The sequence below is a fragment of the Drosophila persimilis genome, unplaced genomic scaffold, assembly GCF_003286085.1.
Source record: "Drosophila persimilis strain 14011-0111.01,24,50 unplaced genomic scaffold, DperRS2 tig00000780-arrow-arrow-pilon, whole genome shotgun sequence".
In the NCBI taxonomy this organism is placed as follows: domain Eukaryota; kingdom Metazoa; phylum Arthropoda; class Insecta; order Diptera; family Drosophilidae; genus Drosophila; species Drosophila persimilis.
The window spans coordinates 628,280-734,155 of NW_020825353.1; the positions used below are offsets into that span (position 1 = coordinate 628,280).

General features: G+C 47.1%; 4 protein-coding genes and 1 long non-coding RNA gene across 5 annotated transcripts; 1 reads left to right on the forward strand and 4 right to left on the reverse strand.

The window, feature by feature from the left end:
* Positions 1–934: 934 nt before the first annotated feature.
* On the reverse strand, positions 935–2,024 carry LOC113566566. The gene is made up of 2 exons (XR_003409140.1): positions 1,825–2,024; positions 935–1,776 (listed from the first exon to the last, which is right to left on the reverse strand). It is a non-coding gene; the product is annotated as an uncharacterized LOC113566566 (long non-coding RNA).
* A 14,195-nt stretch (positions 2,025–16,219) lies between these two features.
* LOC6603695 (diphosphoinositol polyphosphate phosphohydrolase 1) lies at positions 16,220–19,331 on the forward strand. Its single transcript, XM_026992676.1, has 4 exons — positions 16,220–17,165; positions 17,865–17,963; positions 18,027–18,182; positions 18,251–19,331. Exons 2-4 carry the CDS (start codon positions 17,865–17,867, stop codon positions 18,530–18,532), a joined length of 537 nt encoding a protein of 178 aa, XP_026848477.1. The 5' UTR covers positions 16,220–17,165; the 3' UTR covers positions 18,533–19,331.
* Positions 19,332–19,943: 612 nt separating this feature from the next.
* Positions 19,944–20,803, reverse strand: LOC6603693 (pupal cuticle protein Edg-78E). Its single transcript, XM_002028630.2, has 2 exons — positions 20,467–20,803; positions 19,944–20,390 (listed from the first exon to the last, which is right to left on the reverse strand). Exons 1-2 carry the CDS (start codon positions 20,476–20,478, stop codon positions 20,034–20,036), a joined length of 369 nt encoding a protein of 122 aa, XP_002028666.1. The 5' UTR covers positions 20,479–20,803; the 3' UTR covers positions 19,944–20,033.
* A 21,480-nt stretch (positions 20,804–42,283) lies between these two features.
* LOC6602402 (putative glycine-rich cell wall structural protein 1) lies at positions 42,284–42,766 on the reverse strand. The gene has a single exon (XM_002027337.2). The coding sequence runs from the start codon at positions 42,748–42,750 to the stop codon at positions 42,418–42,420; it is 333 nt and encodes a 110-aa protein (XP_002027373.2). The 5' UTR covers positions 42,751–42,766; the 3' UTR covers positions 42,284–42,417.
* Positions 42,767–42,775: 9 nt separating this feature from the next.
* Positions 42,776–103,440, reverse strand: LOC6602341 (frizzled-2). The gene is made up of 4 exons (XM_026992727.1): positions 103,415–103,440; positions 86,742–86,808; positions 60,700–60,801; positions 42,776–45,106 (listed from the first exon to the last, which is right to left on the reverse strand). The coding sequence occupies exon 4, from the start codon at positions 44,881–44,883 to the stop codon at positions 42,778–42,780; it is 2,106 nt and encodes a 701-aa protein (XP_026848528.1). The 5' UTR covers positions 44,884–45,106; positions 60,700–60,801; positions 86,742–86,808; positions 103,415–103,440; the 3' UTR covers positions 42,776–42,777.
* Positions 103,441–105,876: the final 2,436 nt, after the last annotated feature.

Genomic DNA, 105,876 nt, shown 5'->3' on the forward strand with positions numbered 1-105,876 from the left:
CCCACTCTTTATCCATCGCCTACTCCTACTCCTGCTTCAGCTCCAGCTCCAGCTCCAGCTCCAGCTCCGTCGTCATCTCCTACTCCTTCCTCTTCTACAGATCCCCCTTTTTATGCTCCCACTCCTGCGCCACTCTGCTCCGCTCCAGTCCGCTCTCCTTCTTAAGATCTCTTTCAAAACTTAATTGAAACATTTTTGCGTAAGCGGTCAGACAGGCCTCCTCCTGCTGCTGCTCCTCCTGTGACATGGCACCTCACCCACGCACCATTTTGTTGCAAGAGACTCCTGTCCCAGGCTGAGGCCCATTCCGCGCTGCAATGCTTTTGCCTTGTCACAAATTGAAAGCTACAAGCGGCAGAGTACACGATTTATGTGGGCCGAATGATCGGACGGGGAGGATACTATCAAAGGGAGGGTGGGGTGAAAGTATGGATGCACCGATGCACCGATGCACCGCTGCACCGCTGCACCATGGTGCATGCCGAGCTGCATTCATTGCTTTTTGGTTAATCCCCAGGCTGAGAGGCAACATGGCCATGAACGCCGCCAGTTTTATGGCATTTTAATGGTCACTTAATTTTGTTTATGTTTAATGGGCGCGCCTTCTGGCAGCTGCCTGCCCCGATCCCCCGATCCCCCGATCCCCTGCGCCCCAAACCCCCGTCAGCCCCCCAATCGAAGACTGGCGATTGGAGACTGGACTCCTATTGATTGCCGATTAACCGCAAACGATCCAATGGATACGCCGCCATTGTTTTGCCAAATTGCAGCATAATTTCCAGAATATTTTTGGCCAAAAGTTGGCGCTGTGAAATTTTAATCAGCCTTTCCGCGAAAGAGTTGTTCCTCTTTCCCACAGCCTCCCAATCTCAATGGCCACAATCTATGGCTTGAATTAACAAAATCATAAAGCAAATAGTACGACCATATAGTAGACGCTTGTGGCATGCCACAGAGATGCAAAGAGAGTCGGAGAGAGAGAGAGAGAGAGCGAGAACACCTCTAATGATGATGAGCGCATCGCTTTTTCAAGCAAATTGCAGCCACATTTCCTTTGTCGGCAATGGCACTGGCAGCACCTCTCCTTCCTGGGGTTCTGTTCTCCTGATTCTCCTGGTCTTTTGGCCATTGTCCATGGTGCTCCCTCTCGCTCCTGCACTGCCTCCTGCTCTCCTGGCCATAATGATTTATTGACCGCAATTCTAGAGACATTTTATTGCATTTTAATTAGTGTAATTTCAATGTTTGCCGCTGCCACAGCCACAGCCACAGCCACAACTTTTGATAGAACTCCCAGAAAAGAGACTTGGCCCTCTCGGAAGGAGGGGACTGGGACTGGGACTGGGACTGGGACTTCCTCGATCTCTAAGCCTGCCCCAAAATGCTCATTAAATTTGATTTAAACGCCTGTCACTCTTTCTGCCACACCCACATGGCATCTATGCCCCATGCCCCATGCCATAGTTCGCGTGTCGTCGCTCAAAAACCGTCGCCCACAAACAGTTCATAAATCCACAAGATTTAATAACTCATAAATGCATGTAAATGCAACAGCAACAGCAACAACAACAGCAACAATCACCGTAGTATAATGTGCCACATATTTTGAATGTCGCATAAAGAGCACCACAGACCCCAACACACACACACACACACACACACACAGACACAGACAGACACTCCACAGGCACACAGAGTTGAGCGTTTTCAAGTGCGGTTGTTTCGAATCACGGGCTCCTGATTTTCCGTTTTCAGCATCCGCGCTGCGCGTGTTACCTGGAAGAAAAACTGTTGAGAGCAGGTTGCTGTCGCACCGGTACGTACTGCGTATAAAAACCGGCCCCACCGGCATCCCGCTCTGTTGCAGGGGCACAATCAGTGCGCTCCATCCAGCAGGGGAAGGGGGGGTGAACCCTTGTTTTGGCGCCTTCCACTTCCACTTTCCACATTGTTGGTGGAGGGGAAAAAAGGAATTCTCACTCAACTTTTCTTCTTTCTTCTTCTTCTCGTCCGGAGCTTCACACACAGCAGCTGACTGCGCCGCCAGACAGGTGATCGCGTAGAGTTGCCACACGGACGGTGTTGCCAGACAGCCCCGATCTACCCAGGGCTGCCAGAGTGTTGGAAAGAGCTGGATTTGCGCGCCAACGGAGGGAGATTTCAAGTTCGAAATTCAAATACTAAAGTAATCAACGGAATGGAGGAGGAGGAAAAGCTCGCCTTCAGGAAGGGTAGCATGCTCGCCCGATCGCCGGCACCCGAGCCATCTCCATCTCCAGCAGCAGCGGCGCAGAGTCGGGACCTTGACTCTAGGGAGACCCCCAAGAGGGTTCGGGACGCAGCCAGCCCGGGAAGTTCCCAGAGGCAAACGCCGCCCAAGAAGAGCAAGGCCCACCAGGAGGCCACCTGCCTTGAGAACCTCTCGGAGCTGGGAAAAATCCTTGATGAGGTTCAGACCAGGATGATGGACAAAAATACGCGTCACATCAACATGGCCACCAGAGCACTGTTCGTGCGCATGAAGGAGCTGCACTCGAACATCATCCAATCGAGCCAAGAGGCTGCAGCGGGTAGGTGCGCGCCGCAGGAAGGCTCCGACGCCCAAGGCCTGTGCCCGAAATGCTCACAGAGCACGCGGAGCGCAGACAAGGAGCAGCAGACAACGACCGTCTGGAGGAAAGATGCCGCAGCGCAAACCGAACCGTGGCGCAGACTTAGCCAGCCATCCGTGGCCGAAGGCCCATTGGGGGAGCCGGGAACCCCACCTACGCGCCCAAGGCAGCGAAAAGGAGCTATCGCAACCAAGAGGACCCTTAAAAAGGCCCCGTTGCGGCCACGCGGAGATGTGGCGACGACCAGCGCCACGAGGCAGCCCAAGAGCCCCGGAATCCCGGACAGAGAATGGAGCGTGGTGGCCAAGAGGCCGAGAGCAGCGCGCCGCGCTCGCCCAGACGCGGTCATAGTTCAGGCCCCCGGGAAGTCGTACAGCGAGGTTCTGGCAATGGTCACCAGACGGCACGACAACCAGCTTTCTGACCTGGGAAGCTGCGTCTCTAAGGTACGCCGTACCACAAACGGCAACCTTCTGCTGGAGGTTGCAAAAGACAGCGTGGAGAGTGCGGAGGGCATGAAGGCCAGCATCGCACGTGTCCTCGGCGATGGAGCGTCTGTGCGAGCAATGACGGAAGACTCGAAGGTGGTCATATTGGAGATACGGGACATCGACTCCCTCGCGACGGAGCAGGAGATCTGTGCCGCCCTAACTCGCCAATTCAACATTGACGAGGGTCGAGTAAGAGTCCGCAGTCTGCGCCGCGGATACGCGGAGTCCCAGCTGGCGGTGGTCAGCTTGCCCTTCTCCCTGGGCCAAGCGGTCCTGAAAGGCGGCAAGGTGAGGATCGGCTGGACCATATGTAGGATCCGGGAAAGAGATGGACTCCCAAGGTGCTACCGATGCCTGGAACCCGGGCATATCGCACGGAACTGCAAGAGTATAGTGGACAGGAGTGGCTGCTGCATCAAATGCGGGGAAAAAGGGCACAAAGTTGCAGAATGCAAAAAAGAGCCTGCGTGCTTCATCTGCTCAGCAGCTGGAAAGAAGGAGGTCACGCACCAGGCAGGCACTAAAAACTGCCCAGCCACGCGAAGCGGGGTCGGCAAAACCAGGTCGGCATGCAGTTGATTCAACTCAACCTGAATCACTGCAGGGCCGCACAGGATCTCCTGACGCAGACGGTGCGCGAGCTTGGCTCTGATGTGGCACTCCTCAGCGAACCACATAAGGTGGGCAGCAGCAGCGACTGGGCCACGGACCTTACTGGCAAAGCGGCCCTGTGGCTCTGTGGCGTCGACGCGCCGCAATTGAGCGACACCAGGTCGGCTGACGGATTCGTCCGAGGGTATGTAGGCGGCATATGGTTATACAGCTGCTACCTGGCACCCAGCCTCTCACTGGAGACTTTCAGCCGCATTATGGACGAGCTGAGCTGCGATCTGCGAGGACGGAACAACGTCGTAGTCGGAGGCGACTTCAACGCCTGGGCCCTGGATTGGGGGTCCTCCCGTACAAACGCCAGAGGCCGCACGGTGCTGGAGGCTTTTGCCTCTCTGGACGTCGTCCTTCTGAACGAAGGGTCCCAACAAACTTTCAGCAGGGCAGGTGTAGGGTCGATCATCGATCTCACCTATGCCAGCAGCTCGCTGGCCCGGCACGCCCGATGGAGGATCAGCGACGCATACACTGCCAGCGACCACGAGGCCATACTATGCACCCTGGGCACCCTTGCCCGATCGAGAGGTACCCCGTTCCGGCATGGGAAGGCGTACCGCCAGGACACGCTGAGGGCCCAAGTCTTCGCAAGCGCCCTTGAGGGCTACTCTGCAAACGATGCAGACGGAGCCAACGACATGGCGACCAAATTTGCGGACGCACTTGAAGGCGCCTGCGACCAGAGCATGCTACCGAGAGGGACGTTCCGGAAGCACAAGGATCCAGTTTTCTGGTGGAGCGAAGCGATCGCGGCTCTCCGTAGAACCTGCCACCGGGCCAGAAGGCTGCTCCAGCGAGCCAGAGGCACACCGCGCTTGGCCCGATGCAGCGAGTCCTACAAAGCGGCGAGGAAGGAGCTGAAGACCGCCATAAGGAACAGCAAGAGGGAATGCTTCCTTAAGCTGTGTGATGCCGCCGAAGAGGACCCCTGGGGAGGCGCGTACAGGATGGTGGTGAAGAGGCTGAACGCAGGCAGCAAAGCTCCAACAGATCCAGAGGCACTGGAGTGTATAGTCAGGGTACTGTTTCCTCGAGGACGGCAGATCCCTAGCTCCCTGCGGTTCGAGCATAGCCCAAGCGACATCTGCGAGGTTACGGAAGCCGAGGTGTTGCAGGCAGGCAGAAACCTGATACCTAGGAAGGCTCCGGGTCCGGATGCGATCCCCAACAGCGCGTTGAAGCTGGCACTTCCTCTACTCCCGAGGGAAGCTGCGGGCCTTTTCAACAAATGCCTCCAGGAGGGGACGTTCCCCGAGAGGTGGAAAAGGCAACGGCTCCTACTATTAACCAAGCCGGGCAAGCCGCCAGGGGTGGCCTCTTCCTACAGGCCCATCTGCCTTCTGGACTCCATGGGAAAAGTCTTCGAAAGGGTGATCGGTGCGAGGCTGAGCGCAGCCATCGAAGCAGCAGGCGGTCTCTCCCAGAACCAATACGGGTTCAGGAAAGGGAGGTCGACGCTGGACGCCATCTTGAGGGTCGTACAAACGGCGGAGGAAGCCATTGCTGGGACCAGGTGGAGAGGCGGAACCAAGTCCTATTGTCTGGTGGTGACACTGGACATAAGGAACGCCTTCAACTCGGCCGACTGGACCCGGACGCTGGAGGCACTGAGGTCCTTCAACATCCCGGGCTACCTACTGAATATAGCGCGCAGCTATTTCAGCAATAGGGTGCTGACAATGGACACATGTCAGGGCTCTAGGGCATACGAAGTCTCAGCCGGAGTCCCGCAGGGCTCCGTTTTGGGACCTCTGCTCTGGAACGCTATGTACGACGGGGTCCTACGGCTCCCGATGCCAGCCAACACTAACCTGGTGGGCTTCGCTGACGACGTCGCAATAGTGGCGGTAGCGAAGGAACTTGCCGCAGTGGAGGAGCTTGCCAACGTCGCCATACAAGCCGTCGAGGCGTGGCTATCCGCCGCGGGGCTGGAGCTGGCGGCCCAAAAAACGGAGGCGGTCCTGATATCCAGCCGTAAAGTGGTCGAGACCGCCAGAGTTCAGGTTGGTGGGACCGCGATCGAATCGCAGAGGTCCATCAAGTACCTTGGAGTCCTCATCGACACGCGCCTTTCCTTCAAAGAGCATCTGGAATACGTCCACACGAAGGCCGGTGGGACCGCGGGAGCGCTATCCAGGATGCTGCTAAACACCAGAGGGCCAAAGCAGGCAACGAGAAAACTGCTGACGAGCGTCGTGACGTCGCAGATGCTCTACGCCGCTCCGGTGTGGGCAGAAGCCGCGAAGGTGAGGAGCTACATGCGAGGAGTAGAGGCAACGTACAGACTGTGCGCCATTAGGATCGCGTGCTCGTTCCGGACAATCTCAGACGAAGCCGCGTTAGTCATTGCCGGGCAAGTCCCGCTCAGGGAGCTGATAAGGGAGAGGAAGGAGATCCATGATGCCATGACGGACAGTGCAGCCGAGGCACGCTCCAAAGCAGAAATTAAGGACGCCGCCAGAAGGACCAGCATAGACAGATGGCAGTCTCGTTGGGACCACTCACCCAAAGGCCGATGGACCCACACCCTCATCCCAAGCATAGCATGCTGGGTTGAAAGGAAGCACGGCCAGGTGGATTTCTACCTTACCCAGGCACTGAGCGGACATGGCTGCTTCCGCGGCTACCTCAAGCGCTTCGGCCACGAGACAGAGGACTGGTGCCCCGAGTGTGGCACAGGCATAGTGGAGGACGCTCGCCACGTCCTCTTCGACTGCCACAGGTTTGACCTCGAGCGTCAGACATTGGAGACAGTAGCAGGGTCTAGGGTCAGCACCGAGACTCTGGTGCCGCTGATGCTGGCAGACCCGAAGGTGTGGGATGCGGCCGCGGAGTTCGCCTCTAGCGTGATGCGAACGCTTAGGTCCTTGGAGAGAAGGCGGAAGGAGCAGACGGAGTAGGAGTCCACGCCACTGCGAAGCAATGCTTTGCGGCAGTACCGCAGTCCGCGGGGCCCCTAGTCCCAACACACTCTTGTCCGATAAATATAAATTGTAAATATTATAGAGCAAATAAATAAGTATATGAATATAAAAAAAAAAAAAAAAAAACACTCCACAGACGCAAAAATCATACTCATACGAGTGTATGGGGGAGGACACAACAAGAGAAACGACAACGAAGATGGGAATACACTTACGGAAGTGCCCCTCGAAGCCACAGAGGGGCACTGCTGCACGACACGTGTATAATTTTGGGAATATTCAAATGGGGCTACTCTTCAGCTTAAGATCATCTGTGGAAAGAATATTCCATGAAAGGAGTTGCCACTTTGCTCATAAATGTTCTTTCTTCTTATATGTTCCATATATGTTCCATAGATCCTTTAAAAGGAATACTCTGGCATGTATTACTCTTCAGACTCGTTAGGAACACTGATTTCCCTTTCCTACTTTGAGGTTTTGACAGTCACAAGACCCGAAACAGCTTAAAATTAACAGAATTCATAAAATATACCACAACTTTTGAAGACAGAATACTTCTACACGATCAACTCACAAATGAGAGTGTATTCATGCTATAGCTAAAACATTTTGAGCCTCAGTAAAGTTGTATAATCCAAAATCACTTTCAAACTCCATAAAGAACTCCTTTAGCCCATTTTCAAGAGAGTATAAAGATATTAAGTGGAAAATTGGTAAAGAAAATAGTTCAAAATTGGAGTTTGGGCAGGACAGCAACCATACAATCATTCACCCAAAAGAATAAACCCATAACCCAAACGAAGAGACGAGCAAGCAACAAAGTTTCAGCATATCCGTGGGAGGAAGATCCTTTAACGTCCTTCAGAGCTGGAAGGGAAGCATCCTCCATGGCTCGAAGGCGAGTGAATGATTTGACCAAAACGAAGTCATCTTTCCTCGCTCCGCGCGCTCACTGGCAAAACGATGACAAATTGCATGAAATAATATAAATTTTGCAGTCAAGACAGTAAAAACTGTCTGGGGCCTTGGACCCAGGGACCCTGCATGCCCCCCCCCCCCCGCTCCCCCACCAAAAGAGCAGCTCAGTGACGGAGACCCAGAGATGGAGCTGGAGATGGAGCTGGAGCTGGAGCTGGTGCTGGTGCTGCAGCTTTGGTGTTGGGCATGGGAGTCTGGCAGCCGAGTAAACTGTTGTTTTTCACGACGACGCGTGTCACATTGTCCACCCACAAGAGCAGACGACAGACCAGACTTGAATCTGTGGAGACTGGAGAGAGGAGCAGACCATTCGAAGGGGCAGCAGCAGCAGCAGCACCACCACCACCACCAGCAGAAGGAGCATTGGAAAATTTGCATAATTTGCTTGTCTGGAGAGGCGGCGGCACACCCACACGTCTCCGCTGTCTCCGCTGTCGCCGCCTCCGGTTTGACTCCTCCAACCAGTACGCCCTTTTTTCGTCAATTGAGTTTTTGGTTTTCGTTTATGATTAACCCAAAAGCAACAAACACCCGCATGCCAAGTTATTCAAAGGAGAGACGTCTCGTCTGTACATGGGGGGGGGGGGGGGGGGCAACCCTTTTCCCTCTCTTGTTGCACCAACAATTGACAACAAATTGATGTGGAATCGGTTATCATCTCTCATTAGGGTAACACACAGGCTCATTAAGGCATTAAGACCCGGAAAGTGATCAATAATTGTTGAGATTTTCCCATTTAATTTGGTTGATTTCAGGCGACAGAGCAATAATATGCCCGCGCCACTGCATAAATCTCAATAAATTTATAGTTATCGGGCAATAAAGTGTCACCGGGTACGAGCACTACTTCATTCTTCATTCTCCTTCTCCTTGCCGGTTCTCCAGCCTCCTGCCAGAATGAGCCGCCATCCTGAGACTCGTTTCGACTGCTTCATCCTTCTCCAAGTACAATATAGGCCTTCCTTCATTCACGTATGAGACTCCCTGCTCGGCTCGGCCGACTCTGTTTGTTGATAAATTGAATGCGTTTCGAGCATTTGAAAATCGCAGGCAATTAAGGAGCTCTGCAAACAGCAGTCGCAGTCGCAGTCGCAGTCGCGTTGCAACAGTAACAGCTGTCTGTGCAACACCTTCAGCTCTGCAGACCCCTCCTCCCTCTCTTCTCTTCTCTTCTTTTCTCCTCTCCTTTCTGATCTGATCTGGGGATCGCGGGAAACTCTTCGCCCTGTGAGTCCATATCAAAGCATCTCTCACTCGGCGGCGTTCTCTCTCTGATTGCAGCGACATGCTCGAAATTACTTTTCTGTGTAAAGCAAACACACGCATACTCGTGCACAGATGCCACCACCGAAAGCCAAACGGTGCAACAATGCTGCCACTGAAGCGCGAATTGTGGGAGATTTTTTTGGGGTACAAAGGTGAATGCGGAATGCCCTAGGGCCAGATCCGATGGGTACTCAATGGATCCAACAAACTATAGACTACAGAATGGGTATGCAAGTGCAACATTGTGCGTAACTTTCCACTAAATGTGGCGGAATATCTTAGGAAGAAGAGGCATATACTGGGGTTTGCTTTCCATTCTAACCTCTGGTTTATTCCCATCACTTCTATGCAGCTTCCAGCTCTATTACGTCCGTACTATCCTGTACTCCTGTACTGTCCTGAAAACTACAGATCCATTCGCGGTTCCAAAGTTCCCATACTCCTGCCATACCCTAACTGAAGCGGTAAGCAAATATCAAAGCTATGCCCCATCTCCAGCCACCATTCCAAATGCCACTACAGATATCATTGTCTTACCACTTGCTACACATTTTCACACACTCTCTTTCTGCCCAGGAGCGGGAGAGGGAGATGGAGAGGGAGGGGGAGGGGGTAGATGCAGCAGCAGGGATCACATCGGCAGCTGCGATAAGCGGGAATTAAATAATTTTACACTCCTCTCTCGCTCGCTCGATGGCGATTATCGGCGTGCGATTGCGCGATGCCGATGCCGATGCCGATGCCGATTGCAATACGGATACGATTTGGTATATGCTAACGAGCCGCGCGGCGGCTGCCTATAATTGGCCCAAAAACCAGAAGACACAGGCACCGAACCACTGAACTGCCGAACGAGCGAGCAACAAGGAGAACAGCGTGCCACAGTGCCACAGAGGCACAGGCAGAGGCACAGGCAGAGGCAGAGCCACGCCACGCCACGCGCTTTGGATTTGCAGGTTCGAGTGCGCGGTTTTTGGTTTTGGGCTCTGGTTGTGCGACTGACTCCTCGGGAGTCAAGTAATTGACAAACAATTACCTTTAACGCAGCATTGTTTCCACGGCAGCGTCTTTGATCCGTTCGGCATTCGGGGATGCGGCATTCGGCGGCTTTCAAGTTCAAAAGGAGGCAAACACCTCAATTTTGGTAGCCAAACTACTTTGGCTTTGCTGCTTTGCCTATGTCCGAGAGTGGGGCATGAGTCCATGGGGAATCGAGCCGAGCATCAGCACCCTCACATGCCACAGCCACCTCGGTGCCGCCTTGCCGCCTTACCGCCTTGCCGCCTTACCGCCTTTGTCCGCATCTTCACCCCCACACACACCATACCATGCAACACCTGCCGCTGCAGAGAGCGGCAGAGAGACGACCATAATAATAAATATTTCATGAAGCTGTCAGCAACAAATAATCTAAAAACTGTGCACCGCCGCACTGACCAAAAGCCAACAAAAGAAGCCGCCAAACGATGGACGCTGGACGCTGGACGCTGGACGCTGGATAGAACCCAAACCCAGAGCGAAACCCAACCCATCTTCAAGGCGGAAAACCCATCCAAACAGTGCCCCGAACGTGGGGCTATTTGTGGCAGCAACAATGAGCATTCGTTCGGCTTTAGTGGGTGTTGGTCTCGTCTCCACTCTCCCCGGCGATTGGAGGAGGAGACTGGAAGATCCGAACTGGAGGAGGAGACGGAGAGATCTGAAGTGGAGGAGGCAGCAGGAGGATCATCATCAAGTGGAGGATGGCTACCGAACAAATGGAATGCGGAATACACACACACAGATACAGATACAGATACAGATACAGATACAGATACAGATACGATTGGCGGAGCTGTGGAGCATTGGAGCATTTATTAAACATAAATTCATGGCTATATTGACATTGTTTCTGCTCCTCTTGCGCTCACCTCTCTCTCGGAAATCAATTCAAATGTTAGTTGTGCTCCTCCTTTCAGTGATTTCGCGCAAATATCACAATATTTCGATAGCAAGAAAGCGGGAACAGTGAATGAGGCTCTAGCTAAAGGTTTTCTAAGGCAAAAGTACTACAAAGTAAGGGAATATTATAATATTTAGGAAACTGGAAGTAGAACTGTGATTTCTAATCGAAAGAGATGGGAAAAATGGAGCCAAGCTTCAGTGAAAGTACTCCCATCTATAGAGAGATCATAATATTTAAGAATAGAGAACTAGAACTGTGATTCTTCTTGAAAGAATGAAAGAATTTGAATCGGCAAAGTACTCTGGTAGTACCGAAAGCTACCAAATACTTGAAGATGTGTGCAAAATGCACTTAAAACTCGAACTGAAAGCTGTTCTAAGGTAAATAAATGCAAGATAAGTGCACTTACAGTGATTATATCTATGAGTCTCAAGCACAACAATAGCAGCTCCAAATAATCAACAAAAACAAACGTGAAGCAGTGAAACATGGAAACAGTGAAACAACCTTCTTCTTCTCACACGAGACAGATGATGGATTCACTGACTGCAACGCTGCCGAGTATCTGCTGGGCCCCGTAGCCACAGGCCAAGAGGAGACATCAGAGTGCCCAGAGCGGAGAGCCATGGCCAGAGCCCGTTTTCAGTGATCTGGAGCAGCCGTCGCTCCATGGTGCAGCATGCAGCATGCAGCATGCTCCATGCACCTGTCAATACATTTGACATAAACCGGTCGCCTCCTGAGCTTACGCACTGGGGAGAAGGAAGCTCCCACCCCTGAGGCAGGCGGCGGCAACGGCAGCGGCGGCGGCGGCGGCGGCGGCGCATTGGGAGTTGGTCCGGGGAATTCTTTTGCTGGGCAAAGCAGAGCAGACCTGTTGCCCCATCAGCATCCTCATCCACATCCACATCCTCATCCTCATCGTTGTCGTCGTGGTCGTCATCATTTGATGCGTCAAACATGCGCTCAAACGCCTCGATAGCGACTGCGACTGAGAGGCTGTGGCTGTGGCTGTAACTGGAGCTGCGGCATCGATGCGACGCGTTGGCGACTGGCAGAAAATTTTTATTATTATTATGACCATTTTAGCTACCAAGCAATGCGTAAAGCAAATGGCCAAGTGGGCCGACGGAGACCCGTCGCCCATCGCCAGGAGCAGCGTCTGTGGAGCGTCTGCGCGCCGGCGCAGCAGTTGGCCAATAAATTGTGACGCTAATGTAAAGTGTGGCAAGCCATTAGTAGAACGAACGGGAGAAGCAGGCTGCAGCAGCAGGCAGGCACGCAGACAGCAGCAGGATCGGGGATCCATGGGTGAATGAACCCCCGGGACAACAACCGAACCTGGTGGCAGCTTGCAGGTTGCAGGTTGCATGGATCTATGTGGGTAGAGGCTGCCACGCCCTGTACTGGCTGCCCACTAAGATGTGGCCGATGGCTGGTGGCTGGTGGCTGGCATTTTTATGGCATCCGCCGCCGCCTTACAACAGATTTCACTTCCAGCGGAAAACGGAAGCGAACGACGCCCGATGCCCGACGACTCCCCAGCGGCGGCGGCGACAACTTCCTCAATGATGGAGGCGCTGCTGCACTCTCGTTTGTGGCCTGCCATTTAATTGATTAATTAGAGACCATGCCACTGGCCACGCCGGCCGCCCAGTGATCAAGCAAAAGTGGTTGAGCCGCGCCACTCGACTTCCGTCAATCTTTTGGAGGCACCAAAGCTTCAATCTGGCATAAACTGCCGCAGCAGCAGGCAGAAGCTTCAATCTGCAATCTGCAATCTGCAATCTGCGGCACCTTCCACTTGCTGTGCGGCACTGCCAGAGTGTCACAGAATTTGTCCCGAGTTTAAAGTTTATATAAAGCGCAGAAAGGTCTCGTCTCCGTGTCCGCCTGCTGCTGCGGCTGCTGTCCAACATTTTTCTTCCTTTTTTTTTTTGTGTCCATGCCACGACCTCTCAACCTCAGGGGAAAATAGTAGAGAAGAGACGAGAAGACGAAGAGAAGAGAAGAGGACCCAGGGCAAACCACAAGGCACTTGATGCCAAGCGATGGCGGCGATGGCGGCGATGGCGGCGCTGGTGGCATGGATGCCGCATTGGACTTGGCTGCAACCCACAATGATAGTCGCCGCAGAAGGAGTTGCAAGCGAAGGACGAGCAGAAGGAGCAGAAGTGCGAGAGTGCCAGAACGGAGGACAGAACGTGGTTAGCAAATTTATTATGTAAACGGAAATACGGCATATCCTTTGCCCAGGCGAATGTCGGCGCCGCAGCAATAGAAATAGTTTTCAGGCAGGCAAAAAACCAGGAGACACACACCAGAAGAAGGAGTCGACTAGGAGCAGTCTCGTAAATCGCATAAATTGTATAATTCTGGGCACTCCATTGTTGCAGCAGCAACCCTTTGTTGCTGTTGCTGCTGTTGTTGCATGGTTTTGTTGTGTTGTGTTTTGTTTTGTTTTGTTTTGTGTCTGTTTCGTTGAATTTTGTTGCCAAATTGCGTTTGTAGGTGACTCCTGGCGCTCTCCTTTCGGCTTCAAATGAAACAATATGTTGCCAAAGGCAGAAGCGGGTCCTTCGTTTCCTCCATTTAGAAGTTTGGACACGCGCGCCCTGCAGCTGATGACAGGGGCGTGGTGGCGTGGCTGCTACTCTAGCCTCTGGCCTGTGGCAAGTGGCTGCTGCTGTGGCAAGGATTAGTGAATTAACGATAGATTCCAACACCTGCGACAGCCAGCAGGAGTCAGCAACTTTTCGAATTGGTTTTCGCCACGCCGCATTGAAAGTTCGAATTGAATCCCCCCCATTTGCCGGCTCAATTAACAGTAACTTAGGGGAATCCCCGAGTTCATTTAAATTCATGAAGTTTCCCCGAGAATGTGGCAAGCAAAGCAGAAACGAGAATGACAGGACGAACGTTGACCACAACAGCCGCAAGAATAACCGGAGAGAGCCGGAGAAAGCAACAGAATGGGCGAGAGCAAAGCGTAACGAACAAAAGGGAAACAATTTTATGGAACGAAGGCATGAAAAAACGACTGAAATTGCCGCAAAAGAACAAAAAAAACACAAAACCAAAAAAAGGATTGGGCTAAGAATAAGTGGAATTTGATTTGGTCTATGGATTCGAGAAGCAGTTAAGGGAACTACTAGTTACACGAACAAGTGGGGGAATATAAGATTAGAGATGGAACTTGTTATCGGGCATTAGCGGTGATCTGTACAAGAATCCAATAAGCGAAAGGAAACCCCGATTCAATGGATCTTTTTTGGACATATGTATGTACCTATTGATGGAGATATTGTTCTGACTTTCCTCTTTAGTTACATTTCGCATCCCCACCCTTTCCCTGGCGAAAGGAGAGGGTCCTTCTCTTCCGCTCTCCCTCTGGTTGAGGTCACCCGAACGCATCAAATAGGCAAAGTTTTTGCTAGCCAAAGCGACGCCTCTTTGCCAAATTTATGACATTGAATTTATGTGCAGCAAAGCGTGCCGCCCCAGCACCAGCCAGGGGAGTGGAGAGAGAGAGAGAGGCAGAGGAGCCAAACAACCGATCGATTCGGCAAAAATTAACATCCAAAGATGTGCCACAAATAGTGACAGACAGACAGACAGACCGACAGAGAGATAGAAAAAAGCGTTGCGTTAAACTGCTTAACACTTCTGCATGGTCACCCAAAAGAAATTGGAAATGGAAATGGATATGGAAACTGTTGCCATAACTCATTGCGGGGCCCCATACTTAGGGGGGGGACGGGGCGAATTGTCTAAGAAAAGACAAAAAAGGAAATGGCAAATGCATTAAGAAATAAGCAATTTTCTTTTGCTTGCAACAGCAAAAACGTGGCACGAGATCAAGGAGCAGGCAAAAGCAGGGCAAAGGAGAAGCCAATGTGTCGCCTGTTGGATTGGGGGAGGAGCCGCCAGCACAAATGGTTAAGGCGATGCCAAGGACACGCCGCCGAGTGGCGGAGTCTCCCCAGAACACCCTTCTGCTCACCCTGCTAAGTAGTTGCATTAAAAGCTTACAACAAAACCTGCGACAGCAACAGGAACAGACAACACAGAACAAGAAACAAATTTTTGGTAACGCGCAGCAGCTCCTTGGCCATAAAGTCGGCTCTTTCTGCCCCCTGCCCCTTATTCATAGGGGCTGCCTGCTTTGCTGTGTTCCTTCTGCCTTGGCAACGAATCAAAAATGTGCGACTCCACTCCGCGTGTGCAGAAGGAGGGTCTGGGGTTCGGGGGCAGTAAATCATTTGGATTCGTACGGTGAATGAACAGCTTAAAGATACTTTAAAGTTCCATGTTCCAATTAATACGCGTTTCCCATTAAATTAGGCAAAATTTAAAAAATTAACGCTCTTTTGATGTATAATTGCTATGTAATCTACATTTTAGCTACCTCTACGCGTGGCGCCATCCTGTGACGTATCCCTGAACTTCAATTCAAAAGAAGTAGTTCCTCTTCACTTCATTCGATGGCGCCAGTCTGTAGTTCCATTTGACCGTTTTTAAAGTCGCTTTGTATGTGCGCTTTCCCAATTGAAAAGAAAAAGACTGAGATTGAGCCCAAAGATGGAATAGATTTCATCAATCTATTAATTTTTAAATGTATATTTAAGAACAAAGGGTATAGCAACTTTCATACGCTGGCTTTTTGAATTTTCGCTTTCTCAAATCGAACTTCCGTGAATCATTTCAATGGATTGCATTTAAATCCTTTTCGTTCATTCACTTTCAAACAATTTCTATTTTGCGCGCACCGCTGGTATCCAGTTGATAGTATCGATAGTATCGTTTGGTGGGACTTGCTCATATTTTTTAGAATTCGAACTTTTTTGTTTAAACCTTTTTTTAGACAATATCCAACAAAAGCAAGTATTTAAAACAAACCAGTCAAGTAGAAAATTGATTTAACAATCGGCTAAAATTATGTGGGCATGGCTAAATGTGCTTTTTAGCTGTGAATATGCCACGGAAGATCAAAATTGAGCAATATGGTTTCCAATCCTTGACGGAGAAGATTAACCCATTGTAAGCCAAGGGGGTATTTTAATACTCCATCGAAAATAATGAAAATTGAATCATTTTAGCGCAGTTCAGGTGAAAGATATCGTGGTTTTTTTGTAAGTTCAGAGGAAAGATGGCATGATTCCTCAAGAAGAATTTACAAACGATAATATTTTCTGCCGTTTACCCCAAGTAGTTGAACTATTTAAATAAAGGTGGCTTAAGTGGGCTAAGTTCGATTTCTTATCGATATACGATAAGCTAAATTAAACGAGTAAGTGAAAAGTGATTAACTTCTAACTGTATAGTGCATCGTGTATCGTTCCGTATCGAACATCCCCATCCATCCGCAGCAGCGGCCGCAGAAAGTGGAGGAGCAATGGAAAGTTGCCGATAAGGCAACACTTGTGCGTCGGCAACGACACCAAAAAAAGCAAAGCCAAAACCAAAAGAAGAAGCAAAAATTGCAGCGAAAAGTTTTGTGAAAAGCGAGAAGATCGTTACCGACTACTGACTCGTCCTCCTTCTCGTCACTTCACCCTTCCGCGGCGGTGAAGCGGATAACCAGGACAAAGAGACGACGAAAGCGACTAACTGCAACACACACACGCATACCATACCGCACACACCGACATCAGCCCTCGTGTAATACCAATCCAAAATCACATATACCAGACACACACACAAAACCAACCAACAAAAACAACATGCAATCTTTGCACAGTAGTTAAATAATTCTGCCCTGTCTGCGCTTTATTTCCTTCTTCATTTTGTTCTTTTTTCTCGTTTAATTTCAACAAGTTTCTGTTCTCCCACTTTTCCCCTTCTCTTCGCTTTCCACCGTTCTTTTTTTTGCGTTATTACTTCACACACAAACAGACACCACGAAACACATACACGCGACACCCACCACTACAGCGACAGAATTTGTGTGACGTCCGAGCGCAGAATTGTCGTCGTTTATATTTTGTTTGTGCATTTTTGCCCGTTTTCCCTCCGTTTTGTGCGCGAGGCGTGCCTGCAGAAGCGGCACGAGATCAGCAACCAGCCGCAGTAGCAGCAGCGGCGACCGGCTCCCCAATACAACACCTGCGCGCCTCCAACAAGCACACACACACACTTGTTGCAGCACAAAACAGACGGAGACAGATAGAGAGAGAGAGAGTGAGATAACGGAGGCGGAGAATTAAAAGTGCCTAAGAAGTCATCATCTGCTGCTATCAGCGTACGTTCGTTTGCCCCCAGCGTACTTACACAACTTGGAAAAGTAAGCAGCCCCCAAGAATCCAATCCCTCCCAGATGTTGCAGCACTACCAGAAAGTGGTGCGCGACTAGTAAATACCCTAAAATTATCCGACTAAAGATGCGCTATTCGTGATCCGTTATTCTGTTACTGTTTCGCTCAGTGCCCTTGCACTGATGTGCTCTTCCGCAAAATACCCTACTGGTATCGACACTGGATGGGGACTAGTTTTTCTGACTATTTCAAAATATTGGTAAATTGTGTCGTACTGTAAGAGCGCTTTTATGTTAACACACTCTACCCCTCACATCCAACTATTATCCATTGGAAATGTGTGTACCTTTCCATGACAGGCCGATTTGGCGAAAAGTGACCGATACCCTGACTGGTTCTGGAACCGGGACGGGACTGATAAGCTCTACAGCGCCTGTGTTTGGGTCTGGCGCTGCAATTTGCCGATTGGCCTAGCCAGGGACAATCTCCCCATCTGATAAGATCCGAATCACGATTCTCATGTGCGCGCACATTCAAATTAAAGGCAACTGCCATAAAATGATTTATTAAGAGGTTTTGGTGCGAACGTTTATCAGCCATAATTATTTTTAAGCGCACATAGTGACATTGGGAATAGGCAGAAATATGGGGATTCAGGGTTGGACCGTAAATTAGTTCCCAATCTTATGTGCCTCGGACTCATCAACTCTTGCTGCTGCTGCTTTCAGATGGTCAAGGAGAAACCCAACTCAACGCGGATCTACGACAAGGATGGCTTCAGGCGACGGGCTGCCTGCATTTGTGTGCGGGCCGAAAACGAGGCAGAGGTGAGTGTGAAGCTTTGGATATGTATCATAGTAAAATCAAAATATCTTTAACTGTCTCCTTAGGTACTTCTGGTCACCTCCTCGCGGCGTCCTGAGCTTTGGATCGTCCCAGGTGGTGGCGTGGAGCCCGAGGAGGAGCCCTCTGTGACCGCTGTACGCGAGGTGCTCGAGGAGGCCGGTGTTGTTGGCAGTCTGGGTCGTTGTCTGGGTGTATTCGAGGTTTGAATTTTCGATAATAACTCAACTGATATTCGAATAGAATTCATATAATGTCTTCCATCTCGCAGAATAACGATCATATGCATCGGACTGAAGTGTTTGTCATGAATGTGACCAAGGAGCTGGAAGAATGGGAAGACTCGCGCAGCATTGGACGCAAGCGGCAGTGGTTCACCATCGACGATGCCTTGTCCCGTCTGGCGTTGCACAAGCCAACGCAGCAGCACTATCTGATGCAGCTGCAGCACTCAAAGACTCGGGACAACACGAATCGTGTGGTGAATGCCACGCATCCGCCCAAGTTGACCAATGTGGCCACATCTCCAGCTGCATCGCCAACAACGGCATAAACACCCATAAACACAATTTACTACACCTATCCTCCAAAACACACACAACATCCTATCGCGAAAAATCGATTCTAACTATTCTTCAATCCCGCGCACATTTTGACATTTTTGGAAGTTTACAAATAGACAGGCAGTTAATATATTATGTTGATTAAGCAATATGTTATTCACAACCTCACGCAGCCTCACACCCTCCCATACAGCCTCCAATCCGCCTATCCCTGAACCTATGTTTAAGTCCAAGAGTTCATTTATGTCTTTAGTAATTTGTAATGGAGCTAAATTTACTTGATTGTACTCTCCAAAACCGAGAGAGAGTGAGTTTGAGGATGAGTAAAGCATCTAAATAATTAAATGTAATTCAAGATCTATAACTAACAAAACAAGAACATATAATAATTTTTGAGCGAATAGCACTTTTTGCAAAAACTAAAACTAAAACTAGAGAAAACTAAAACAACAAAGCAAAACAAAAAAAAATATCTATTAGATTTTTCTACTCTTTTCTATAATTTACTCGAAAATTATGGCATCTTAATTGATTTAAATACCAATTGGAAATGCTAACAAAACTTGATTAACTGATGATTAAACAATTATGCTAAGCGGCCTAAAGAAAAACCAACAATAAAACATATTTAAGCGACCACTAACGAAATGTATTTCGTTCTGAATCTGATCTGCCACAAAGGCCAGCACACACAAGATGTTTTCTGTCACCAGAATGAATCATTAAAGAACCTTATTATAATTAACAACCAGTTGCCTATGCAAGAATATATATATATACATAAATGAAGATAAACGTTAACTTATTGTAAAAAAAACAAAAAAACAAAGCGTGAGAAATTAGTTGAGAAGAGAGCCAGCAGCAGCAGCAGTAAAGCAAAGCAACAACAAACATATTAAGAACTAATTCAAACTACTAAGATACTGTGCACGTTGTACTTTTCAAAAGCATATAAAAACCATACTCAAATATGGATAACAACAATAATAATAATAATTATGAATTATAATAATATAATAACACCAACACACACACACACACACAGCGAGTGGCAGTGGAGTGGAGTGGATATGCGGCATGATTTCAATGTGATTTAAGAGATACAAGAGACACACAAACACAACACATAACAAAACGCGTTAAATGAACAATTTTATGTAACATTTTTTCGATAATGATTTTATTTTGGCACTTAAAAAGCGCGCAACCAAACGGAAGGGAAATTTGAATTATGGCAATTGAGTCTTTGATTTCGATCCAATTCTTGAATATATTCATAAATTAGTTGCAAACTAATCTGAGCAGGAAATATTTCAATCGGAATGCTAAATTATATCACAGAATTGTTGCAATTATTCAATGATTTACAACAAATAAAGAAAAAAAAAAAACAAAACAAGCTCCACTAATGTTAATCTAATGTTTATTTCATATACAAAAAAAAATTGTGCTAAATTAAAGCTAACGGATGAGAAGATGCAGCATCATCATCTAAGTCCTGAGCTGAATCCTGGTGAAAGGGTGAGCCTCAATGTACGCCAGAGCCTTCAGAATGTAGTCGGGAGTAGGTGGCGGCGTTGGCAAATGTGCACCTTTTGGCTGATATCCATTCTCGTCGGCAGTGTACTCCAACTGAATATTTTGTCCATCGGGAGCCGTATACGCCACCGATCCTGCCGCATAGGCACTGCCCACACCACTCTCCTTGGCCTGAATGCCATTCGAGGTTCCGTACTCCCAATTGTAGCTGCCATCGTTCTTGATCTCATTCTCGTACTTGGTGATGGTGGCCTGTGACTCATCTGCGGCCCAAGTGACGGCCACCAGGAAGAGGGCAATGATTAGCGCCTATAAATCCGGTTGAAATTCGCTGGTTAGCTTTATTATCGCATTCGGGGATCACTTATCACTAAACGATACTTACGATCTTGAACATGGCTGAAGTTTGATACGAAATCTGAAACCTGTGTAGGGGAATCCAAGCGGAACGTTGCTTTAGTTGATACTGATGTCGAAAGCAAATCCGAGAGACCGTTTTATACCAAAGCTGGGGACGATCACTGACCTACACCTACACCTACACCTACACCAACAACAACAATAAGTCATAGATGTTCCACAGTTCACATTTGATCTTGGAGGCTTTAGTGCTCCGTATTATTAATAAATTCGCGCATTTCGAATATGAATTTGACCGAGTTTTACGAGCGTTACGTTCATTCCCCTGCTGTTCGCCTAATGGCCGTGTTTTTTGTTTTGTTTTCGAACAGAGATCAGCGGGCCAGGCCAAAGCCAGCAGCAGGTGATCATGATCTATACCGCACCGCATTCTACTTAACAAATCACAGATGGAGATGAAGATTTACCGCTGAAGATTCCACACACAATGAATATGCTTCCATTCTTATCTAATCTTGACTTAAATTCATAATAAATTTATGAATTGTTATCCGAAGATCAAAGACTCAATAGGATTCCCTTAAGCGAAGTTTGGATACCCTTACATCATCTCTATGCCCGCCGATTCAAGACGATTTTAATATTTGAAAGTCTCTCTCTCTTGCTAGGGTATTCATAGCGTTAAAATATCATTCGCTAGGCGCCAAGAGAAGTTCGTTTGGGCTGTCATTCGATTAGCAGCTTTTGTTGTTAATGACATGCAAATGCGAATCCGCATCGGAATCCGAACGTTTGCTTTGGTGAGCCCCAGTGCTGCGACGTAGACGTGAAACACATTCGAGTGTCATCGTAAATTCGAACCAACTGCTGCCGAAATTCAGATCATCGCATTAATTAGTAGACAGAGCATTGCATTTGATAACTAGAATTAGTACTCTTAGATATGTCCATAACAAAACGCAAAATAGCAAGAGATTTGTGACGGATGACTTGTTGCTAGAGGAAAAGCTTTGTTGGCTATAAAGAAAAACATCATTCATTTGCGTCGACCAGTATGTAAATACATTTGTTATGCTCATATATATAGTAATTGGTGGAGTAATTGTCCGATACCGAAAAGATATGGATTTGTTGACTTTCTACCTTTAAGAGTATACAAACCGTATGTAATTTAAAGGCTATCACGGGTAGCTATTGATTTATTTAACACTTTAACCCAAGCTTAAGAACTATTTTAAACACAATTAAACATGAATCTAGGTGAATCTAAATACCTCTTTCCTCCTTTTTTTCCTGTTTTATCACCTTGTTACTCAAAGTTTATGTGAAAATTGTATTTATCCATAGCTCACATTTCTTGTGCTTACGGTGATCGTCCGACCGGGCGTCAGTTTATACTAACAGCGGTATAAAGGTTTAATTGTTTGCTTTTACCAAGTATCGGGTACCCAGAACTTGAGTCTTTTATGGCTGGTCGGTACTTTGCACTGCACATGTTTAGCTGCAGCTGCATATGCAGCCGGTGCTTGTTTATTTATAATACAACAATAGGAAAAAATCAAAATTCTTCGTAATGATATCGAAACAATAAACGCAGCTTGGGTTCGGCTTCGGAGAATTTTGACGCTCAGCGTAATAAATTGTAATTCAAATTCAAACAATACGGCGCGCTCGCCCTCACAGTGAGACCATACCACAGCCGCTGATGGGCACACTACCAGCTGATCGTCAACAGTGTGACCCATTTTAAGCGGCCAAAGAAAATATTAAAAAAAAGGCAAAATAAAATTAAAAGAATATTAAAAATATTCCGCTCCGGAAAGGTGACGCTGGAGACCCAGCCGGAGCTCTGGACGGAGGTTAGGCTGCCGTTCTCCGCCGTCTTGCGGTGGCTAGCGCTGCTAGATCCCGACATCGAAGCAGGAGAGGCACCTGCAAAAGGACAAAGGAGTAGGATTATGTAAATGATTTACAAACAGGGAGAGAGGGTGATTCCTTACCCGATTGACAAAGTGGTATGGGACTGCAGTCCTGCTGTCGTCGCTCCTGCATCGACAGAAAGCGCGTGGGCGGCGTCCTCGAGAGTCCCGGGGCTCCTGCTCCTGCAGGATCCGCCATTATGGTGACGCGTGGCTGTTGTTCCATCTTGTTGTTGTTGTTGGGGCTGCTGCTACAGCGATTGGCCCTATTTGCCTGAGATATAGCCTTCCGAAGATTTGGATTTACGCATCATGCAAATACTGGTTTTTTCAGCATGCTATATCTCGGCTGAATAGCGGCCGATCTGGGCGTGGCATGACTTTTCGTGATGGGGAGAGTCCTGCCAACCGATTGGCATCAGAAAAAAGGACATCCAGCTTATCACGATTTTCGCCAAATATCATGATGGTTATTTCATAATTTTTTGCGAAAATCGTGATGAAATGGATGTCTTTATTTCCGATGACAGTCGATTGGCAGGACTCGCCCCATCCCGAAAAGACATGCCGCACGCCGATCGGCCGCTGTATTGCAGAGATATAGCGTGCAGAAGAGACCAGTATCTCAAAGATACGCAAATCCAACTCTTCGTAATGCTATATTTCAGTCAAAGATGGCCAGTTCGGGGGAGGACCTACTCTCCCAGGATCGTGAGGATCCAGACTGTCGATCGGCGTCAACATCTCGACCTCGAAAATGAGGCCGATTTTTGGCAATTTTAATGATGTAACCATCATGATTTTTTGCGAAAATCGTGATGAAATGAATGTCCTTATTTCCGATAACAGTCGAGTGGCAGGACTCGCCCCATCCCGAAAAGACATGCCGCACGCCGATCGGCCGCTGTATTGCAGAGATATAGCGTGCAGAAGAGACCAGTATCTCAAAGATACGCAAGCCCAACTCTTCGGAATGCTATATTTCAGTCAAATAGGGCCAGATCGGGGGAGGACCTACTCTCCCAGGATCGTGATCATCCAGACTGTCGATCGGCGTCAACATCTCGACCTCGAAAATGAGGCCGATTTTTGGCAATTTTAATGATGTAACCATCATGATTTTTTGCGAAAATCGTGATGAAATGAATGTCCTTATTTCCGATAACAGTCGAGTGACAGGACTCGCCCCATCCCGAAAAGACATGCCGCACGCCGATCGGCCGCTGTATTGCAGAGATATAGCGTGCAGAAGAGACCAGTATCTCAAAGATACGCAAGCCCAACTCTTCGTAATGCTATATTTCAGTCAAAGATGGCCAGTTCGGGGGAGGACCTACTCTCCCAGGATCGTGAGGATCCAGACTGTCGATCGGCGTCAACATCTCGACCTCGAAAATGAGGCCGATTTTTGGCAATTTTAATGATGTAACCATCATGATTTTTTGCGAAAATCGTGATGAAATGAATGTCCTTATTTCCGATAACAGTCGAGTGGCAGGACTCGCCCCATCCCGAAAAGACATGCCGCACGCCGATCGGCCGCTGTATTGCAGAGATATAGCGTGCAGAAGAGACCAGTATCTCAAAGATACGCAAGCCCAACTCTTCGGAATGCTATATTTCAGTCAAATAGGGCCAGATCGGGGGAGGACCTACTCTCCCAGGATCGTGATCATCCAGACTGTCGATCGGCGTCAACATCTCGACCTCGAAAATGAGGCCGATTTTTGGCAATTTTAATGATGTAACCATCATGATTTTTTGCGAAAATCGTGATGAAATGAATGTCCTTATTTCCGATAACAGTCGAGTGACAGGACTCGCCCCATCCCGAAAAGACATGCCGCACGCCGATCGGCCGCTGTATTGCAGAGATATAGCGTGCAGAAGAGACCAGTATCTCAAAGATACGCAAGCCCAACTCTTCGGAATGCTATATTTCAGTCAAATAGGGCCAGATCGGGGGAGGACCTACTCTCCCAGGATCGTGATCATCCAGACTGTCGATCGGCGTCAACATCTCGACCTCGAAAATGAGGCCGATTTTTGGCAATTTTAATGATGTAACCATCATGATTTTTTGCGAAAATCGTGATGAAATGAATGTCCTTATTTCCGATAACAGTCGAGTGGCAGGACTCGCCCCATCCCGAAAAGACATGCCGCACGCCGATCGGCCGCTGTATTGCAGACATATAGCGTGCAGAAGAGACCAGTATCTCAAAGATACGCAAGCCCAACTCTTCGGAATGCTATATTTCAGTCAAATAGGGCCAGATCGGGGGAGGACCTACTCTCCCAGGATCGTGATCATCCAGACTGTCGATCGGCGTCAACATCTCGACCTCGAAAATGAGGCCGATTTTTGGCAATTTTAATGATGTAACCATCATGATTTTTTGCGAAAATCGTGATGAAATGAATGTCCTTATTTCCGATGACAGTCGATTGGCAGGACTCGCCCCATCCCGAAAAGACATGCCGCACGCCGATCGGCCGCTGTATTGCAGAGATATAGCGTGCAGAAGAGACCAGTATCTCAAAGATACGCATATCCAACTCTTCGGAATGCTATATTTCAGTCAAATAGGGCCAGATCGGGGGAGGACCTACTCTCCCAGGATCGTGATCGTCCAGACTGTCGATCGGCATCAAAATCTCGACCTCGAAAATGAGGCCGATTTTTGGCAATTTTAATGATGTAACCATCATGATTTTTTGCGAAAATCGTGATGAAATGAATGTCCTTATTTCCGATGACAGTCGATTGGCAGGACTCGCCCCATCCCGAAAAGACATGCCGCACGCCGATCGGCCGCTGTATTGCAGAGATATAGCGTGCAGAAGAGACCAGTATCTCAAAGATACGCATATCCAACTCTTCGGAATGCTATATTTCAGTCAAATAGGGCCAGATCGGGGGAGGACCTACTCTCCCAGGATCGTGATCGTCCAGACTGTCGATCGGCATCAAAATCTCGACCTCGAAAATGAGGCCGATTTTTGGCAATTTTAATGATGTAACCATCATGATTTTTTGCGAAAATCGTGATGAAATGAATGTCCTTATTTCCGATGACAGTCGATTGGCAGGACTCGCCCCATCCCGAAAAGACATGCCGCACGCCTATCGGCCGCTGTATTGCAGAGATATAGCGTGCAGAAGATACCAGTATTTCAAAGATACGCAAATTCAAACCTTCGGAATGCTATATTTCAGGCAAATAGGGCCAGATCGGGGGAGGACCTACATTCCCAGGATCGTGAGGATCCAGACTGTCGATCGGCGTCAAAGTCTCGACCTCGAAAATGAGGCCGATTTTTGGCAATTTTAATGATGTAACCATCATGATTTTTTGCGAAAATCGTTATGAAACGGATGTCCTTTTTTCCGATGACAGTCGATTGGCAGGACTCGCCCCATCCCGAAAAGACATGCCGCACGCCGATCAGCTGCTGGTTTGAAGAGATATAGCGTGCAGAAGATACCAGTATCTCAAAGATTCGCAAACCCAACTCTTCGGAATGCTATATTTCAGTCAAATAGGGCCAGATCGGGGGAGGACCTACTCTCCCAGGATCGTGAGGATCCAGACTGTCGATCGGCGTCAAAGTCTCGACCTCGAAAATGAGGCCGATTTTTGGCAATTTTAATGATGTAACCATCATGATTTTTTGCGAAAATCGTGATGAAATGAATGTCCTTATTTCCGATGACAGTCGATTGGCAGGACTCGCCCCATCCCGAAAAGACATGCCGCACGCCGATCGGCCGCTGTATTGCAGAGATATAGCGTGCAGAAGATACCAGTATCTCAAAGATACGCAAACCCAACTCTTCGGAATGCTATATTTCAGTCAAATAGGGCCAGATCGGGGGAGGACCTACTCTCCCAGGATCGTGAGGATCCAGACTGTCGATCGGCGTCAAAGTCTCGACCTCGAAAATGAGGCCGATTTTTGGCAATTTTAATGATGTAACCATCATGATTTTTTGCGAAAATCGTGATGAAATGAATGTCCTTATTTCCGATGACAGTCGATTGGCAGGACTCGCCCCATCCCGAAAAGACATGCCACACGCCGATCGGCCGCTTTATTGCAGAGATATAGCGTGCAGAAGATACCAGTATTTCAAAGATACGCAAATTCAAACCTTCGGAATGCTGTATTTCAGTCAAATAGGGCCAGATCGGGGGAGGACCTACTCTCCCAGGATCGTGAGGATCCAGACTGTCGATCGGCGTCAACATCTCGACCTCGAAAATGAGGCCGATTTTTGGCAATTTTAATGATGTAACCATCATGATTTTTTGCGAAAATCGTGATGAAATGAATGTCCTTATTTCCGATGACAGTCGATTGGCAGGACTCGCCCCATCCCGAAAAGACATGCCGCACGCCGATCGGCCGCTGTATTGCAGAGATATAGCGTGCAGAAGATACCAGTATTTCAAAGATACGCAAATTCAAACCTTCGGAATGCTATATTTCAGGCAAATAGGGCCAGATCGGGGGAGGACCTACTCTCCCAGGATCGTACTCACTAGGACTCTCACTCGGCATGATGATTGATCATGAATTTGTGCGAAAGTCGTGATGAAATGGATATCAGGGCAATCGATGTTACCCACTGGACAAAGATCTGAGCAGCAATGGTCCTTCTGCGAACTTTCTGGATTAGATCCCAGACTCTTCGGCTGTGGCTTTCGGCTGAAGCCCATTCATACAACGCCGAATCAAGCGATGGGCTACAGCTTCAAAACGCGTAAGTGAATCAGTATATAATTGTGGACATATTTTAAAATATATCTTCCTTCACAGAGGACTTATGTACCCTACGCCTTTCCTCAAACCGAGTCGTGTCCGATTTCCCCCCGCCAGACGGAGACCTATCCAAGCATTAGCGAGGCGTATTGGAGACAGACCGAGTCCTATCCCAGCCAGACAGAATCGTATCCCAGCAGGATAGAAGTGCACAACTACAAGATCCGAGCCTAGCAAGCCATCGTCATCCTTCGACCTGGCCATCGATAACAAGGACTTTAACTCTGGCAACCAATAGAGGGGCTACGCGGGCTAAAGGACTCTAGACAGATCTCGTTATTGTTAGGTTTAGGGATATATAGTAGTATAGTATACGGATATAGTAGATAAAATTGTCTATTTGTACTAAGCTAAGTTTTGATGAATAAAACTATTGAAAAATCATCCTTGCTGTATTCTGTATCGGAGAAAATATCCGATTACAAAAAGGCGTGGGGCGCGCAGATTGGTACACAAATGGCGGAATAAACGATTTTTTTTGATTGGGGAAAAGGGCCTTGATCCTTAATAAGGACTCCATTAATTTAGGGACATTTTTTCGATCACAGGAAGCCATCGCACGCCCAGATCGGCCCACAAATTGCGCATAAAACTAAATATGTATGGTAGAGGTTGTTGGAGTCCTTACCGAAGGCTCAAGGATATTCTTCTGATCACGGCGGACCATGGCACGCCCCGATCAGACCACAAATAAGAGAGAAAACAAGATATACATGTCTAGAGCAAATATCCTTGATCCTTGGTCCTTGATAAGGGCTCCGTCAAATCAAGGACATTTTTCCAATCATAGGAAGCTGTAGCACGTCGCAATCGGGCCACAAATAAGGGAGAAAACAAGATATACATGTCTAGAGCAAATATCCTTGATCCTTGGTCCTTGATAAGGAATTCTTTAGATAAAGGAAGCTATTCCGAACCCAGGAAGCCATCGCACTTCATGATCGGGCCTCAAATAACGAAGAAAACAACAAAAGTTGTTGTTGTCAATTGGTATACAATAATCGCAAAAAATGTTGCATACTTTTGGGGTTTTGCAAAATGGCGGGAAACAATTTTAAAACAGCAGCGACCTTCTACAGATTTCTGTTCGCCTGGTATCCCAGATCTGAAATTCTCGTTTTTCTCCATTTGAGCGGACGCAATTGGAAAGTTGTTGTTGTTGTACAACAATTGACAACAACAACTTTTGTTGTTTTCTTCGTTATTTGAGGCCCGATCATGAAGTGCGATGGCTTCCTGGGCTCGGAATAGCTTCCTTTATCTAAAGCATTCCTTATCAAGGACCAAGGATCAAGGATATTTGCTCTAGACATGTATATCTTGTTTTCTCTCTTATTTGTGGTCTGATCGGGGCGTGCCATGGTCCGCCGTGATCAGAAGAATATCCTTGAGCCTTCGGTAAGGACTCCAACAACCTCTACCATACATATTTAGTTTTATGCGCAATTTGTGGGCCGATCTGGGCGTGCGATGGCTTCCTGTGATCGAAAAAATGTCCCTAAATTAATGGAGTCCTTATTAAGGATCAAGGCCCTTTTCCCCAATCAAAAAAAATCGTTTATTCCGCCATTTGTGTACCAATCTGGGCGCCCCACGCCTTTTTGTAATCGGATATTTTCTCCGATACAGAATACAGCAAGGATGATTTTTCAATAGTTTTATTCATCAAAACTTAGCTTAGTACAAATAGACAATTTTATCTACTATATATCCGTATACTATACTACTATATATCCCTAAACCTAACAATAACGAGATCTGTCTAGAGTCCTTTAGCCCGCGTAGCCCCTCTATTGGTTGCCAGAGTTAAAGTCCTTGTTATCGATGGCCAGGTCGAAGGATGACGATGGCTTGCTAGGCTCGGATCTTGTAGTTGTGCACTTCTATCCTGCTGGGATACGATTCTGTCTGGCTGGGATAGGACTCGGTCTGTCTCCAATACGCCTCGCTAATGCTTGGATAGGTCTCCGTCTGGCGGGGGGAAATCGGACACGACTCGGTTTGAGGAAAGGCGTAGGGTACATAAGTCCTCTGTGAAGGAAGATATATTTTAAAATATGTCCACAATTATATACTGATTCACTTACGCGTTTTGAAGCTGTAGCCCATCGCTTGATTCGGCGTTGTATGAATGGGCTTCAGCCGAAAGCCACAGCCGAAGAGTCTGGGATCTAATCCAGAAAGTTCGCAGAAGGACCATTGCTGCTCAGATCTTTGTCCAGTGGGTAACATCGATTGCCCTGATATCCATTTCATCACGACTTTCGCACAAATTCATGATCAATCATCATGCCGAGTGAGAGTCCTAGTGAGTACGATCCTGGGAGAGTAGGTCCTCCCCCGATCTGGCCCTATTTGCCTGAAATATAGCATTCCGAAGGTTTGAATTTGCGTATCTTTGAAATACTGGTATCTTCTGCACGCTATATCTCTGCAATACAGCGGCCGATCGGCGTGCGGCATGTCTTTTCGGGATGGGGCGAGTCCTGCCAATCGACTGTCATCGGAAATAAGGACATTCATTTCATCACGATTTTCGCAAAAAATCATGATGGTTACATCATTGAAATTGCCAAAAATCGGCCTCATTTTCGAGGTCGAAATTTTGATGCCGATCGACAGTCTGGACGATCACGATCCTGGAAGAGTAAGTCCTCCCCCGATCTGGCCCTATTTGACTGAAATATAGCATTCCGAAGGTTTGAATTTGCGTATCTTTGAAATACTGGTATCTTCTGCACGCTATATCTCTGCAATACAGCGGCCGATCGGCGTGCGGCATGTCTTTTCGGGATGGGGCGAGTCCTGCCAATCGACTGTCATCGGAAATAAGGACATTCATTTCATCACGATTTTCGCAAAAAATCATGATGGTTACATCATTAAAATTGCCAAAAATCGGCCTCATTTTCGAGGTCGAGATTTTGATGCCGATCGACAGTCTGGACGATCACGATCCTGGGAGAGTAGGTCCTCCCCCGATCTGGCCCTATTTGACTGAAATATAGCATTCCGAAGAGTTGGATTTGTGTATCTTTGAGATACTGGTATCTTCTGCACGCTATATCTCTGCAATACAGCGGCCGATCGGCGTGTGGCATGTCTTTTCGGGATGGGGCGAGTCCTGCCAATCGACTGTCATCGGAAATAAGGACATTCATTTCATCACGATTTTCGCAAAAAATCATGATGGTTACATCATTAAAATTGCCAAAAATCGGCCTCATTTTCGAGGTCGAGATTTTGATGCCGATCGACAGTCTGGACGATCACGATCCTGGGAGAGTAGGTCCTCCCCCGATCTGGCCCTATTTGACTGAAATATTGCATTCCGAAGAGTTGGATTTGTGTATCTTTGAGATACTGGTATCTTCTGCACGCTATATCTCTGCAATACAGCGGCCGATCGGCGTGCGGCATGTCTTTTCGGGATGGGGCGAGTCCTGCCAATCGACTGTCATCGGAAATAAGGACATCCGTTTCATAACGATTTTCGCAAAAAATCATGATGGTTACATAATTAAAATTGCCAAAAATCGGCCTCATTTTCGAGGTCGAGATTTTGACGCCGATCGACAGTCTGGATCCTCACGATCCTGGGAGAGTAGGTCCTCCCCCGATCTGGCCCTATTTGACTGAAATATAGCATTCCGAAGAGTTGGATTTGTGTATCTTTGAGATACTGGTATCTTCTGCACGCTATATCTCTGCAATACAGCGGCCGATCGGCGTGTGGCATGTCTTTTCGGGATGGGGCGAGTCCTGCCAATCGACTGTCATCGGAAATAAGGACATTCATTTCATCACGATTTTCGCAAAAAATCATGATGGTTACATCATTAAAATTGCCAAAAATCGGCCTCATTTTCGAGGTCGAGATTTTGACGCCGATCGACAGTCTGGATCCTCACGATCCTGGGAGAGTAGGTCCTCCCCCGATCTGGCCCTATTTGACTGAAATATAGCATTCCGAAGAGTTGGATTTGTGTATCTTTGAGATACTGGTATCTTCTGCACGCTATATCTCTGCAATACAGCGGCCGATCGGCGTGCGGCATGTCTTTTCGGGATGGGGCGAGTCCTGCCAATCGACTGTCATCGGAAATAAGGACATTCATTTCATCACGATCTTCGCAAAAAATCCTGATGGTTACATCATTAAAATGGCCAAAAATCGGCATCATTTTCGATGTCGAGATTTTTGAGATCATGATGGTTACATCATTAAAATTGCCAAAAATCGGCCTCAATTTCGAGGTCGAGATTTTGATGCCGATCGACAGTCTGGACGATCACGATCCTGGGAGAGTAGGTCCTCCCCCGATCTGGCCCTATTTGACTGAAATATAGCATTCCGAAGAGTTGGATTTGTGTATCTTTGAGATACTGGTATCTTCTGCACGCTATATCTCTGCAATACAGCGGCCGATCGGCGTGTGGCATGTCTTTTCGGGATGGGGCGAGTCCTGCCAATCGACTGTCATCGGAAATAAGGACATTCATTTCATCACGATTTTCGCAAAAAATCATGATGGTTACATCATTAAAATTGCCAAAAATCGGCCTCAATTTCGAGGTCGAGATTTTGATGCCGATCGACAGTCTGGACGATCACGATCCTGGGAGACTAGGTCCTCCCCCGATCTGGCCCTATTTGACTGAAATATTGCATTCCGAAGAGTTGGATTTGCGTATCTTTGAGATACTGGTCTCTTCTGCACGCTATATCTCTGCAATACAGCGGCCGATCGGCGTGCGGCATGTCTTTTCGGGATGGGGCGAGTCCTGCCAATCGACTGTCATCGGAAATAAGGACATTCATTTCATCACGATTTTCGCAAAAAATCATGATGGTTACATCATTAAAATTGCCAAAAATCGGCCTCATTTTCGAGGTCGAGACTTTGACGCCGATCGACAGTCTGGATCCTCACGATCCTGGGAGAGTAGGTCCTCCCCCGATCTGGCCCTATTTGACTGAAATATTGCATTCCGAAGAGTTGGATTTGCGTATCTTTGAGATACTGGTCTCTTCTGCACGCTATATCTCTGCAATACAGCGGCCGATCGGCGTGCGGCATGTCTTTTCGGGATGGGGCGAGTCCTGCCACTCGACTGTCATCGGAAAAAAGGACATCCGTTTCGTCACGATTGTCGCAAAAATCATGATGGTTACATCATTAAAATTGCCAAAAATCGGCATCATTTTCGATGTCGAGATTTTGATGCCGATCGACAGTCTGGATCCTCACGATCCTGGGAGAGTAGGTCCTCCCCCGATCTGGCCCTATTTGACTGAAATATAGCATTCCGAAGGTTTGAATTTGCGTATCTTTGAGATACTGGTCTCTTCTGCACGCTATATCTCTGCAATACAGCGGCCGATCGGCGTGCGGCATGTCTTTTCGGGATGGGGCGAGTCCTGCCAATCGACTGTGATCGGAAAAGGACATCCGTTTCATAACGATTTTCGCAAAAAATCATGATGGTTACATCATTAAAATTGCCAAAAATCGGCATCATTTTCGATGTCGAGATTTTGACGCCGATCGACAGTCTGGATCCTCACGATCCTGGGAGAGTAGGTCCTCCCCCGATCTGGCCCTATTTGACTGAAATATAGCATTCCGAAGAGTTGGGTTTGCGTATCTTTGAGATACTGGTATCTTCTGCACGCTATATCTCTGCAATACAGCGGCCGATCGGCGTGCGGCATGTCTTTTCGGGATGGGGCGAGTCCTGCCAATCGACTGTCATCGGAAATAAGGACATCCGTTTCATAACGATTTTCGCAAAAAATCATGATGGTTACATCATTAAAATTGCCAAAAATCGGCCTCATTTTCGAGGTCGAGATTTTGATGCCGATCGACAGTCTGGATCCTCACGATCCTGGGAGAGAAGGTCCTCCCCCGATCTGGCCCTATTTGACTGAAATATAGCATTCCGAAGAGTTGGATTTGTGTATCTTTGAGATACTGGTATCTTCTGCACGCTATATCTCTGCAATACAGCGGCCGATCGGCGTGCGGCATGTCTTTTCGGGATGGGGCGAGTCCTGCCAATCGACTGTCATCGGAAATAAGGACATTCATTTCATCACGATTTTCGCAAAAAATCATGATGGTTACATCATTAAAATTGCCAAAAATCGGCCTCATTTTCGAGGTCGAGATGTTGACGCCGATCGACAGTCTGGATCCTCACGATCCTGGGAGAGTAGGTCCTCCCCCGATCTGGCCCTATTTGACTGAAATATAGCATTCCGAAGAGTTGGATTTGCGTATCTTTGAGATACTGGTATCTTCTTCACGCTATATCTCTGCAATACAGCGGCCGATCGGCGTGTGGCATGTCTTTTCGGGATGGGGCGAGTCCTGCCAATCGACTGTCATCGGAAATAAGGACATTCATTTCATCACGATTTTCGCAAAAAATCATGATGGTTACATCATTAAAATTGCCAAAAATCGGCCTCATTTTCGAGGTCGAGATTTTGATGCCGATCGACAGTCTGGACGATCACGATCCTGGGAGAGTAGGTCCTCCCCCGATCTGGCCCTATTTGACAGAAATATAGCATTCCGAAGAGTTGGATTTGCGTATCTTTGAGATACTGGTCTCTTCTGCACGCTATATCTCTTCAAACCAGCAGCTGATCGGCGTGCGGCATGTCTTTTCGGGATGGGGCGAGTCCTGCCAATCGACTGTCATCGGAAAAAAGGACATCCGTTTCATAACTATTTTCGCAAAAAATCATGATGGTTACATCATTGAAATTGCCAAAAATCGGCCTCATTTTCGAGGTCGAGATTTTGATGCCGATCGACAGTCTGGACGATCACGATCCTGGGAGAGTAGGTCCTCCCCCGATCTGGCCCTATTTGACTGAAATATTGCATTCCGAAGAGTTGGATTTGTGTATCTTTGAGATACTGGTATCTTCTGCACGCTATATCTCTGCAATACAGCGGCCGATCGGCGTGCGGCATGTCTTTTCGGGATGGGGCGAGTCCTGCCAATCGACTGTCATCGGAAATAAGGACATCCGTTTCATAACGATTTTCGCAAAAAATCATGATGGTTACATCATTAAAATTGCCAAAAATCGGCCTCATTTTCGAGGTCGAGATTTTGATGCCGATCGACAGTCTGGACGATCACGATCCTGGGAGAGTAGGTCCTCCCCCGATCTGGCCCTATTTGACTGAAATATTGCATTCCGAAGAGTTGGATTTGTGTATCTTTGAGATACTGGTATCTTCTGCACGCTATATCTCTGCAATACAGCGGCCGATCGGCGTGTGGCATGTCTTTTCGGGATGGGGCGAGTCCTGCCAATCGACTGTCATCGGAAATAAGGACATTCATTTCATCACGATTTTCGCAAAAAATCATGATGGTTACATCATTAAAATTGCCAAAAATCGGCCTCATTTTCGAGGTCGAGATGTTGACGCCGATCGACAGTCTGGATCCTCACGATCCTGGGAGAGTAGGTCCTCCCCCGATCTGGCCCTATTTGACTGAAATATAGCATTCCGAAGAGTTGGATTTGCGTATCTTTGAGATACTGGTATCTTCTTCACGCTATATCTCTGCAATACAGCGGCCGATCGGCGTGTGGCATGTCTTTTCGGGATGGGGCGAGTCCTGCCAATCGACTGTCATCGGAAATAAGGACATTCATTTCATCACGATTTTCGCAAAATATCATGATGGTTACATCATTGAAATTGCCAAAAATCGGCCTCATTTTCGAGGTCGAGATTTTGATGCCGATCGACAGTCTGGACGATCACGATCCTGGGAGAGTAGGTCCTCCCCCGATCTGGCCCTATTTGACTGAAATATTGCATTCCGAAGAGTTGGATTTGTGTATCTTTGAGATACTGGTATCTTCTGCACGCTATATCTCTGCAATACAGCGGCCGATCGGCGTGCGGCATGTCTTTTCGGGATGGGGCGAGTCCTGCCAATCGACTGTCATCGGAAATAAGGACATCCGTTTCATAACGATTTTCGCAAAAAATCATGATGGTTACATCATTAAAATTGCCAAAAATCGGCCTCATTTTCGAGGTCGAGATTTTGACGCCGATCGACAGTCTGGACGATCACGATCCTGGGAGAGTAGGTCCTCCCCCGATCTGGCCCTATTTGACTGAAATATTGCATTCCGAAGAGTTGGATTTGTGTATCTTTGAGATACTGGTATCTTCTGCACGCTATATCTCTGCAATACAGCGGCCGATCGGCGTGTGGCATGTCTTTTCGGGATGGGGCGAGTCCTGCCAATCGACTGTCATCGGAAAAAAGGACATTCATTTCATCACGATTTTCGCAAAAAATCATGATGGTTACATCATTAAAATTGCCAAAAATCGGCCTCATTTTCGAGGTCGAGATTTTGACGCCGATCGACAGTCTGGACGATCACGATCCTGGGAGAGTAGGTCCTCCCCCGATCTGGCCCTATTTGACTGAAATATAGCATTCCGAAGAGTTGGATTTGCGTATCTTTGAGATACTGGTCTCTTCTGCACGCTATATCTCTTCAAACCAGCAGCTGATCGGCGTGCGGCATGTCTTTTCGGGATGGGGCGAGTCCTGCCAATCGACTGTCATCGGAAATAAGGACATTCATTTCATCACGATTTTCGCAAAAAATCATGATGGTTACATCATTAAAATTGCCAAAAATCGGCCTCATTTTCGAGGTCGAGATTTTGACGCCGATCGACAGTCTGGACGATCACGATCCTGGGAGAGTAGGTCCTCCCCCGATCTGGCCCTATTTGACTGAAATATTGCATTCCGAAGAGTTGGATTTGCGTATCTTTGAGATACTGGTATCTTCTGCACGCTATATCTCTTCAAACCAGCAGCTGATCGGCGTGTGGCATGTCTTTTCGGGATGGGGCGAGTCCTGCCAATCGACTGTCATCGGAAATAAGGACATCCGTTTCATAACGATTTTCGCAAAAAATCATGATGGTTACATCATTAAAATTGCCAAAAATCGGCCTCATTTTCGAGGTCGAGATTTTGACGCCGATCGACAGTCTGGACGATCACGATCCTGGGAGAGTAGGTCCTCCCCCGATCTGGCCCTATTTGACTGAAATATAGCATTCCGAAGAGTTGGGTTTGCGTATCTTTGAGATACTGGTATCTTCTGCACGCTATATCTCTGCAATACAGCGGCCGATCGGCGTGCGGCATGTCTTTTCGGGATGGGGCGAGTCCTGCCAATCGACTGTCATCGGAAATAAGGACATTCATTTCATCACGATTTTCGCAAAAAATCATGATGGTTACATCATTAAAATTGCCAAAAATCGGCCTCATTTTCGAGGTCGAGATGTTGACGCCGATCGACAGTCTGGATCCTCACGATCCTGGGAGAGTAGGTCCTCCCCCGATCTGGCCCTATTTGACTGAAATATAGCATTCCGAAGAGTTGGATTTGTGTATCTTTGAGATACTGGTATCTTCTGCACGCTATATCTCTGCAATACAGCGGCCGATCGGCGTGCGGCATGTCTTTTCGGGATGGGGCGAGTCCTGCCAATCGACTGTCATCGGAAATAAGGACATTCATTTCATCACGATTTTCGCAAAAAATCATGATGGTTACATCATTAAAATTGCCAAAAATCGGCCTCATTTTCGAGGTCGAGATGTTGACGCCGATCGACAGTCTGGATCCTCACGATCCTGGGAGAGTAGGTCCTCCCCCGATCTGGCCCTATTTGACAGAAATATAGCATTCCGAAGAGTTGGATTTGCGTATCTTTGAGATACTGGTCTCTTCTGCACGCTATATCTCTTCAAACCAGCAGCTGATCGGCGTGCGGCATGTCTTTTCGGGATGGGGCGAGTCCTGCCAATCGACTGTCATCGGAAATAAGGACATTCATTTCATCACGATTTTCGCAAAAAATCATGATGGTTACATCATTAAAATTGCCAAAAATCGGCCTCATTTTCGAGGTCGAGATGTTGACGCCGATCGACAGTCTGGATCCTCACGATCCTGGGAGAGTAGGTCCTCCCCCGATCTGGCCCTATTTGACAGAAATATAGCATTCCGAAGAGTTGGATTTGCGTATCTTTGAGATACTGGTATCTTCTGCACGCTATATCTCTGCAATACAGCGGCCGATCGGCGTGTGGCATGTCTTTTCGGGATGGGGCGAGTCCTGCCAATCGACTGTCATCGGAAATAAGGACATTCATTTCATCACGATTTTCGCAAAAAATCATGATGGTTACATCATTGAAATTGCCAAAAATCGGCCTCATTTTCGAGGTCGAGATTTTGATGCCGATCGACAGTCTGGACGATCACGATCCTGGGAGAGTAGGTCCTCCCCCGATCTGGCCCTATTTGCCTGAAATATAGCATTCCGAAGAGTTGGATTTGCGTATCTTTGAGATACTGGTATCTTCTGCACGCTATATCTCTGCAATACAGCGGCCGATCGGCGTGCGGCATGTCTTTTCGGGATGGGGCGAGTCCTGCCAATCGACTGTCATCGGAAATAAGGACATCCGTTTCATAACGATTTTCGCAAAAAATCATGATGGTTACATCATTAAAATTCCCAAAAATCGGCATCATTTTCGATGTCGAGATTTTGACGCCGATCGACAGTCTGGATCCTCACGATCCTGGGAGTGTAGGTCCTCCCCCGATCTGGCCCTATTTGACAGAAATATAGCATTCCGAAGAGTTGGATTTGCGTATCTTTGAGATACTGGTCTCTTCTGCACGCTATATCTCTGCAATACAGCGGCCGATCGGCGTGTGGCATGTCTTTTCGGGATGGGGCGAGTCCTGCCAATCGACTGTCATCGGAAATAAGGACATTCATTTCATCACGATTTTCGCAAAAAATCATGATGGTTACATCATTAAAATTGCCAAAAATCGGCCTCATTTTCGAGGTCGAGATTTTGATGCCGATCGACAGTCTGGACGATCACGATCCTGGGAGAGTAGGTCCTCCCCCGATCTGGCCCTATTTGACTGAAATATAGCATTCCGAAGAGTTGGATTTGTGTATCTTTGAGATACTGGTATCTTCTGCACGCTATATCTCTGCAATACAGCGGCCGATCGGCGTGCGGCATGTCTTTTCGGGATGGGGCGAGTCCTGCCAATCGACTGTCATCGGAAAAAAGGACATCCGTTTCATAACGATTTTCGCAAAAAATCATGATGGTTACATCATTAAAATTGCCAAAAATCGGCCTCATTTTCGAGGTCGAGATTTTGATGCCGATCGACAGTCTGGACGATCACGATCCTGGGAGAGTAGGTCCTCCCCCGATCTGGCCCTATTTGACTGAAATATAGCATTCCGAAGAGTTGGATTTGTGTATCTTTGAGATACTGGTATCTTCTGCACGCTATATCTCTGCAATACAGCGGCCGATCGGCGTGCGGCATGTCTTTTCGGGATGGGGCGAGTCCTGCCAATCGACTGTCATCGGAAATAAGGACATTCATTTCATCACGATTTTCGCAAAAAATCATGATGGTTACATCATTAAAATTGCCAAAAATCGGCCTCATTTTCGAGGTCGAGATTTTGATGCCGATTGACAGTCGGCAGCGTCACGGTCCTGGGAGACGATTTTCTCCGATAAATATGATTCACTGCGTACTGCATAGCTCCTGCATTTACCCTCCTATCGGGGCAAGCCACGCTTCCTCGCAGTCGCGAGTATTTCCGATCGCTTGAAGGCATCAAGGACAATCAGGATTGCCTATCTAAGGCTCACGAAAATACATGCCCCGGCCAGATTGGCATCTGAATAGCCCCCACATACACAGCGTACAGAGAAAGGCCCCCTTGATTGAAACGTCTCTAGCTCCAGCTTCCCCCATTATCCATTCCATTCCATCCATCCGCTGACCAGGGCCATCCGCTGACTGGCCATTTGAGGCAATCAATTGATTTCTGGGCCCATTGTCGTAAAAAGAAACTGCACATCTTATGCTGTTAAATTTTATTTTAAATGGTTTTTCTTTTTCAATTACAAATGTATTTAATATTATTGTTGTTTGTTGTTGCTGCTGCTGCTGTTTCGTATATTCGGTTGTGTTAACGCATTTGATACTCGACTTTTCGTATTGTTGTTGGTGTTGTTGTTGCTGGTGTTGTCAATTTACAACATCGCTTCGTGCTGGTTTTGATTTATATATTGTATCTTTAAAATGCTTTTCGTTTTGTATATAGAATTTGTTTTTGGTTTTTTTTTGGTTTTTTGGGTTTTTTGGTTTTTATTTATTATTAAACATTTCACAAAATACAATTCACAACTACACTTGACGTCAAGTTTCTGGTTTCTGTGTAACTTCAACTAATCGATCAATCACCGTTCCTCCTATTCCTATCCTTCTATCCCTTCCGCTCAGCATTATCCTTGCTTTAAAATCCACGCCAGTGTGAAATATTTTCGCTTATAGGTTGCCTTTTTATTAAAATTAAAAAATCGTATACATTCGCAAATTGCAATCAATTTCATCGGTTCATCAATTTAGTAAATGAATTTTCAATCACAAAAAATCAACGGAAACTGTTTCGAGTCGAGTCGCTTAAACTGAATAATATTTGCATGAATTATTTTTTACATTCTGCCTTACATTTCATTTGGTTTGGTTTTTATACCATTTACGTATATTCGTTACACTCTTTAGCCTTTAATATTTTTGTATTTGTTTGTTGTTGTTGTATTTATTAATAGATAAAAGCGTTTGCTATTTACGCCTCAAACTAAAGTGGGAAAAAGCGTCCAATGGGAGGCCCCGAGTTCCCAGGAAACTAAACTAAAACTAAAACTAAACTAAACGCTACTAGCTAGCAATATTTCTTTAAGCTTATTAACAACATCAAATAGTACGCATAAATTTGGTATCTGGTAATGCTATGGATCCGTCCTCCGTCGTGTTCAATATTTATAATATGTATATTAAACATTATACATACGTCGTGTAGAGAAATTTGCTAATTAATGTTTACTCGTTTTTTTGTTTTTTTTGTGTTTGGTTTTGGTTTTGGTTTTGGTTTCTGCGCTTTTGTTTGCTTAACTTGGAGAGCTTCGTTTTAATGATACGTATAAGTGTCGAGGGATTCTCTTGTAAATGCTAAAAATCAATAACAATCCAAACGAGAAGTAATAACAAAAACAAATAACGAATAAGGCAAAGCTGAAAGAACAAATTTACTTACTTTTCATGCATAAGAAACTGAACTGAAATCAATGGAAAAACAAACTGAAAACTTAAGTATTTTTATGTGTTTTTTTTTGTGGTTTTTATTACAGCTTTTGCATATTTTTCCTCTTGTTTATGGATATAGTTATAGTTATAGTTGCTAAAAAAAAACATTACACACATACATATTGTAGTTGTTGCTATATCATATAATTTATACTCGTAATTTAAACGTCTCCTTCCGTCCTTCCTTCCATGTTTCCTTCCTTTTGTTTCGTATGTGAAATGGTTTGAAATGCCAACAGTTAAATTGTCGCTTTTACCATAAAATTACACATACAAATATACATGTATTGTATGCAATAATATATATGTATGTATATATAAATATTAAGTTTAAATACAATAGTTTTTAATGCTTGATAGATATATTTTTGTTTGCTTTTGCTTTTCCTTTTTTCTTATTTTTTCTTCCGTTTCGTTTACGACTAAGATTACAATTTAATTTTAATACTCTTAGATATATAAATGTTTAGCTTTATACAATTTTTATTTTTGCTTGCTTTTTTAAATGCAAAAAAATGCCCTGCTTTCGGCTGCAAATATTGGCAATTTGTATATATATATATATATAGATATATATGTATTTTTAAGGGGTAAACGGGGCTGTGGCTGGGGCTGTGGGTTGTTGTAAAAATTAAATTCAATTTTTGAGCTTAAATGCAGAGTTGCTTTTGATGCTTGAAATGCAATTTCTATTTTAGTTTCAGGGATTCATGCGTCTCATCTCATCTCATCTCGTATCGTATCGTATCTCAACGACTCGTCTCTTCTCGTCACAAAAAAAATGTTTCGTTTACAAACTATGCGGCGTTTTTCGAAAAAAAAAAATACTATGTACAAAATCTAGTGTTGGGTAATGGCTTAAGGGTTAGATTAAATAATTTACAAATGGTATCTGGCAACACTGTTGCGCTTTTGCCCACGCTCTTTGATAATGCGACAACCCTGAAATCGCGACATTATTTTTAATATGTATTTCTACGTTCATTCGAAAGGGTTTTATCTGTTTTTGTTTTTGTTTTTTGTTTTTTGTTTTTCATTTAGTTTTAGTTTACGTTTACGTTTCTGTGTTTAGGTTAAGGTTAATAGTTTAGTTAGTTTGATTAAAAGTTAGTTGTAATTTCGAAATATGGCTCGTGGCTCTGACTTGGCAGTGTTTGTGTGTGTGTGTGTGTGTGTGTGGGGCAGAGTGTGCTACTACTCGAAATTCTCCATTCCATCGTTCCAATCATTCGCCCCCGCATCGTATCGTATCGTATGTTCCTTCTAAATTGTTTTTTTGTTGCTGTTCTTTGCATTTCTCAGTCTATTTCGTTGAAGAAAGTGTTCGTGGATGGGATGGGCCAGAAGAAAGGCTTGTGTATAAATAATTAGGAATAGGAAAGTAGTTTTCGACTATGGTAGGGATGGAACAGACCGCGCGACTGGTTCTGGATTTGATCTTCGTTTTGGCTCGACTTTCTGTTTCTGTTTCCGTTTCTGCTTCGGTTTCTCTTCGTTCACGCTGCTCTCGTCTGCTATCGCTGGCTATCGCTGGCTATCGACCATCGACTATCTCCTTTCGGTTATCGGCTATATCGATGACAAAGGTCTTTGGACTAGAATCTTATGCAGAATGTTGCTCATTTTGTTGCGTTTTCCTTTTGCCTCCGTCCACAAAAAACAAACTACAGGCTACATGAATTAATATGGCAATTGCTTCAAACCTTTCTTTTTTTTTTCTTTTTCTTTGCGAACGAGAGAGAGAAAGTGTGTGGGTGTGTGTGTGTCTGTGTGTTCGAGGAGACTACATACGTGTGTGAGAGTGACAGACAGACAGACAGACAGACAGACAGACAGACAGTGAGACAGAGAGGGTGAGGAGTGAGTGAAAGGATCCTTACAGCTGACTGAAGCTGCTCGTCGAGACCCAGTGCGTGGTGTCCGGGCGTACCATTAACTATATGGGACCGTAGTCGCTCAACGCCTGCCCCGGATGCTGGGATCCGGGACCGCCGGGCAGTGTCACCACGACGGACACGGCCCTCGAGTCAATCACCGAACCGGGGGCTGTGCTCTGTCCACCGCCGCCGCCACCGCCACCCACACCCACCACACCGCCATTGCCATTGCCGTAGATATTGCCGGGGGCGCCGCCATTGGGGCCGCCGCCGTGCATCAAGCTGCCAGGAGGAGCTCCCATGCCAACCGTACTGTTGCTCATGCCCGTGCCGTGTCCGCCCAGCACGCTGCCGCCGCCAATGGTGCTGCCGCCGCCGCCACCACCGCCCATGGTTGAAGCTCCTCCCGACTCTCCATGTCATACGTGGCTGGCCGCCGGCTGCTTGAGAACATGGTGGTGCAGATGGTGGTGGCTGGTGCTGGCCACCGAGGCGCCGCCGGCCTGTGTGTAGGGCGTGGCCAGCAGCGATCCGGCCGCCGAGCCAACGGGCATGCCCATCCCGGATCCGGCGTACGGGTGTGGAATGGGCGGACGCTGCTTAATCAGCGCCTGATTGGCTCCAGTGCGATCGGGCGCCCCGAACAAGCGGCGCCAGAAGCGGCGCCAGCTCTCCAGAGTCTTGCCGGACCAGATCCACACGCCGGAGGTGATGCCCACGGCCAGGGCCATGAAGTACTTGAGCATCAGCACCGAGTAGAGGGGCTTCCGGCCGGGGCCCTTCACCTGGGCGCAGGGACAGGCCAGCGCCTTGATCCAATCCTCGAAGTAGGCGGCCTCGTACAGATAGCAGCCGATCACGATGGTGGCCGGGACCGTGTACAGCACCGAGAAGATGCCGATGCGGATCATCAGCTTCTCCAGCTTGTCGGCCTTGACGCCGGCGCCCACGCCGCCCTGCTGCTTGATCACCGATCGAATGCGGAAGAGCGACACGAAGCCGGCCATCAGGAAGGTCGTGCCGATCACCAGGTAGACGAAGAGCGGGCCCAGCACGAACTTCTTCAGGTGGTCGGGATTGAGGTTGCCCACGTAGCAGATGCCCAGAATGGGGTCGCCGTCGACGGCGGAGAGCAGGAGCACGGCCACCGACTGGACGGTGGGGAAGAGCCAGGCGGCCAGATGGAAGTACTGCGAGTGCTTGGTGATCGCCTCGTTGCCCCACTTGAGGCCGGCGGCCAGGAACCAGGTGAGGCTGAGGATCACCCACCAGATGGAGGAGGCCATGCCGAAGAAGTAGGTCAGCAGGAAGACCAGCGTGCACGAGTGCGGACCGGTGGAGCTCTCCTTGAGCAGGTGGCCGTCGCAGGCGATCTCCTCGTTCTGCAGGAAGTTGCGCGACAGGTAGCCGACGGCCACCATGAAGTAGCAGGCCGAGAGGAAGACAATGGGCCGCTCGGGGTACTTAAACCTTTCGGTGTCGATGATGAATGTGGTTAGGGTCATGAGGGTGCTGCAGAAGCACAGGCCCGACCACAGGGCGATCCAGAGGCCGGCGAAGTCCTTTTCGTCGTTGCTGAAGAACGGCCCCTTGCACGGAATGGCGCAGTTTGGAACGCCGGCGATCCTTTGGACAGTCAGGTTCATGTACCAGTGATGGTGCCGCATGGGCGACTGCTGCAGGAGCTGCTCCTTCCCCAGGGAGATTAGCGGCGACTGGCACGAGCACGCGCACTCTTTTCCGCTTGCCTTTTCCCCTTGGGGATTTTGGCAGTTTTTTGAATTCCTTCCGCGGCACTTGCTCGACGTCGACGATCCGCCCGAGCTGCCGCCGCCGCCGCCGCCGGAGCTGCCGCCCTGCTTGCGCTTGCCGCCCGATCCGCCCGAGCCGCTGCCGGCTCCGCCCGATCCGCCGCCGCTGCTGCCGCCGCTGCCGCCCGCCTCCGTGTACGAGGGCTGCTCCATGCACAGGTTGTCCGGGTCGCCGTGCAGCGGCAGGTGCTCGCAGGCCATCCGCTCGGGCCACTCGAAGCTGTACTGCTGCATGATGGGGGCGCAGCCGGAGCGGGCCCGCTCGCAGACGCTGCGGCAGACGGGCAGCGGCTTGTGGTAGTCCTCCAGGCAGATCGGCGTGTACATGCTGCACAGGAAGAACTTGAGGTCCGGCGAGCACTTGATCTCCACCAGGGGCCAGAACTGGTGCACCTCCAGGCCCGCCTCGTCCTGCGTCTCGTGGTTCATTTCGTTGGGAAACGACGTCATATTGTAGCCGATGCCCCGGCACATGGGTATCGTGATCTCCTCGCAGCGCGAGTTCGGGTCCTTCGGTATGGCCGGCACTCCGTAGCCGCCCGGCGCGGGGCTCACGTCCATCCCGTGGGAGCCCATGCCCATGCCCATGCCCATGCCCATGCCGTGGTCGGGACTGTGCTGCGGACTGTCCGGCAGGGCCCGGCCGCCAGAGCTGAGGCAGAGGACCAGTCCTAGCCCTAGGACGAGTCCTGCCACTCGGTTCTGGCACTTCATCTCTTCTGCTCTGTGGCTTCGCTGAGCTCTCTGTAAGCTTCTCAGTCGAGTTCTTCTTTCGCGCTCCTCTGGGTGGCTCCTACTCGGCGTACTCTCTCTTCCCTTCTCTGGCGGAGGGGCTGGCGGGGAAATGAATGCGTGTGCAAAGCAGACTCTCAGATTCTCTTCGTCTCTTCTGGCGTCAGCGTCAAATCGTCAACGCTCGACAAACGGCCTGGCCTAGCTGCAAAGACAAAAGATACAGAGATACAATTAGTACGGGCTTCGGAGGGGTATCCTTGAGTGCTTAGCTCCAAGACCTGATCTATTCGAGGGCCAACTCTCAACTGATTTATAGACCACAAAGCTCTCCACTACCAGAGAGCGGCCTGGGTGGAGGAGGCGTCGACAAGTTGTTCACCAAATGCCTCTTTCCTGTGGAGAGCGAGGGCTCTCTGCCTCCCTCTCTCTGTCGTGGGCTTCATTTGTTTCAATTGAGCGGCGTCGAGGCGAACACTTGGACATGTCGTCCGATGTCACATGTCAACCAGTGCCCCCCTCCGCCCGCCTCGTGGCTGCTGCAACCCTTGCAGGGAGCTCTCTCCCTCTCTCTCTCTCTCTCTCTCCCTCTCTGGAGGCGCATCAATCAAAATCAGTGATTTTTATTAAATTTGACGCCGTCTGCTGGTCAGAGCCGGAATGGAAATGGAGAGTGGAGTAAACTGCATCCCATGGCTGATCAAAGTGTTTGCCCAGAAAAAGGGTGTGAAATGCTGCTGATGGATGAGTGGATGAGTGAATGGGCAACGGGCAATGGGCAATGGGATGTGATGAGGCAGAAATTAATTCAAGACAATTGCTCACTTGAAGCATCAGTGCGAATGGAGGAGGAGGAGGTGCAGCAGCAGGAGGAGGAGGAGGAGGAGGAGCAGCAGGAGCAGGCACCTTTCTTTTGTTTTCTGCGAGTACGTGTATCTGCTATCTGCTATCTGCTATCTGCTATCCGTAACCTGGACATCCAAGACAAGACATGATATCCCCAGCAGTTCAGCTCAGTTTGTGGTAAACCCTAAAACGAGGGGTGGGTCAGGGGGCAGGGAGAGATACCCCAAATTGACAGCTGGACAGCCAGTGCTCGAGTGAAGGGCAATTTAAGCAGAGCTTCTGTTCAAAGTCACGAAATGTATCTACAAGATACACGGGCACAAGCACAGTTTTAAGCAAGTGTCAAGTGACATACATATTTGTGGCTCTTGCGGTCAGAGTGTCTCAGTTTCAGCATCCCCCAACAGCCCCCCAGCAGCCCCCCAGCAGCCCCTTTTCTTGCGTGTGGTCCACAGCTGCCGCTGGACGGGTATCCCCTTTAAAGGGGTGGAGGAGCTTTAGACCAACAAGCTGCCCCGCTTGGAAAAACTGTCAACAGCAGCTGCAAGGCTGGCCCTTCCCCCCTCCCCCACCCCCTTTGATGGTTGCCTTCCATGGGCTTCTATGCCATGGAAAAGTCCTTTCATTGTTTCTGATTTACCGAATGAATGACATTTTAATTAATAACATTTTGTGTGTGTGTGTGCTGGGTGCTTCCCCCCCCCCCCCACACTCTGGTAGCACCCCCGAAAGAGCCCCTGCTTTCGGAGTGAAACATTTTTCGTGTTCAAATGTTTGCCAAGCACTTGAAAATAATTAAGTAAATACGCAGGAAAATGGGAAATGGCTGATGGGGGTTGTTGCTGCCCAACTTGGAGCCCAAGTGCGGCTGTTGTTGTTGATTACCGCTTGAGGATTGATGGGCAGGAGGCAGGAGGCAGACGGCAGGCGGCAGGAGGGTAGCGCCAAAAATAAACGTTGAAATTCAATATCGAAATGTGGGCAGGCATCGCATCGGCTCGGATCGGATCGGATCGGATCGGATCGGTTTGGTTCGGTTCGGGTGGAATCGTGAGAAATAATGCCAGGCGCGCGCGTGCTCCCTGCGTCCGATATCGATTACCGACGGGCGGGGGCGGGTGGCAGGGTTAAGGCAATGTCCCCGCCCTCTGGCCACCCGTTTCGATCACTTCTCAAGGATAGCCCTTCCAAAGGATCCATTGGATCCTTCCACGCCCAAGCAAAGGCAACTGGCTTTCAGGGTACCGGAAATTCCATTGTTTTTTGGCAGCCTCTTGCTGCAGCTTTCCCTTCGAGTGGACCCAAAATTAGACCTGGGCGACAAATGGAAAAAACGGGCCAAGAGTCGAATTGGTTTTGTCCAAACGAAAATCATATCCGACCCAAAAACGACAGACGGAAGAGGGGGAAAACCCATATCGGGCGGGGTTGCACCACCGCCACGTAGCACCAGTGGAAAGGCCACGTTTTCACAACGGGTTTCACATTTGGCCAGCCAGCGGTGGCAGTGGCAGTGGCCAAGTGTCCAAGAACAACATGCTCATGTTATTACAACGAGTCAAGTGGCAGTGGCAGGAGGGGCACGAGAGGCAGCATCGGCATCAGGGATCGGCCCTGATACGGATTATTCTGCAGCAGCTACGTGGGGCAGGGGCAGGGGCAGAGGCAGGGGCATGTTCATGGGAAATGGCCTGGAAATAATAGCAAACGTGCCACACTCTCTCTCTCTCTCTCTCTCTCTCTCTCTGTTTTTGTGTGGCGAAGAGCAGAAGATGCATAAATATTATTTTTAATAGAGAAAAATGTCTCAAGTGGCGGTGACGAATGGATCTCCACGGATCTCTCCACGGATCTGCCTCTGAGTCTCTCTCGAGTGGTGGCCAAATGTTTATTTGTGGCTTAATGTTTGTTTAATGATTTGTTGTTTCTCTCCCTCTCCCTCTCCCTCTCTTCCTCCTTCTTTGTCCACTCTTCTGCGGCGGAATATTTAGTGCAGACTCATATTGTTTATTTAATTGTTAACAAGCGTGGAGCGGCGGAGCGGCTCGGGGGGGCACAAAGCTCGTTACGAGTTACAAATTATTATTATTGAAGGAAAAACGCATAACGAAAAGCCAAAAGGCAATGCCAATACGGCGATACAGCGATACAGCGATACCAATACCAATCGCCTTTTTGCCAGCTCATGGCGCGGCGCGGCGTGGCCAAGAGGGGCTCCGTGGGGCTCTGTGGGGCTCTGTGGGGCTCTAGAATTTATACAAAATCACGATGCCAACAAGTCTCAACGATGTTTGCTCTCTCCCTCCCTCCCTCTCTCCCTCTCTCTCTCTCTGCCTCGCCTCGACACGGCAACAGGCTTAGAGACCTGGCTGCCTCTTGGCCATGTTTGCCAAAGACTTGACGCACAGACTAGAGAGAGAGAGGGAAAGAGAGAGGGAGAGAGAGGAGCAGCGGTAGATCTCTGCCGATCTGCAGAGTGCGTGCCGCAGCCACAACTGGAAATTGGTGAATGGCTCTGCGCTTCAATGCACTAAAGAGGTCGCAACAGCAGCATGAGGCATGCAGCATGCAGCATGCAGCATGCACCATGCAGGCAGGCAGCGGAAGCTGTGTCCAAAGTTGGTAGCGCGACAACAAGACAACATCCCAGACATGCAACGGCGACAACTGCTGCTGCTGCAACCTGGCTGTGGGACTGTGCGACTGTGTGGCAGTGAGGCAGCGAGGCAGTGACTGTGTTTTAATTAAACACACTAACAAGTGGCCAGAAGGGGCACAGTCATGTGGCAAGTGTTGTTCGGCGCAGAAAGTACAGTTGCGCCACGCAGCGGCAGTGCCCAGAGCTGTGTGTGTCGTGGGTGCCTCAAGTCTCAAAACCAATTTCCCCGTGCATTCTTCATGCCACAAAGGCCAACAACGAAATACACAAAAACAAGAGAATAGAGAGACATTGTCGGGGCAGAGAAGGGTTAATGCTGATGAGCAATTAACCCAAACAATCACCACAGCGAGAGAGAGGGAGAGGCAGCCTCCTCTTGGGCTTTCTGCAACGTCAAAGGGAATGCTAATCGAATGCTTATCGCCGCCACAATCCCATGGCCAATCAATCAATCAATCAATCAATCGAAGAGGCCGGGAGGGCGATGTCTTCATACACAAAACGGCTCCAAATCGTTCGCTGAGCAGCAAAAAACCAAAGGAAACCAATTCGTCCAAAAAAAAGTTGAAAAAAATTCCCCGCAAAGCACTTAAACTTTTCTATGTCCCTGCCTCTTGCCTCTTGGCAACCGCCCCCGCCCCCGACGCCGCCCCGGCTGCATCCATCACACAAAGAAGCGTTGAAGCAGCAGCAACAAACTCCAGAAGGGCTCGCACAGGTGCAACAGTGGTCGGGAGCCATGGAGCTCCTCCCCGTTGGCCTTGGCAAAGGCAAACCGCGAAAATCAATTGAAAAACTCGCCGTGAAAAGCTGGAAAACAGCCACCGACCAAAAGCGGCGACGAAGGGGAGGAGCAGCAGGCGGGCAGCAGGAAGGAGCAGCAGAAACAGAAACAGAAACAGGAGCAACTGTTTGCCCTGTTGGCGGCATCAAAAAAGCGCGTAGCGGCGCAGAAATGAAAACACAGTTTGTCCCCCCTCCCCCCCCTCCACCAAGCCCCGCTACAGCCCCCCACCAGAAGGAGAGGGACAGGTAGAGCGAGAAGGCAAATGAAAAAGTTTTTCCTTTCCACCCCTGCTCCCCTCTCTCTCTGTCGTGCCTCTCAAAGTCAATGCAGACAAGTTCCATGACCTTACAAACGCAGCAGTCATCACAGTGCAAATAGAAGCGGGGGCGGAGGGGTGTGGGTGTGGGGGGGGGGGGGGGGGTTCCCACAGTTGCACCACAGTTGTTGTGCAATTTTGCTGGTCTCCCAGTGGGCTTTGGCTCCCCTTTGGGAGGGTTTTTCTGCTGCCTCTCTTTGCTCCCTCTCTCTTTCTCTCTCTCTCTTTCTCTCTCTCTATTTCTTTCTAATAAACACGAAAACTGGCTCAAGATTTTTGCGCGTCCGCCCATTAAAATCATTGACATTTAAGCGTGCCACCCCATCCCCCCCGCATCCCCCCTGCCACTGCCACTTGGCTTTTCTGTCACACTTTTGCTACACTTTTCGCGGGGGGGGGGGGGGGGGGGGGGGGGGGGGGGGGGTGGTAGGTGGGCCAGCACAGTGCAACTTCCCTAAGTACTCCTCTTCTTGCCCGCTGAAACATTTGGTTCCGTTCCGCTTCCGCTTTCCCTTTGATGTGATGTTCCACAGGGGGTACGGTACAGGGGGGGGGGGGGGGGGGGGGGGGACTGGGGGTTACTGGCTTTTGTTGCTTTGTGGCTGCTGCGAGGTTAATGCAAATTGTTTGGTGGCTCCTTTGGCTCCATCATTAAATGCTTTTTTCTGGCATAGTTTTTTTGCTTTTTGCTTTTTGCTTTTTTACAATTAAATTTTAATTAAGTGGAGGCTCTCCTCCGCTCCCTGCCCCTGCCCCTGCCCCTGCCCCACCCCCTTGTGATTACTGTCCCCGCCTGCAAGTATCTCTGTGCCTCTCCCCCTCTCCCTGGGGACCCCTCATTTTGTTCTTTTTTGATGAGTTATGGACCTGGCCACAAAAGCCAAAATGCATAAATAATAACCACAGATCCTCAGAGAGAGAGAGAGAGAGAGAGAGGGGACAGGGAGAGAGTCTCGGCACAGGGAAACGATTTGCAAATGTCAAATTTGTCACCCCTATAGAGCAGCACCCTCCCAGTCCCCGCCCACCCCGTCCAGCCCTGGCCTAAGGGTTGCAGCAGGGGGGTTGATTTCTATTATTGAATATTTCCTCCTTTTCCCCACTTTTCTTTGGCCAAATGACACCGCAGAAACGGCCAAGAGGGCGAGCAAAAAAAAAAAAGAAAAAAATAAAAACATGAAAATAAAATTAAATTTCCGATTTTTGCGCCGGGGTTTCCTTCGGGGTTTGCCGTTGGTCCTTCTGCTAAATTTTGCTAATAACAAGACACAGAGGACGACTGCAGCTGCAGGACACACACCCAGGAGAGGGAGGGGTGGGAGGGTGTGCACAGGGAGGGGTGGACAGTGTGAACTGTCGGCTGGCTGGCTGGCTGGCTGGCTGACTAAACACAAAAGAGTGTCAAGTGTCTCCACTGTAAAGGACACAGCCGTAACAACAACAAAAAGGCGAATCCTCCCGCTGCACATGTGTTCTTTTTTTTGTTTTCCCCCACCCCCCCTCCTTGTGCTCTTCCAGACGGGGGTATGCTGATTTCGATGAGATCTTGGGCAACCTCCAAAGAGTGTCTCTCCGGGCAGAAAAGATCTATCTGGCTCGGGCCAGTCTTTGTAGTCCTTGAAGGGACTTGAGGGGAAAAACTACTCAATTTCCCGCATGGAACGCTCATTCCATCTGTTTCTACGACTGTCGATCGCATTTCTATATCAGAAATCCACCCCGAATCGAGTTTGCATTCCCTGGGAAGGGTATCCGCAGCCACAGCTTCGTCCTGCCTTCGTCCTTTGCCGTTTTCCATTTCAAATTTTGCAGCATGAGCAGGCGTTTATATTTTGACAGTTGTTGCCACACCCCCCCCTCCAGCCAACCCCCAGCAGTGCCTCTTTCCATGTGCAGTTCTTTAGGAGAGTGGGGGGGCGTGTGGGGTTGCGGGGAGGCTTTGGTGGTGCAAGGAAGGAAAACAATTAAAAACGAATTGCCTTGCATTCCCTTTCTCGCTTTGTCTCTGCCTCTGTTTGCGTCTCTTTCTCACGTCAAAAAGGACATTTTGTGGGCAGCGAAAATTAAATGCCCCAAAAGAAGCATCATGAAAATAAAATACAGACATTTTTGTTGCTTCCGGATGTGGCACATTTACAGGAGAATGAAAATTTTTAGGGGCCTGCTTGCGGGGGGTGGTGTGGGGGGGGGGGGGGGGGGACGGGACTTTAACGCATCATAAAAGAGCGGCCGGCGGGGGAACTATAAACATTTTCATGGGGCACTCGCTCTCTCGCATGGGAATGTGCCACAGAAGGTGCCACAGCGATATATCGAGGTGCCACAAAGATACTGCCTCGCACGAGCCTCTCTATTGAGTGTCGAGTAAATAATAAACGGATGTGCCGCCGGGGCTCTGCGTGAAGGGGGGGGTGGCTACCGAATTTATCTAGATTTAATTCGATTATGCGAGTTTTAATTTTAATTTTAATTTTTAGCAAATAAATGTTTCCTTTCCTATAAATATATATTATTACTTTTTTTAAATTTATGTTTCCTGTTTTTTTACGAGATTTATTTGATTATTTTTGTTATTATAGCCCCCCAACACATTTTAGCCCCACGATTTATATTTATGGGCCATATTTAATAAGCGACCAACAATTTTGATGGCCAATTCCGATGATGGCATTTTTTACACTCCGTTCGCATAAAAGTAATTGAATCCTAAAAACCCAATGAAATATATTCCCCGTTTTGCGTGTGGAGAGAAAACTAATCGAGAGAAAGAGAGACAAAGAGGGAGAGAGAGAGAGAGAGAGAGAGAGAGAAGGGTTAACCTTCGGGTCGCCGGTTTGTCTGTCGCTCGTCGCTTTTTTTTTTGTTGTTTTTAATATATTTTTTACGGCAATTAAAGCGAACCTGCGCCATAAAGAGACGACATTGAAAAATACACAGGAAAAACTATTAGCCAGTGTTTCCCCCCTCACCACCCCCCCTTTTCCCCTCCTCTAGGGTTTGTTGCTGTTTTGTGTCCACACATGCAATAAAAACGATTTTTATGGTCATTCGGAGAGCGTCAAGCGGCAAACGAGGGGCTGGCGACACGGGGAGGGGGGGGGGGAACGAGTGCCACACAAGAGGTAGGAAAGGGTGCCACAAGGGAGCGAGAGTGGTAGTAGGAATGTTGCATGTTTGAGTACGAGAATGCGAGAATAGTGTCCTCTCTCCCTCCCTCTCTCCCTCCCTCTCTCACTGTGTTTCCCTGTAGTTTGTCGAAACATCTCTCTCGCACATACAACATTTTTAGTGCCTAAACACCTCTCTGTATCTGTATCTGTATCTGCATTTGTGTATCCCTTTTCATATCCTTATTCCAAACTTGCCGCACATGCCACATGCCACATGCCTCCTCCTCCCTGTACACGTATTAATTAATGTCAGTGTGGAAATTAAGTGAAATATATCTGCAACATGCCTCCTGCCCCGGGAAATGTGCTGCTGTTGTCATCATACGCAGCGCCCCCCCACCCCCCCCCCCCCCCCCCCCCCACCCCCTTCCGGGGATGTACCTACTCCTCGTACCCCTCGTCTGTTGCATGTTCTTTGTCTTTTATGTGTGTGTGTCACAAAATGCCGCTGACATGGATAATTAATGGAGAAGCCACGAGGTGGCAACGTCTACGTCTACGGCTAAGGGTCTTTCGGCGGACGCATAGGTGACATTCGGGGGTTAGAATCTCCCCCCCCCCCCCCCCCCCCCTTCCAGGGGCACAAGAATTCCAGAGAACGTCTCTTCAAAGCCTGAACCTTGAATCTTGAAACATTGCCCATAATTTATGCAATTTTTGTTTGCCCAAAAGCCAAACACACATATTTTTTGCGCAATTAATTCCCTGACAACTAGATTTGGGCAGAGGGGTGGATGGGGGGTGTATGGCGGGGGGGAGGTCAATTAATTGATGCAATTTAATGCAATCCAAACAACAACATTTGTGCCCCTCACATGGTTCATAAATTTCAGTTTTTAGAGAGACAAAAGTGCTACGCTTCTGCTTTCGGTTTATTTATTTATTTTTGGGGCAACAATTTTGCAATTCTGTGACTGTGGATAGAGCCTTCCGAAAGCTGTGGATAGTGGAAGCTAAATGCTGTGGATGCTGAATGCTGTGTGGATGCTGTTTGCATGTGTGGATGCTGTGTGGATGCGATTTGTTTGGCCCAATATTCTCGCGGACGTCTCGATGTCTGGGTTTCCATTTCAAATGCTATAAATTGGTCGCCATCTCTCACTCAGTCCCCCCCCCCCCCCTCTCTCCCTCACACTCTCTCTCTGTTTCTCTTTCCAATATTACGCATACGCCTTGGGGGTCTCCCTGGTGGGTGCTCTTCCGCCGCCGTTGCCGTCGCCTGGCATTGATTTTTATGCTTGTTTTCGCTGCCATTTCTCTTGTGCTCCTTTTTGACTGTATGCTTTGTATAACGAGTATTTTGTATACATATACATATATATATATCCCCCCCGCCCCCCACCCCCCCTTTGCCGTATTTAATGGTATTTCTAGCTTGCTTTATTTTGTTGGCATGCGTGCGCGCGACGCGACGCGACGCTAAGCGATAAACACGCGGGGCAGGCAGCCACCGTCGCCCCACCTCGGTGTCTGCCCCAACCCCTGGGCCACCCCCTTCTGTGTGTGTGCGTGTGTGTGTGTCTGGCATGCGTTTAAGTTTTCAGTTAATGGCTTTTAATGGCATTCCCCCCCCCCTTAGACCCACCCCCTCACCACCGACCGTCTTCGGCTGCTGCTGCATTTGTTTTTCTTGGCTTTCGGGCACAAAATGTTAAATAAATATCGAAATCAATTAGTTGCGTAAATTTTGGTTCAGCTTTCAAATGATCCAAAGCAGATAAACACAAATTTTGGAGATTTTCTGGGCGAGTGGATGTCGATTTTATGTGGGATTTTATTTGGTGCAAATATATTTTACTGCAGAAGCATTTAAATTAAATAAATCGAAGCGATTATCGATAAATGTCGATAAATGTCGATAGAAACGTTAGAAATTAATCGAAAATAAATAAAAATTCTATAAAATTTGTGTACAAATAAATCGATATTTTAATCGATACATCGATAATCATGGAAACAATAAACTAGACAAATATCGAACATGGCCTAAGACCAAAGACACATTTGATTGATTCCATGCACATCTTCCATAAATCGCCATCAAAATAACCCTCTCAATGGATGTCACATAAATAAGCCGAACCGCAATCGAGATCTATCGATACCCAATGCCATAAATTCGATGATAAACAAATGAGAATGCGTTCTAGAGTGAGTGCCTGATTAATTTACGGGCATATGGTGTGGAGGGGGGGGCATTCTATAAATACCGACCACAAATATGTTTCGAGTAAAATATTCGGATATATTTTCCAATTAATTTAACACCCTCTTGGAAGTCATCAGAGGGGCTGCTGCTGCTGCTGCTGCAGTCTCGAGACCACAAATTCAATATATATCAATGTGCATGCATCCACATATACACTCGTGGGATGTCCCCCACATGTCCCCCAGGCAGCTTCCCCTTCGCTCGGGCTTTCTGCCTGGCTAGAGAGGGGAATTTCAATGAGGCTTGGCATCACTCTGCTCTGCTTCTGCTCTGCTTCTGCTCTGCCCTGCTTCTGGGTCTTTTTTATAATTTATGGCCCTGTGGCTAATGGCCAAATTGCCCATAACCATAATTTGCATGCAAGCAGCGGCTTTCAACTTTGACTAATTTCTTGACTGGCTGCCAGAAGCAGCGGCAGGAAAGTCTACAGAAATCTTATCGATATGCCATATATCACTCAATATCAATATCAATATCAATATCGAAACAAAAAACGAAAAGAAAAAGGAAAAACAATTTACAACAATTGCTTAATTGAAATGCCCTGCCTTTGCCACTGCCACAGAGCCACTGTAGAATTTAAATTTATGAAAGCATCAAAAGCGTCCAACAAAAATCGAACAAAATCATAAATAAATCGCAGGCTTATCAGCACTTTTTTCGTCGTTCAAAGTGGAAATGCCGCCGCCATCCAGCAGCGGCACAAAATATATTTTTGTGGAAAGTCAACGGACGGACGGACGGACGGACGGACAGGCACATGACACTTGAGACGGCCCAAAACCGATACCGATACCGATTTAAAGTCAAAGTCGGATTTCGATCCGGATGGAGGGATCCCCCCCCCCCACCACCACCACCCACTCCCTCCCCAACGAATGAACTTTGAACGCCGGCAGCAGTCGTGACAGTTTTTATTTCTTTTGGTTTTTAAGTGACATTTTAAGAGTCAATAGAGAGAGAGGGAGGGAGGGAGGGAGGGAGGGAGAGAGAGAGAGAGAGAGTCACAAGGGTCACGACACACCGATAGCCAGGGGAGAGCCTTATCATGGTGGAGCTCTTGTGGCATGGAGGATAACATAATTTTGAATAAAGTTGTGGCGCGTGCATAATTATTACTCGTATTTCTGATTGACAGACAAACGAAGCACAAGCGATACCCGTAGGTAGGCGTAGCCATCAAGTTTTCCCCCCATTAGCATTTCCACAGGGCATGCCACACATGCCACATATGGCAGGCAGGCAGGCAGGCAGGCAGGCAACAAGACAATAGAGGAACCTCTCCGGCTCCGGCTCTGGCTGTGGCTCTGGCTGTGGCTCTGCCTGCGGGATATACGACGTTTTTTTGTGTCTATGTTTTTATACGACTTTTTCGTAGGCGTAACATGTGTGTGGCATAAACAAAGCTACAACAAAATGCACAGACGACACACAAAAGGCGGCAGTATCAGCCGATATATGCCCAAACACATATACATATGTAGGTACATATACATATACATATATCTATGTACATACTCGTATTCTACGGATATGTAAGGTCGCCTGTCGAAAGGAAGGAAAGGCGTGAAACTGTTGATAGTCTATTGCACTTTCCCCCCCCCCCCCCCCCCCCCCCCCCCTTCTCACCACCCCTCTTTGTCTCTCTGTCTCTTTCTATCGCTTTTCTGTTGTTTTATTTTTACGGCCATGCAATAAAAATATTTACGATGCCATAGAGCGCCAAATATGTTGGGGGGGGGGGGGCCTGGAGTATGGGAATCAGTTCTAACTAACGGTATGCGGCAGGGGCAGAGTTAGAGAGTTAATAAAATGTTGCACACACTTGTAAACAGAGAATTTTGAAGCTGCAAAGTGGATGCAAAGGGGGCAGGGGGGGAATTTATTTGATTTGCATTTTCCAAGAGGCGAACAAAATCAATTTAAAATTTAACAATAAAATGGGTAGGGGAATAGGGAATGGCGGGGGGGGGGTTGGGGGTAGACACCTCAGTAAACTGTAAACCAAAAAGGATTGATAACTCTCCTGGAATGGGCAGGCGAATCGAGGCACACGGGACTCAACATTAAGATACTCTGATCGGGAATATCGGCATCTGTCGAGTGTTTCTGGGCCGCAGGAATCCTCCAAATATATCCACACATTGGGAGCCCTAGAATCTACTCCAAAAGATCTGTTAAGGAATGCCTTTGAGCTAATTCCCTGAATTGCTGGACTGGTCATAAGACGGATTTCTCTCAACCCAAAAGATGACCAACAAATGGCGGAGACGTGCCCGCAAGAAAATGAAGAGATCTCCCAAGAGAAACAGAGACAGAGAGAGGGAGAGTGGAGTGGAGTGGCAGAGGAAGTGGAAACCAATGAACTCTTGGTATGCGCCGCAGATGCATTCTCCATTCGGAGCATCGAAGCAGACGCTTTTCAAAATAGCTTCCGAGGGCAGCAGACACGGCCCACACATTTTCCCCCCATCGCTTGTTCCCACCCCGCGGATACGTGGATACATGGATGCATGGCTACAGGGATCCCTCCCTCCTATTCTAAAGTGCAGGCGGCTGCAATCAACGCACTTGTTCCTGTTTTTCTTTCGTTTTTTCCCGCTGCTGATGTGGCAGGTTGCAGCAGGTCTGGCCGAGGGGCGGGGCAGGGTGTACTCTCGCGGTGCTGATTTTCTTGTTATTGTTGTAAACTATTTATGCATTTCGAAGTTTATTTGAAACTTGAACGGCAACAGGAGCGGTGGCACCAGCACCAGCGGCAGCGGCAGCGGCAGCGGCGGCGGCGGCGGAGGCAACACACACCATTCCCTCCGCGGCATTTCGAATGTTGTTCGAGATTCTTATTTCCATTTCCATTCTTGTGTGCCCCGTGCCCCGAGCCCCGAGCCCCGTGCCTCTCCTGTTTGTTGATTTTATGAACTGTTTTTCTTGCTTCACTTGCTCTCGCCCTCTCTCTTCCTCTGTCTCTCAGTCGGGGGGCTGCAATTGCCGTTGGTGCTGCCCTCCGGCCACATATGGTCACCTTAATTTACCGTGCAACACACACACACACCAGAGAGGGGGGGGGGGGGGGGGGAGGGTGTGGTGCCTGAAATAATTTATGCCTTTTTCCTCGAGTTTTGGTTTATTTTTTCAAGCGCATTTCAACAGATCCAGCAATCAGCGTGTTGTTCGGCGTTCGGGCAGGAAGCCGGCACCAAGGGATGCTTTTGCTGCTGCTTTTCGATTGTGTGTTGGCTGATGTTCCACCAGCCCCTTCCCCCACCCCCCATCCCCATCCCCCAAGCAACCCCTTCTCCCCCACTCAACGGGTGGTGGCGTTGCCCGCCTGAAGGTGCGTTTGGTTCGTGCCTCAAACGCCTGCCTGCCTGGCACATCTTCTGGGCTGTATGTGGATCCCTTTTGTTGTTTACACTGACGCCGACCGTCGACCGCCGACCGCCGACCATTCCTCCAGACGTGCCACAAAACTTGGATAACCGAATCGAAGGTGGAAAACGATTTCGAAACAATCTCCAGTGCAGTTTGTTGCCCTTTCCCTGGAGATTATCCTTTGGTTAGTTTTTTTGCCACCATTCTTGATGCCTTATTCCAAGGGAAGAAGGAAAGATATCCATGTGTGCAATCAATCAATCATTTTTTCCGATTCCCAACTAATCGATCTTTAATTTTTCCTCTTAGTTTTCCCAAACAATTTCATTAAAATTAATCTCCACTCCCTAGCCCCATAGAATCCATGCAACACTCGCATTTCTAATGAACTCTGCCCCCCCCCCCCCCCCATCCTCCTCTCGTATGCCCCCATCTTTCGCTTCTATAAACAAGAGAAAATATGAAAATATCTTTCGAACATTGATTGACTGCTCGACATGATCGGACGTGATTGTGATCGGCTAACAAGAGCGAGGGAGAGGGAGAGGGAGAGGGAAGGCAAGGAATAGAGAAGTAGAAAAGGTTGTGGGAGGAGGAGGGCGAGCAGGAGGAGGGGTAGTGCTCGAGCCTACAATTATAATTCAATTAACAGTTGAATTCTCTTTCTCAATTCTCTTTCACCCTCACGTTCTCCCCACCTCCTGCTGCACAGACAACGAGCGCCACATGCTGGGCGAAGACGGAAGGTAGGAGCGGGGGAGGGCTTGGTGTAGAAGGGTTATGCCCAAGTACATATATTCTTGTATTCAATGCATGTTCTGGTCTGGCATATTTAATTAGTTATTTTGTATTTGTAATTCTCAACAGAAAAGTAATGTAAACAACAACAACAAGAGAAACAACAGAAAAGCCCAAGAAGCGACACGAACGAAGAAATGTCTGACGAATGACGACGATGTGGATGTGGATGTGGATGTCGATGCCGCTGCTGCCGCTGATGATGTGTCATTTCTATGCGAATACGAACACGAATACGAACACCAATACGTTTACGAGTGCATGCTTGCGCTTGTCCATCTGGCAGCCGAATCGAATCGAAACGAATCGAGCGGAGTGGAGTGGAGTGGCGGGCGCGTCGTGTATTTATGGAAATATTTTCATGTTTTAATTGCGGAGAACATTTTGAAATGTCTCCCCGCATAACAAATGAGCCGCAAATAAAATAAATATTTAACAAAAGGAAAGAAATCAACATCGTAGTGTGAGGGGAGGGGAGGGGAGAGAAAAAGACACTCGAGACTAGAGAAAAGGATACTATTTTGCATTAAAGCTGGCCATGGCCAAGGGAAAATTCTGAAATATGAGAGAATGATGGATGGGCAGAAGGAGGAGGCGATGAAGGAGCGGAAGAGCGGAGCAGAACTTGGCAACTCAACTGGCGGCAGAAAAGCAGAAAGAAGTCAACAGCTCGTTAGCGTTAAAGTGTGCAAAAGATATGCCCAAAGAAATCATCACAGTTCTCTCTTTCTCTCTCTCTGTCTCTGCTGCCATTCTCTCGCTCAAAAGGGTAAACCAACAATGGGGCAACAAGTCGCGTCGTCGTCTGAAGAGATGCATCGCCCACGGCAGCCAAAAAAAAAAAGAAACCCAAGTCCCGAGACACAGCACCCCGCCGGCTGCACTGAGCGAAAAAGCATATACGAACCAATTCGAATTAATTTGAAGCCTACCAGAACTTGGGAAATATTCATTTTTTTTCTCACAGTGTAGCCAGGAGATGCTGCCGTTGTTGAAGTGCAAAATTGGCGTTGAAAAGTAACTGCCGACAACAACCGCAGCCGCAGTCGCAGACGACGAGGACGAGGGCGATGGCGAGAGCGAGGACGAGGACGAGGAAGATGATGATGATGTGCCTCTCTGTGCCTGATGCCTGGCCTCTGTTGTGGGAAACTGAATGCTGAACACTCTGGACTGCTGGACTCCCGAACTCTCCTTCTCTCCCCGCTCTCCGTGAAGCAAGGAATCTTTTGCCTGGTCAATTGCACCAGGCACAGGGTCACAGAGAGCGAGCGAGAGAGAGAGGGAGGCTAAGGAGGCAGCTCTGCTCTGGCATTTTTCTCTCCATTGTGCGGCAAACTAAGCGCAATGAAGTAGCCAAGGGGCAAAGTGTTAAGTCTCGACGGCGGGGGGACAGGGCTGGGCGGCAGCGGGAAGGTACTCCTCGCTTGCCACTAAGGTCAAGTGTCTTCTGTTGCCTTATTTATATTTGCGTCTGCACCGACGACGTCTTAAGGAACAGACAAGAAAAAGATGTTGAGATGGCTTCTGGGGGCCAAGGACATATCGACTGGAACATTTTAATGGGGATCTTCCATCTACAAAGAGATGGAACCCCATTCCATGGGGGTCTTCTACCGCTTGCCAAAGTTCTCCACTTACCATTTTTTCCATTCCGTTGGGTATTTTCTATTGGCTGCTCCTCTCCGGTAGATCTTCTGCTGCTCTCGTTTCACGTTCACGGAAATCTCCCCTGGGTAGAGTCTGTAATGGGAACAAACGAGAGATCTGATAAGTTATCTGCTATTTGGCGAATATCTTGGGTACATTTTTACGGGCCAGAGACATAAAGCTTCCATAAATGCGAAATCCCTAACCATCCACGCCACTCCACTCCCCTCCATTCTCCTTCCCTCCTTTGTTTATTGCCAAAAGTGGCTCGTAAAAGAAATGTTTATAAATTTTGGTATAATTAGAAAATATTAAAACCACAAAATAACTTAATTATGCAATGGGTGGAGGAGGGAGATTTATGGCCAGGCGACCAGCGACACACAGTCTGTCCGAAAAGGAATGCGCGCCTTCCACCCGCCCCCCACCCAAAAAGGGCCCCAAAAAGAGTTGCCGCCCCCCCATGCTCCGTCCTCCCATCCAGTAACCAGGAAAATATGTTAATATTTGGACAATAAATATCTTTTGGGCCACGGCGGCGGCGTCGGCGTCGGCTGGCAAAGAACAATTGGAGTTGTGTCTCTGGCGGACTTCAAACGCGGAAAAGCGAAAGAAAAACAGCAGCAGAAGAGGGAAATGCAAACAGGAAAGGAGAGCGCGCGAAGGCGGTGCCAGAGCGGATGGGCCGGAGCATGGGTCCTAGGCAAAAGTGGTCTACTTTAATCACGCCACGGGATTAAGGGGCCCCCGTCCGACACGCCGCCGCTTCTGCCGCTGCCGAAGAGATGATGAAGAAGTTGCGTGTGTGCACAGAAAAGGGCGAATGTGGGGGGACCGATGGGACGGGGGGGAAGCTCGCTTACAATTTAATTAACTTTTTTCCCGTCCCCCTCCTGCTACTACCCGCCCTTGTTCTTTTTTTTTTATTTCTTATTAAAGAACGCGACTCGAACGTTGTTTGTCTTAACGGCACTCTTTGTATAGAAGTATTTGTTGTGCGTCTGTTCATATGTACATACATATGTGTGTGTGTGTGTGTAATGCAGGTTTAATCAGCCAGCGACAAAACAACAAAAGAGGGAGAGCGCCTGGAGAGTGGGAGAGCAGGCAAGCAGGAGCGTAGGAGTAGACGACGGTGATCGGGAGAGTACGCATTGGTGAGCAGGAGAGCAGGCAAGCAGGAGCGTCGGAAAGCAGGAGCGTAGGCAAGCAGGAGCGTAGGAGTAGACAAATAGATGATCGGGAGAGTACGCATTTGTGAGCAGGAGAGCAGGAGCATTGGAGTAGTCGAGTAGGTGATCGGGAGAGCACGCATTGGAGAGTGGGAGAGCAGACCCTTTTCGCTTGCCGCCTCATAAGATTTGCCTAACAAAACCTTGCCCTGCTCTCTCTCTCTCTCCCACCCGCCCAGCAATGCCACAATGCTGTCGCTCTGTGTGTTTGTGTTTTGCCGCCTTTGATTTGGTTCTGCTCCCCAGCCCCCAGCCCCCAGGCCCCAGGCCCCCAGCCGCCGGCTCACAATTTGCCGCAGGTGTAATCTCTGGTGTAACCAATTGCAGATAAAGTTAAGCAAACGACAGCAAAATGACAATTTTTTAATTATGGAACGCCCCGCCCTGTCTCCGTCTCCGTCTGTATCTCCCCTAACGTGAGATACGGAGGAGGGATATGATAGAGATTATTGCGAAAATTGTGTGCAAGAGATACTTGTTTGCTTTTCTTGTTGTTGTTGGGGGAGAGATAGTACTTAGACAGTAATTGATTTCTCTTTAAGAAGATTGGAGCGCAACTTTTGTGCTTTTGTGTTGGGAAATTTCTGTGGAAGAAACCTTGAAATGTTTTTCTGTTTTTTTTTGGTTTCATTATAAAGATACTATTTATCCATTTACGCCAAAAATCATTAGGATTGGAGGCCAAAAAGATTGTTTTCTACTTGTACGAAAGATGATCACATCTGGGGGGTTCCATATGAAATATTATCATTCAAATAAATCATTCGGGGGGTATAAATCATACTTTTTATCAAATTTTAAGCAAGTATCTGTTGTTTGCCTTTCATTAGAAACTTTGAAAGACAATTCTTGGGCGGGGGGGGGGATCATGTGTAAGTTTGTATTCTATTCCCTAAACAAAGAACAGAATTCCCAGAACAAGAAACCCAATTTGAATTCGAATTCGAATCCAAAGTTATTTCAATAGAAATCTGAGGCAAGAACCTGCTTGGAGATTGGAGAGATGGAGAGACTGAGATTGGGAATCGTTTTGGGGATGGTTCCAATTAAATGGAAGAGATTCTCTGGGATGCGCGAATGACTGAAATTTGTAGGCCAATTAATTAAGCGCATAATTTATGGCAAAATATATTCTGCTCCTCCTTTCTCCTTGGCTTTTCTCACAATTTGAGCGATCAATAAAGAGACAGGCCGGTGGACAGAGGGGGGGAAGGCAGAGAGCAACGGAACCTATCAGTTTCTCAAAATGTTTAATTTATGACATTGCAAAAAGGCAACAAAATTTATGATCAAGCATTTAAATGCCCAACACGACGACCAGCGACGACGAGCGACGGCCGGAGACAATGAATATGTATTGTATCTGTATCTTTTTTTTGTTGTTTTTTGAAAATTGAAATTCCAATGAATCTCAAGGAGCCTCAACAGCCTCCGCCCCGCCATGCACTGCAGCAATGCCCTGCCCTGCCCCGTGTGGTGCACCCTTCCTTCCTTCGTTCTCTCTAGAGAAAAACAAATATCGTCGTCGAGTCGAGTCGAGTCGCGTCGTGGCTGTTGCTGTTGCTGTTGCAGGAAGCAGACCTTAAACAAACAGAAATTAATTATGTTTCGATGCCGAGGAGGAGAGACACGGACGTACCCAAAAACAAAAAACAAAAAAAAAGAAGATACAGCCGAAGAGAGCCGAGCCCAACAAAAAGATACAAAAAACAGAGAGCGAGGCAGCGAGAGAGGGAGAGATAGGGAGAGGGAGAGGGCGAGCAAATAACCTGATGCTTGAAATGCTGAAAATAAAAATTATTTTTCTTCGGGAGTTGCTGTTGCTCTTCTGTTTATAAGAATAATACGAGTGTAGTACGAGTTAATGTTGTTGTTTGTTTTAACGCGAGGCCGAGGGAAGACGCTTCCTTTTCCAAAACGAGAGAGAAAGAGAAAGAGAAACATGTGCATCCCAGAGATGCGTATCTGCTAGAACGATTTCGGTTCGGTTTCTCTTCTATTTTTGGGTATAATTTCAATTAATTTTGCCTGCCTCTAAACAAAGTTGCATCTGTGTGCCGCATCTTCCACAAAAACATTTATGAGTAATATTGCATGCTCGATTGCAGTCTGTCTGTCTCAGGGGGCGGCGGGGGGTAGAGAGGGGTAACCGTAGAAGATGCTTTTTAATTAGCTTGACATTTATTTTGTGCCTGCCTTTCGGTTCGGAGTCCTCGTCTGTGGCTTTCTGTCTGTTCATTTTTTTTTTTTTTTTTTTGTAGGGTTAAACAGCGCGTAGATTGATATCTTCAAGTTCATTAGAGCTGCAGCGTGGCTTTAATTGGAAATATGCAGAAAGAGAGAGAGAGAGAGAGAGAGAGAGAGAGAGAGAGAGAGAGAGAGGGAGAGAGAGGGTCGTGCCACACTTGGGTGAGAATTAATGATGCCTGGGGCCATCACAGCCGTAGTCCCAGACGCAGTATCCCCCCAGATCTGAATTCTGTTTAAAACTTGGCCATTTTTGTACACCACATCTCTCCATCTCTTTGGCTTTTTCTTTTTCCCTCATTTCTTTCGCTCTCCGTCCTGTTTATCTTTGGTCTTTTGTTAACTGATTTCAAGGGAAGGCTGCACAAATTAATTAACTGCCTTCTGTATAAGGATTTCATTTACTTTCAAATAAGTTTCGTTTTGGGGAAATCATGGACATGGAACTTCCCAAGGAGGAATCTCTTGGGGAAAAAGCCAACTCTTCTCCTCCACAAAATATGGGAAAAGGAAAGGGTTTTCCATTGGAATTCCATCTCAAATTCTACAGATTTTCCTTCTCTTCCGAGACTTATTTCCATTTTCACTTATTTTCCATCTCTGTGGAACCCGCATATGTATGTCTCTTGTTAATTTTCCCCTTTGGTGCGGGGGGGTGCGGGGGGTGCGGGGGGTACGGGGGTGCGGGGTTGGGGGATGCATAACAAACAAAATTAACACCTAGTCGCTACATTTCCAGCTAAAAACAACAACCCACACACGTATCCCATGTGGCAGATGTCCCCCCACTCCCCTCCACACACAAACACACACACACACACACACACACAGTGTTGCCCATAAGTCAGTGTCCACTAACAAGGTGTCGTCTTGCTAAATGAATTTGTCTCGACAATTTCGAACAAAAAAAAAAAAAAAAAAAAGAGAAGAAAAACGAACCTGAGATGCCATAAATATTCTCGATGTACTCGTATTTGTATCTGTATCTGCATCATTTATTGCTTTACTTGTATCTGTATCTAGAACATGACACTTTTGGTTTTATTTCTGGGGAAATCCATCCAGAAGATACTCCAATGAAAACGATTCGCGAAGGGGTTCCAAGAACACCTGGCTTTCGATGCCAGTGCTGTGGGGAAACCAATTAATGGGTATTCGGGTGCCCAAACGTTTCGACTGGGTTCTTTGCCGGTTGAAAATTGCCCAATAAAAACTAGGGACAGAGATAGAGATACGCATGGCATAATGTATCTGTGCTAGGTGGCTTTTTAGGTGTATCTCTCCCTCCCCCTCCCCCTCTCCCTCTCGCTCTCGTCTACTATTACCGTAATTTTCTACTTGATTTCTGACGCTCATAAATCATCATCAGTTCTACCTCTAGATAGCGTCAGGCGTCGCAGTCGCAGTCGCCGTCGCCGTCGTTTGCCTTTGTCATTTTCTCGTGTTGTTTTTGTTCGAGGTAGTCGTCGATTTTGTTGGTGGTTTTTTGTTTTTTGTTTAGTCGCTGCTGCATTTGTTGATTTTTATTATGGAATTTATCTACAGCGACACCATACATTTAGCGACACAGTTAGCGGAGGCAGCAACAAGTTTGAAACTTTTTGTTTGATGTATCTGCCAGATACGATACGAATGCCAGTGAAAAATTGATAGCCTGCCTGCCTGCCTGCCTGCTCGCCTGTCTGACTAACCAACAAAACTATGCATAATAAATGCTTCTTTGGCTGAAAGTTTATTGAAAAATTATAAAAGATAAATCGCTTGAAGATCGCTTGGTTTTTGATTGCGTTTTGGCGGAAAAAAAAACTACAGATACAAGTAAGCTGCCATTAAAAGGCAATTTCTTGATGAATTGTTGGCCAAAGACAAATGCCAAAAAGATCTAAGGGCCAGAGCCGCAAGATTTGGCCAAATATGTACAAGCGCGAAAGAGAGAGAGAGAGAGAGAGAGGCGTCTGCTGTTGGCTAATTGCCGGGCCAATTCCAATGAGCCATGTGTGGTTGGTGCGGTGGTGCCCCGTGGGTATCTAGCGGGTTCATAAATAATCAAAAACAAAAAAAAACACACACACACACACAGAAAAACAAAAACCTAATAGCCGGCAAACAAAATATTCAAAACAAACATGGCCCAAAGAAAGCGGAGCGAAGACGGCAACGAAGAAGAAGGTTATGGATGATCCAATGGGCAATCATGTCAAATTGATTTGAACGAAAGAGAGAGAGAGAAAGAACAGGAGGGAAGAGAGAGAGAGCGCAGCAGCAGCAGCAGCAGCAGCAGCAGGAGGGGAAAATTGAAGGAGCTGCAAAATAAATCAAACAAAAAACGAAGGAGAGAAACTCCTCTTTTTCAGTTAGCAGCACACACAGATACAAACACACACATAGATAGTGGACGAGTACGAGCTGTTTGATGAATTGCAGCACGGGGTAACAGTTGACTCTTGTTGGCCAGTTTGATGAACGACTTGGCCGCTTCGCGCTGCTGCTCCTCCAAGAGCTGCGGGACCCGTGTCTTCCAGCCATTGACTCGAAAAAATTAATCAATATGTTGTGGTTGTTGTGGTTGTTGAGAGAGAGAGAGAAACGTTGTTTTCCTTATAATTATGAGGGTCGTTTGCTCAGGTGAACCCTCAAATTATTGGATGGAGGAAGGAGTGGCCCGGAGTCAGTGGAGGAGACTCGACAATTGTTGGTTTTATAATTATAACAAGATCGTTGAATGATCCATGGGAACAGGGCGCTCCACAGGAGAGAAACCGAAGAAGGACCTCGACCTCGTAAGAAGAATGTCAAGATACAGAGTGTCAAGTGTCCCTCGATGGTCCACCGCAAGCATAGTTTCTCCTCGATTAGTATTCCACATTAGCCGCTAAGCTGACAGCTCCATCGGATCCATCGCATCCATCGCATCCCTCGCATCCATTGGGTCCGGGCCAAAAGGAATGTTAAACAGGATACAAAACTGACAGAGACTGCCGCCGCAGCGTTGACAAGTCAACTGACGGCTGCAAGTGCCTCGCTGACTGACTGACTGACTGACTGACTCACTGGCCAAGTCAAGTGACTGGCCGTGGAGTGAGTGTCAATGCGCTTGTCAATAAATTTTCGCAGCAGCCGAAAAAAACGCAACCCACTACGAGATAATCCCCACAATTAAGCCCCAAAGGAGACAAGGCACCCCAAAAAAAAAAAAAAAAAAAAATAAGACTTTGACAAGTGGACAACAACAAAAAAAAGTCAACGAGGAACACCCATCCAAGAGGCATCGAAAATTTATAGCCAAAGAAGAGGAATGACAAAAAACCAAACAAAAACATAATTTATGGCCGACTTTTGGGATTCTCCGATTCTCAGCGGGCGAACAGGTAGCCCAAGGAACGTTTTTCATTAAAATGATCACCTGTTCGAAAGAGCAAGAGAGATGGAGAGAGAGGGAGAGAGAGGGAGAGCAGGATACAGCCCTGTCAAAGGCCAGAAAGAGAGAGGCCCGCCTTAAAGCTGCGGGAGGTCAGAGTGGTGCACCGTGGCACGCACAGGACGTGGCAGGAAATCGCCTCGTAAAGTACTCCCATTTCGACTGGTTGGGCACCACTGTGCAACAGCAGCAGGCAGCAGCAGGCAACAGGCAACAGGCAACAAGACCCGAGAGCCTTGCCTCTTTGAGTGTCGCCCCAGCAGGCGGCCCCCGTCCCGAGGAGTCGTTTGTGCCTGTGTGCGCTGTTGTGTGACAAAGCGCAATATTTCGAATTTTCGAATTGCAAAAAGTGCGGGCCAGGCCGGGCCAGAAGGCACCACATGATGTCCATGTTGCTGCTGTTGCAGTCAACAGAAAGAAAGATTCCAATCCCCGTCCCCGTCCGCGTCCGCGACCCTCTCTCCCTCGCTCTATAATATGTAAATTGATATTTTTGCTGGCACTCTGGTGTCTGCTCCGGCCTGGTCTGGGCCCTGTTTGCTGTTCTGGCAACACCTTTGGCTACTTCCTTTCGAATGCCAGGCCGGGCCAGCAATAACCTTGAGAAAGCGTCTGAAAAATTAATGAAATCATTTCGTCTCAACGATCCGATCCTCGTTGCCGCCGCCTCCACTTCGCCGTCGGGTTCATGCGAAAACTCAATGGCCAGAGGAGCAATAAAAATGAAATGAAATAAAATATTTAACGACACATTTTGTGGCTCGATCGATGAAGAAGAAACCTGTACCGGCGGGAAGGTGTCGCGTTACGCATAATTTATGGCCACAGAAGAGCCATAAGTTTCCAATGCAAGAGAAAAACTATCTACAAAGATCTCCCTCTCTCCCTCTCGCTCTCTCTCTCTCTCTCTCTCTGTGGCTCTTCGTAGTCTGCGACATGAGACGATCGACATGCAATGGCTTATCTTGATTAAAGATTAAAGACCAGAAAGATAGAGAGGCAGAGGGGAAGGGAGAAACGGAGACTGTTTCCAGGTAAAGCCAGAGACAGGGACAGCACCTGCAATGCCCGCTCTCTCCCCCCACCACCCTCACATCGATTCTGGTAGTCTTCTGGTAGTCGTTGCGCGCTGCCTCGGCAGCCGAAAAAAAAACTTTGACAACAAATAATGAAATAATGTACGGCCACCAGTCCCCCCCACGCCGCCCCCTGCCCCTTCAGACACCCTCTCGCTGCCACCATCAGTTTTGCAGATAAGATTTCCCGCAGTTAGTGCTTCTCTATTCGTTTGACGGCAATATTGATTCGAATTCGAATGAAATAAACGAAAATTGTCGAAAACGAAATACAGCCGCAATTTTTTGTTGTTGAGTAAACAAAGAGCATGGCAGAGAGAGGGAGAGAGAGAACGAACCAGAGATAAGGTGCGCAAGCCAAACGGCAAGCAGAAGAGGGTGCAAGGGAGACAGCAAAACAGTAGGAATCGGTGTAAAAAGTAACTGTTGTGCTCTGTCGGGGTAATGCCCATGTTGATTGTTGCTCAAATTCCAAAAGAGAAGATCTATTTTTCATCATTAATGATGCTCGGAGAGGAAAGAGTTACCCCCGAAATAGTGAGAAACTTCTCCACCGATCCCCAGAGAAGATCTTTGGATGCCTCAAGGGAGAGATGTTTATTATAAGAGATGATCTGGGAAGCGACCTGTTCATCCAAAAAGACGACATCTTTCACAATAATTTTCACTTTCCAACGACCACTTCGACTGACTGACATATCCCATTAAACGGATCGTTGCGGTTCGGTTCGGTTTGGTTTGGATCTTTCTGACTGGCAGTGTAATGAAATCTTCCAGAGCACCTCTCCCATAGAAAGGGGTAAGACACGTACCTGAGATGCTGAGACGGTAATCCCCGAAAGGAGAGGAAAAAACAAACTCCGCTTCTGCTTTTGCGGTAATTAAAAACCGCCGTGCGTCTTGTCAGAGTTAATCCAATTTCACGTTGGCTTTACATCAAAATACACACGTACACACACACACACACACACACACGCGAGCGTTCTCATAGATACTTTATGCACGCCGTGGGGTGGGCGGTGGGGGGGTGGCTGGATACTTTTTGCTTTTTGTCTTGCAAGTAATTTTTACTTTATTTTTCGGACAGATTTTTTAATTAACATTTCGTGTTGCGCGAAAATGTTGTCGCCGCTATCTGAGGAGTGCGGTGCGGTGCGGTGGGGTGGTTTACCGGGGTGGCTGGGGGCGCCAGCAAATCCAATTTTGTTTTCAGTTGACGCCTGTCGTCAACCCCATCGATCAGAGATCGGCTCCAAAACCAGAGGCGGCAGATCTCGTTTCTTTATAACAATTTTCAACACACATTCTCACATGGCCCAAAAAAAAAAAGCACAATTTGTATTTTCATAACTCGTTTTTGTTGTTGTTGTTGTTGTTTTGTTTAGTATTTCTCGTATTTTCGTATTGTCGCGAACGCGAGGACGCCACTGGGCTGGTGTTGGGTTTGGTGGCTGTTTTTTTATGAAACTTCTTTTATATCTCTACGACTGCTATTGTTATTCTGTTAAAATTGTACGACAATGGGGCATGGTGTGCACACACAAAAAAAAAACAACAGAAGATGTCACAGATAGCACTGGCGTTTACCGTTGCTTATTTTGTACTTTCATTATTGATTAATTGAAGTTTGAAAGGTGTAATTAAGGTTCCTCCACACACAAATCGCGCAATTGTCCAACGCAACGAAAAGACCGAGTCCAAGCACAAGAAAACCGTCCGCCGACAAGCCACCGTTCGCTGCGATCGTTGAAAAGAGAATGAGAGCGAGCGTCAACAGAGCACCACAGCAGAGCAGAGCCGAGCACAGCAGAGCGCAGGCAGTCGAGAGAGCGGGTGAGCGGGCGAGCGTGTGTGTCGGGGAGAGTGCGAGCGAGCGCAAGCAGTCAGAGCGGAGAGAGCCCAGGCATACTCTCGCATAGAGTATTACGGTTTTGATTAGATGTTTGCCATGGTGGAAAGGGTATGGAGTGGGGGGCTAGCACAACAAATCAAAGTGCATGAGCAGGGTGCAGATCATGCCCAGGAGAGGGCATTCCCACATGGTAAAGGGTAGAACAACGATGCTTGGATACACACACAACTTTGTGAGTTAGGGTATCACCTGGCAGACCCCAATAAATGGTTTGCTTTCCTGTAGGCTGCAGTTTTCGCTCTCTTTCCTCAATTGCTTTTTCATAAGTCAATAAATCCGGCAAAAGAAAATTGATACCCTGTATACTGAGAGTCACATGGGTGGCTGCTGGTAAAAGTTTCTCCCATTAGCCCACACACACACAACCTTCCTTCCGCTGTGAAACTTGCACTTTCTCAACCCACCCCCAAACGGGGGAACAAAAATAATGTCAGCCGTGCCTGAGGCATTTTCCTTGGGTGACAAATCTCTGACTAGATTGACAGCTCTCCGCTCCGCTCCGCTCCGGTCTGCTCCGCGGCCTGCGCTACCGTTTCCCTCCCAATTGCACATGTGCTGCGTTTCGCATGAACCCACCCCCCCTTCGGACTGCTGCCCATCCTTTCCATCCACTGGCTGCTGCCTCCGCCGTGGCATCTGTTGTTGTCTGGCATATTTTCAGGTTTATTCACTCTCTCTCTGGCACTCTCTCTCTCTCTCTCTCTCGCTGGATATGATTTCTCCACCCGAGGAAGGAAGGAAGGACGGAAGGAGTGCCAGCAAGCACCCTGCTGACATTCTGCAAGTTCTTTGCGACAATCCGTACAGGGTGCCGCATCTGCTTCTGCCACTCCCCCCCGTCCTCTCTCCCTCATTAGGCATTACATGTGTACGGAGGAGGGGAGGGCGAGAGGCCTATCAGTGCATGACAATCACAGGAACTAGCGCAAACAGCGCTTTAATTGCAAGCCCTTCCTGTCCTGTCCTGTGCAACGCTTCCATGCTCTTCGCGCTAATGAGCGCACGTTCCAATTGCTAGCAGCGCGCTCTCTCTCGCTCAGTTGCTCTCTCCCTCTCTCTCTGCTTGTCCTCTCTCTCTTGGGCTCTCTCTCTCACAACTGGTTTTCTGGTTTTTATCTGCTAAGGGTCTTGTTAAAAGTAATTCGTAACACGTTGTTACCAGATAACGCCGTCCCCGGACCGGCACCGAACCACGAGCCGCCAGAAGAGAGGCTCCCCTAACGAGTCGTCGCGTCTGCGCTCTTCTCTCGGCCGCCCTTCTTCTTCCTCTGCCGCCACTGCTGCTGCTTCTCCTCCTTTATTCTTCTGGCTTGTTAGCGTCATCGTTCGCTTGCTAAAAGAGCGATAAAAAGGCAACAGGAGGGAAGGGGGGGAGTTGCAGAGGAGACCCAAGGCAGGTTTTAGAGCGAGAGATCGCTTGCAGTCCAGGCTCACGTTTTGACTTTTGGCTTCGCCTCTGCGCGGCGGCGCGGCGCGGCGCGGCGCTGATGCGGTTCAATACACCCTGTTCTTTAGCTGCAGGGTGCCCCGCTGAAGATTTCTCCGTCCGCCGGCCCCTGCCTCTGGTACCACCTCCTCTCCACTCTTCTCGTGGCGAGCCGGTTCTGGCCTCCTCTTCATACCACACGACCACATGTGGCGGGCTGTATGAGTGATTTTGCCTAGTTAGGAGAGGTGGAGGCTTCCAGGTATGCCAAAACAGAGGTGGAGGCAGAACAAGAGGGAGAGGGAGAGCAAAAAAATCTCATGTTTATATGCATTTCGCGGAGAAGAGGAAGCACCAGTCAGATCCACCATCAACTATAAACAAGCGAGAGAGAGAGAGAGGGAGATAGGGAGATAGGGAGGAGGTGCAGCATATCAAGCGTATGAAGCTTGGGGATACCCTTGCAGATTGATATTTTCTATTATATATACCACTCTGTACCGCAAAATATCAGAATATCCGATTCGGATCATATTTGTTCAGGCTTTGTAACCTCTAGCCCTCTAGCACTCATGATATAGTAATCCCCTTATACAGTAAATCAATTATAAAGATACTCAACGGTCTATCTCTGCTTGGCAAACATCTAGTCCAAGTAGAATAACCCTCTGAAAAAGGGTATATGCTCGTAACAGCAACAAGCAAATCGTGCGCCTGGGCCGCTAATGAACTTACAATGCACGGCTTGTTCAGGCTCCAAAAAGAGGGAGAAGTTCCCCAGCAAAAAGGAGGATGGCTAAAAGCTTAGAGGAGGAGTGGGAGTGGGAGTGGGTGGGTGATGAAGACAAAGACGAAGACGAAGACGAAGAAGGATCGCTGAGAGCTTAGACAGAGACGGAGAGAGAAACACACACACACACACACACACACAGGGAAAGAGAGCCCCGATTAGAGTTATTTGCAAACTGTGAAACATGAACCCGACCTCGGGAGTCAGTCCCGAATCCCGACTCCCGACTCCCATCTACAGCCCGCAAACCCGATGATTGACCCACGAAAAAAGTCGTCTCGTTCGTTCGTGCTGCAATCAGCCATCGGCCATCCTCTGCTTGCCTCTTCCTTCCTTTCGTTGCCAGCCCTGCCACGATCATGATCAGCAAAACTAACAAGAGGTGTTGCCTCTGTCGTTCGGTTCGGTTCCTTCGTTGTGTTGTTGTTTCGCTTTCGCAGGCAAAGTATCTGTGAGCCCAGGCATCAGTCCGTCATCGTGATTTTCCTGGGTGGTACCTCTCCACCTCCTCCTTCTCGTTGCATGCCTTTTGTCTTTAGGTCTTATACCCTGTAGTGCCAAAGAAGGAAGGTATTTCGACCCTATAAGGTATGTATGTATATCGTATATCTCCATAAGCGACTCGACTCCCTTGAGCAGTCGATGGATGTAGCTGATGTGTCCATGTCTTGGTTAGATGCACTAGATACAGGAATACTTCTTTATAAACGACAGATTTGGATCTTTAAGGGTATCCCAGACTTCGGCCCTCAAAGATAATCTTTGCTTCTTGTATTTTGTTTGTCTTGTACTTTGTCGATCGATCGTTGGGGGGCTGGGGCCTTTGTTTGTTTCTCGCTTCGCGGCCCCCAGAGGGGAATTTCGCTTTAACTAGACAACCGGTGGCGTTGTTGTCGACTCGACTCCGACTCCGCTGCACTGCTGCACCCGGCGCTCTGTCAATGCCCATTGAAGCCTCATCGCTATGCCATCATCCCATACCATCGCCAGCCATCCCACAGTCAGCGGCAAAACAGCTCACTTCCCTGGAAATGCTCGAAGCAGCAGCAGGCCCCTGCCATTCGATGTCCAAGTTGAGGTTTTTGGCTCTGGCTTTGGCTTTGGGTTGGGTTGGGTCCCCGCTCCAGCAACTGACAAATCAATTGGGTCTGAAGGACTCCAACGTTAAGTACAACTTACAAATGAGTGAGGATCCAATTTAAAGCTCATAAATCTTGGCCACAATTGAAACATCATTAATCTTACTGTAAGTGCAACAAAAAACAACAAGAATGCCCCAAAGGGAGCGTCATATTTGTAGCTAAAGATCACTCTTGGGGTTAATAGGAGTGCATAAAGAATGATTTAAGGAAACAAGAGGTTTCACAGAAAAAGTGAAAGAAGAGAAAGAGCATCCCAACAATATCCATAAAAGATCCCTACTTTATGGATCCTAAGAACAATTAGAGGATCTTCTTCTAGGAATATAATAATCAATAAAAGATCCCTGCTTTATGGATTATAAAATGAATTCCCAAACAAAGAGGGCTACAATTTGATTAGCTATTAAATAATGATCCTTAATTTGTTAGCGCCCCAAATCACAGAGCGATATCTATCGTAGAACCTAACCAAGTTCAAGGCTCTCAGAAATCCGTATTCCACGCAATCAAAGAGTCTTTTAATTAATGAATTTCCCGCCTAGAGATCATCTAAGATCATCAGCGGAATTGGAATTGGAATCGGAATTGGAATCAAGTAAACATTTCAATTAACGTCGCCAATTCGCGTCGTACGAGCAATGAGTGCTATCTGTCCGCAAGTATAGATCGGTATTCCCTCCATTATACAGCGAGACCATCAATGTCATCGCAATGGGACCACACTCAGAAGCACTAGAATGCCACAATCGCCGACATCGGGACAGCGGGACAGCGGGAGGGGAAGGTGGGGTGGAGGGTGTCCGGCGGACCAATTAATGCGCCACTACAAATCTCATTTTCCATAAATAAGCACGATTTATGGCCATCGAAATAAATATTATTACATATTATTATCATTATCGCAAATGAACGAAAAAATAACAGAGAGACAGAGACAGAGACAGAGACAGAGAGAGAAGGAGAGGAGAAAAACGATTGTCAATCACACGGCATTATTATCAGTCCGAGGGGTAGAGGACGATAGAGGAGCAGAGGGTCGTGGGGGATTGCAGCACACGCATGGCATGGCACAAACATCGCTTCGAATCGAACGATCATAATAAACCATTAAAGAAAATTAAGATACACAAGAGAGAGAGAGAGAGAGAGAGAGAGTAGCGAGGAACGTACAAATAATTCACACCAATCCCAAAAGCAAATTATGGTATAGTTAGGGATAGTATAGTATTTCCTCCTCCCGATAACCTCTCACGTCAGAGAACCCGAGACCCCGAGACCTCGGTGAGAGGAAGATAACCCGCATAGATATCGGAACGCATAGTGGAACCCAAAAAAAAACAGTAACGGGACTACAATATTGAAATTTATGACCCAACTAAATTGACAGGCCCTGCCGTACAGCAGAGTGTGAGAGCGAGCGAGAGGGAAGGAAGGGTGGGTGTGCACTACCTATATACCATATAGTAAATACTGTATATTTGGGGTTCCATAAACGAAGAGTACTACGATTGCCAGCAGCTACCGCATAATTGAGCTTGTAAATTACGGAAAATATTCGGAATTTGGAATTTGGAATTTGTAGAGCAAAAAGAACAGCCCTATGGGAATCGCTTGCCACAGATGTTGCCAGAATCAAAGCGCTCTTGTCCAATTCATTAACGGACACATGAAGAAACATTCCTCTGAATTTTCTCTCTCTCTTTTACTTTGAGGGAAATGAAAAAACTTTGCTAAAATGCAGTACCAGGACTATCGATAAGAGGGGCAGAGAGAGAGAGAGAGAGAGAGAGAGGGAGAGAGAGCCAAAGATTAGAGGGGAAGCACCGAAACCAACTAACCGGAACAATTGCAGTGCGGCAAACAATGTGCAACATGCCAAAGCAGCAGTCAAGGGGAAGAACAGAGAGGGGGGGAGGCGGCGGAGGGAGACTGGCAAATCGAGCGACAACCAACTGCTTTCTGGGTTGGTTCATGGCTTTGGCTCTTCTGTTGCTCCACTAAACAAAAGTTGAAAGCTAAAAACTTTGTTGGCCCAAACCAAAACTAGTGACAAAACGGGGGCGAGTGAGGGCGAGGGCGGTGCAGGAACCCGGGTCAGGTCGTGGGGGCCAAATGCAGTTGCTGAAATCAGATAGCAACAATAAGAACAGAGAGAGAGAGAGACCAAAGACCAAACCAAAAGGAGTTCGGAGCAGCCAGCGGGAGTAAAGTTGGAGTTCTGCATCCACACATCCACGTGGTGGGGGTGGGGGTCTGGGTCTGGGTCTGGGTGGGTGTGGGTGCTTATGTTCGGGGACAGTTTATCGACACATATCGGATCTGTATGACTGTCAAAATCTACAACAGACAAACTTTGACTTGGGAATTTCTTTGTGCCTCTCTGCTTGTGCTTTTCCTCCCAAAACATTAACTCAACTTGTTTGCAGTTCAGCCCCCCCCCCCACCCCTCCCTACTTTACGCAGAAATATGCACAAATTTTGTGTCATTTGTTCACTGGTTTTTTACTCTCTTTTTTTTGGGGGTGGGCGGTGGGTAAAAAACTTTTGCTGCAAAGTTTCCAATTTCCATGTGCGTTCGTGTTTGTGGTTACAGTTTTCGGTGGTGTCCGGGAGCACCCGGATTTGATTGCTTTTTCATTGTTTTCGAATGGTTTTTTGAATGTTTCGAGGAGCATGTTCAGTGCGAGAGAATCGATTAAAATCATGTTTATGAGGTGACTGCAGGCAGACGGGGGGGCGGAGGGGACATATTCCCAGTTGTCGCTAAGAAAAGTCAAAGTTTAATGGCGATTTGATTGGAGATCTATATGCGTGTATTAGGGGTGTTTCCACGAGTCGAGAAAAATTTTGAAATATTTTAAAGTGTTGAGAATTTAAGGCTTCTTTTTTTGTATTCTAATCTATGGCTATAGTATTTGTTCTATTATATTTATTACTTGAATTATTTCTTATATTTTTTTTTTTATTTAATTCTTGCGGGGTCGAAGGGTCAAACCTATGAATTTCCGCTCTTTCATTTAATCGAAATTTTTGTTTGTTTTTTATTCTTTGATTCTCTCGATTTTCATTTGCATTTTCCTAAAACTTAGTTTCCCCAATGGAAATTTGCATAGTATTCAAAGGAAAACCTTCGGGTTGAATGCATTCCCCTCCACCCACCCGCCACCCCCACCCCGTTTCTTTCTTTGGCCAGGTGGCCCTTCCGACAGCCGTACAAACTGACTTAACACCTTCATGGGCCACTCGCCCAAAACCGATGTCAAATGGAGACAAGCCAAATATGCACTTTTGACCTTACAAAACACGCACACACAAATGCAGACAGAGCTGAGGTAGAGAGGTAGAGAGCGAGCGGAAGAGAGGGCCATAAAATGCCCGTTAGCCATTCAAAAGGAAACCCAAAAATAAACAAAGAGTTTTCCGGGTAAATTGCGAAAGCGTTTTAGAAACACAGACAGAGAGAGACAGAAAGAGACAGAGAGACAGTTAAAGTGACAGACAGACAATGACTGGTCCAAGGTCAAGTCTCATATGGAAACCAGAAATCCATGCCAAAGGGTTAACTAGTCAACGATGACCCTCAGCCCGCACCGCCCCCCCCTCATCACGAGTGGAAGGCGAATGTAAAATGAAATTTTTGGGAAAACTTCCAACGATTGAAAAATTGTACAATATTTCGCCTTGGCTGCACTTGAGCTCAATTTGAAGAGAGTGTTTTTTGGATGGGGGATTGTTCCATTCCTACGAGTTCTGATTTCCGATATCTAGCCTTCAATTTATTAACCTCAATATCAATTGTGGCGCATAAATCACGATCAAAGTAAATACAAGAGCTCTTGCATATTCAAAAAAAAAAAAAAAAAAAAAAAAAAAAAAAAAAAAACCGAAAGAAAAGAAACCAAAATCAAAGGAAGCGAAAAATACAGACCTTTGGGAAGTGGACAGTGGAGATACCCTAGAGCAAGGACTTTTATATGAAAATTGTTCGAATTTTCTATACAGAAATAAATGTACATAAAAAATGACTTAAAGATAAATGAAGTTCCTTGTGATGATTTTCCACAGAGAACAACAAACTTTCATAGTCGCTATGGAAAGGGTATTTCAAACGAAACGAATTCATTTGGAGCAAAAAAGGATGTAAAAAGGATTGCGCCTCGGCAGTGATTTTCAATTTAAAAAATTGCACGCAAAAGCGCCACAAATCAAAGGAATTGACTTTGGCCCTGGAATGGTTTTACAGAGGGGGAGAGGGGGAGGTAGAGTGGGCTGGTGCCCCATCACTACAATAAATTTCAATCTACTCGTAAAAACTTAACTAAAGGCACGCACAAACACACACAGAGAGAGAGAGGGAGAGAGCGCTAGCAGCAGCTTCTGTTCTGTTCTGCTCTGTTCTGTTCTGCTCTGAACGTAACGGAACTTCTCTTCTTTTGCTGTAAAGTAAGTGTGCAGGCAGGCAGGCGGGCGGGCGGTTAGGCGGGCAGTCAGGCCGAATGCAAAGCGAGTGTAAAACGCCACCACGCCCCCTAAAACCAATACACGCCACAATAAATCTCAATTGAAAATGCTTTTTACAGCAAAAGTCAGTCAAAGCGACAGAGAGAGAGAGAGAGAGAGAGAGACTCAGAGAGTGTGCACCAGAAGTGAGCAGGAGAGCGGAAGAGCGGAAGAGAGGGCTTCAGCTTCAGCATCGATGGATCTGCAAGCAAATTCGAATGCAAAAGAAATCAATGGCAAATGCCGTTTCACTTTGAGCAATTGAAGGGAATTTATAATTAATAAATGCCCCCAAGAAGAGCCAGGGGGGCAGAGAGAGAGAGAGAGAGAAACAGAGAACAAGTGCTGATTAGTGCAATGACAAAGCAATCAAAACACTTTAGCCCAACGTGGCAATTAAAATTCACAAAAGCCCAAAGCCTTTGCCCCCCGCACTCCGCACAACATTGGAGTGTGTGTGTGTGTGTGTGTGCGTGTGTTTGGCGCCCTCTATTGACCACAAGCGGCAACTTCTGTTTGATTGCTGCCAAAAGGGAAATCAAAGAGAACCAAGGAGAATGGCAGAGGCCTCAGGCTTCAAGAAGTGTTTGCCCTGGCAGATACCCTTTCAGATCGTCAATCTTTTTTAATCGGGGAGCTATGCCATATGGGATATTGGATATTCGACTATGATAGAGCTAGAATTACCAGGAATCGTTAGAATTAGAGTTTTCAGAATATAAACTATGATCATCTCTGATAAAGACAAGGGAAGAAATGGTCTCTTGATTATCTGGAATCCTTTCCTGCAATGGAAACTTCATACCCAGTGCAAGGGTATGCAAAGCGAGAGAGTGAGAGAGAGAGAGAGAGCCACCAAAAGCCATTCAGTTGGTTGTGCGTTTCGGTGTGTGTGTGTGTGTGTGTGTGTGTGGAGCAATCACACCAAATAAATCATTCACTGCATTTGCACATTTGGGACAGAGGCAGGAGGACTCTGGACAGAAGATGAGACAGTGGAGGCAGTGGGTCTCTGGACAGAGAGCGAGGGAGAGAGAGAGATAGGGAGTCAGGAGTCAGGAGAGCAGTTGTCAGGAGCGTGAATCCGGGATAGCGTCGGAGAGGAAGTTGCCAATTCCGGAGAAGTTGCGAATTATTCATGTGGTTGCGGCTAAGAGAGCAGTACGGGCCATCCCATCCCATCCTCCATCGAGACGAGGCGGCTTATCTGTCATCAACCGCACAGTTTAGTGGCAAAGGAAATTACTTTCGATCTCCGAGCGCCAAAATGGCCGACGGAAGTTGGTCGAGATGAATGGATTTTCGGGCATGGTTGAGCCCCAATGGATGGACGGATGGATGGATGGATGGATGGATGGATGGCCGACTGAATGAATGGATAGATTAACGTGCCGCCGCATATTGAAGGTGTAGGAAATGTGCTGCCCAAAACCATTGCGCATAATTTCATCAATGGAAAATGCATGTAGTCGACTATGTGATGCCCACTAATGGAGCTAAGAACAGAACTCTATACTTCTTCAAAGATCCATCTACAAATGGCGCATTTTCCCCAGTAGAACACCATTTTCCTGGTGACAAATTCCATTACCTTCCTTTACAATTCAATTCAAATGAGTTTTTGCAAATGCAATTAACAGAAATTTGTTTTGGTTTATTGTTTTGTGAGGCGGAGGGCTAATAATGAGGCTTGAAATTGCTCGAAAATGGTATAGAAAATGTGAGAATACGGAATTGAGACGGCCTAAGACGGCTGTGACGAATCCACTGGACAGTGGAATAATGCGAGAATTCCCACAGAGAAACAGACACAGAGAAACAGAGAGAAACTAAAGCGTGTTAAATCTCAGAGTCCCTCAATGGCCTCGGTCTCTGGTCGCCGTCGCCTCTATTCAATTTGTCTGTCTGTCCTTCTTTGTGGCGGGCGGGCGGGCTGGCTGGCTGGCTGTGCTCTCTGTCTGGCAGCTGTGAAAATCCAATTTTCCGTACGCCTAAGCGGATGTAGACGTAGTCCTCTGGCAGGGTCAGGACCAGGGCCATTCAGAAAAGAAAACCAAAGGACATGCACGCACACATGTGCATTCAGAGAGAGAGAGGGAGAGCCGTGAGAGACATGGCGCTGGCATTTAAGTGACATTAGCGGTTGACATGTCTCCTCGTCCTGTGACTGCGGTTGGTCCCACGAGAAAGGACCGCAGGATGCAGGACCTGCATCCCTGCATCCCTGCACTGGATAAGGTTCAGGCGCTTTAGAAATTACTTTCTGTTTAGACAATATTATGGATCGTTTAATGCCATTTTGACAAATTGTTTACCCACTCTCTCCCTCTCTATAATCAATTGAGAAACCTCAAGAAAGAAAGAAAGAAAGAAAACTGTCGCCGAGGTTCAATCAACTTTCATCCATCCATCCATCCCTGCCCCACTCTCATGTCTGTCACTCATCACAAAAACAGCACAAAAAGGAAACTTTTTCTATTCCGAAAATTGGCCAGAAACGGAAAATGTGCTGCAACACGCCATGTGCCCCTCTAAACAAGGGACTGCAGGGTGGCGCAACGAAAGGTGGTGCATGGGGTGGCACGATGGGGGGGGGAAGGGGGACACAACTACCGGTTAAACTACCGTATTTTTTGATCAAATTTTCCGTATTCCATTTATGCATTTTTCATTGAAAATCATGCATAGCTGCAGGAGGGGGCTAGATAGGCGGAGGGGAGGGGAGGGGGGCTGGGGAGACCGCACTGTCAGCCCCCCATCAGAACTTGTCAATTTTCCATATAGTTAAGCAATTTTCTGCAGTCATGATACGAGGACGAGTAGGAGTAGGAGTAGGAGTAGGAGTAGGAGTAGGAGTTCAAAGAGTCCTGGATGGTGTTCAAGTAGCCAGACATCAAGCTGATTTGGCATGCGATTTATGGGAATTTGATTAAATATTCTTCCAGAGAGAAGGAGTGAGAGAGAGGGGAAAAGTAATGGAATCTATGGATATCGAACGTTATGGTTTAAGAAAGAGTTGAAGGATTTTAGCCTCTGTATATGAAAATAAATAGTACATAGGAAGTAAGCAAATCCTATAATACTTTTTAGAAATACCTTAACAAAATAATAGAAAAATATGAGTAGGATTTTAATTTTAATATACTTCCTATTTAAGTTAAGTATATTTTTATATTTAGACTAAATATATTTCCTACAATTTAAATAAATTATATTTATTTATAAGTGTTTTATGTCTATAAAAATAAAATAATATAAAGAATTCTATTTTATTTTTGTTTTAATTGAATTGAATGGGGGTAACTTTTCTCTGAGTGCACGAATATATTGCTACGAACAACTGCCGAAAATCCCTACCCGATTGTACACCCTCCACCGTCTTTCAGATCTTTCAGGTAACCCTACGCTGATTTACGATATCTTTATTCATATTTTGACAAGGAAAAGAAAGCCAACCAAAATGCCGACAATTGACGCCCTTAATCTTAATCTAAGCGTCAGTCAGAGGCCACAAAAGAAGGGGGCAGGGCAACCTCTCGATCGGTGATCCACGCCAGACAGACCCCCGGTGGAGGGGCCTGGCGGAGGGGCATGGCGACAACAACAGCACACAATACGCGATTGTAGGCTACACAATCCACCGGAGTCGAGTCGAGGAGCAGCCGTGCAAACAGCAGTAAGCAAACTCAAATAAATCGCTGAAAAAAATCATAGGAAAAAATGCGCCATAAAACACAGGAAGGGAAAGAAAACTGAAACTGAAATCGAAATCGAAACTGAAACAGAAATAAAGAAACGCGTTGACAGTTTTAGGCAAGCTGTCGATCAAAAAAAAAAAAACAACTAAAGGTAAAGGTAAAGAGAGACCCCAGACGACAAATCCAATTGCAGTGCAGTTCCGTCTCATAGTTTCACACCTTGCGAGGGGTGGGAGGGGGTTGGGACGGTTGTAAAATGTGCGGCACAATCAGTGCTTGAAATCTAGAAAAATCAACAATGGGAATCGAACCTCAAACTTCCACTACACCGTGGAGTGGGACTGAGTGGCAGGGCCCCGTGTTTATCAGGGAGTAGAGGCACACACACATTACATATGTACATATGTATGTATATACAAATAAATAAAGAAAATATACTATATATGTATGTACATGTGGGCAGGCAGGGTAGCAGAGAACCATGAACGAATTGCTGCACAATATTTACGCAGGATAAACCAATGGTTATTGACGTGGATATTGGTTCTAGATAACTCCACACAACTGTTCTCTGCTCGAAGATCTATAGTTAACTCTTCTGGGGGTAGACCTCGATGGCGGTTAAATAGGGACTGAAAGAGGTAATATTTATACACTCAAAAAATAAGAAAAAAAAAAAATATTTTGTTATAATTATTAAAAATTTATATGTATACATATTTTAATTATTTTAAATATAATTTTAAATTTTATAAAAATTATTTAAAAATTTTTTTTGTTTAATTTTAATTAATTTAAAATTATTGATTTGGTATATGCAGGGAAAGATTTATCAGATTTGGTAATTTAAATAAATAAATATTAAAAGACATACAATGAAAGATGTACATAAAAAAGATACAAAGATAAAAAACTTATGGAAAATAGAAAATATATTAAATATATTTAATCCGATTGTTATAAATGTTTAGTTTTAAGATGAAAGATTAATGATTTAAGAACAAACCCCACAATTACAGGCTTTGAGAAGAGCTAGAGATAGTTGAAGGTAGAGAATGTGCGAAGGGAGTTCGAAGAATGATTTAAGATTTCTGCCAGCAAGAGTGATCCCCGTCCAGGGCATTCCTACAGTATTCCGTCTGTCCCCAACTGCAGATGGATCCCCTTCACGTACACAAACACATACATACATATGTATTTATGACAAAGCAATCAACAGACTTGGTTTTCCCTGGAAGCTCCAAAGGCTTTGGGGGACAACAAAAAATATAGATATCATACCCTGCTATGGTGCCCGTGCCAGAAAACTGCATTGATATGTAATTCAATAGCAAGACTAATAAACTGCAATCGCAATCGCCATAAGGTATTCTCCTACTGTTTGGAGGGGCTGGGATGGGGGGAGGGGGAGGGGGACCACCCCAGGTGTGCGTGCGCCAAACGAAGGTAAACACCTTCGATCCACAATCTCTGTTTCTTGGCCATCCACGCACATAAATCAAAGCAGCAGCAGCAACCATCGATAGATAGATATGCCAACAGAAGGCACAAGGCAGAAGTTGCAGCAAACAACAGTTATCTGTGGCTGTGGCTGTGGCTGCAACAGACAGACAGACCGTTTTGGTGGCATGAGTAATCGCTGTTAAAGATTCAGGTTCGGGAGCGGTTCTAGAAATGAATTTTAAATATTTTATCAATGCTTATTCGTGACTAAAGTCTGGTGACCCCCTCTCGCCCTGTTCTTGTTCTTATTCTCAAATCAAATGGAAGTCAAGTCAAGACAGACCCCAAAGAAATACTTACCCCAACTGTGGGGCGACACATAACTATATGTGAGTCACGTACACAGAGTGGAGCATGTAAATGACTTGGGTGACAAACAGCGACTCTATAGAGTCGGTGGGGCAGTCAGAGACCTTGTCACATTGTCTCAACAGGCCAGCACAAGAGAAGGAAGAAGCAGTTGAGTTTTTTCGGTGTCTCCGTCTCGGTCTCGGTCTCCGTCTCCGTCTCGGTCTCCGTCTCTTTGCTCATTCGTGACACGCGCCAAGACACAAATTTTTCTGTTCGATTTATGCAATTGAGGAAATAAGTTCGACGACTGGATAGAAGATTGCTTTCGGGCTTGTGGTTTAGTCCTGAGGAAATTGGGTAGGGGATTCACGGGCCGGGGGGCCGGGGGGGGCAGACCAATAAACGTTTTGCGGTAAATGCGAAATTAATAATTAAGCAGATTCCGGGTTATTTATGGGCAATGTCAATTGGTTTCCTTACGAAGTGTGATTACGATTTGCCGAAAGGTGAAAACAGAATGAAGACGGAACTAGTGGAAACGGGAGATGGAGGCACGCTGGCAGCGACACTATGATACACAGTAAATCCCTCCGTTTCTGGGATTGGAATAGTTTCTTCACCGATGCTTAAGGTTTCTTGTACCAAAAACAAACTTATTTCACACGAAATGTATCAATCCCCCTGCCACGACGACGACTCTCTTTCTCCCACTCCAGCCAGGGCACTCTCCCTAGTTGGTTTGTGACCCAATGTGGCCCTTCTTCATTTCATTTCATTTGGGATCCGATCCCACACACATTGAGGAATTTATGTGCCACATGACTGTCTCATAATTTCAATATTCATTCCTGTGTTGTATCTGTTTTCATTCGTTTTTTTTTCCCATTTTTTTATCAGCCGCAAAGCTGCGATGCTGAGAGCAGCGAAAAAACGTTTACCAGATGTGGGCAATGTCCCCGCAGATTGCTCATGTTCGTGGCGGAGGAGTCGGCGGAGGCGGGGGAGGAGAACCATTGAAGTAACTTGAGAACACACTCTTTTTGGTGGAACGACTCTGCTGTCCAGGCATTTATTTCATTAGCACAGACAGATTGGGGACCAGGATAAGGAGGGAGCGAACCCGGAGAACCGAGAAAAATCAAGAACAAGACGATGCCTGAACAACGATAAAACCGCGCAACATGCAACGCCACGCCACGCCACGCCAGGCAGTTCTTTCCACAAACAACCTTAACCCTCGACTCCAATGCCACAGTCACAGCCACAGCCACAGCCACAGATCCCGGCTATAGCTGCGACCGCTGGGTGACAGAGCGTTTGTAATTTATTTAACTGCAGTTTTTTGTGTGTCTGGATTCGATTTCGATATCCGTGGAGTGGAGTGGAGTGGAGGGAGATATCCCACAGAATTTGTATACGCACACGACAGATTAATGCGACCCCCTCTCCCTCTCCCTCACCGTCTCCCTCTCAAGAGAGATGCCAAAGATATGCCTGGAGGAGAGATGCTGCTGGTACCATGTCTCAAGTTCTCATTCTCGGGAGACACTGTGTTGCAGGTAAAGATGCCACTCGATAAGACTGCTGCTCGTTGCATGTATCCTTTGGTGCGTGTGTGTGCTTGTGTGTGTGTGTGGCACAGGCACAGGCACAGGCACAGGCGGGGCAAATATAAATATTTATGTGGAAAACAGCAGGCGTTTTGTCAAAATATTTGTGTAAGACGGGTAGGAGGACCCACAAACAGGCAGGAACCACAAAACCGATTTCTGGTTCCAGCCGATTCTGTTTGTCTTTATCGATGGCTGCTTCGTCCGAGATTAGAGATTGAGTCGTTCAGTCGGGGAAAGGATTCTCCGGATGTCCCAGGTGCCGGGCTGTAGCCCCCTTTGTTTGTTGTGAAAAATTGCTGGCTTAAGCCTTTGGCAGAGACCTGTCAGTGCCATTCCATTCCCACCGTTCCACAACCCAAAAACCAACTCAAGAAATGCCGTTTTCCAGCACTGCTCTCTCTCTCTCTTTTGCAGTGTGTCTTAGCAATCAAAGACAGGCACGTGTACATCTACCATCATTATCCCTACCCAAAAAGTATGCCCTTCTCCACCATTCTCCGTTTTTCTTTTTGGAACTTTTTGTCCCCTTTTTTTTCCTTGCGGTCGACTTGCCGCATTATCCTATTTTATTTACTGCTAATGTTGCGCTTTTGACGTCTAAATCGCATTTGGCTGTGATTTTTTGCTCGTTTTTCTCTAGTTTTTTTTCCAAGAGCAGCATAAAACACATCATTAATTTAATACGAAGCCCGAGGACGAACAGGACACAGCACACAGCACACACACACATATACACACAGTCTAGCATTAGCAAAGAAAGGAAAAGTCGAAGGGGACTTAAGTAGCAACAGAAAACAGCAAAGAACAAAAATTAATTTAGCTTAATTCGTCCACGAAACTTCAGATACTTGGGATACTCGAGTGCCGCCTGAACGCTCTACGCTGTACGCTGTACGCTGTACGTGTGTGTGTGTGTTTTTCTGGTTGAGTCCTTAAGGGCTCTGCCCTGCCCTGAATCCTTTAATCCCATCGCCTGCCAGTTTAATTATGTAGTTTATTAGGCGGAAATGAAAAAGCGAAAGCCAAAAGCGGAAACGGAAACCAAGCGACGACCAGAGCTCAGGGTCTTACGAGAGTCCATGCACGAGGAGTCACGCTTTCCCCCGGAATCATTTAACGCCACTTTGCATAGAGAGAGAGAGAGAGAGAGAGAGAGGGGAAAAAAAGGTTAAAGATTTGTCTTACCGTCTTTACTGCTGGGTCTGGGCCTGCACTCAATAAACCAGTCAGAAGTCAAGCGACTGCCAGGCGCCTGCAAACAGAAACAAAGGAGTGAGAAATTAGCTTAAAAATGGCAAGAAATCAGAGAACAAAAGACAGTGTTTCAGATTCAAGTAATCTATCAAAAAGAATCCCACAAATCCCTTCCCATAGAGTTTATTTCCAAGTAAAACCCAATGGGCATCCGATATTCATCGTAAAATGCACTGCTTTAATGCTAGATTCAATAGTTTCAAAAGCCAGGTGTTCAAACAGCCAAACGGTTCTAGATTCTGGAAGACAGTTCATAGAATTTCGCACAACAATATTTTTGTGGAGTACACCCGTTCAAATAAATAAGAAAAGGTTAAGGGTTAAAGGGCTAAAAGAGCTAAAAGGCTCCGTTCCGTTCCGTCTTGCCTTTATTTTTGTTGTTTCAAGGCTGAGTGCCCTGTGCTTTTGGTATTCCGTATTCTTGGGCTAGGTCCATTCAATGGCTGGAGAGTGGAAGGTCGGTTCTGCCAATTTTCCCCCGACTCTGGGCACAGGGAATTTTCGTAAATTGCCCCACAATCAGCATAAATTTTGTCAGCTAGCCCAAATTAGCCCTCCCCCGAACTACCACTCCACAGACTGCTCCTCCTTCGCTGCGATGCCTGCTGACTGCCTCCGAGCCTTCGTATTGAAAGGCACAAATTTGTGCTAATGAGTTTTGAAAAAGGGGATTTGTAGGTGGCCCTGTGTGTGCTTAATGCTTCTTCGGCCAGCTCCAGCTGTAGCTCCAGCTTCTCGCCTGGCCGACTAAGCGGGTCACTCTCCAAAAGGCCACCTTCGACCTCTCCATCCGATACAGAATCCCCCCAAGTTAGTCACGTGTGTCGAGACTCGACTCGTAATTGAGTTAAACTTTTCTAGGCCAGGCCCGAAAGGCTTCGACGTGTGCTCGGCAGGGGCAAGGGAGGTGGCCAGGTCGATGGGTGAAAACTCTACGGAAAGTTTTTAAAGCTCTCTCTCTCACTCTCGCCCTCCACCTCCTCCTCTCTGGCACGCACACACACAAAAGTGTTTGCCCATATCGAACCCATATCGAAACGTGCCATAGAATTCATCTAACAAATGCTCGCACACATCGAACCAAAGGCTCTCCACGCGGATGGGTATTGGCCGTTTATGCGGCAGGAAAAATCATGATCACAAAAGATGGATGGTTCTTATTTGGTTCGATTATCTGTCCAGGTTTCTAGGTTAGAGGTCCTCTTAGATCTTACTGTTGGACAGGTCGACGACTGGGTGTATTCTGGCCAGGCTATAGAACCACAAGTGCGAAAGTGCTCCAGGCATTCAGCTTTCTTTTCTACAAACCTTCGTTTACCTCTCATTTCTATCAAATACATAATCCTGATTTGCTAAAGGCATAAACCTCCCTGCCAGGCGATTGCATTTTGGTGTGTTGATTTTTTTGTGATTTTTAGATTGGTAATCCAAATATGGCAAGTGCCATGGCCAGTCGGTCTGGAGTGCCAAAGCACTAGACACCCGCACACAATGGAAAGTGCATTTACATTTCGGTGGGGGATGGGGAGCAGCGGGCAGCCATCCAGCAGCTATCCACCAGGCAGGCAGGCAGGCGCACTTCAAATGTTATTGAAATATTTATAAGTTAGACTGGGAGACCGATGGAGAGACCGACCTCAACACTTACAGCAATCAAATGCACACAATAAAACATTTTCAATAACTCTTTCGTTGGCTGACTGCGACGGAGGCCATTAAGGATTGAACGCCCAACGAAAGAGCCGCCCCAAAACCCCTAACCAGAGCCAAACGGCAGCAAACAGTTTTTGAGGGGCACATGCTGCGATTTTCCGTACTGCAGCAGTTCGTTCTGTACTGCAAGTGTCCCACTGTGCCCAAAGCCCGCCCAATGCGTTCGGTTTTTTCTTATTTTGGATGCAATGTGTACAGCATAGGTGCATACACAGAGAGAAGTGGAAGGGAGCTTCTCGCCAGCAGTCTTCGGCGTCACCTACTCGTCGCCAGAGCTTCCAGCGAGTGCATCACGTTCGCAGCTTCAGTTGAAGAAGGTTCTCGTTGGAAGGTTTTTCCAGGGGTTTCGGGATGTCTTCTGTTCCCAGTCTTCGGCTTCAACCTCACATCTGGAGCTTGATTGTGCTTCAGGTGCCGCCGATTTTCGTCAGCTGGTTTCGGCAACTACTCGCTGGTCTGGCAGCTGGTGCATTGACCAACAGCGAGTCGGCCTAGTCTTCTACTCGCCAAACAAATCTCTAATGCTCGCAGATGTGTATTGCAATAGTTTTCTTTGAGTGTAGCCGAGAGTAGAGGCAAACCCAGAGCTGCCTGCTCTTCAAGTGGCTATCAATCGTTGCCCTTGCCGTTTCGGGTTTAGGTTTTTCTTTGCTTCATTTTTTGTGTGTGGCTTCGGGTTCTCCTACCAACTGTTGATGGAATTATTTGCAGTTGGAAAATAGAGGGAAAAATCAGATCGGATTCTTTTCGGGGATTTATATTTTTAGTTTGCCCAACGCCTCGCAGACAGACACAGGCACACAAGTGTTTTCCAGAGGGCGCTGAGCTGCCCCCCATATGAATATAGACGAGCGTTTGATTGCTTTGGAAACGTGCAACTTTTCCCAGTCTCTGGCCACATCCTCCGCCTATCTTTGTATCTGTATCTCTCTTTGGTAAATTACTAACGAGTTTCCCCGCTTGGCTGGTGGGAGGGGGAGGGTGATGGGTGATGGGTGATGGGTCGGTCTGTGGGCGTTTGGGGTGCTCTGCGAAAAGAAAAAAAATGAAATGAAATGCAAGTCACGTACTGGGAGATGGATAGAGGGGCCTGGTCGAGGGGGTAGAGCGCGACATCAGCAAGGACATTGTCAAACACAAAGCTCGCCGACGCCGAGGCCGCCACTGGCTCATGTCCTAGGTCCTGCCTGCCTTCGTTCCTTCGTCACTCAACGCCTGTGTGTTGTCTGTCAACAACCCGTACCCCAGTCCCATCATACCCCCCTCCCTCTCTCTCCCCAAAATTCCTCCCCCCACGACAAAAAACGCAAATTGCGCAAATCCTTTTAAAGGAAAATGCAAAGCAAATGCCGCCATCGCGCTGCCATCTACGCGCTTCTTACACTCCTTGACACTCCCCCCCCCCCCTCCCCACACTGCCACGCCCCGCACTGAAGCACCCAACCCTCTTTGGACCATGTTTAAATACGCAAACAGCCGACAGAAGCTACGTGCTTGGAAAATAATTTAAAAGCTCAAAAGGTGAGCAAAAGCAATGCACATAGGCACGTCCTACGTCCTGCGTCCGACGTCCTGCCAACACACAACAAAGGCTGTTGGATATTGTCTATGCCAGAGATTGATAGACAATGGGCATACCCTGGAGGGCAGGCAAGTCCGGATGGGAGGCGCCTTCCAGCTGCTCAGATTCCGGACATTCCACAAATGTTTTCTCAGGTCATGCCCCCAAGGAGATTGATTGGACGTTGGGCATACCCTGTACACCAAATGAGAGCCGGTTGAGATGATAAAGAAACAATTCCAGAAGGGAAACTCTTGCCCCCAAAAGCATTATATTTATTACAGGGTACGCCCTACCCCCCTTCCCCCCCACAAAATGGCCCCCCCAGGCCCCTCCAGACTCCAACTCGAAAGCCAGCTTTTGCTTTCTTTTCCGCAGCCGAAGTTTTTTTCTTTTTCCTTGCCACAGTCGCAGTTTTTCTTTTCTTTTCTTTCCAGCTCGTGTGTTTGTTTTAAAAATTTATGAAAATTTGTTTTTCCCCAAAGGAAGTGCCGGCAAAACATCAAAAGGCAACAACTGCAACTCGCGAGGAGAGCGGAGAGGCTCTTGGGGCAGCTCTGGAAGTTGAAGGAGCCTGGATAACGGGCTGCGGAGGGGAGGGGCGAAGCAATCCGGTGGAGCAATCATCTGGGCAATTTGCATTTTCAATTTGCAACAACAAACAAGGAAGGAAACCACACAAAACGCCGCCTTAAATGCGACCTAACGAAGCAATAATCAATTATCAATAAATTGTAGTCCCCCCAACAGCCCCCCCCGAAAAACCGAAAGGAATCATCGCCCAGGGAAAGCGGGCGGCGCGTGCTGATTAGGAATGTGGCTTGGTGGGGGCGGAAGGGCGGCTCCTTGTCTCTGACTTTTATCTGCGATGCCGAACTGAGAGTCGAAGACATCTTCGATGGGTCTGTCGAATGGGGAATACGTAAATTTGCCAGACAGCCAGCCAAGCAGGTCCTTGGGATTGGCCGTGCGGTCTGGTCCAGGACTTCCTTGGAGTCTCACGGCCTCACCTTTCCGCACTTTAATGACATTTTAAGCACACAGAAACACATACCACATGGAAGGTAGCAACCTGGCAACCTGGCAACCTGGCAGCCTGGCAACGGACTTATAAAACATGTTTATGCGTGCTACAAAATTGTGATAATTATTTTTTAGGGGAAAGTGTGTCAAAAGAGTTGTTTAAAGCTGAAAATGTTATAAATATATTTTTATCTTTTTATAAAATTTTTAAATCTGCTCATTTTCCAGTATAATTTACAATATTTGTTTGGGAATCTTCTGAATTTGTATTTAAAAACTGGGTATAAAATACCTTTCGATTGGCAAACATTTGAAAAGGTGCTAACCATTTCCCTAAAGAGGCACTGAAATCAAATGAAATCTGTCTGCGATCAGGTTCTGCGCTGTTCATGATTTATGAGCGCGCATAAACGCGCGAGTACGCAAATGCAGATGACGACAGATAACGACATCGAGACACCTTAACACCTTGTCGCGCAAAAAACAGCGAAGGAGCACGAGAGAGAGAGAGAGAGAGAGAGAGGACAAGAGAGGTGGCAGAACTGTAGGACTGTGAAGAGGTGGCAGCGAGGAAGGGAGAGTGGGGGAGTGGGTGGCGCGGGTGGCGCGGCCCTTCAGCAGATATTCCGCCTTCATCTCCTGTTATTGGTATCCCTGTGCATATCCTGTGTGCGCCTTTACCCGTTTTATCCTTGACTGCATTTTGGCGGCACTTGCTTTCTGTTATCCCTCCCTACCTCCCTACCCTCCCCGCCCCCTCAGACTGTCCCGCACTGGTCCTTCGCTTGGCTCTTTTGCAAATTACTTTGCAAAAATGAAGAGACAGCCGCCCCTGCACCTGCAACATTTCCAGGATATGCGCAAACACTTGGCAGCGTAGGAGACGCAAGAGGAGAGCTAGGAGCCGAGCAGCCGCGGAGCCAAGGACCAAGTACCAAGGACCAAGGACTTGCCTGCAAATATCTATCCAGAGAGCCTTGCAGCCGCCTGTCGTCGAGTGTTTGCCATTGCCCGCTGGCATTAGAGAAATGGCGACGTTTGCTGCAGCTTCTTGATATCCTGCGTGGCAGGTAGAGTGCTGCCCGGGTGGATGGTGGGCTGGTGGGCTGGTGGGGTCCTGGGTCCTGCGTCCTGGCTTCATTTCTCAGCTGTCTGCTGGCTGTCTGTTTGCTGCCAGGCAAAAAGTCCGGGCACCATCCACAGGCAAAACAGCAACGTAATCACCTTTTGCAATTAATTTAAGTGGATTTAGTGTGCACGACGCTGGCTCTCGGGCTTTTGCGTATTTGCCTCCGATCTCTCCCCCCCCCCCCCCCCCCTGCCGCCCCTCTCTCTCTCTCGCTCTTTCTGTGTGTGTGTGTGTGTGGCCATATTATCGCCTTGGTTGAAAAATGGCCGACTAAAGGTGTTGATGAGCTGCCGCTGCCGCTGCCGCTGCCGCCGCTGCTGTTCGGCTTTTGGCAAATGACTTTGAAAAGGGGGGCATCCCCCACAGGCAGGGCTTTAGATTAGGACTGTAACAGTTTTAGTGTGTGTGTGTGTGTCTCTCTCTCTCTCTCTCTCTGTGTGTGTGTGTGTGTGGCAAGTTGAAGTTTTTGGCAGGTAACGTGTTTCTAGTAGATTACACAGCCCCAGGAATTTTAATGCATAGCCAAAAACTACTCATTGCCTGGTGGCTGGCGCTCCAAAGATTAATGAATGTTGCAATTTATATATTTAAAACTATTTTTGTGCAGCCAAAATGTTGTCGGGAAATTACAGGAATCCCGAAAGAGGAGCTGATGGCGTGGAGCTGGGAGGGCGCATAATGTGAGGAAGTGGCAAGAATTCTATTGATTCCGCAAGCGGAAAGCCCTCCGATGGAGAATTCGGAAAATACGAAATTATATTCAAAAATCATACATTTCGAACTCTTTTTTCTTTAGTTAAATTAAATAGTTAGAAATATTACCATTAATCATAAGATTCATATAATTTTTTCGATGATATTAATTTTTTATGATTATTAACAAATTATTTTTCAGAGGGAACATATTGAAAAAAATTAAATTAAGTAAAAAAATTAAAAATTAAGTCATCTTCAAATTGTGTTATTAAGAAAATACAATCCAACTAAAAAATAATACAAATTTAAAACATAAAACATTAAAAAACTCGACATGTACTCGTTTAAAATGTATAAAGCTTATAAATAATAAATATCATTAATCATAAGATTCTCATCATTTTTTTCAGAGGAAACATAATGAAAAAAAATAATACAAAATTAAATTAAATAAAAATATTAAAATAAATAAAAAAATTAAATTTAACAAAAAAAAATTAAATTTAAAAAAATCATTTTCAAATTGTGTAATTAGGAAAGTTGGTTTTATTTATTCTGTCAGGGGTGAAGAGCTTCATGTCTGTCTCTGCTGCATGGCCTCCTCCTAAAGAAGTCCTCAACTGCCTTTGGGAGATGGTCGAGAAGGGCAGGGGTAGAAACAGTGCTAGTGGAGTAGAATGACAGGTAGATACTGTAGAAATATACAGTAGAAACAGAGCTCAATCGGATCTTTGTTTTGTTCAAATAAAATCCTTGATATTCCAAATAATTGTTTCTTTATTGAAGAACTCTTTAGACAAACCAAAAACCGAATCAAGCCCAAGTTCTCTCTCAATAAAGAAAATCCCTTTCTTTAAAAAAATCCCACGTACAAGAAAAAAAAAAAAAACAAAAAAGTAAAGGCCATCAATCGTTTAAACCCAAAAGACTCTAATCAATAGAGAAATCTCCAACGACGACGACGACGACGACGACTCTTTCCATTGAAAGATTAGAGCCCTGGAATGTGGTATTTCAAAGTTCTGTTTATTTACAAAACTCTTTGGATGGCATTTTCCGTGGAAAATGGTATTGTAACTGCGAGTATTTGGTTCGTGTGCTGCTTCCATTTCCATTTCGGATTCCGATTCGAGCTCCGTTTTGTGCCTTTTATGTGCTGTAGAAATTCACATAGTTTATATTGACTGGAAAATAAATACAAATAAATCAACACAAATTGCTCGACGGTTGCTCATACGACGCGATGTCTCGGGGAAAACTACAGCCACATTTGCTGTTTGCTTTAAATGTTTACACTGCATTTTCACGTCAGCAGCAACAGCGGCAGCGGCAGCATCTTTCGTGGAAATTCTCAATTGTTGCATGAAGTATGCGGCTCCAATGGTGTGGGTGTCGGGAGTCGTATCCCTCCCCCGTTTTTCAGGAGAGGCCTCTGCCTGTTTGTGTGTGTGTTAATCATTATTTAAATTTTTGATTTGTTCGTGATGTTTTAATGAGCTCCCAAAAGGGGGGGGGAGGGAGGTATGGCTGGGCAGGGGTCGATGTTTACCTCATTACGCATGCAGTCGCGTCCCCACAGATTGCAGCTCAATGCTTGGCTTGGCTTGGCTTGGCTGGGGTTGGGTTGGGGTCTAAACGAAATTAACATAAATTTTTATGAGCTGTTTAATTTTTGTCTTATGCTAAAGTTTCAATAAACAAAAGAACGACTCAGCAGCAGCAGCACTAATGAGAGTCTGTTCGGTTCGTGCCACTTGACGGAGGGGAAAATGCCATTGACCGGGCTGGCTCCGCTCTTTCAATCCTTCAATCCTTCAATCCATGTGGCTCTAAACTGTTGCCACTTGAGCCACTGGGCCGGGCCCATTGGCCATTCATCAATTTAGCAGGAAGCCAATGCCAATTCAATGATGCAGACAGTTCCAAAAAGGGAGCAGGGGGGGGGGGGGGGGGACAGAAAACAAGAATAAATATCCTTTTTTTTTTGCCTTTCGTTCAATCCTTCAGCGTCATGGTTCATGGTTCTCTTTGTATCGTCATGAAGTCGTTTGTATCTATCGGCTCCTGGAGACGGGAGACTGGCATGTGAGTTGGCTTCTTTCTCCTTTCACCTTTCTCTTTCTCCACGTATGTATGTAGACTGCTATTTGCTCGATTTGTGGGAGTTGCATGGTCTCGTCTGCTACTTTTTTTTTTACTTATTTTTTATTGCCAGAGTGTCCTAATGGCTAGACTAGTTTTTCGATGTGGCAGCTGCTGCCGGGCTGCCGCTCTGCTAAGTTGAGAAATTGAGATGAGAGATTTATGGGGCTTTTCGGACTGCACAAAAATGCAGTCAGAAATGATTTCTGTTTTATCCTCTATACGCAGACGGGGGCATGTAAATGGGTGTCTGTTGTAGCCCCATTCTTTGCCTCTATGTGGATGCTGTTTTTGATCTTTATTGATCTTGAGAGAGATCTTTGGAGAATTCAAAGCTCTGGCCCGGCAAAATCCCTGATTGCTAATTTGCTCATTTCAATTTCATTAAGTTGGCAGCACTGTTTGCATACCAAACACACCAGCCGGCGGAAGGGCGAGGGCGAGGGCGAGGGCGATGGAGTGGGGAAACAGTTAAACAGCTCTACCCACTGGGGCCCCCGCCATGGCCAAAGGATGATTGCAAACGATGCAGACGATGATGCTTGCTGATGACTTTGTGGATCTCCTCTATCTGCCAACAGCAACACAAAAGAGGTAAGCGAGCGAGCGAGACAGGACGAGGGGGGGGCAGGGACAACAGAGGCCAAGGCAAGCTCCTGGCAATATCTCTGATAGCGAGACAACAGGCAAAACACACGAAAGGCGGCTGACTGGCTGACTGCATAGTTAACTAAGCCAAAGGATGTGCCCAGCCTGGGCTCCTACTGCCGGCTAGCCAAGGGCCAGCTCTCCAGCTCTCCAGCTCTATCCCTCTGTCCATACAAACATATTTACCCAAAAGTGAGACACAGATCCCAGCCATCGCAAGCTCCATATCCACAGCCCAAGAGCAAACACAAACACAGGCGAATACCCAAAACGATACCCCAGGAACCCAGAAGTAACCGCAGAAGCAGAAGCAGAAGCAGCAACAGAATCAGAATCAGGAGAAGCTGCAGCCTAAACGCTGTTGATACATTGCGCAAAGTTGGCAACCAAATATTGTTGCAAGCAGATACAAAACAAGTCCGCTGGACAGGCGGCACCAGGCACTAGGCACCGTGGTGCAAGGGCTGCCCAAAACCGAAAGCCTCTTCTGAGCAAGAGCCGAAGAGGCTTTCGGTTCTGTTCGGCTCGAGGTCAAGTCGATCTAGGATTCTATTAAGCTTAAGGCGGCGATTTTTGAGTGAGTAAATCAATGAATATCTCCGATTAAATTCTACCTTAAACTTCTTGAACGGAAATTTCATTTAAAAGATTTGCCAATCGATTGTCTCTCCCTCTTTGCCGTGCCGTTACTCAAGCAGGACCGAGCACGAATGCATACGTGCATAGCTCTATCCCACTCGCACGCACATTGCAGACTTTCTGGTTTACATTCAACGTTTGAGTCTCTCCCGGAAACCTATTCCGCACCACTGTGGTCAGAGGAGACTGCACAAACACACACACACACACATCCGCATGTAAACCTGCGAGAGAGAGAGATAGAGAGAGGCAGTGAGGATAGAGGGGGGGGCAACGCGCGGGGCCTTAGGTAATTGGCCAAGGTGCTCAGGGTCCAAGCTCTCCACCGTTCACCGTTCACTGTTCACCGCTCCCTCCCCTGGCCAACACTTCCGAGTGCAGTTGCCACCTGAAGAGCAGGCAGGACAGGGACTCTCTATGTCTTTCGCTCTCTCTCTCTCTCTCTGTTTCTCTCTGTCGCTCTATCGCTGCCTTTGCATCTCGAGACGAGTTTTGCCAAGCAATAATTTTATTTTTAGTCGTCGCATCTTTCCATCCAGCAGCCGCAGCAAGCATCCAGGAGATATCCTCCCCAGGCCTTTTTGTTGCGCCCCCCCGCGCCCGCCCCTCGCCCCCAGCCAGCCTGTACTTATAACGACTTGCCGCTTGTGTTATTATCTTGGGGCATAAATTTAATGGCCAATATTCACAGCTCCACCCACTGTTGAAAATGTATTCCAGGTCCAGGAGAGCGGCCAGCAAAAAATGAAATTATTTGCGGTCAAATGGTAGAGGAAGGAAGGAAGGAAGGAATCCGGTTTGGGGGTTACGGGTTGCGGGTTACGGGTTACGGTGGGGCCCCCTATAAATAATGATTTAGTTATGGGGGGGAATTCTTACGGCATTCCCATGTAAATTGATTTGAAGAGGCTTCTTCCAAAAGGGTTTCCGACCGAGAAACGTGGAAAATTTGTCACAGTTTGCTGATGGATAGATGGATGGATGGATGGATGGCTGCCTTGGCGCCTTGCCACACAAAACAAAAAGATACAAAAGTGTTGGGGTTTTTGCGAAATCAGCAAATGGGTTTGCCATATCCCATATAAGGTTCGTACAACAGCTGGGGGCTTGGGGCTTGCGGCTTACGGCTTACGGCTTGCGGCTTGCGGCTTGAAGCCGAAAACAAGTTTCCATTTTAGGCTGGTTTTTTTTTTTTCTGAGCTATTAGAGCCGCTTGGGTGTCAACCTAAGCAGTTTTTTGTTCATTTGTTCATTTGTTCGTATTCAGATTTCGAGCAACAACAAATTTGTTGCTATTGACAGTTGAAATTGCTTACAAGTGGCAGACACAGCCAGCAAGAGTCCCTCTTCGCTTCTCTGAGTCTTTGGTCCCTGGTTCCCTGGTCTCTGGGTAGCAGTAGATTTCTTCCCATTGTATAAAGTTGTTAAAAATCCGCGACAAGTGCCACTTGAACTTGACGTTTTGGAGAGACGCCGCAGAGAATTGGTAGAAAGAGAGAGAGAGAGAGAGGCACACCAGAGTCTCAAGAGACACGAACCATATACAATGTTGAATGCTGAATGTTGGATGATGTCTTGAAGATTTATGCCACTTGAGACCTCAAGGGGAAGTAGTGCCACAAAAACAGTAAAAACTTTCAAGGAAGAGTTATGCCATCAGAGAAGTGTCTTCTTTTCTGGCAGATCATCTCGTTGCATCGTAGCCAGTCTCTACTGTGGCTTAAACACTTGATGACAACGTTTTTCGCCAAGCGTTTGCCTTGAGCCAAAAAAAAAAAAAAAACACCAGAATATATACAAATTTTTCATACTTCAAAGGAAATCCAAAGGCGAAGCTTTAGATACCCTTTAGACACATTTCTGTGATGAAAGATTGAAAGAAGAGAGGGCTAATGGGGGAGTAAAAGGTGTTGCCTAGTGGTGGAGAGCTAAGCCACACTGGGAAAGAGAGAGAGAGAAGCAAGCATGAAAAAGGCACTCGTTGAGAGGCCTACACTGCTAAGTTACACTGGGAAGGAAAGAGAGAGAGAATCTAGCATGAAAAAGGCACTCCTTGAGAGGCCTACACTGCTAAGACACACTGGGAAGGAAAGAGAGAGAGAAGCTAGCATGAAAAAGGTACTCGTTGAGAGGCCTACACTGCCAAGCCACACTGGGAAAGAGAGAGAGAGAAGCAAGCATGAAAAAGGCACTCGTTGAGAGGCCTACACTGCTAAGCCACACTGGGAAAGAGAGACAGAGAAGCAAGCATGAAAAAGGCACTCCTTGAGAGGCCTACACTGCTAAGCCACACTGGGAAAGAGAGAGAGAGAAGCAAGCCTGAAAAAGGCACTCGTTAAGAGGCCTACACTGCTAAGCCACACTGGGAAAGAGAGAGAGAAGCAAGCAAGCATGAACAAGGCACTCGTTGAGAGGCCTACACTGCTAAGCCACACTGGGAAGGAAAGAGAGAGAGAAGCTAGCATGAAAAAGGTACTCGTTAAGAGGCCTACACTGCTAAGCCACACTGGGAAGGAAAGAGAGAGAGAAGCAAGCATGAAAAAGGTACTCGTTGAGAGGCCTACACTGCTAAGCCACACTGGGAAAGAGAGAGAGAAGCAAGCAAGCATGAACAAGGCACTCGTTGAGAGGCCTACACTGCTAAGCCACACTGGGAAGGAAAGAGAGAGAGAAGCAAGCATGAAAAAGGCACTCGTTGAGAGGCATACACTGCTAAGCCACACTGGGAAAGAGAGAGAGAAGCAAGCAAGCATGAACAAGGCACTCGTTGAGAGGCCTACACTGCTAAGCCACACTGGGAAGGAAAGAGAGAGAGAAGCTAGCATGAAAAAGGTACTCGTTAAGAGGCCTACACTGCTAAGCCACACTGGGAAGGAAAGAGAGAGAGAAGCAAGCATGAAAAAGGTACTCGTTGAGAGGCCTACACTGCTAAGCCACACTGGGAAAGAGAGAGAGAGAGAAGCAAGCATGAAAAAGGCACTCGTTGAAAGTCCTACACTGCTAAGCCACACTGGGAAGGAAAGAGAGAGAGAAGCAAGCATGAAAACTAGAAAAACGAGACAAACGCTTTGATGGAATGACACTGCATTGGCTCTATGTGACTCTATGGCAGATAACAACACTTCTTGGGCTCGAAAGAGTTTACTCTCGACTGGAAATGGCCATAACCGAAGACACAAGACAGGAAAATGTAGACGGCCGGACAGAATGGGGAATGAGCAGCCAGAGGAGGCACTGAACAGCCACAAGAGGAACTGGAACAGGAACAGGGAATGAGAGAAGCCACAAGGACACAGCCTACAGCTCCGCCAACACGTGGCCATAAACTGGCGATGGGGCCCAAAAACAATTTGGCTTATAGATTGGACGGGAGGCAGCAGGAAGAGGATCATGGAGGATGCCCTGCCCTGCCCTGCCCTGCCCGGCCCGGCCCTGCCATGGGTCGCTGTCATATTTTATGCCCCCAAAATAGTTAAACGAATGCACAAACACTCATGCACATAAAAACCAGCTGGAAAATTGCTTGTAAAACATTTTTGTGTGTGTCCCAATGTCACGGGAAAACGGGGAACCTGGAGCGGGGACAGCGGTACGCATTTATAGCAAATCTCTGGGGCTCCTTCACACATTCCCATAAATCACAAAAAAGTATTTCACATTTTTTTTTGCCTCGTTCTTTTCTTTCCTCTTTTTTTCTGGCCATATTAATGCGCCTACACACACACATCTGGGCCTTTAGGAGGGAAGGGGGACGGCATGTGGCAGGGTTAGGTGTGGGGCAGGGCGGGGCGGGTCGGGGGATATTTGGTATATGGCTGACAGCCTATTTGCGACTCCCCGTCTTGGCTCCTGCCAGTCGCTGACTTTGTTTTTTTTTTTCTCAGCTATTTATGATTTTCGCGCGACAATTTCTTTTCTTTCCACCGAATACCCTGTTGAAAGAGGAGTCTGATGGACTAAGGGGGCCACCAAACTGTAGAATCGACACAAATTGCTGAAACTTGGATCGTTTCTACGACTCTCTCCTTCTTTCACAGTGTGGCTTAGCAGCAAGCGTTTAATTTTCATATAAGCGCACCGCTCTCTCTCTCTCTTTCGTTCTCTCTTCATGAGTTTTTCACACGTATTTTTATTTGCATGCTGATATCCCCCCATCCTCCAGTCCCCCATCCGCAGTCTTGTTTATTTAGCTGATGCCTGGAGGATCCAGAGGACCGAGGCCTTTTTTCCATCATATTTTTGGTGGAAATGAAGGGGCTTGGGGTTGGAGGACGGGGGAGGGCAACCTTGGGGTTGGAGGACGGGGGAGGGCAACCCGTTTGCAGACTCGCGAATGTTGAACAAATGTGTGACATTTTTGTGCGGTGGCATGGAATGAATCCGTGGATGGGGTGGGGGGGGCCAGATTGGATATAGAGGGGCTGCTCTGTCTGTCTGTCTGTCTGTCTGTTTGCTCTCTGCACACACGCGTTCGGAATTGATTTTTATGCTGTGATTATATTTCCGAAAAGGTTGACGATGAGCCGGGGATCTGCAGAGGAGGGTGGAGGATGGCAATGGCAATGGGAATGGGAATGGGTATGGGAATGGGGCATATATGGGGGCCGCCTCCCTCCCTGTTTGTTTATCTGCAACAATGAAGTGTCGCCGCCCCAGAGTCGAGAGCGCGAGAACACGCTTGAAAAAATATAAATTAAATTATGCGTTCATGTTGTTTTAATGGCTCTCTGGATGTCCCCGCCCCCACCAGGGGCAGGGACTTTAAACGCACGATTCAAGGGGCAGACAGATGCTGATAGTATCATATGATGCGCTGCCCCTCCACACACACACACACACACACACACACACACACAGTTTTTTATGCCCCATGTTTAACGATCGGAAGTTATATTCATAAAAATATGTCAATGAATTGTGAATTATTTATGGCGTTAAGGGGAGGAGGGAGGGTGGGGATAAATGTCAGCCCAATAAATAAATAACCAGGAAGGGCCTGCGACCAGATATTAGTCGAATGAGTGGGAGAGTAGGAGATCTGAAAAATCAATGGGAATACCTTGCCCTCAAAATTGGATGATTTCCAAAAGGGGTACCACATTTAAGTATTCCCTTTTTTCTCGTTTTTTCAGGGAATCCATGATGGCTCATACCATGGTAAATGCCTACAAAAATGTTCCTAAACTATAAATTTCATAAACGTAATAACACTTACATTTTTCAGACAACATAAAATATTAAAATTGGAATATAAAAATATACATATGTAAAATAAAAAATATATATTTATGTAAAAAAAAAATGTGTATATAGTATATAAATTATTAAAAATAAATACAATTTTATTATAATGCAAAATGCATTTGTTCCCAAAATTAAAAAAAAAAAAAATTAAAAAAAAATGAAAGTTAAAAATAGCCCATAAAAACAGCATTGCTTTGGAATCACTATTGCCTGAAGGCCAGGTGTTCAAACAGCCATACATTGGGGCCATACATTCGTTCATCGGGGCCATAATAATATTCCAATCGTATCCAGATTCCGCAATCTAGTAGATAAAATAGCTGTTAATGATTGTGCGTATTCGATTCTCTTGGTTTCACATATTTTTTTTACGGGGTATGCCATAATGAAATGTTGCCAAATTCATTAGAAACATACACACACGAGAGTGCACTCGAAAAAGAACCATAAAAATCTCTGGTTTTTTTGAAGAGCTCTATGCATAAATTGCGAGAGGCCCGAGGCCTTGGACTCAAAAAAACGCAGCCACGAAAATGCCGTCTAATAGTACAGAAAAATTGAAACCGAAACCGAAACCGAAACAGAAACAGAAACTTAATTGCAATTAAAGTCGAGTGCTGAAGTGGGAGAACGGTAACGTAACGCAAATGCAAACGGAATGAAATGAACACCTTCAATTAAATTGAGTTTTGCGTCGAGTCGACCTAGTTTATGCCACACAGAACACACCCACAAGCACCCGCCCAGCACTGGCCGCAAGAAGGAGAGGCAACGACCCGTTTCCGATTCCGGGGCCGGACGTCAGTCTCCTTTCGGCCAACTGCCTGCCACGCCAACAAAGTGTTGGCCAAAGGCTAAAATTTCAAGCGACAATTAGAAAATTTGCAAATTACATAAAGAGTAGAGATGGACACGGGTGGCAGCTGGCAGCTGGCAGGTGGCATGTGGCAAGAAGACAGCGACAGGTTTAGCTCTGGAAACCAGAAGAGAAAAGAAAGCAAAAGAAAAGAAAAATAAAAAGGTGAAGAGCAGGAAATTTTAATGAAAAGAAAAATGCAAAAAAGACCGAACTGGAGAGCCAACTTGTTGTCCAGACAACAGAAAGAATGGGAGGGGGGCGGAAGGGGGGGTGCAGACTCCGACTGGTGCGTCTCCAAGCTCCAACCGCCTTTTCAGCGGGTGTTAAGTTGGTAATTTTATGCCTGAGTTAACTTTTAATTTGTGTAAATGATTTTGTGGATTTTATGCGCATCATTAAAATGGTAAGACAGAAAATATAGAGCCAGAGCCGCCGAGGGGCCGATGGGGATTGGGGATATATTTTGATGTATGCGAGAGATCTAGTTGAATGCCTTCTTTCGACTGCGGGGGGATTGACAGATAGACAGACGCCTAATGCCCCTTGATTTGTGGGTCACTCCCATAATGCAGGGAATATCCCGCCAAAAGAGAGAGCCAGCCATTAAACTCAACGAAAGTTTTGTTATTTTGAGAAAGATACAATATCCCACATCCAATGGCTGCAATCTTTTAATTGCTTTCACTTAAGTCCAAAGAATACCATCTACGTTCTGGTTCCACAAAATTCGCTTTAGCTAAAAGATTTCTTGAATTAAATTATGAATTTATTAAACAAAACACACACAAAAATATGTACGTATGTTTGTGGGTAAAAAAATCTGTTGATATTTGGCTTTTGTTCTGGATTTTCACTAGAACAAATAGATTTTTGCCCACCATATTTGTTTAACCGAGATATTTATTGCCATGAAATGTATTTAAATACTCGCATGATTTTCGTTTACTCACCAATTGAAATGTTTGATGGTTAAATGTCTGCAATTAAAGATAAATAGAATTGTTTTATTATTTAAGAGATATAATTATACAATAATTCATAAATGTGGCATTAAAACGGGCCAAATGGAGTGGACAAAGACAATATAAATCGTAAGCTAAGTAACGCTCATATATTTCAGTGGTACACGGGCTGGCTTCAGGCTGGCTTCAGGCTGGCTCTAGGCTGGCTCTAGGCTGGCTTCAGGCTGGCTCCAGGCTGGCTTCAAGCTGGCTCCAGACTCTCTGCTTCAGAGTCCAGTTGCTCTAAGTATAACTGCTCTAGAACCAGGTGTTCAAATAGCCAAAAGAGCATTTGTTTTGCTCATTCGATCGCAACAAGACTCGGCCCTATAATGGATATAATCATTTGGGATTGGAAATTTAGTGAAATCCACAAGCATTCAATATACCTCTCTCTTTGATTACAGGGTATTTTTCTACCAAACATTATGCAATCTGAATGCGTGGAATGTCTTTTTGATGGCTTTACATATCGCACATACGTATACGCCCTGTTGACCCACCAGACTGTCATTTGGCCCGCTGCTCATTTGAATTTAACACTTTTATACCACCCGAAAAGCCCCTACCTCCCCTCCCTGGCCCCCCTTGCCTTGCCAGCGCTGTCGCTGCGGCTCGTAAAAAACTACAACAAAAACAAACTTTTTTGGCGCCGCACATTATTAAAATTTCTTTATGACAAGCGAAAAGAGAGAGAGAGACGGAGAGACGGAGAGACAGAGAGGCAGAGAGTCAAGAGTCGAGTGGAGCTCTAGAGAGCCACAAACCGGCAACGACGACAAAAGGCATAAAAACTGGTAACAAAATATTTGGCTATACAGAAATTTGTTTTGGTCTTTAGTTTTAGCATAAATTAACATAAGATTTATGGCCACACAGTCCACTTGAAAATGAGACGAAAACTAGAGAGGAGCAGGGGGGGGGGGGCCGGGGGGGGAGGAGCAGGAGCAGCGCAGTCATAAAGTTGCAAGTGAATGAAAAAAGTTTTTTTTTTTTTTTTTTAAGGAAAAAAGACAGGCGCCACAGGAGAAGAGGCTGGGTCTGGGTCTGGGTGTGCTTTTCCTTTTGGAATTTAAGGCCAGCACGTGTTCGGCATAAGAAGCAACAAGAAGCAACTGGGGAAAAGACGTAGCTAGGTCCTGTGGTGGAAATAAACTTCAAGATCAACTGGGAAAACTCTTTCCACCCTTTTTTGTTTTGCGTCTTGTTTGAGTTGACAACTTTGCAGCCGTCTGGTCAGTCTCTGGTAATGAGATTTCTCCAAAAAACAATCAAGGAGCGTAACGCAAACTTGTTTATAATTAAAAGACATTTTAATGCGTTCCGTTTGAGCATTTAAGGTGGCTGTGGATTTAAAAATCCATAAACAACTGACAGTTGAATGAGGCCCGATGATCTCGGGAGGAGATGATGACGTTTATCGGAATCGGAAATGATTTGTGTGGCGGCGTACAATTATGAAATGCAATTAACATTATGGCCTGATGTCTGTGTATGATACGTGGGCACATCGGAGAGAGAGGGAGAGCCATTGCTGAGCCACACTGGGAGAGAGAGAGAGAAAGAGGGATTGCAGGCCGTAAAGGGTTACAGAAAACTTTGAAGAACATCTATAGAACGTTCTTATCGTCAATGGCCCACAAAATGCATTGTTATTCTCAGCCCAAAGAAAGCAGAATCATCACGAATCATTGGTTTCGAAAAGTTAAACAAGAACCCTACAATTCTAAAAAGACTTTTTGCTAGCCGTTTTTCCTTATTAGTAGTTCTCCAACCTGCATGCCCTTCGCCTTCTCTGCACATTTTCATTGCACTTCTAAGCCATCGAAAAGGGTTCCGCCGCACAGTCACAGAGCCACACGCTCTCGATATTATTTCTCGCGGAAGTCACGTAGTCGTTGAACAATTTGAAAATGAGTTTTGTCGGTTTTACACACCACATATTTCTCTTGTTCTGGAACGGCTCAGTGGATGTTCTCTGTTCTGTTCGGTTCGGTTCGGTTGCGGTCAATGGAAAAGGCAGCCCAGGAATTGAGCAATTCGCACGTTTGCCTCTCAGTCTCTCAGTCTCTCAGAAACAAAGTAAAACAAAGAGATTTGAACGCGCTGCACAGGCGGGAATACAAGACGAATAATTCGAGTAGCATTCTGTATTGATGGAGGAGGCCTCCTCATTGCCTCATGGGCCTCATGTGCCCCATGTTCGTTGCGTTTCTCAGAAATGCCATAAATTCATCAATTATGACGGCTGGACATTGCCGGGGAGCAGCAGGGCAGGAGGAGTGGGAGTGGGGCTTGAGTTTGGGCTTGGGGCTTGGGTTGGGCCCTCAGATTGACAGCTGTCGCCACAAGGCGGAGAGGTGTACCAATCGTGTGAGTAATGTTGAAAATTTCAAGGATTTCTTCTTCTT

Coding starts and splice junctions, on each gene's coding strand:
- LOC6602402 (XM_002027337.2), bottom strand. CDS start 42,750: ATGGGCGGTGGTGGCGGCGGCGGCAGCACCATTGGCGGCGGCAGCGTG.
- LOC6602341 (XM_026992727.1), bottom strand. CDS start 44,883: ATGAAGTGCCAGAACCGAGTGGCAGGACTCGTCCTAGGGCTAGGACTG.
- LOC6603695 (XM_026992676.1), top strand. CDS start 17,865: ATGGTCAAGGAGAAACCCAACTCAACGCGGATCTACGACAAGGATGGC. Junction 17,964..18,026: donor GGGCCGAAAACGAGGCAGAG/GTGAGTGTGAAG, acceptor CTGTCTCCTTAG/GTACTTCTGGTCACCTCCTC. Junction 18,183..18,250: donor GTTGTCTGGGTGTATTCGAG/GTTTGAATTTTC, acceptor TCCATCTCGCAG/AATAACGATCATATGCATCG.